Source organism: Pecten maximus, chromosome 3 (genome assembly GCF_902652985.1).
Source record: "Pecten maximus chromosome 3, xPecMax1.1, whole genome shotgun sequence".
Classification (NCBI taxonomy): Eukaryota; Metazoa; Mollusca; class Bivalvia; order Pectinida; family Pectinidae; genus Pecten; species Pecten maximus.
Window position 1 is genome coordinate 23,201,144 of NC_047017.1, and position 144,179 is coordinate 23,345,322.

General features: G+C 36.3%; 8 protein-coding genes and 2 long non-coding RNA genes across 14 annotated transcripts; 4 read left to right on the forward strand and 6 right to left on the reverse strand.

Moving 5' to 3' along the window:
• The first annotated feature begins 5,371 nt into the window (after nt 1-5,371).
• Nucleotides 5,372-21,602, forward strand: LOC117323608 (WD repeat-containing protein 27-like). Its single transcript, XM_033878924.1, has 23 exons — nt 5,372-5,979; nt 6,855-6,996; nt 7,274-7,398; nt 8,274-8,387; nt 8,663-8,785; nt 9,396-9,519; nt 9,783-9,990; nt 10,514-10,617; nt 11,119-11,213; nt 11,458-11,669; nt 12,000-12,082; nt 12,215-12,314; nt 12,707-12,799; nt 13,353-13,462; nt 13,650-13,739; nt 13,894-14,078; nt 14,287-14,420; nt 14,671-14,765; nt 18,243-18,364; nt 18,588-18,685; nt 19,216-19,318; nt 20,076-20,174; nt 20,892-21,602. Exons 1-23 carry the CDS (start codon nt 5,839-5,841, stop codon nt 20,949-20,951), a joined length of 2,760 nt encoding a protein of 919 aa, XP_033734815.1. The 5' UTR covers nt 5,372-5,838; the 3' UTR covers nt 20,952-21,602.
• A 4,112-nt stretch (nt 21,603-25,714) lies between these two features.
• LOC117323609 lies at nt 25,715-28,118 on the forward strand. The gene is made up of 2 exons (XR_004531772.1): nt 25,715-25,746; nt 25,867-28,118. It is a non-coding gene; the product is annotated as an uncharacterized LOC117323609 (long non-coding RNA).
• A 3,320-nt stretch (nt 28,119-31,438) lies between these two features.
• Nucleotides 31,439-53,327, forward strand: LOC117323610 (molybdenum cofactor biosynthesis protein 1-like). Of its 2 annotated transcripts, XM_033878926.1 has the most exons (10): nt 31,439-31,585; nt 41,322-41,454; nt 41,884-42,051; nt 42,696-42,928; nt 43,835-43,906; nt 44,565-44,717; nt 45,037-45,147; nt 45,577-45,697; nt 46,234-46,296; nt 47,003-47,113. In XM_033878926.1, the coding sequence occupies exons 1-9, from the start codon at nt 31,442-31,444 to the stop codon at nt 46,287-46,289; spliced, it is 1,191 nt and encodes a 396-aa protein (XP_033734817.1). In that variant the 5' UTR covers nt 31,439-31,441; the 3' UTR covers nt 46,290-46,296; nt 47,003-47,113. The 2 variants fall into 2 exon arrangements, with proteins under 2 accessions (XP_033734817.1, XP_033734816.1); XM_033878925.1 differs by lacking the exon at nt 46,234-46,296 and having other exon boundaries at nt 47,003-53,327.
• Nucleotides 53,328-55,767: 2,440 nt separating this feature from the next.
• Nucleotides 55,768-62,166, forward strand: LOC117323611 (G patch domain-containing protein 11-like). Its single transcript, XM_033878928.1, has 6 exons — nt 55,768-55,921; nt 57,653-57,876; nt 58,620-58,873; nt 60,159-60,392; nt 60,655-60,736; nt 61,314-62,166. Exons 1-6 carry the CDS (start codon nt 55,866-55,868, stop codon nt 61,370-61,372), a joined length of 909 nt encoding a protein of 302 aa, XP_033734819.1. The 5' UTR covers nt 55,768-55,865; the 3' UTR covers nt 61,373-62,166.
• A 989-nt stretch (nt 62,167-63,155) lies between these two features.
• Nucleotides 63,156-72,420, reverse strand: LOC117323612. Of its 4 annotated transcripts, none has more exons than XR_004531774.1 (4): nt 65,866-66,014; nt 65,389-65,500; nt 64,890-64,953; nt 63,156-63,898 (listed from the first exon to the last, which is right to left on the reverse strand). XR_004531774.1 is itself a non-coding variant. In XM_033878929.1 (4 exons), the coding sequence occupies exons 1-4, from the start codon at nt 72,379-72,381 to the stop codon at nt 63,823-63,825; spliced, it is 309 nt and encodes a 102-aa protein (XP_033734820.1). In that variant the 5' UTR covers nt 72,382-72,420; the 3' UTR covers nt 63,156-63,822. The 4 variants fall into 4 exon arrangements, 2 of the variants coding, with proteins under 2 accessions (XP_033734820.1, XP_033734821.1); XR_004531773.1 differs by lacking the exon at nt 65,866-66,014 and adding an exon at nt 65,634-65,859; XM_033878929.1 differs by lacking the exon at nt 65,866-66,014 and adding an exon at nt 72,325-72,420.
• A 4,095-nt stretch (nt 72,421-76,515) lies between these two features.
• Nucleotides 76,516-78,482, reverse strand: LOC117323614. Its single transcript, XR_004531775.1, has 2 exons — nt 78,259-78,482; nt 76,516-77,058 (listed from the first exon to the last, which is right to left on the reverse strand). It is a non-coding gene; the product is annotated as an uncharacterized LOC117323614 (long non-coding RNA).
• Nucleotides 78,483-84,874: 6,392 nt separating this feature from the next.
• Nucleotides 84,875-86,549, reverse strand: LOC117323613 (prestalk D11 protein-like). Its single transcript, XM_033878931.1, has 2 exons — nt 86,005-86,549; nt 84,875-85,929 (listed from the first exon to the last, which is right to left on the reverse strand). The coding sequence occupies exons 1-2, from the start codon at nt 86,508-86,510 to the stop codon at nt 85,473-85,475; spliced, it is 963 nt and encodes a 320-aa protein (XP_033734822.1). The 5' UTR covers nt 86,511-86,549; the 3' UTR covers nt 84,875-85,472.
• Nucleotides 86,550-93,915: 7,366 nt separating this feature from the next.
• Nucleotides 93,916-106,586, reverse strand: LOC117323615 (multidrug resistance-associated protein 7-like). Its single transcript, XM_033878932.1, has 17 exons — nt 106,213-106,586; nt 105,021-105,248; nt 104,448-104,610; nt 103,852-104,024; nt 102,839-103,090; nt 101,544-101,642; nt 101,267-101,456; nt 100,810-101,034; nt 100,559-100,679; nt 99,815-100,016; nt 99,488-99,703; nt 98,427-98,554; nt 97,127-97,296; nt 96,844-97,001; nt 96,143-96,396; nt 95,753-95,996; nt 93,916-94,269 (listed from the first exon to the last, which is right to left on the reverse strand). The coding sequence occupies exons 1-17, from the start codon at nt 106,561-106,563 to the stop codon at nt 94,012-94,014; spliced, it is 3,432 nt and encodes a 1,143-aa protein (XP_033734823.1). The 5' UTR covers nt 106,564-106,586; the 3' UTR covers nt 93,916-94,011.
• A 12,507-nt stretch (nt 106,587-119,093) lies between these two features.
• On the reverse strand, nt 119,094-122,730 carry LOC117323617 (multidrug resistance-associated protein 7-like). Its single transcript, XM_033878935.1, has 4 exons — nt 122,620-122,730; nt 121,610-121,864; nt 119,970-120,213; nt 119,094-119,493 (listed from the first exon to the last, which is right to left on the reverse strand). Exons 2-4 carry the CDS (start codon nt 121,798-121,800, stop codon nt 119,221-119,223), a joined length of 708 nt encoding a protein of 235 aa, XP_033734826.1. The 5' UTR covers nt 121,801-121,864; nt 122,620-122,730; the 3' UTR covers nt 119,094-119,220.
• A 9,784-nt stretch (nt 122,731-132,514) lies between these two features.
• On the reverse strand, nt 132,515-137,579 carry LOC117323616 (multidrug resistance-associated protein 7-like). Its single transcript, XM_033878934.1, has 11 exons — nt 136,511-137,579; nt 135,673-135,900; nt 135,373-135,535; nt 135,062-135,231; nt 134,697-134,948; nt 134,449-134,547; nt 133,778-133,967; nt 133,458-133,682; nt 133,214-133,334; nt 132,884-133,086; nt 132,515-132,671 (listed from the first exon to the last, which is right to left on the reverse strand). Exons 1-10 carry the CDS (start codon nt 137,567-137,569, stop codon nt 133,068-133,070), a joined length of 2,526 nt encoding a protein of 841 aa, XP_033734825.1. The 5' UTR covers nt 137,570-137,579; the 3' UTR covers nt 132,515-132,671; nt 132,884-133,067.
• Nucleotides 137,580-144,179: the final 6,600 nt, after the last annotated feature.

Here is a 144,179-nt window from a genome sequence, read left to right on the forward strand (position 1 = left end):
CGTCAGCAAAGAAGAGCTGGAGGCAGATAAAGTAAAAAAATGGGCAGCAGTCCAACATCAGTCCGGAAGAACAGCGAACCTACTGCTGGATCTAGGGTTCCAGTGCATGGAGGCCTTAGCCCTATTGGAGGCCAAGGATCTGTCAAACTCCAATATTCCCATTGGCCAGCAGAAGCTTTTGCTTAAAGCTGTGGCTAAGACATTCCCATTCTCACAAGTTGCCAGACCTGGTGGAATCCAAGCCCAGGCTTCCAATGAAGCTCCCAATATGGGATATAATCACTATTCTTCAGTGGAGGGGGAACCCACTGGGCCATTCGCATGTCACCTGTTGACAGGTGAGACATCAGCTGAGCTGACCACAACAAACCAGCCAGCATCAGGAGATAGAGGACTCACAGGCACACCATCAAGTGAGCATGGGCCAGTGAACAGCTATTTGGACAGTGTGTCTAATCTACTGGGGCAGATGAGCCAGGACCAAGATAGAGTTACTGGAAACAATTGTCCTCGGGAATCGGCATCGTGGAGAGACCCTCAAATATATCTTCGTGCAGCAGCTACCACAGGTAAGGGTGCAGCCTATCTAGACTTTGTTGACTTTGTTAATGTAAGGGGTGCCCAAATATTGGAGGAGGTTCTGGGGTCAGCAAAGGGCAGGGAAGGGGGCCAGTTAGTTTTTAAAGCAGGTCCATCGAAGCCCAAATTAGAATCCATCTCGGTTCCACAGTGGTCAGTGGCAAACTTGGCCATCTTATACAAGTTAGTGAAAATTAAATCAAGCCCTTTCTAGGGAAAGGATGTTTGACTACTTATCCTACACTACTCGTATTTATCAGCTCTTGATCTGCTATGAGCAGTCATCAGTCTGGTTTTTCGATAGGGAATATCGAAGGCTGCAGGCTGAAGACCAGTTTCGATGGGGTACTGATGTACCTCATCTCCAAACAGTATATCTAAGGCCTAAACAACCTAGATCTATTCCCCCAACTTACATCAATAAGCAAAAGGGGCAAAAACCTGAGAAACAGGGAACTTGTAGGAAGTACAATACTGTTTCTAGGTGTGACAGGACAAATTGTAGATATGCTCACATTTGTTTGGTCACTGGGTGTCAGCAAAATCATCCTGCCCATTCCCATCAATCTGATAAATAGCCATTAAACTGCCCCACCCATGGTCTGTCCTATGAGGCCTGGGATGAGCTTCTCCCCTCAAATGATTCCGATAGATCCTTTATTCTAAATGGTATTAATAATGATTTTGATATTGTTGATCCAAACTCATCCCCCATTCCTTGTGAAGCTCCCAATCATCCCTCTGCATCTATCCACAGCCCCCTTTACAAGTTGGCCTAAAAACAAGTTCAGACAGAGATAGATAATGGTAATTACATCCCTACTTCCACTAAACCCCTAATCATTAGCCCTATAGGGGTTATCCCTAAAACATCTGGGGGTGTCAGGCTTATCCATGACTGTAGCCGGCCAACAGGACAGGCAGTTAATGACTATTGTACACAGCTGGACAAACAAAAGTTTCAGTCTATAGATGATGCAGTTGGACTGCTCACCCCAGCTTGTTTTATGGCTAAGGTTGACCTTAAATCAGCCTATAGATCTGTAGCTATAAGTGAACATAGTCAAATGATAACAGGGCTCCAATGGTTTTTTAATGGGGAACCTAATTATTTCTATGATTCCAAGCTACCCTTTGGTGCAAAGGCAAGTCCAGGTATTTTTCATAGAATTACACAAGCCATTCGTAGGATTATGTCTTGTGCCGGACACCATAATCTGGTGGTTTACTTAGATGACTTCTTCATTTGTGCAGATACTCAGGAGGAATGCTCCACTATGCTAGCATATCTTATAAGCCTGTTGAGAAAGCTAGGATTTCTTATTGATTGGTCTAAGGTACATGGTCCAGCTCAGGTTATGACATTTCTGGGTGTAGAGATTGACTCGGTCAGCATGATGTTACAATTACCTTTAGAAAAGCTGGAAGCTCTTAGATCCGATATTTGTGATTGCCACTGTTATCCGAGGCGGGCGAGTATTTCTCCGCCGTTTGATTAACTCTATGGCAGCCCTTAAAAAGCCGGGCCATAAAATCAAGTTATTGGGCCCAATGTTGCAAGATATTGAAGGGTGGGAATCAGGCTATCACTGTTCAAGAGAAGGTCATTGATACTCAATAACATCCCCTTCACTGCCCTGTATACAGATGCATGTTCTGTTGGGGGTGGGGGACACTGGGGGGAGGACTGGTTCTACACAGCCTGGCCTCAAGATTTTCCTCAAGCCATGCATTGGCATATTAATGAAAAAGAGCTACTTTCAGTAGTTGTGGCAGCTTATCGTTGGGCCCCCTATTGGGCCAACATGAAGGTATATGTTTTTAGTGATAACTCCACTACAGTAGCCAGTTTAAACAAGGGGACTTCCAAAAACCCAATACTCATCGGGCTCATACGGCAGATGTTCTGATTGTTCTGCCCCTCATCTCTTGTGCGTTACGAATAAGACTGGCAGACAGAAAACGGGTACCATCAATGTTTATTTTAACCATCAACCGTAGCACCGTAAGAACTGCAATGATACAAGCAAAACAGTTCTTACAAATATAGTACATAATAATGTGATAACCCTACATGTACATTAATATCATACAGAACTGTTCTATGAACCTGCAATTAGATACATTGAATAGTATCATTTCTGTAGCATATCATCTTATTTCAACTTGCTCTTTATAATGATGTACATATAATGTAATACATTATGTTATTTAGTATCTAATTTACAAAAAATCTAGTGCGTAATATGTAACCAATCAACATGGACTATTGTTGTCGATATAAGTTCATACATCAAGATCATCATGAAAATATCGACATACAATTATTATAATTATTTTAAAATGTAAAAGGTCACGGCATCACTCTTTCCTTAACCGAATTATTGGTCGATACAGTTAATACTGCCTAAATACATGTAATACTGTCGAATAACCTGACAATAACACTAAACTGTAGTTACTTAATTTATACAGACATACTTCAATGAAATTCATGAATAGCATATTAGCATATGCATTTAAACAGAATTTACTGTATAAACTTACGCTGTAGGGACACCCAGCTGGGCATTCATGCTCTCACGACACACGTAACATAAGACTGGATATATTATACTCTCAACGAGATTCACTGTATAAAACTTACTATCAGTTACGTACAGAACGATAAAACCATATTCTCTATAACCTGACAGTGCTAGATGTGTACCATACAGAACGATGGAACCATATTCTGCACGAAATAACAATACTGGATTTATACCATACAAATCACATTGTTGCTATATATTGTACCTGGTGTCTGACACAGATGTAAATATGATTTCAATCACGAAAAACTTATGAACAACATTTCACAATAAAAATGACTAACTAGCACGTAAAATGATATTTATGGTATTCTGATGACACGATTGACGTTAATCAATGTAATTTTATAAACACACCTCATGAACTTGGCGAGAGCTTGGTAATAAGATTCAATATAATAATCAGAACGCCGTTCCGGCACACTGATTGTCTGTTCTGTTCAACTTCCATATAGTTGCTCGGCACATTAAAGGTGTTAACAATATCATGGCAGACACAGTGTCTCGGCTGCATGAAGTTGCACATTTTCAGCAATTTTTCAGCTTGAATCTTTTTCACAAGCCCTATCACAACTCTCTACTCCAGTTTCAAATGATTTATATATTTATGGCCATGGGAAAGGAAAAATCAATCATTGTAGGCTAAGAATGGGTCTTAGCGCCCTGAACAAACAAAGATTCTTATACCGATTAACACCCAATACATATTGTGACGACTGTACAGATTCCCCCGAAGACGAAAAACATTTCTTTTTGACCTGTCCGAAATATAACAACTTGCGTATGAAATTGTTAAGAAAAAATTGCAACGAATTTGCTCCAAATGTAAATCCAGATCTCATTGTAAATCTTATGCCTGATCTCCTTTTAAACATTATATTGCATGGCTCCGACAACAATACCGATTCCTCAAACAAAAATATTTTTGACTTTGTATTTGAGTATATTGTTGATTCAAAAAGGTTCTAATTTCATCTTATGACACCCCCCTAAGGTTCTAATTTCATCTTATGACACCCCCCTTCCCCTCGCCCCCCCCCCCCCCCCCCCCCCCCCCACCCCCCCACATCTTCACTTTCTTTGCTTTACCACTTTCCCTCTATCCACATCCTTCCTCTCCACCTCATCTACTTTATGTTATGGAATGTATGTGTGAGTGAGAGAGCGTGTGTTATGATTACGTCTTGTACATACTGTATTGTTTTATGTGTTGAGGAGAGCATCTCGTAGCCCTAGGGCTGTTTGTGATCCTCATTAAACAAATAAAGAATTAGAACAACGCTTGTGCTACATTTTCTTCGTGATATTTTAGTTCTTGGTTACAAAAATTATATAGAAATTAAAGCTGCAAAGGGGAATAACTCTTATTAGTCTATTAGTATGTTAAGTAATATTCTATTTGTTTATATTTTCTTAAACAATTACAACTTTTTTCATTGCGACTAAATGAAATTGAGCACAAGATAAAAAAAAATAGAATCTACACCAAGCTAAGGGCAAATTTGTTGCAAATAAACTGGTTTAGGTTTGGGTTTATGGTTTAAACCTGGTTTTCAAAACGGTTTGTAAACTAAAACTGGTTTGCTCTTGAGAAACAAATGCGAAATTCTAGTTTTCAATATGGTGTCTTTGGGAGAAAAAGCTTCAGAGCAGTATTTGAAACGTTAATATCTCCTGAACGCACAAAAATCCCCCGAATCCCAAATTATGTTGAAGACATACTTCCACAATGCAATGACAGGGAAACGCATGCAGTTCTAGCAGACTTTTTTTCAAACACAAGGGAAAACTGTCATACCAATGGGAAAACAATTTTTAATATTTATAATTTATATTTTATTTGTCCAGTCAAATGACACTACAAGCCATAGTTGGCAAGTTTGGAGCACGTAGCGCACTTCAAGAGCACATTCTGCATGTGTGTTGACAACATTCGCCATCTTGTTTTCAGAAACGAAACCTTCCAAACCACAACCGGTGGTGGTTTGAATGGTTTGATAAACTAGTTTAGGTTTATCAGAAACAAATGAATGAACCGGTTTCAGTTTAAATGTGGTTTGAAACTGGTTTACTCAACAAATGGAAAGTTTACAGAACCGGTTTGAAACTAAAACTGGTTTTAGGAGAACAAATTCGCCCTAAGTCTAAATATTAGAATATTCATGGTGCAAGGTGCCTTAAAATAGGCCTCGGAAAATGTATATTTAGAGTGATTTCCCTTCAATACCGGCATCATGCAGTCATGACGATTACGACGCTTCGCACGTTCGTTATAAAGTTTAGGCTGCATGGCTTGCTTACGAGGAATTGATTTTGTAAAATTAATTAGAAAAGAGGTTTTAACATTTTTTGTCTCTTTCATATAGTAGGAACAATTCAGGATAACGCCATAACAAAAACGTAACAATAGCATAGCTTGTGTTGTGTCAAGACTACAGTAACGTTAGGGTACTTCAATTTCTGTCTGTAATTATAGAACTGGTAGGCCTACAGTAGTGTACGAAGCTTATTGCAGTATTTCTGTGCTAGTAGGCTTATCTTATATGTCTCAAAATTATTAAGTAAAAAGAATGAAGAAAAGGAATGGCTTCAAACAAGTCATAATCTTGACACGAATTCGACATACGTGTGCTTAGACAAGCAAGAGTCTTTGACACCAGTTAAAAGCATGGAACTCCGTCATATACAAAGTGTGAGGGCAGCCTTCAACCCTGCATACACACAGCTGGCGACGGATGGGTTATACCTGGCCTTACCCCATACACGCTGTTCTGTTGGCGTCTGGAGTCTGCAGCACCTGGCATTTAAGGTTTGTCTGTTTTGATTTATGTAGTTTCTACTTATAATGTAGGCCTAATTGAGAATGTATACATGTGTAACAGGAGAAAGAGAAAATGTGGCAGCCAGACTGGGGTTCGAACCCGGTGCCATGCAGGACCCTCCGAACTCTAGACAGATACTCTACAAATACTACCTAACTGAGCTACCTGGTCGCCAATGATCGACCCAGTCCAGTTCTGCTACACATGTGCATTGTTGAAGGGTTTTTTTTGTATGTGTTGTATATACTGTATGTGTGTTAAGGTAAACAGCAAGAGGGCAAGGCAAAAAGTCACATACCAAAGTCTGGTTTTGTGCTTTGATCACTATATATACAGAGTAATGGCCCTTTGTTCATTCCACTTTTATACCTAATTACCAGCTCAAAGTGGCGCCTATTTTAGTGGCCATGGCTCTTCAAATTCAAACTATTGGCAACCAGTTTTTGACATATAACTTATAAGGCACCTGCATGTACAGGCCACCAAGAATTGTGTAAATTTGTTATTTCATTCATTTTTCAAAGGTTGCAGTCAATGCTAAAATGAAGTTCACAATCAAAAAGTTACAGAGAGATGTTATACTGAACTTAAGAATTAAAAGATTTTTAAAATTATTTATGACAACTTGTCTTGGCCGGGCCACTAGCATTTCCATTGGTGCCTAGATTTTATGACTTGCTAGCCAAATAGGCCACATGGTAAAAATATCAACTTTAAGTCCTGCCAGTAACCCTTAATCAAGTAGTGTATAACAAGGTATGGACAGAATATTAATGGTCCTCAGAAAAAACCCACATGTACCTCACTTGAGTGAATTTTACAGTTTGTCCTTTTTTTTTTTTAAACCTTTAATCTACTGTAGCCTCTTGAACTGGAGGGACACAGGAAAATACTGACAAGTATCTCCCTAGGAAATAGGAGCTCCCCCAAATTACTATGCTCAGCTGCAGAGGACTATGTGATAGTATGGAACCTGTTACAGGCAAGACAAATGGTGGACAAAGGCAAGTTGTGGTGTATCTACTTGGTAATATATCAGCTAGGGTCTGCCACTGCCATAATTGGTTAACCATGAACCACTGATACAAGGTTTTATCTGTTTAGTGTTCTACCCTTGTCAAATTGTGAAATACATGTACATAATCTGATAAATTATTCACTGGTAATCATGTTGTAATGGTGTTAACTATTGTAGATCTCCCTCTTAATTAACAGAATGTATATCACCCATGTGCCTAGTACATAACATTCTGCTATTGTTTTGTTACTGTTTGCTTACAGGGATTCAGATCCGTGGTCAAATCATTGGTACAACTCTTGGCCACATCCACTACTGCTCTTTCAGCCCTGATGATACACTTGTGGCTGCTTGTTGTGGGGCTGATGTCCTCATCTTGGATGCCACTGTAAGGTTATAGTTTGGTTTAACAATTCATTTGTTTCATTTTGTGTGCAAAAAAAAATGTTTTACATTTTTTTGCCTATGATCACAAATTCCATTTTTTTCAATGTCTAGTTCATCCCCAAATTAATAGCATACATGTATACACTTATTCAACCTATGATTGGCATGATAACATATCTTTGTAACCTATCAGTTATGTATCAAAAGTAGCAAGAATGCCATATGTTCATATATACATTGCAATATTTTTGCAGTTTGATTTGTTCACGTTGAAAGGACATAACACCAACCCCGGTAATAAATAAGAAACTTAGAAATTATATTCTGATCAAACTCACTGTGTTTTTATACATTGTGACCTTATTAAATGTGGGTGAAATATATGTTGGAAATGTGTCCAGATCTGTGTAGTTTACCACCGTAGAACACAAGCACCATATGGTATCAGCTTTGTATTGTGTTTGGTTTTAAGTCAGGCTAGTAGTAAATACAATGTTGTAGGGTTAAGTTTTTCTTACTTCAAGATTCAATGTTCATCAAACCCTCCCAATTTGTGTGGAAGATTCTTGATTTTGGATCCTAAATGAAGACAGTAAAACTTCTTTACTGTTCATAAGTTAAAAAATCTTAACTAGTCCCAAAAAATGTAAGTTCAAAATACCTTTATGTAATTTCAAGATATTATTGTCTCAAATTTTGAACATATGCAACTTCTTCAATGGGAATTCCAACAAGTTGGCAAGAACATGCTATATTTGGCTGAATGTGTTTGTACACACTGTTATATATCTTAGAGAATGAAATTTAGCCAGTAAGAAGCTAATGCATTATGGAAAAGTTTCGGACTACACACATGCTTTGTTTGAAATTTTACAGAAAGAGCGACAGGTAGCTACTGTCGAGGGTCACACAAGTAAACTGACCAGTGCTGAATTCTGTCCACACTATTCAGCTACACTGGTCACCATATCAGAGGATAGGACATTCAAGGTAAATTTCTCCTTGTGGGAAAAATGGAACTGTCATATTTGACAATAATTATATGCATTTAATATTAATTTCAAATTGGCAATTTTGTTTAAATATATAAAAACAAATGGAATTATCTTTATGACTCTACTAAAGCTCAATATATAGCTGTCAGATAATAATCAGAAAGATATTTCAGGTACTGGTAGATACTTCCAACAACAGAAACATAGATTAACTACAGCCTGGGACAAATTCATTCACTTTGTGATATCTATAAATCTATATTTGTTAAGGTGTGGAATATAGAAGATTTTACTCTGATATATCAATCACCAATCCTCACAGCTTCTCCATTCATCAGTATGGCAATGAATCTCACTCAGCCACAGGTTGCCATAGGAACAGCTGATGGACAGGTACATATTCCAGTAGTGATTCAGACAGAATGTACAATACTGTATAAATATGTATTTTATGTTAACATGGTGTTTTGAAAACAGCTGTCACTGCACTTGATATTGATAACATATAATCCATGATAGTTTATCCAATCACTAAAATAAACCTGCCTTAGTGACCACCTGGATTAAGCAATCCCCTCTCATATGTGACCATATTATTCATTCCCAATATTTTTTTATTATTTGCCATACTAGTTACCTGAACCTGGATTAAGAGACCACCTGTCAAATGTGACCTTTTTTTATTGTCTCCCTTGGAAGGTCACATATGACAGGTTTGACTGTATAATATACAATGCATCACATTACTTTATGTAAACCATGTGCTCACGTGCAGTTCACATATCAAACTGGGGAAAAAGTTCATTACATAGCCTAGCAACAATATACCAGTTGGGAAGGAAGGGGGCTGGATAACAAAGCTATTTTGTATTAGAAAATGTATTTACTCTTAAATTCTTAATCATAAAAGCAAATGTGTATTTGTAATAATAAGGGGAGCTGACAGTTTAATTTTATATACAATTAAATGGTACATTGATATGTTTTTTTTTCCTACCCATAGGTTCGAGTTTTTGATTTGACAGATGGACAGGGGTTTCGACAGCTGCATCAAATTGATGTGGCAAAACTTATGAGGAAACAAAAGTCTTCCCAGCAGATTCCATCTTCACCATCATCGTCATCAGGTAGATCCAACAAAACATACTAATCTAGTAAAAATAAGGTGTTGCAGTATCTGAGGAACCTCCTGTTATATATTGTGTTCATGATTTCTCATTTCTGCAGTCATTTTATTCTTTAAAATTGAGGTAGGCATAGTGTACTGCTTAAAAAGAACATATTGTTTCTTAGTGCACTTATAAAAATTCTAAATATAAATGCTTCTGTATAATATTTGTAATAAATTATAAATAGTTGCTGTTTAATTTGATAATTTGAACACATGCAGGCCCTGTAACCATCAGTAGTAAGCCCACATGGAAGAGGGTTGACCAGAATGAGATTGTGCCGACTGGTGACCAGGATGTGGAGGACGAAGCTGAGGCAGGCTGCTCAGTTCTGAGCCTTTACTTCACCTTTCTGCCTCAAGGTGGTGCTGAAGTCAATGATCATTCATCAAAACCTGCATTTTTACAACACAACAGCACTGTAGTAAAGTAGGTACTTTACTGGAAGCTTGAGATACAAATTCTACGTACAATGTACATACATATTGCATGTACCCATTTACAATTCATCCACCATATTACTGAATTCTTTTGAAACTTGATGTCCAACAACATATGAGAGATTTTAGTGGTGCATTTTTCACTGTAAATAGACAGTAACTTTTAGTCAAAATGCATTACCAGTGCAGTATCTATTTAACAACAGCTATAAACTTACTGTCTTTGCTTTAATATCATTGTGGCAAAAGATACGGTTATGAATTTCCTACTGTAAAAGACCTAACCTATGCATATTTCAAAACGACCAAAAACATTACATATTAAGGGACAAAGTTACCTTATACAGTATATATTACTTCATAAAAAACACACTGCATGAAGTATCTCAGAAAACTATAGTACAATTAAACATTGGTTATGGAGATACTTTGTTATGGTGCTATAATGAAACTACATTTGTCACCCAAATGTATGTGGACATTTATCAATGAAGAATCATGATTTATTCCAGGGACCTTTTGAGATCCAGTCCTATGTTGGTGGTTGGAACAACAGGTGCCCTGGTTCAGATCAATGCCAAGACACTGGATGTCTGTAAATTTTGGGACCTCCAAGGTAGAATATTCATTTCTCTTTCTCATGCATACCTTTTGTTGTCAATGTGACATATATGTATCTGTTGTTAGGTAACACATCTTACTGTTGTCAAGATAATTAACACATACCTTGCCTGATGTCACAGTAACATATACATAGCTGTTGTCAAGGAAACACATGCCTTACTATTGTCAAGGAAACACATCTTGCTGTTGTCAAGGTAACACATGCCTTAATGTTGCCAAGGTGACACACTCATTACTGTTGCCAAGGTAATATGTTCATAATGTTGTCAAGGTAACACATGCCTTACTGTTGTCAAGGTAACATGTACAAATATTACAGTTGTCAAGGTAACAAGCCTTTTTACTGTTGGAAGACTTACTGTGTTTCATTTCCTCTATATTTGATTGAGCTTCTGTGTAAAGTTCAATAAATAAATATAACAAATTACTAGTCTACAGCTTATCTGATCGGATAGTTTCAGATTGTCTTCATTTTGCTGTTGTTTATTCACAGATCCAATACAGGTGGATAATGGCCTTGACACAGATACAGTCTCCATAAATGCTGCTGGGGCTGTCTACATTTCCCAGAGTGCAAATGCACAAAAGGTTAGTCAAATAATTTTTGGCTATTTTTGAAGATAGTATAGAATCATAAAGAAAAAGATAAATTGATAAAGACATTTGTCTTCTATTTTCTTCATGAATGACTGGTATTTATATTCGTGTGGCTGTTATTAATGTTTTTTATCCAAAAAATGATAACAGCTGGGTACATAGTAGCAATTTTGAATACATTTTAAACTTTATTTAACAATAATGAGGATTTCCTGACGTAATTTTCCTTTGACAGCTATGGTGTATTGTCTGTGGCCATTTTCAAAACACTGTCCATATTTTGGAGTGGTGCCATGGATCTGCTGTGGATGAGATAACCTCTGACCTTAACAACATAGAGGTCGGTGAACAGAGCTCTAACTTACCTTCATGGGCGATGAACAGCGTGGACAACAGTGACTTACTTACGCAGGCCCAGAAAGCAGATGAATTAACTGTTCTCTCTAAGTAAGTCAAACAAGTATTTTCATGCCATGTTATAGGGCCATATAGTGCTACCCATATCTGCTCTGTCCCATGGCCTCGCCATTGTGTTCCATCCCATTCCATCTTGTACTGAATCTGTTGCATATTTGAAGAACCACTCATCACATTTGGTTCAGCTGTACCTACCTGATCTTATTCTGACGGTCATCGGTCAAAGTTTAAGGTCAATACTAAAAATTAGAGAGAAACTTACCAATAAAGTTGACAGTACATTGAGTTATGTTATGGGTCTCTGCATATTGAAAATATGTTTGATTTCAAAATAACAAAGACTGATATCACATTTTGCAGTGTGGCATTAGCTGATAATTCACCACTCAGGTCTGAGCTTGTCTTTAAAGTGAAGGAGGACACAAGGACAAAGAAACAGAAAGGTTTGTATGTTCACTTACTGTCCTTTAATTTGAAGACTCAGATATGAAACAATATAGATATTATTCTGTTACTTCACATAAAACATATACATGTAATACAAGCTAATTGTTTTTTACTGCTGTGTTTTATAGGTTATCTTACCCCAAACAAGAAGCCTGGACAACGCATTGAAGATCAACCACTGACATTCAAAAATAGTGTCAGGTCCTCAGGATATACTGCCTCTCCAAGGTGATTCAGAAAAATGGTTTTAGTACAAGGGGAGGTAATATTTCTGTCTGAATAAACAATCTGTACAAGGGGAGGCAATGTTTCAGTCTAAAAAACATCTACATGTAAAAAAACTAAAGGGACATGAAACTTGTCAATACATTTTATCTACAAGGGGAGATAATACCTGTCTGTATATTGTCTCTACACTATCTCTACAAGGGGAAGTTTTATGTTTATCTCTTGCCTGTGTAACTTTATATATGGTAAATGTCAACATTTTCTGCAGTATAATTATCAATGTTACACAATAAGTATATTTATGTCATGTGATGGCTGACATTGGAAATGATGCATTCTGAGATGATTTGTGAACAAAATGAGAAAAAGATTTTCTTATGACACTGTTGTAGGAATACCATGTTTAAACCAAGAACAGACTTCTCCAGTAGTGCTTCAGGGGCCAAACGACTTCCTAAATCAGCTTCGTCTGGGTCTGTAGTTGGGTGAGTCCATAATCATTATTTCACCATTCTAATGAAAAGTAAGCATTTACTTATGATACTTTAGAGACGATTCTTTTTTTATCCTTTATACCAAGGTATCCTTTATTATACACCTAAAAAAAATGTATTAAAATTCAATGGACATATTATAGTATATGGTCTCTGAATCTGTCCAGATGTCAGTCTGTTTGCCAATTAATAGTTGGTTAAACCTTTGAGGCAAGTTTCATCAGTTACTTAAGTCTGATAATGCTTTATTGTACTTACTTTTGTCATAAATGTTCTTGTGTGGTCTAATATTGATAGTCTCATTTGTGAAAATAATTACTTCTACCTTATATTCTATATACAGAGGAATCCATTATATAGAGATGTTTCTTGTTCATCTTTCATAGTTTATCATTTAAAAAATATAACATAGAAACATGAAATACATGTTTCTTCTTATTGGTCTTTATAAAGTGTTCCTAAATCCAGAGGTTTCCTGATTGTAGAGGTTTCTGTGCCTACAGATGTTCCTGTGTTTACATTCCTTATATTTTTATTTTCACAGGAAGGTGAACCAGAAACAGTATCCTACTGACTGTTCAGCACCGTCCGTGTTACAGACCAAGCTGAATGTCGCTGAACGCCCAACACCAATCCATTCTGTCAGATTTTCTGGTACTGTTTAATACTCATGTTACATTTTATTTACTGTTTTTGAAATGAAGATGGACAGCTGAATCTAACAAATTTAACTATACATTACAAATCATTTGTACCACTAGATATGAGTAATGTTTTGTTCAATGATCACTGGAATATGTCTCCATATTTTGACTTATCCTTGATTTGATATTTGATGTAGATGATGGTCAGTGTTTAGCTTGCGGTTTGGCCAACAAGTCAGCACAGATGTTTTCCATGCCTTTGACTGGTAAAGGATCCAGCTTTGTTGGTAAGTACCAATAAAACAAGTCGAGAGAAACAATATTTGAACCAACATTATTTTAATTTTCTTTAAAGGCTCAAACAGGCAGTGTTAGGTTTTAAAGGCAGTGTCCTTATTGGCCACTTAAGATTTTAAAGGTGAATGTGAAATTTAACTGCAGGGCATGACCACACTGTATCCTGTGTGAATTGGAGTCATGACGGTAACTGGCTGATCAGTTCCTCAGACGACAGGACAGCATGTGTATGGGGGAAGGGACGGTCCGAACCACTACTGACCTTTACCACCACAGTAAATAACTTCTCCGTCGACAAGGAGGGTGCTCAGCCGCAGAAACCTACCAAGGTCAGGATCAGACAAGAAAGTCACATTTATTTACTGCTTGCATGTACAATGTAGATATTCAATAAAAAAAAACTTCTGTCATTTAAAGGTGTTTCACCTTTTTTAACATGCCCAGTTTAAAATGAAAAGTGTATCATAATGTCTAGATCTCCACTGTCCTTTCTGTAACAGCATATTGTGTATGTTTGTTTCCTCAAATATTTTCCAGGACAACCCTCCATTCCCCAGGGAGGTGAAGTTTGGCCGGTTCTACTACATGGATAAATTTATCCTCCTCACCTCAGGAAGTACAGTGTACATGTACAAGTACCACCTGGATCTCACCAAACAGGATATCAAAAGGTCAGTCGATACACAACACACGTACAATGATTGTTGTATATTCAAAGCCTTGCTGTGGCTCCATGACAAGTCTTGTTAAGGGAATAATTCTCTTAGTGAACCGTTTTCAATAAACTGGGTCCATATGGATTTGTTACAAGCTAAGCATGTTGTACTGCACATTCAATTGTATAATTTTATCTTAGTCATGTAGTATATGTAAACTTTATCTGTGTATATTTGTGTTATTTTTTTTATTTTGTTGCTGTAGATACTTGAGTAAGAGTAGATACAAACTGGTGACAAGTTTCAGTTTGGAGGCACAGCAAATCACAGCCCTGTCAGCGGTCAATGGCTTCTACTCCTGTATCCTTATCTCATAAGGCAGAAATCACTGGTACACAAATGTCTGTATTGATGAGAAATCACCGATATAATACACCAAAATCAGTATTAATTAGAATTGAATTAACATAGAGTCTAAATTAACATAGAAGTCACTGGTACAATTAAAACTTCTGTGCAACATAAGTGCTGTTTATGAACTAAGACAAGTCTACCTTACTGCATACTATGTGGTCGTTGCAGTGATTGTTACAGTTGATATGTATGGTCACCTTCAGTCACATGACTGGTCATTTCTCTTAGGATGTGTTCATGTCAGGGATTGGTCAGTTTAGTTTCGTGATTGGTCAGTTGCTGCAGTTTTCAAGCATCATAAGTTTTTTCTGTGCGCCTTAAGTTTTTCTGTTTTCCACCACTAACCCCACCACACAACCATTTCAGATTATGCCTGGGGTTATAGCACACCTCCCCACCACACGACCATTTCAGATGATGCCTGGGGTTATAGCACACCTCCCCACCACACGACCATTTCAGATGATGCCTGGGGTTATAGCACACCTCCCCACCACACGACCATTTCAGATGATGCCTGGGGTTATAGCAGCTGTTAAAATTCATTAAGGCAGTTTAAGTGAGTAAACACTTGCCAGCTGTTTTCGAGCATGGATAAATCGTACCTCCCCAGAATAAGGGTTGGGGCACCCCACTCTGCAGCAAATTTATTCGAGGGCTTTTTACATCATTATGTAATTTGTAAGTCCCCCAAGAATTATAAAGTTTACTTACTATTCACAATATTGCTTCCTTATTCGGCTCCGTCAGCTACAATACTAATTTGCTCAATTCGTTAATGGCCAAGTCAACCTAAGGCAATACAAACAACACAGCTGTTATAGCCCCTTAGCCCAAATGTAATCAATGTATGTTTGTATTAACATAGAAATCACTGCTACAATACACTAAAGTCTGTATCAACATAGAAATCACTGGTACAATACACCAAAGTCTGTATTTACATAAATCACTGCTACAATACACCAAAGTCTGTATCAACATAGAAATCACTGGTACTATACATCAAAGTCTGTATCAACATAGAAATCACTGTATTAACATAGAAATCACTGTTACAATACACCAAAGTCTGTATTAACATAGAAATCACTTGTACAATACACCAAAGTCTGTATTTACATAAATCACTGCTACAATACACCAAAGTCTGTATCAACATAGAAATCACTGGTACAATACACCAAAGTCTGTATTAACATAGAAATCACTTGTACAATACATCAAAGTCTGTATCAACATAGAAATCACTGTATTAACATAGAAATCACTGTATTAACATAGAAATCACTGTATTAGAAATCACTGTATTAACATAGAAATCACTGTATTAACATAGAAATCACTGTATTAACATAGAAATCACTGGTACAATACACCAAAGTCTGTATTAACATAGAAATCACTGATACAATACACCAAAATCTGTATTAACATAGAAATCACTGGTACAATACACTAAAGTCTGTATTAACATAGAAATCACTGGTACAATACACCAAAGTCTGTATTAACATAGAAATCACTGGTACAATACACCAAAGTCTGTATTAACATAGAAATCACTGGTACAATACACCAAAGTCTGAATTAACATAGAAATCACTGGTACAATACAACAAAGTCTGTATTAACATAGAAATCACTGGTACAATACACCAAAGTCTGTATTAACATAGAAATCACTGGTACAATACACCAAAGTCTGTATTAATATAGAAATCACTGTATTAACATAGAAATCACTGGTACAATACACCAAAGTCTGTATCAACATAGAAATCACTGTATTAACATAGAAATCACTGGTGCAATACACCAAAGTCTGTATTTACATAAATCACTGCTACAATACACCAAAGTCTGTATTAACATAGAAATCACTTGTACAATACACCAAAGTCTGTATTTACATAAATCACTGCTACAATACACCAAAGTCTGTATCAACATAGAAATCACTTGTACAATACATCAAAGTCTGTATCAACATAGAAATCACTGTATTAACATAGAAATCACTGTATTAACATAGAAATCACTGTATTAACATAGAAATCACTGGTACAATACACCAAAGTCTGTATTAACATAGAAATCACTGATACAATACACCAAAATCTGTATTAACATAGAAATCACTGGTACAATACACTAAAGTCTGTATTAACATAGAAATCACTGGTACAATACACTAGTTATTATAGATCAATGGACAATACACCAAAGTCTGTATTAACATAGAAATCCTGGTACAATACAACAAAGTCGGTATTAACATAGAAATCACTGGTACAATACACCAAAGTCTGTATCTAACATAGAAATCACTGGTACAATACCACCAAAGTCTGTATTACCTAGAAATCACTGGTCAATACCTCAAAGTCTGTATTTACATAGGAATCACTGGTACAATACACCAAAGTCTGTATTAATATAAAATCACTGTATTAACTAGAAAATCACTGGTACCCAATACACCAAAGTCTGTATCAACATAGAAATCACTGTATTAACATAGGAAATTACTGGTGCAATACACCAAAGTCTGTATTTACATAAATAACTGCTACAATACACCAAAGTGTGTATTAACATAGAAATCACTTGTACAATACACCAAAGTCTGTATTTACATAAATCACTGCTACAATACACCAAAGTCTGTATCAACATAGAAATCACTTGTACAATACATCAAAGTCTGTATCAACATAGAAATCACTGGTACAATACACCAAAGTCTGTATTAACATAGAAATCACTGGTACAATACACCAAAGTCTGTATCAACATAGAAATCACTGTATTAACATAGAAATAACTGTATTAACATAGAAATCACTGGTACAATACACCAAAGTCTGTATTAACATAGAAATCACTGATACAATACACCAAAGTCTGTATTAACATAGAAATCACTGGTACAATACACCAAAGTCTGTATTAACATAGAAATCACTGCTACAATACACCAAAGTCTGTATTAACATAGAAATCACTGCTACAATACACCAAAGTCTGTATTAACATAGAAATCACTGCTACAATACACCAAAGTCTGTATTAACATAGAAATCACTGGTACAATACACCAAAGTCTGTATTAATATAGAAATCACTGTATTAACATAGAAATCACTGGTACAATACACCAAAGTCTGTATCAACATAGAAATCACTGGTACAATACACCAAAGTCTGTATTAACATAGAAATCACTGGTACAATACACCAAAATCTGTATTAACATAGAAATCACTGATACAATATGTACATCAAAGTCTGTATTAATATAGAAATCACTGGTACAATACACCAAAGTCTTTATTAACATAGAAATCACTGATACAATACACCAAAGTTTAGTTTCACTGGTTACCTTAAGCTCAAGTATATTCCTTATCAAATGGTTAGACCTAGTGCTATGTGCAGGGACTAACAAGAGTTTGGAGGTACGGGATATGAATGTTGATAAAACTGTCCGAACCATGACTGACGTCCACACAAAACCAGCTCATGTTATCTGTCAGAATGAGGTGAGGCCTTTTACACAATTTATTACCAGCTATATATTAAGTGAATTTTCTAAGAAAAACTCATACCTATCTTATTGTTTATTTTTCTTGGATGTTTTTTCAAGGCAACATGGTACAAATTTACTGTTCGCTACTATTGTTATCAACAAAGTTGGAAATGTGATTGTCAACATGAATTTTAAAAATAAACTCTTTTTTTTTTCTCTCTCACCAATATAACCAGGGTTCCACATTTACCTCCCATCCTCCAGACGCCTATGATCTCTTTGTGACAGCCGCTGCTGGAGATTGTATCAAACTGTGGGACATCCGAACCAACAGGTAAGTACACATCCCTTGGTACTTATCTACTGATGCTGGTTTGGGTTGTCATATATACCTATACCCTGGCTGTTGTCTAATCAGCCATACATACCTACAACATGGATGCAGTATAAATTTTCAAATTCTAAAGTGTAACTTTCCATACTATTAGGTAGAGTTTTTTTTTTTTGTATTTTGCATTAAGTGACATTTAGAGTTTTTGAATGATATATATACATATAGATATATATATACATATGATATTAATTTAGTTTAATTAAACCTTATTTTATTACATTTTGTTACATTTCATACATTATATACAGGAATATTAACAGGATTAAGAAAAAAAAGTGTATGGATACTATGTTAATTTGTCTCCTTGATATTGTTTGATTTTCTAAATCATTTAATCGGTAGGAGAATCACATTAAAATAATGTGCCTTGTGTTTCAGTATCATGGTCATTTGTTGTTTAGGAAATCACCATTGCATTGTTATGATGCTGACCTGGTACCTTAATATCTTTTTATCATAATTTGCTGTAGGTGTGTGAGGAGATATGAAGGTCACCTCAATAGAGTTTACCCTTGTGGTGTGGATCTCAGTCCGTGTGGTCGTTACCTAGCAACAGGATCTGAAGACAGATCAGTAAGTCAGCCGATCACAGGACTGGATCTAACATTAATGTGCATATAAAAATGTACATATATATACTATGTTAGGGCACTGTTAGATATTATATTAATAATATTCTGATTATTTATAAAACTTAATACAATTGTATAAACCATATATTATTGTTGATGTGACTGAATCGGAATCTTACCTGCTGTAAATTAACCACTACATTGTTGTATGGGGTGACTGATGTGATAATGCTGCAGAGGTTTGGAAAATAGAATTGTTCTTTATCCCTGTTGACAAAATATTGAAAAAAAAACATATCTGTGGCACCATGTGGCATCAATTGTAAAATTAATTCATCTACATATCCATTTAAACACAATAATTTTGCTGTCTTAATTGGCACATCTATGTAAGTTTTTCAATTGTTCGGTCTTGTATTGTGTGACCTAATTACATGACATTGTGTGGATGGGGTCAACAGTCAGGCAATGCTTCATTTATATATATTAGTATTGGACCTTTTAGGTGCCCTTGTATGACTTAATTTGTATGACCTTTTGTTTTTTGGCTGTTGATATAAAGCTCAACAAACATCACCTTGTTTTATATGCAATATTAGTTTTTTACCTTGAATGTCCTTGTCTTTAGACCTTGAATATCCTTGTCTTTCGACCTTGAAAATCCTTGTCTTTTGACCTTTAATATCCTTGTCTTTCAGTTGCTAATGTATGACTCAACAAACATCACCTTCTTTCTATATTAGTGTTTTGTTTTGTAGACATACATCTATGACATAAGAACTGGGACATACTGCCACAAGTTGACTGACCATACAGATGTCGTGTCTGATGTTGCTTTCCACCCTAAATATCCACAGGTGAGTTAATTAAGGTATTGTACCTTAAATTTGACCTACTATTCTACGGTAACAACACCCAGTAAGAAACATACACATCCCACTGGTATAAGTTCTGATATATGAACATAGATATCCATATAATTTATGTAAGTAAATGTAGTAATCCACAGGTAGGGTAAGAACATCCAGATATCTACAGGTAAAAGTACATGACATTGTATTTCGAAATTTTGTTTATTTCATGTGAGTGTCCCAATAGAACAGATGCCGTAGTCTAAGTTCCTCATCCATGCAGGGCTTTTTCTGGGGGCTTTTTGGGGCTGTTAAATGAGCCCCATTCCCAATTGAATTTATTTCATATTAAAGCCAAATTCCCTAAATTTGCAGTTTACTCCTGAAAAAATCTTTCCCAATTCACCAATTTTCTTCCAAATATGAGACAAAAAGGCCCTTTCCCAAACCAGTCCTGTCATCACATATGATCAGATTTGTATAACTCCAGTGCAGCACATTAGAGATATAGTACACATGCATATAGTATCTTCTTTTTAATAACATGAATTTTAGGAAGCTTACCAGTATACAGTCCTTTAGTTTGTTGAGTGGCTATCAAATTTGGTCAAATGAAATTACAATTTGTTGAAAAAATGTTTTACAAGTTATACATAGATATTCATTGATTTACACATGTATGAAATCGCTTTACATTTGCATATGTATTTTTGTTTCTTTTAGCTTCTTTCATGTTCTTTGGCTGGGAAGCTGGTGCTTTATGCTGACAAAATATCCAGCTGACATCGTGAAGTGTTAGTGATACAGTTTTGAAGTTAAGCAGAACATTTGCGGCATTGAAGTCAATTTTACCTGCCATATGAACTAGAACATGACAAGATGTATTCTTTACAAACATCGGCAGCAAGCTGTTCCACTCAAATAGGATTGCACCACTGTCTTCTCTTTGTACCCAGTCACAACACTGCAGCAGACTGCATGTGTTAGTCTACCCAGATACAAGGTTAACACAGTATTGACTGTCAAGGTGTTATGACTGTGTGTTAGTCTACCCAGATACAAGGTTAACACAGTATTGACTGTCAAGATGTTCTGACTGTGTGTTAGTCTACCAAGATACAAGATTAACACAGTATTGACTGTCATGGTGTTCTGACTGTGTGTTAGTCTACCTAGATACAAGGTTAACACAGTATTGACTGTCAAGGTGTTCTGACTGTGTGTTAGTCTACCCAGATACAAAGCTAACACGGTATTGACTGTCAAGATGTTCTGACTGTGTGTTAGTCTACCAAGATACAAGGTTAACACAACATTGACTGTCATGGTGTTCTGACTGTGTGTTAGTCTACCCAGATACAAGATTAACACAGTATTGACTGTCAATGTGTTCTGACTGTGTGTTAGTCTACCAAGATACAAGGTTAACACAGTATTGACTGTCATGGTGTTCTGACTGTGTGTTAGTCTACCCAGATACAAGATTAACACAGTATTGACTGTCAAGGTGTTCTGACTGTGTGTTAGTCTACCCAGATACAAGGTTAACACAGTATTGACTGTCAAGGTGTTCTGACTGTGTGTTAGTCTACCCAGATACAAGATTAACACAGTATTGACTGTCAAGGTGTTCTGACTGTGTGTTAGTCTACCCAGATACAAGATTAACACAGTATTGACTGTCAAGGTGTTCTGACTGTGTATTAGTCTACCCAGATACAAGGTTAACACAGTATTGACTGTCAAGGTGTTCTGACTGTGTGTTAGTCTACCTAGATACAAGGTTAACACAGTATTGACTGTCAAGGTGTTCTGACTGTGTGTTAGTCTACCTAGATACAAGGTTAACACAACATTGACTGTCAAGGTGTTCTGACTGTGTTAGTCTACCAAGATACAAGATTAACACAGTATTGACTGTCAAGGTGTTCTGACTGTGTGTTAGTCTACCCAGATACAAGGTTAACACAGCATTGACTGTCAAGGTGTTCTGACTGTGTGTTAGTCTACCCAGATACAAGATTAACACAGTATTGACTGTCAATGTGTTCTGACTGTGTGTTAGTCTACCCAGATACAAGATTAACACAGTATTGACTGTCAAGGTGTTCTGACTGTGTGTTAGTCTACCAAGATACAAGATTAACACAGTATTGACTGTCAAGGTGTTCTGACTGTGTGTTAGTCTACCAAGATACAAGGTTAACACAGCATTGACTGTCAAGGTGTTCTGACTGTGTGTTAGTCTACCCAGATACAAATTAACACAACAATGACTGTCAAGGTGTTCTGACTGTGTGTTAGTCTACCAAGATACAAGGGAAACACAACATTGACTGTCAAGGTGTTCTGACTGTGTGTTAGTCTACCCAGATACAAGGTTAACACAGCATTGACTGTCAAGGTGTTCTGACTGTGTGTTAGTCTACCAAGATACAAGGTTAACACAACATTGACTGTCAAGGTGTTATGACTGTGTGTTAGTCTACCCAGATACAAGGTTAACACAGTATTGACTGTCAAGGTGTTCTGACTGTGTGTTAGTCTACCAAGATACAAGGTTAACACAACATTGACTGTCATGGTGTTCTGACTGTGTGTTAGTCTACTCAGATACAAGGTTAACACAGTATTGACTGTCAATGTGTTCTGACTGTGTTAGTCTACCCAGATACAAGGTTAACACAGTATTGACTGTCAAGGTGTTCTGACTGTGTGTTAGTCTACCTAGATACAAGATTAACACAGTATTGACTGTCAAGGTGTTCTGACTGTGTCTTAGTCTACCCAGATACAAGATTAACACAGTATTGACTGTTAAGGTGTTCTGACTGTGTGTTAGTCTACCAAGATACAAGGTTAACACAGTATTGACTGTCAAGGTGTTCTGACTGTGTGTTAGTCTACCTAGATACAAGGTTAACACAGTATTGACTGTCAAGGTGTTCTAACTGTGTGTTAGTCTACCTAGATACAAGATTAACACAGTATTGACTGTCAAGGTGTTCTGACTGTGTCTTAGTCTACCCAGATACAAGATTAACACAGTATTGACTGTCAATGTGTTCTGACTGTGTGTTAGTCAACCCAGATTCAAGATTAACACAGTATTGACTGTTAATGTGTTCTGACTGTGTGTTAGTCTACCTAGATACAAGGTTAACACAGTATTGACTGTCAAGGTGTTCTGACTGTGTGTTAGTCTACCCAGATACAAGGTTAACACAGTATTGACTGTCAAGGTGTTCTGACTGTGTGTTAGTCTACCCAGATACAAGATTAACACAGTATTGACTGTCAATGTGTTCTGACTGTGTATTAGTCTACACAGATACAAGGGAAACACAACATTGACTGTCAAGGTGTTCTGACTGTGTGTTAGTCTAAACAGATAAAAGATTAACACAGTATTGACTGTCAAGGTGTTCTGACTGTGTGTTAGTCTACCCAGATACAAGATTAACACAGTATTGACTGTCAGTGTGTTCTGACTGTGTATTAGTCTACACAGATACAAGGTTAACACAACATTGACTGTCAAGGTGTTCTGACTGTGTGTTAGTCTACCCAGATACAAGTTTAACACAGTATTGACTGTCAAGGTGTTCTGACTGTGTGTAACCTACCCAGATACAAGGTTAACACAGTATTGACTGTCAAGGTGTTCTGACTGTGTGTTAGTCTACCAAGATACAAGGTTAACACAACATTGACTGTCAATGTGTTCTGACTGTGTGTTAGTCTACCCAGATAAAAGGTTAACACAACATTGACTGTCATGGTGTTCTGACTGTGTGTTAGTCTACCCAGATACAAGGTTAACACAGTATTGACTGTCAAGGTGTTCTGACTGTGTGTTAGTCTACCCAGATACAAAGTTAACACAGTATTGACTGTCAATGTGTTCTGACTGTGTGTAAGTCTACCCAGATACAAGGTTAACACAGTATTGACTGTCAAGGTGTTCTGACTGTGTTAGTCTACCAAGATACAAGATTAACCAAGTATTGACTGTCAAGGTGTTCTGACTGTGTGTAAGTCTACCCAGATACAAGGTTAACACAGTATTGACTGTCAAGGTGTTCTGACTGTGTGTTAGTCTACCCAGATAAAAGGTTAACACAGTATTGACTGTCAAGGTGTTCTGACTGTGTGTTAGTCTACCCAGATACAAGGTTAACACAGTATTGACTGTCAATGTGTTCTGACTGTGTGTTAGTCTACCCAGATACAAGGTTAACACAGTATTGACTGTCAAGCTGTTCTGACTGTGTGTTAGTCTACCCAGATACAAGGAAAACACAGTATTGACTGTCAAGGTGTTCTGACTGTGTGTTAGTCTACCCAGATACAAGATTAACACAGTATTGACTGTCAAGGTGTTCTGACTGTGTGTTAGTCTACCCAGATACAAGGGAAACACAACATTGACTGTCAAGGTGTTCTGACTGTGTGTTAGTCTACCCAGATACAAGGTTAACACAGCATTGACTGTCAAGGTGTTCTGACTGTGTGTTAGTCTACCAAGATACAAGGTTAACACAACATTGACTGTCAAGGTGTTCTGACTGTGTGTTAGTCTACCCAGATACAAGATTAACACAACATTGACTGTCAAGGTGTTCTGACTGTGTGTTAGTCTACCCAGATACAAGGGAAACACAGTATTGACTGTCAAGGTGTTCTGACTGTGTGTTAGTCTACCCAGATACAAGGTTAACACAGTATTGACTGTCAATGTGTTCTGACTGTGTGTTAGTCTACCCAGATACAAGGTTAACACAGTATTGACTGTCAAGCTGTTCTGACTGTGTGTTAGTCTACCCAGATACAAGGAAAACACAGTATTGACTGTCAAGGTGTTCTGACTGTGTGTTAGTCTACCCAGATACAAGATTAACACAGTATTGACTGTCAAGGTGTTCTGACTGTGTGTTAGTCTACCCAGATACAAGGGAAACACAACATTGACTGTCAAGGTGTTCTGACTGTGTGTTAGTCTACCCAGATACAAGGTTAACACAGCATTGACTGTCAAGGTGTTCTGACTGTGTGTTAGTCTACCAAGATACAAGGTTAACACAACATTGACTGTCAAGGTGTTCTGACTGTGTGTTAGTCTACCCAGATACAAGATTAACACAACATTGACTGTCAAGGTGTTCTGACTGTGTGTTAGTCTACCCAGATACAAGGGAAACACAACATTGACTGTCAAGGTGTTCTGACTGTGTGTTAGTCTACCCAGATACAAGGTTAACACAGCATTGACTGTCAAGGTGTTCTGACTGTGTGTTAGTCTACCAAGATACAAGGTTAACACAACATTGACTGTCAATGTGTTCTGACTGTGTTTTAGTCTACCGAGATACAAATTAACACAGTATTGACTGTCAAGGTGTTCTGACTGTGTGTTAGTCTACCCAGATACAAGGTTAACACAGTATTGACTGTCAAGGTGTTCTGACTGTGTGTTAGTCTACCAAGATACAAGGTTAACACAGTATTGACTGTCAATGTGTTCTGACTGTGTGTTAGTCTACCCAGATACAAGATTAACACAGTATTGACTGTCAAGGTGTTCTGACTGTGTGTTAGTCTACACAGATACAAGGTTAACACAGTATTGACTGTCAATGTGTTCTGACTGTGTGTTAGTCTACCAAGATACAAAGCTAACACGGTATTGACTGTCAAGGTGTTCTGACTGTGTGTTAGTCTACCCAGATACAAGATTAACACAGTATTGACTGTCAAGGTGTTCTGACTGTGTGTTAGTCTACCCAGATAAAAGGTTAACACAACATTGACTGTCATGGTGTTCTGACTGTGTGTTAGTCTACCCAGATACAAGGTTAACACAGTATTGACTGTCAAGGTGTTCTGACTGTGTGTTAGTCTACCCAGATAAAAGGTTAATACAACATTGACTGTCAAGGTGTTCTGACTGTGTGTTAGTCTACCCAGATACAAGGGAAACACAACATTGACTGTCATGGTGTTCTGACTGTGTGTTAGTCTACCAAGATACAAGGTTAACACAGTATTGACTGTCAAGGTGTTCTGACTGTGTGTTAGTCTACCCAGATACAAGGTTAACACAACATTGACTGTCAAGGTGTTCTGACTGTGTGTTAGTCTACCAAGATACAAGGTTAACACAGTATTGACTGTCAAGGTGTTCTGACTGTGTGTTAGTCTACCCAGATACAAGATTAACACAGTATTGACTGTCAAGGTGTTCTGACTGTGTGTTAGTCTACCCAGATACAAGATTAACACAGTATTGACTGTCAAGGTGTTCTGACTGTGTGTTAGTCTACCCAGATACAAGATTAACACAGTATTGACTGTCAAGGTGTTCTGACTGTGTGTAAGTCTACCCAGATACAAGATTAACACAGTATTGACTGTCAAGGTGTTCTTACTGTGTGTAAGTCTAACCAGATACAAGGTTAACACAGTATTGACTGTCAAGGTGTTCTGACTGTGTGTTAGTCTACCCAGATACAAGGTTAACACACTATTGACTGTCAAGGTGTTCTGACTGTGTATTAGTCTACCCAGATACAAGGTTAACACAGCATTGACTGTCAAGGTGTTCTGACTGTGTGTTAGTCTACCCAGATACAAGGTTAACATAGTATTGACTGTCAATGTGTTCTGACTGTGTGTTAGTCTACCAAGATACAAGATTAACACAGCATTGACTGTCAAGGTGCTCTGACTGTGTGTTAGTCTACCCAGATACAAGATTAACACAGTATTGACTGTCAAGGTGTTCTGACTGTGTGTAAGTCTACCCAGATACAAGGTTAACACAGTATTGACTGTCAAGGTGTTCTGACTGTGTGTTAGTCTACCCAGATACAAGATTAACACAGTATTGACTGTCAAGGTGTTCTGACTGTGTGTTAGTCTACCCAGATACAAAGTTAACACGGTATTGACTGTCAAGGTGTTCTGACTGTGTGTTAGTCTACCCAGATACAAGATTAACACAGTATTGACTGTCAAGGTGTTCTGACTGTGTGTTAGTCCACCCAGATACAAGGGAAACACAGTATTGACTGTCAATGTGTTCTAACTGTATGCTAGTCTAACAAGATACAATGGTAATAGTATGCCAAAGTATTCTGAGTGCAAGCAAGATAGTTTACATTGGAATCTTCATTAGAGTAAAAGAAAAACAGTTTAAAAACATTCCATTATGGTATAATCCATGTATGTTTACCCTAGTGGAGAGAAAATCACCATTTTGTGCCTTCAATGAGTGAAATAGCCATAGATACTTTGGAACAATTTTTATTCACATGTTGATTTTGCCCATTATGATTGTTGGACATCATCAGTATTAACTTCAATATGAAGACTGTAAAATAATGTTTAATTTCTTACAATTACCGCTGAATGGCTCAAATAAGATGTGGAATTTTTAGCTTTAAGCAAATTAAGAAAAAAAAGGAATTATAGCATCATCACAAAAGTAACATTATGATTGTCAGGATTGAAACTGTAGATTCTGTAGTATTGTGTGTAACTTTCTGTAGAACTGACCTTCAGTGCAATATCTGTATGTACATTAATTTAATTGAATCGGGTTATATTATATAGAATTTGACACGGCAAATGGATTGGAAGTATGTGTGAGTATCTGTATTGTAAGAGAATTAATTTGTTGATAAAGAGGAGTTAGTACAGTATCATATATAATGATTTTTCATGTTATATATATATTGATATTGAGGCTATATATTTAAATATTAAACAAAAACCTCACTAAATCTCTAGCTATAAATCTGACTGTACAAATCCAAAACAATCACAGTTTGTTGTGGGATACCATATAGCAATATCATTCATTTAATGCATTCTTGTATTTTATCTGTATTAAAGGTTTATTTTCCAATGAACTTTAAAAAGTTCTGTAGAAATAAACATTCAGTAACATTTATGGCTCCTGTGATTTCTCTCTATACTAAAAAGTGACATTTATCACAAATTGCTTTTGCCTTGCCCCGTAGAAGCTTCATCTCACTGCATGGATCAAAAGATTTTAAATCCCAAATACATGACTTACATCAGAATCACAATTAACAATTTATGTGCCTGCAGAAGGCAGTTTAATTTGATACTCAGGATGTGCTTGCTGAATGAGGAAGGGTTATGAAATTAATTCAAATACACATATGTACATGACATTGAATTTGTTCAAGGCTCTGTCAAATGTATTCAAACATTTAAAAAAATATATATCCTGAATAGTAAAGATAGTTGCTCTCATCCCTGCATGATACTACATGACCAAAATGGCACCTTCAACTTTGATTCCATGAATTTAAAGTAAGCCAAGGTCATTCATTTGACAATAGCTTGTCGTAATTTAGATACATGTGTCTATGGCAAGCCGTTTGGGTTTTTACCTATTGAAATGAAGATATCGCTATTTAATTAAAGATATGTCTATTTAAAATGAAGATATCTCTATTTAATTAGAGATATCTGTAATTTAAATAAAGATATCTCTATTTGAATAAAGATATGTCTAATTTAAATACAGATATCTCTATTTCTACTGAAAATAGAGATATCTCCTTTTAAATTACAGATATCTCCATTTCAAATTCAGATATCTCTGTTTGAATTACAGATATCTTTAATTGTAATTGAGATATCTTTATTTTAAATAGAGATATCTTTAATTCTTGTCGAATTAAAGATATCTTTATTTAAAATAGAGATATCTCTATTTGAATTAAAGATATCCCTATTTTAAATAGTGATTTCTTTAATTTTGTTTAAATAGAGATGTCTTCATTTTAAATACAGATATCTCTAATTCAAATACAGATATCTCTATTGGAATTAAAGATATCTGTATTTACACGTGTTTGCTCAGTGCGAAGATTAATATTGAAACACAAAGAAAATAATTATTACTCCCTAATCCTGATCAGTGTTAACGAAACGCTTGTAATTAAATTGGACTATCCGGATCCCATATGCATGCATAAGAGATGTAGGTCTAAACCGATAAACTTGCTACTTGGAGGGGATTTCTAAAGAACAGAACATGGCAATTGTTCTACGGGAAATAGAGTGAACTGTTGCGGCTATACGCAGTACCATTGAAAGCAGCACATGGTCTGCATTTCCCACCATTTTGCGTCACTATACTGCTTTACTTCCGTCATGCGCAAAAGGGAGAATCAAGGGAGCAGTCGTTTTTCCTATTTGATGGTTAAATACAGATATCTCTATTTCATGTCAAATAAAGATATCTTCAATTCAAATAGAGATATCTGTATTTAAAATAAAGATATCTGTATTTCTACAACAATTAGAGATATCTGTATTTGAAATAGAGATATCTTTAATTGAATTAGAGATATCTGTATTTGAATTAGAGATATCTGTATTTGAATTAAAGATATCTTTATTTACAATGAAATGCAGATATCTCTAATTGAAATAAAGATATCTTTAATTGAATTAGAGATATCTGTACAGTCTTTCTGTATTTGAATTAGAGATATCTCTATTTTGTGTTTAATTAGAGATATCTGTATTTTAAATAGAGATATCTCTAATTCAAATGCAGATATCTCTAATTCAATTAAAGATATCTCTATTTAAATTAAAGATATCTCTATTTGAATTAAAGATATCTTTAATTTTTATATTAATAATGATATCTTTATTTTGAATACAGATATCTGTATTTAATAGGTAAAAACCCAAACGGCTTGCCATATGTGTCTCTTATTCAAAAGTCACTAAAAGAATTAGATAATAAAAAATTTTTGTTTAAACTCTACAATTGGCCAAATGTAGGTTACATTTATTTGAGTAATGATGATATATTAGGCTATAATTAGAAGCATTCGACATGTACTTGAACCCAACATTATGTCATTTTATGTCCATGCAATCTTGCATGGTTTTAGAAGAAATCGTTCAAATCAATTAGAAGAATTAATTCCACAGACACCTGTGTGACATTACGACAGAAGGAATATTATAGAGACACTGATACACAAATGTAATTAAACCTGCATTTGAGGTTAAAGTTCATAAATCTTATCAGGTGACAAAATCTGTGATAATCACTGTCAAGCATATACTACATTGACTATTTCAGATACACTATAGTTAATAAAAATTCCTTGAAATCAATTTAGTGAGGGTAGAAGTACTCAGGAATTTAAAAGTAATGTTAAATGACACCTTCTGTGAACTTGGAACTTAACACTGTATAGGAAACATATAGAATGCTGTTTTAATATTCATCAGCAAACTGTGATATCTCTTATTCAGTATAATGATATCAATTAATGAAATAATGATATTACTGAATCAAATGAATATATTATTCCTGGAACTAATGACGTTGACCAATAAATTGAATTAGTGATCGATATCATTAAATCAAATTAATGATAACATTAATTTTATGGAATTTATTATAAGAATTTGTGTGTTGAGCCACAGTAAATAATTATTCCTCCCCATTTTGTGTGGGATTACACTTAAAACCAATATGGACAATAGACAGTAATTGCTGCTTGATATCGTTTCGAATGTGGTGCATATTAATTGATCCATATTACTGTTTGATAAAAATACAATTATATTAAGATTTTCACCTAAAAATAATACAATTTTTTTTTTAATTGCCACACTCCACAAAATCTACAATTTTGGACATTCTTTGAGGGAGAATTTGGGGAATTATTGATATCATTAATTCGAATTATTAAATAAATCAGATAAATACTCTAATTTATTGATATCATTAATATGAAGAAATAATTAATATCATTAATTTGAATTATTAATATCAATAAATGAAATAATGATATCAATAAAGAAGAGTTTTAATGTTGATATCAATAATTCAAATTATAGATATTATTTTCAATGATATCTATAATTCGAATTATTAACATCATTAAACGAATTAATTAATGATATCAAAAAATTGAATTATTGATATCATGATTTTTTTTTTATATCATTAAATATTTATTTAGATCTATATATCATTAATTTGTAGTATTACTGGTATCTTACAGACAGACTATAGAATGAAATAGTGTACTCTACATAAACATGTGAATTAATACAACGAATATTACAGAATATAAAAAATAGTAAAAAATGACAAAATAATAATAAATTAAAAAAAAAATATTCAAGTGGACTCGAATCCAAATCCATTTTGGGCTGCCGGAAATATCGGGGTGGAAGGGACATAACTCTCTCGTTCAAAGATGGAGGGCTGTAGAAGGTTGTTTTCTCTTTCGAGAGAGATATCTAGAAAAAAGTCGATTCATTCAAGATTTCAGAAAGCTACCTACTGTGCAGGCACAAAACCTAAGCTTTTAGATGATGGTTATCAAGAGGACTTTGAAAATGTATGTATCATTCCGAAATTAAGAAAAAAAAATCGACTGAATCTAGATTCTAGTCTACACCAATCTAATTATCAGTTGCACTCCGACGGGTCTGCAGTCCGACTGTCAATGACTGTATTAAATGTATAGTTGCTTCTAGACATTGTATCAGGGACATAAACTATGTCACTGATTGTATTAGCGTAAGTGATCGGCATAGTCCACCGAAAATTGTCATAGGTTAATTGGGCCACTCCAAATTACCTGTAGGCTGTGGCTGTGCCTGGTACAATTGTCAACCGTTTGTTGCATAAGTAGGACACATGCATTGACACAGTAGGCCTAGCCTAGTAAAGCTGACACTTATACACTATCTATAAATGTATTATACACTAGATGGATACAGTGTGTACATGATCAATAAGCCACGATTGAGATAAATTGGTTTGTCATTTTCATCCAAATAATAGATTCAGTCAGAAAGATTCATAATTGAAAATATGATTTATCCCTATCATAGCTATTATAAACAGAGACAGGTCTCTGTTATAAACAACATTAAAACATATTACAAGCAGTTTTGATCGGATTTAATTAAGTGAATGATAAAATGCTTTATTTTTTTAATCAAAATTATTTGCAGTACATGTACATATAAATCTTGTTTTTAGAGTAAACATCCCCAATAATTATATAAGTTTCAGATATCGCATTTGAGCGCATGCATTTTAAAAAATCTCAATCGCAATTATAGTGATTCATCCAGCAACTGCATGGCACTGCATTGTTGGAATACACCCACCATATATATTTTTGCTGTATACGACACTGTTACGGAAAACAGCTGTATTTTAGAATCTTAACACATGTCAATGCGACTGACCTACTGCAAGTGAAACAACATTTAAAAGGCGAACATATTTGGGACATTGTTGATAGTGTTTCACTTAAAAATGCTTATTTTTTATGGCTGTTGTATCATAAATAGAATACACGGTCAGTACGTGTCTTAAAATATAAGCTGTATTTTTGGCTCGAGACATCAAGACAAAAAAGTCTTTCTTTACCCTCTCTAACTTATGTCTATCTTTACCCTTGCCAAAACACAGCTTATATTTCAAGACACTGACCAATGTATTCTCTCTCTAAATAGCTTCATGTATATAAAATAGCTTTGTATCAACATTTTCCCAATCTGACATTGTAAAATTAAAGTGTATATAGGTCCTATATATATACATTTATTTATTTTGGAGTGCATGTACACTGTAATTGCAGAAATTGTTATGTATTAGTGTAATGATCGAGTCAGTGACAAATTAAATGTTTGCACCAGAATGACTTGGTATAGAAAAATGATCAGAAACTAATTAGCGGACATGTAGTTATAATTATCTTTTTTAGTGCAATGCTTCCTGTACGAAAAATGCATGAAAATAATATCTGAGCCCCAGCTATAATATATACAATTAACAATTGGAAACAATTGTGTAACTGATAAGTTTCAATTTTTAACTTCAAGCAATAGTTAGGAAAACACTAAACTTGGTTTAATCCAAAAAGATGTCTGTCTACATGATGTATATGTGAGCCTGTACTGTATTTGTTTTTGGTAATAAGCCCACCACTATCTATTGTAATTCTGTTAAGATGCTATTTCCTCGTATTAATTGCCATAAGCTCAAATGTTCGGGAATAGTAAAAATGTTGAAATGCTAGCTAGTGCCCCAACAGAAATCGAACCTGGGTCTCTGTTGTAACATTAATCCAAGTGTCTAAGGGTAGCACAATGTACAAGCCACCCTAGCTAGCCTGACCTGCTCATTTTACAAATGTTTCGACCCATTGCCATTATTGCAGGATAAATTGATGGAACTCTTGTGTGAAAAGTAAGTTATGTTATATGCACTGTCCTTAAGGCTAAATTCCAAATTGATGGAACTCTTGTGTGAAAAGTAAGTTATGTTATATACACTGTCCTTAAGGCTAAATTCCAAATTTTCTCACTCTAAGCATTCCATTTAAAGTGTACCCTGAACGAAAAATTATATTTAAATATGTTATTGGTATTGATTAATAAACAAGAATGCAGAAAACCGCATCAAAATCGGCCGACCCATTTCCGAGTAATTGCGATTTTTCTCGAAAATACACCTGAAGCCCAATGCCGAATACCTCGTTTTGGTGACCTCTGACCTGTGACGTCACAGGTTGAACACGATCGGAGCCGCCATATAGGAAATATATAGAAACAAACGTGAACACGTGCCTGTAATTAATGCGAATAAGACAACAAAAATGAAAGTGCTGAATAAATTCTCTGAGTTATATTTGTGAATTAGTTAATAACAAGTGCTACCGAAACTAGGGACATATAATTTTCTTTTAAACGGGCCATATATAACATGTAGCATCTCGCTAATTTTCTCTCATAACGAGCCATATACAACATGTAACATCTTACTAATTTTCTATTATAACGGGCCAAATACAACGTGTATCATCTTATTTATGTTCTATTATAACAGGTCGTATATAACATGTATATTTAAATTTTTTTTAAATTTTAACAGGTCGTTATAATATGTATGACATTTGAATAACGGGCCGTTTATAACGACTTACATCATATAGCCTTTATTATGAGGGCATGACCGGTTTGTTACATACAAATGTACCAGTATTGATTTTGGTTATAATACTTCTAGTAATACAAGTTTAAAATGTAATTCATACAAGATGTGAAATAAATGCTAATAATTTTGAATTTTTTATTAGCCAAAACAGCAATGATACCGTTATTTGTGATTTTTTGGGTAATTGTCCGCAATTGATAAAACGTGTCCATGAAAGATCAGTAACTCCCAGAAAAGATTCATAGAGTAAATTTTCAACATCATGGGTATATATATGAATGAGGTATCTTAGGTTAATTATTCTATAGACAAACCTTTGAGATACAAATTTTTTCGTTTGTAAGGAAAACGAAACTCACTGAATTCCAAAAATAATGTGTTTGATTTCAACAACTTGAAAATGTATTCCCTATAGTATAAACGCAATTCTTCATAAAATTCAAGCTCAATTTATGTACAACCTGTAAAAGCATGTCTTCGGAACTTTTTTTGAAGTGCACAGAAACCAAACGCGTGAACTCACAAGCAATTATCGGCGTGTGCCGATTAGAACACCAGAAATCACAGACACCTGTGGTGCAGTGACAGGTGTGACGAGCTTGTGGATTGTAATTTCACACCTGGTAATTGTTTAGCGGTATACTAACCCACTCAAAGTTGAGAATTCGTAATTCTCTGAACATGTTTATACATCTTTTTAAGTGAAGTTATAACTTGCGACACGAATGGAAAGCAAAACCACAAGGATCTCGATCACTTCATAATAATGACACAATTAAAAAAACAATAGCATAAAATTTGAAAAAAAATCATACACGAAAATCATTGCGAGTTTATAAGTTTTAGTATTAATTATGATTAGTCACGATGAAATTAATAAATTATATGTGTTTTATCATAAAAAACGGAGCTAAAATGATGGTTTCAATAAGTACCTATGCTTTATACCTGTACAGAAAGTATCAATTATTTTATAATTGTTGCGAATCACTTTTATATAATTTCACTGACAACGATCGTATATAAATTATATCTTTCTCAAGTATTTAATCGTCCTTAATCCCTGAGACCATGGCATGTAAAATAAGGGATAAAATCTGTATATGTAGAAGTTTGTTTTAGACTTCAACACTGGTATTCATACGGGAGAGATATTTAGTCTATTGTAGATCATGATGATTATAATATTTTACTTTCTAAATTAAGTGTCCTTCATGACTAGAAGCGGGTTTTTGTATAGAATATAACGCATGAATTTACTGTACGTGTGTTCGTCTTTTCTCACAAACCAGAGTATCCAGAACTGTTGTATTGTTGGTATGTTTATTTGAATATTAAATTGCAATGAAATGGCACATTATTAGTCCCCTGCCGTTTGAAAAACGGGGGGACTATAGGTTTACCCTCCGTCCGTCCGTCTGTCTGTCTGTCTGTCTGTCTGTCTGTCTGTCTGTCTGTCTGTACCTCCGTCTGTCTGTCTGTCACGCAATAGTTGTCCGGACAACTCCTTCTAAAGTACTACTCCGATGTTAATGAAACTTGGTATACATGATCAGTATAACATGTAGTTGTGCATCCCATATTTTTTTTTTTTTTGAAAAACCAATTTTCAAAATGGCCGCCAACTTCTCATTGGTTGAGACTTGTCCGGACAACTCCTCCTAAAGTACTACTCCGATTTTAATGAAACTTGGTATACATGATCAGTATAACATGTAGTTGTGCATCCCACATTTTTTTTCAGAAATTCATTTTTCAAAATGGCTGCTGGCTTCTCATTGGTTGAGGCTTGTCCGGACAACTCCTCCTAAAGTACTACTCCGATTTTAATGAAACTTGGTATACATGATCAGTATGACATGTAGTTGAGCATCCCACATTTGTTTTTCCGAAAAAACCAATTTTCAAAATGGCCGCCGACTTCTCATTGGTTGAGACTTGTCCGGACAACTCCTTCTCAAGTACTACTCCGATTTTAATGAAACTTGGTATACATGATCAGTATAACATGCAGTTGTGCATCCCACTTTTTTTTTTCGAAAAATTCATTTTTCAAAATGGCTGCCGGCTTCTCATTGGTTGAGGCTTGTCCGGACAACTCCTCCTAAAGTACTAGTCCGATTTTAATGAAACTTGGTATACATGATCAGTATAACATGTAGTTGTGCATCCCACATTTTTTTTCTTTGAAAAACCAATTTTCAAAATGGCCGCCGACTTCTCATTGGTTGAGACTTGTCCGGACAACTCCTCCTAAAGTACTACTCCGATTTTAACGAAACTTGGTATACATGATCATTATAACATGTAGTTGTGCATCCCACATTTTTAGCCCACCATCATCAGATGGTGGGCTATTCAAATCGCCCTGCGTCCGTGGTCCGTCGTCCGTCCGTCTGTCCGTCCGTCCGTCCCTCCGTCCCCCCGTCCCTCCGTCCCTCCGTCCGTAAACAATTCTTGTTCTCGCTATTTCTCGGAAAGTACTGAAGGGATCTTTCTCAAATTTCATATGTAGGTTCCCCTTGGTACCTAGTTATGCATATTGCATTTTGAGACCAATCGGAAAACAACATGGCCGACAGGCAGCCATCTTGGATTTTGATAATTGAAGTTTGTTATCGCTAATTCTCAGAAATAACTGAAGGGATCTTTCCCAAATTTCATATGTAGGTTCCTCTTGGTGCCTAGTTATGCATATTGCATTTTGAGACCAATCGGAAAACAACATGGCTGACAGGCAGCCATCTTGGATTTTGACAATTGAAGTTTGTTATCGCTATTCCTCAGAAAGTACTGAAGGGATCTTTCTCAAATTTCATATTTAGGTTCCCCTTGATGCTTAGTTATGCATATTGCATTTTGAGACTAATCGGAAAACAACATGGCCGACAGGCAGCCATCTTGGATTTCGACAATTGAAATTTGTTATTGCTATTTCTAAGAAACTAATGAAGGGATCTTACTGAAATTTCATATGTAGGTTTCCCGTGGTGATTAGTTATGCATATTGCATTTTGAGACCAATCGGAAAACAACATGGCCGACAGGCAGCCATCTTAGATTTTGACAATTGAAGTTTGTTATCGCTATTTCTGAGAAAGTACCGAAGGGATCTTTCCCAAATTTCATATGTAGGTTCCCCTCAGTGCTTAGTTATGCATATTGCATTTTGAGACTGATCGGAAAACAACATGGCTGACAGGCAGCCATCTTGGATTTCGACAATTGAAATTTGTTTTCGCTATTTCTAAGAAACTAATGAAGGGATATTCCTGAAATTTCATATGTAGGTTCCCCCTGGTGCCTAGTTATGCATATTGCATTTTGAGACCAATCGGAAAACAACATGGCCGACAGGCAGCCATCTTGGATTTTGACAATTGAAGTTTGTTATCGCTATTCCTCAGAAAGTACTGAAGGGATCTTTCTCAAATTTCATATTTAGGTTCCCCTTGATGCTTAGTTATGCATATTGCATTTTGAGACTAATCGGAAAACAACATGGCCGACAGGCAGCCATCTTGGATTTCGACAATTGAAGTTTGTTATCGCTATTTCTCAGAAAGCACTGAAGGGATCTTTCTCAAATTTCATAAGTAGGGTTCCTCTTGGTGCCTATTTATGCATATTGCATTTTGAGACCAATCGGAAAACAACATGGCCGACAGGCAGCCATCTTGGATTTTGACAATTGAAGTTTGTTATCGCTATTTCTCAGAAAGAAATGAAGGGATCTTTCTCAAATTTCATACACAGGTTCCCCTCGGTGCCTAGTTATGCATATTGCATTTTGAGACCAATCGGAAAACAACATGGCTGACAGGCAGCCATCTTGGATTTTGACAATTGAAGTTTGTTATAGCTATTTCTCAGAAAGTACTGAAGAGATCTTTCTCAAATTTCATATGTAGGTTCCCCTCAGTGCCTAGTTTTGCATATTGGGACCAATCCAAAAACAACATGGTCGACAGACAGCCATTATCGCTAAATCTTAAATTTTATATATAGGTTCCCCTTGTTTGAAAAGTACTAGCTATAGAGGGCTGTTTCTGAATTTACACGGATTAGTAAGACTTAGAGGAAGGGAAAAGTAGAGAAAAGATCAATCTGACATGGAACCTATGAAGATCATTCAATGGTGGGCACCAAGATCCCTCTGGGATCTCTTGTTATTTTTCAGAAATTCATTTTTCAAAATGGCTGCTGGCTTCTCATTGGTTGAGGCTTGTCCGGACAACTCCTCCTAAAGTACTACTCCGATTTTAACGAAACTTGGTATACGTGATCAGTATAACACGTAGTTTAAAAAATGGGAAATAAATAGTTGCACTCCTGGTTCAGGCAGGGGACTTTGTATTGCTGTTGCAATACTATCCATCCTTGTTTTATTTAAAAATGTTGATGCTGTGTTCCTTTCTTTGGTAATGATTAAGAAATGGAAAACACATAACTAATATACATTTATTGGTGATTGACCAATTAGTACACCAGCCTGTGTTAACCAAGCGGTCATTTTAAGAGTCAATTTCACTTTTTTTTTTTTTTTTTAGCCCACCATCATCAGATGGTGGGCTATTCAAATCACCCTGCGTCCGTGGTCCGTCGTCCGTCCGTCCGTCCGTCCGTCCGTCCCTCCGTCCGTCCCTCCGTCCGTAAACAATTCTTGTTATCGCTATTTCTCAGAAAGTACTGAATGGATCTTTCTGAAATTGCAGATGTAGGTTCCCCTTGGTGCCTAGTTATGCATATTGCATTTTGAGACCAATCGGAAAACAACATGGCCGACAGGCAGCCATCTTGGATTTTGACAATTGAAGTTTGTTATCGCTATTTCTGAGTAAGTACTGAAGGGATCTTTCTCAAATTTCATATGAAGGTTCCCCTTGGTGCCTAGTTATGCATATTGCGTTTTGAGACCAATCGGTAAACAACATGGCCGACAGGCAGCCATCTTGGATTTTGACAATTGAAGTTTGTTATCGCTATTTCTGAGAAAGTACTGAAGGGATCTTTCTCAAATTTCATATGAAGGTTCCCCTTGGTGCCTAGTTATGCATATTGCGTTTTGAGACTAATCCGAAAACAACATGGCCGATAGGCAGCCATCTTGGATTTTGACAATTGAAGTTTGTTATCGCTATTTCTGAGAAAGTACTGAAGGGATCTTTCTCAAATTTCACATGTAGGTTCCCCTTGGTGCCTAGTTATGCATATTGCGATTTGAGACCAATCTGAAAACAACATGGCCGACAGGCAGCCATCTTGGATTTTGACAATTAAAGTTTGTTATCACTATTTCTGAGAAAGTACTGAATGGATCTTTCTGAAATTGCAGATGTAGGTTTTCCTTGGTGCCTAGTTATGCATATTGCGTTTTGAGACCAATCCGAAAACAACATGGCCGACAGGCAGCCATCTTGGATTTTGACAATTGAAGTTTGTTATCGCTATTTCTGAGATTGTACTGGATGGATCTTTCTGAAATTGCAGATGTAGGTTTCCCTTGGTGCCTAGTTATGCATATTGCGTTTTGAGACCAATCTGAAAACAACATGGCCGACAGGCAGCCATCTTGGATTTTGACAATTGAAGTTTGTTATCGCTATTTCTGAGAAAGTTTTTAAGGGATCTTTCTCAAATTTCATATGTAAGTTTCCCTTGGTGCCTAGTTATGCATATTGCGTTTTGAGACCAATCTGAAAACAACATGGCCGAAAGGCAGCCATCTTGGATTTTGACAATTGAAGTTTGTTATCACTATTTCTGAGAAAGTATTAAAGGGATCTTTCTCAAATTTCATATGTAAGTTTCCCTTGGTGCCTAGTTATGCATATTGCATTTTGAGACCAATCTGAAAATAACATGGCTGACAGGCAGCCATCTTGGATTTTGACAATTGAAGTTTGTTATCGCTATTTCTGAGAAAGTACTGAAGGGATCTTTCTCAAATTTCATATGGAGGTTCCCCTTGGTGCCTCGTTATGCTTATTGCATTTTGAGATCGATTGGAAAACAATATGGCCGACAGACCGCCATCTTGGATTTTGACAATTGAAGTTTGTTATCTCTATTTCTCAAAGTACTGAATGGATCTTTCTCAAATTTCATAAGTAGGTTCCCCTTGGTCCCTTGTATTGCATTTTTTGACCAGTCTGTCCTGAAAACAACCTGGCAAACAAACAGCCATTATCGTTAAATCTCAAATTTCTTATATAGCTAGGATTCCCTTGTTTGAAAAGTACTGGAGGGATGTCTCAATTTGCACAGATTAGTAAAATGAAGGGAAAAGTAGAGAAAAGATCAATCTGACATGGAACCTATGAAGATCATTCAATGGTGGGCGCCAAGATCCCTCTGGGATCTCTTGTTTAAACTCAAACTTATATTGTTGGATTCCGACTTCTTGTCGGCAATATTCGCCAAATTCAACAACCTCAAATCTCATGTCCAGATCGTATTCAGACATGTTTGTGCTGCTACTGTTCACACTGTCCTCTATGCTACTGGCCACCATAACAGTCACTCCGTTCAACCTGTGATGTCATAGACTGAAGAGTTCCAAATCAGCGTGACTGACCGATACGCTGATTAGCAGTCGACCGACAGGTGTAAATCGCGTATTTCGATGTGCGATATCTCGGCACTCGGCCAACCGATTTTGATGCGGTTTGCGACATTCTTCTTTGGTGGTTACAAAGAATAACATATTTGATTATCGTTTTTCGTTCAGGGTACACTTTAATATATACGTACATGTAGCTTAACTTGACTGGGTTGAATGCCAGTAGACATTTGTAGCCCAAATGGTTAGAGCGTCTGTCTAGAGTTCGGAGGTCCTGGGTTTGAGTCCCAGTCTTATTGTTGCATTTTCCCTCTCATGTTACATTTAGTGTAAATGTTAAATAGATAGACCATGGCTTTAATTCATATACCTCTAGGGTTTCTAGAATTTTGTAAGTCTTGTCATACATATTTACATCATTCATCTGGCAGTCAATTTAATTTTGTAACTACAATTACATTTCACAAAATCATTGAGAGGTTGACATTTTGTTATCACTTAAATTTATATTGACTTCAAGGAAGATCTTTAGACTGACATGATTTATTGTGACCTAAAGGTGAACGTTCACGAAGAGTTGGTTCAGTCTCCACCAAGCCAGACTGATCAAGCTGTGGACACTCTGACTGATACATTTGGTCGGCACCACAACTACCTGAGGATATCATTGAGTGAACGATGTAATTTACGATGTAAGTAATCATAGTCATACATTTATTTTATAATGAGAAAAAGTTCCAGGTCTGATAGCCGATGTCAGGTAGATTTGTTATGTGGCCGAGTAAATATTGGTGACTCTGCGTATATACTGGTGCTTTCTCAATGTACATGTAGGTAAGTCCAATTTTTCTTGTTTTCTTTCGCCTTTCCCCCCTGTAATTTCAGATATGCTACTAATTCAGGTAGCTAAGTTTAATCATCAGACTACTGTAGATGTGTTAGTCCGGTGCTTTTAAACATGAGCTTTTCCTAAAGACTAGTGATACTGGAATTTTATTTCTTCCCCTGATTTAAATTTTTTATGATGATGCTGCTGCTGCTCTGCACATTGTAATTATTACACTGTATACACTGCTTTCTGTAACATTTCTTTTGCACTTGACAATATTTTACGACTGCAGGTCAGTATTGCATGCCAGAGAATGGTGTAGAACTGACGCCATCTCAGAAACTCCTGTCTTCAGAAGAGATACTCAGACTATCAGAACTGTTTGTGAAGGAGGGTGTCCAGAAAATACGGCTTACTGGCGGTGAACCATTGGTCAGGAAGGACGTGGTGGAAATAATAAGTAAGCTCTGTAGGACTATCACAAAATGCGCCATCAACTTTTCTAACCTTGAGTAGGAAATAAGACTTTTCCTTATTCAATTTCCTCTATTTTTTTTCAATGAATTGTTTTCTCATTTTGTAACTTACCTGGTATTTGGTAAATTCATTCAAGTGTATTAATATAAACATTTTTGTTGTACAGTTGCTCTGTAAAAACGAAGCTTTATCATTATGCTGGTATATGTCTTAACACTTAAGCAGTTTGCTGATGCAACATTTTGCAGTTGGGTTTTAGGTCAAGGCTACCTGAAATATATATAACAGGGCTCAAAGTGGCACCTATTTTAGTTGCCATGGCACCTTACATTCACCATTGGCGACCAGTTATTGACCTGTAAGGCATCTGAATGGACACTACAAAAATTGTGTAAATTTGCAATTAGGTAATTAATCTTACAAAAGTTGCAATCAATGCTAAAATGATATTCACAATCAAAAATGTTACAGAGATGTTATACTGATCTAATCAATTGAAAGATTTTTTTTTTCAAATTTATGACAACTAGGCCAGGCGACTAACTTTTCCAATTGGCGCCTAGATTTTATGACTTCGTAAAATTATCTCGTAGCCATGTATAACAGTTACTTTTATTCTGTTTTCAGGAGGTTTGAATGAATTTCGAGACCTTGGTCTGCAGACCATTGCTATGACAACGAATGGCGTGACTCTAGCCAGAAAGGCTCCAGTATTAAAAGAGGCTGGTCTTGACCTTATCAATGTCAGCTTAGACACATTAGTTTCAGCAAAATTTGAGTTTATATCACGTCGGAAGGGCTGGAATCATGTCATGAAGGGAATAGATGCTGCTCTAGATCTAGGCTATGACCCAGTTAAGGTGAGTAATTCTAAATAGTTAAATGTCTACCAGTTACCTAGACTAGTAACTGCAGGCCGAGTTATTCTAAATAGCTAATGACTACCATATTTTGGGATATTTTGGCCTTGCCAAAATTTGGCATTTTTTGCTCAAAATTGCATGGTTAGATATTGGTGGGTCAAATTTTGGCGTTAACCAAAGCCGCCACCATGTTTGTTAAATTTTGGCACTTAACTGTAGTTATGTAATTGATGTGTTTGTTTATTATGCTACGATAGGCTGCATATTGATAAATTTTGATGCAGCTGTAATATATAGTGTACTTAGTGTAGTTGTTTCCTTGGATTTATAAACTGTAGAAAGTTCATCATTACAAAAACTCGCCGTTCTTGTGTCCACATTTTCAAGTCTAATGTCATTTAGGTTTAAAAAAAAGTTAATATAGATTTAAAAGCCATGTCGCGTGGACACAAACAGAGGGATTACCTGGTAAAACCTCTGTGGCTAAGTGACAGGATTTTATCACCTACCCAAGATATAGCTTTTGTGTTTTTGATTATTTTCTTGAAATTTTGTTGTGTTTAATTTTGGCTCATTCACCCCAGGCGCCAAATAAACCAAAATATAACTAGATTGTATAAATACAATAATATTCCAAAGTACGGTACAAGTTATGTAGACTAGTAACTACAGGAAGAATAATTCTAAACAACAACCTGTCTACCAGTTACCTGGCTAACACCCATTCCCAGATCTACATAAAAGAATATCAAAACTCTTTTTAGAAAATTCGGGAATTGCCAAATTAAAAAAAAAATCAATTTGAAAGTACTTTAAAAAATCAATAGCGTACTGTCCTACCTGTATGATATCATGTATGTTGTGCTGCTGAAGTACCAGAACATTGTTATTTGATGTTTACAGGTAAACTGTGTTGTGATGAGGGGAATGAATGAAGAAGAAATCTGTGATTTTGTTGCTTTTACCAAAGACAAGGTAATCAATATAAATCAATGAAACATTCACTGAAAGATATATATAATTTTAATGCTATTGTTTTCATAATACATGTTTATGAGCTTTGTTGTAAAATCTGCAAGCCTAATTATGTCAATTCGGGGTGACTTATTCCTTTGTTTCTTACTTATTTTTTATGCCCCTGCCATGAAATGGGGGGGGGGGGAGGGGGCATATAGTTTTACACGTGTCCGTTCAATCCCGGTACAATGTATCTAGCTAATCTAAGGAACTGCTGATGCGATCCTCACCAAACTCTGTTTCGGGTTGTAAATTGGCAGCGGGGGCATTTAGGTCTAGTCTTCTTCCTCTACTTAAGTTATTATTATTATTCTGCCACATTTCTGTCCACAGCATATCTCAGTTACTACTGATGCAATTCTCGCAAATCTTTGCATTTATAATCAGTGCGATGTGTGGGTCAACTTTGTGGGGCAGGGGGACTTCTTCTATCGCTGACAATTGTAATTCTAGTTAAAGTTCTTGTTTTATACTCTTATCTTGTTGGATGTCTATCAGCATGTGTCATTGTTGTTCCTCCCCTCTGAGTTGTGAATATTGAGATTAGCCTTCCATGCTAAAAGACTAAGTTATTATATACTAATACCAGACTGTACATGTCTTTGTTTTCTTTTAGAATGTTGACGTTAGGTTCATAGAGTACATGCCGTTTGATGGAAATAAGTGGAACTCCAAGAAAATGGTTAGTTATCTAGAAATGGTGGACACCATTAAGGCCAGGTGGCCTGACTTCGCCAGGATGAAGGACCATCCCAACGACACATCCAAGGTAATTATCATGTTACATATCTTTATGAGATCGTATGTTGGTGTAACACAGCATTTTATAACAGTCAACGAAAAATAATATCCAGCAGTATCAACTTTGAGTAACCATAACAAATGTCCTAAAATTTCTTGGTTGTGTTATTAGCTTTGACATCACCAGTTAAACTTGATTTTGTGACTGTTTACAAGTACATAATATAAATATATTGTCACAAATTTCATAATGCTGTATGATTACCCTCTTTGTATATCCTATATGCAGCGGTATACATGTAACTGTTTCTGGCGTATCTCAATTATAACGTAATTGTATGTTGCAGGCGTATCATGTGCCTGGCTTTAAGGGCCAGGTGGGGTTCATCACATCTATGAGTGAACATTTCTGTGGAACCTGTAACCGAATAAGACTTACTGCTGATGGCAACCTGAAGGTCAGTTCTTATAAACCAATAGTAGCATGTAGTAACACCTGTCTCAGTAGTACCAAGTAGTGACACCTGTCTCAGTAGTACCATGTAGTAACACCTGTCTCAGTAGTACCATGGAGTGACACCTGTCTCAGTAGTACCATGTAGTGACACCTGTCTCAGTAGTACCATGTAGTGACACCTGTCTCAGTAGTACCCTGTAGTGACACATGTCTCAGTAGTACCATGTAGTGACACCTGTCTCTTTATTACCATGTAGTGACACCTGTCTCAGCATTTCCATGTAGTGACACCTACATGTAGTGACACCTGTCTCAGCATTTCCATGTAGTGACACCTACATGTAGTGACACCTGTCTCAGTAGTACCGTGATGTCATAGTTATGTTATAAATTAGATCTGTTACAAGTGTGTTTCCTTCTGTACCGACAGGTTTGTCTGTTTGGGAACACCGAGGTATCACTACGGGACGTGATGCGATCATCATCAGATGACACAGAGCTGAGGGAGGTAATAAGTGCAGCTGTGAAGAGGAAGAAGAAACAACATGCTGGTGGGTCTTTATGTGCTGTTATTATACAATTTAATAAAAACAATATTTAATTCCAAAGTGCAAAACTAATGTATATGTGTTACATTTCAAATATACCACATTCATCCTAGCATGCATTTTGTACTTTTGTCAAAATGGTTTGTTTGATTTGACCAGATTGGTTCATTTATGAAGTCAGGACAGACCTAGCAGTCTTGCATTGCTTTCAGATGAGATTTGACAATGGTAAGGCCTGTACTAATAATTGCAGGTCTGTTAAGATTTATGCCTAGAATGTTGTATTTAAAAAATTGATGAACCAGTTGTAGATCGTCTGTTTGAACAAAAATAATCTCATTTTGTTTTGTGAAGTTTTCAGAAAATGTTGAAAATTTATTCATTATGAGCTGCATCAGTGTTGCATTCTTTTGCAGAATTTATTGTGAAAGCTTTGATTATATTTGAGTGTTTAACTTACTGTTAGGACTGTTCTTACCTGCCACAAGGTTTGATATGGACAGGTAGCCATGTAGTGCACAGACATCTTTGTCTTTCAGGGATGCTTAATTTGTCAAAGATGAAGAACAGACCTATGATATTGATTGGTGGGTGATTGCTCAGTAAGTAACTAAAACATATATAGATCAAATATATTATTTACATCTTTAACCTTTGGATCAACAACACTTATAGAACAAATAATCATACATAACCTGCCTACACTACTCTCCAACGACCATCTGTCAGAAATCGTCCATCCGTCATCAAGAGCTATGCAATAGCAGCTACAACACATAATGTTTATAATACATTGCTTTTCTGTTTTATCATTACATCAAAACACAAGTGTGTGTGCCCTAACCAGGCCTTGAACTCTGATTTACAGCAATAAGTAGTCAAACCAGAAATACCTGCAGCTGCTTAAAAGATATGTGTCAGTGTCGTAATGATAAAAAGTCCATAATCATATTCATAGTGTCTCTTATATCATATAATTAGACTTATTTTTCAAATTTTCAAAATTGAAAGACCTATTCTCTTTTGATTTACAGAGCATTTGTGGTTGTTGCCAAATTTGTTGTTGAGAGTTGTGTTGAGATTCATATTAACGTTAGTTGGCTGTGTATTGCTAAACAAGAGAAAACAAAAGGTGATAAACCATCAAGGTGGTAGTGTATATCTAAAACATGACTACCTGCTTCAACATCAAACCAGAAGGCAAGGCAATAGTGTTTAATATTATTTCCTTCATGATATTTTCATGTTCAATTTGTTTGTTGTGTAATTAATTTCAATGTCTTTAACAAATCATTTTCGTCTTTTCAGAAATTTTCAAGGACAACAGAGACCTTAAATATCCAAGTGATGGTTTGGCTGTGCTGACCATGCCTAAGTCACGGACATATTCCTTCTCAAATATGATGCCTCTTGGTACTTTTTCTACTGCTCTCCTGTCTAAAGTAAAGCCTTGTTATAGTCAGTTTAGACAGTGCTGGACAGGTGATGAGGAAAGCATGAAGTACTGGGAGACTGACCGCCGTGCAAGGTTAGCGGAGGCTGGGGAGCGTGGGGAATGTGAGGACGATGATGTTGTAGAACAGCAACAGGATGTTGATGATATACAACATCAGCATGGCTTTTATAATCATATGTTAACTGGAAATCTATTAAAAAATATAAATGAAGCAGACTGTGATAGCTTAACGCATGTTGATGCTGCAGGCAAGACAAAAATGGTTGATGTCGGATATAAACCAAATACAGTAAGAACAGCTGTCGCATCAGCAACCATCTATGTAGGGGAAAAGGTGTTTACCTTAATCAAAGAAAACAAAATGAAGAAAGGGGATGTGCTGTCAATATCACAATTGGCTGGTATAATGGCAGCAAAGCGCACTTCAGAACTCATTCCACTTTGCCACAACATTTTCATTTCCGGAGTTGATATCTCATTTGAATTAAATGAAGAAAAATACTGCGTCCATATCACCTCTTCAGCAAAGACTTCTGGGAAAACTGGGATTGAAATGGAGGCCATCATGGCTGCTTCAGTGGCAGCCATTACGATATATGATATGTGTAAAGCCGTGTCTAAAGATATGGTTATCAGTGACATCAGGCTGGAACAGAAGACAGGTGGTGTAAGGGGAGACTACCACAGACAGACATAAAGATCATGATCCAAAAAGTTAAATATTCTATGGGATTTTATTATCTAGTAAACTGTTCATAGTTTACAAAATAATCATGAATTGGACAGTACTCCTTGAAAAGCCTTTTTTGACATTAAATTTTCATGAAAAGATAATAGCTTGCATTTAAAGTGGCATTCCTTTGCAATTGTTTTGACATCAGACATGCACAATTTCTATTGATGAAATCTATGTCCGAACAATGATTTTATGAGTGCTTGTGCCTGCAAGTGATGAAATTAACGTTGAAATGTACAGGAAAAAGGCATATCGTATACAAATATTGTATGTCTTTGCAGTCTTTAGTGATACTTCCGGTCAAATTAAGAACTTTCGGGACTTAATACTCGAAGAACTTTGGTTTATCTTGTAAGTAAAACTGCCTTATTAATGTAAAGATAAGAAATTTTACTATCTGGAAAAAATACATATTTTCCAGTAAGTTTAAATTTGACAACCTAAACTTTATTCGAACGAAGGAATGCCCCTTTAAAAATATTTTTTGGTACCCAAATGAAAGAGATAACATCAAAATCTTTCCATATTCGAATTGTGATGTCTGAGTTTAATCAAGTTCTGTCGATGTATTTTTGATGTACCATTCCATGTAGTGGAAGAAATATGTAGTTGTCATGATAGTCCAATTTAATATTATTTTTACTTATTTTTCAGTTAATATTCAGCCTAATTAGCACTTAACTAATATCAAGTACGCCATGACTGTTTGCACCTGTCCAGATGGATGTACTGCGAGCTGTAACATACCAAGTTAACATTACTAATAGATGCCATATTCAGCGATTTCTTTATATACACAATATACTACATGTATTTATATCACGCATAGCTAGTCAGAACTCTTCAGATTTTTTTGCCACACTTTTGATGTGATTTCATCTTTCTGTCCTGTACGGGCCATTTTTGTATATTGTTCATATTCAGTTTTATTCATGTTCAGGTTGCTAACATGAATTCAGCATTATTATAATCATGAATATATTTTGAAGAAATTATAATTTGCATGTAAAAAATTGCAGGTAATTTATCCAATATCCCGGCAATTTATTTGACATTGATTCCACTGGTAACAATTATGCAGTCAGACCTAAAGGACAATTCTGGTATTGTACTCGTGGATGTATTATTCACTCAATACACTTGTACTTTCTGTGATGGCAGGTAAATATAATTTGTCCTTACATCCATTTTGTAATTTGAAGTGATAATCTTATTGGGGTGTTCCTTGTTCAACAGGATAGTCCTTATAGATATTACGTATATAATATTGGTTAACTTAAGGCAATATGATCGATACATGTACTAATGCAATAGGATTGTTTTATAATGCCTGATGCTACTGACACAATTTAAATATAGCAAAACTCCAAACTGACCTTTTAAATGTATCCTCGCTATATATGCCTCTTTAACATCCTCATTGACTGTGTGTAGAATGAATCTTCGTTTATCTTTGCCCAGGGATGCTTCATGGCTGTGTCCAGACTTGGTTAAAGCTCAATTTCTCTTTGGTCAGTCCAGCATGTGTCCAGCCCGACATTCTCTTGACTTGTAATTCATACTTCTTTTCCATTGAGATGTGTCCAGAATTTGTATACCTTTAATGTTCACTTTTGAATGTGACAACTTTGGTTCTTTTAGTTCTGACAGGATCACTGTTGAAATGTTTACAGTATTTTATTAATTGATTTTATTAACTTGATATCCATTCTCCTTCCCACGTACTTGTACTAGGCTTATTAACTGATTTAATTAACATGATATCCATTTCCATTCCCAGGTACCTTGGGGACTCAGGGGACTCTTGATATGCACTCCATCCTTCAGTTCATCAAAGCATCTTGTTGCTAGAGGCATGTCTAACTTATTCTCACCTACAATTGTTTAGTTATGAATATGAGTACCTCTCATTCGCGGCTTGGTTTCCCAAACTAAAATTGGGTGTCCTGACCTTCTGCATTTAGAGTTATGGGCCCTTTGTTCAGTTCTAGCTCATGATCAAGTATTTTAGATCTCCCCAGTACTTTGTGTGATCAGAGATGGAGGATTTTAGATCTCCCTAGTACTTCTAGTGATCAGCCCCAGTACTTCTTGTGATCATCCCCAGTACTTGTGATCAGCCCCAGTACTTTGTGTGATCAGCCCCAGTACTTTGTGTGATCAGCCCCAGTACTTCTAGTGATCAGTCCCAGTACTTTGTGTGATCAGCCCCAGTACTTTGTGTGATCAGCCCCAGTACTTTGTGTGATCAGCCCCAGTACTTTGTGTGATCAGCCCCAGTACTTCTAGTGATCAGTCCCAGTACTTTGTGTGATCAGCCCCAGTACTTTGTGTGATCAGCCCCAGTACTTTGTGTCATCATCCCCAGTACTATGTGTGATCAGCCCCAGTACTATGTGTGATCAGCCCCAGTACTTTGAGTTCATCAAAGCATTTTGTTGCTAGAGGCATGTCTAACTTATTCTCACCTACAATTGTTTAGTTTTGAATATGAGTACCTCTCATTCGCGGCTTGGTTTCCCAAACTAAAATTGGGTGTCCTGACCTTCTGCATTTAGAGTTATGGGCCCTTTGTTCAGTTCTAGCTCATGATCAAGTATTTTAGATCTCCCCAGTACTTTGTGTGATCAGAGATGGAGGATTTTAGATCTCCCTAGTACTTCTAGTGATCAGCCCCAGTACTTCTTGTGATCATCCCCAGTACTTGTGATCAGCCCCAGTACTTTGTGTGATCAGCCCCAGTACTTTGTGTGATCAGCCCCAGTACTTCTAGTGATCAGTCCCAGTACTTTGTGTGATCAGCCCCAGTACTTTGTGTGATCAGCCCCAGTACTTTGTGTGATCAGCCCCAGTACTTTGTGTGATCAGCCCCAGTACTTCTAGTGATCAGTCCCAGTACTTTGTGTGATCAGCCCCAGTACTTTGTGTGATCAGCCCCAGTACTTTGTGTCATCATCCCCAGTACTTTGTGTGATCAGCCCCAGTACTTTGTGTGATCAGCCCCAGTACTTTGTGTGATCAGTCCCAGTACTTTGTGTGGTCATCCCCAGTACTTTGTGTGATCAGCCCCAGTACTTTGTGTGGTCATCCCCAGTACTTTGTGTGGTCATCCCAGTACTTTGTGTGGTCATCCCCAGTACTTTGTGTGGTCATCCCCAGTACTTTGTGTGATCAGCCCCAGTACTTTGTGTGATCAGCCCCAGTACTTTGTGTGATCATCCCCAGTACTTTGTGTGATCAGAGATGGGAGATTTTAGATCTCCCCAGTACTTTGTATGATCAGAGATGGAGGATTTTAGATTGCCCCAGTACTTCTTGTGATCAGCCCCAGTACTTTGGCTATACTTTTACTGTATACAGTACATACTGGCTCCCCTATTGGTAATCTGCATGAAGCTACATTGTATCTTTCACTTCTGTTGATAAAGTGTTTTGTTTAAAAGGTGTCAGAGACCTTGTGGTTTGTTTATTTAGCAATGTTTTATTATCATGTCTTGTTTTATAGATACAGCATTAATTCATACTGGCCTTTTGGTAGTTTATACAAATTGACATTGATGAGGGAGGTGTCAATTATTCTGTAAAAGGTTGTCAATACAGTGTTTTCTGCCCAATCAGTACTGTTTTATATTTTAGATTACTGTTCATTATGATTGCTATATATTAAGGTGAAAACATCTGCAATTGCTGATAACAATTTGTACACTTGTGATTTGTATCTTGATACTGTACACGATGATGTGTGACGAGCGTATCTGTACACCATTTATTTTTTAAATAAAAGAAGCTAATTGTGATATGTATATAAATTGTAATGATATTACTTGTAATGCTGTTTGAAATATTTTTTATAGCTGTTGCATTTCAAAATCATTTTGGTTTTCATAATATTGCATTTGAAAATGAATTTGTTTAATATTCATTTGCATTTCACATTCAGTTTGGATCCATGTGTGATTTTAAAATTTTATTTTTTCATTACATGAAGGTTACATTAAGTTGTATACTTTGTATGGAGGTTAAATTAAGTTGTATACTTTTGTATGGAGGTCACATTAAGTTGTATACTTTGTATGGAGGTTAAATTAAGTTGTATACTTTTGTATGGAGGTTATGCATTAAGTTGTATACTTTTGTATGGAGGTTACATTAAGTTGAAACTTTTTATGGAGGTTCCATTAAAATGTATACACTTTGTACTTTCATATGGAGGTTAAGCTGTTTTGCGGTTCAAGCCTTCCATTTAAATTGATATATGATAGTACAGTAAATTCTTATATTCAGATTCATTTAATTAGTATGTCTATTAATTGTAGCCCAAAAACACAGCACTTTTTTTATTCAAGGAGACATTTTGTATAAAAAATGTATACTATAAAAGATATGTATATGTATAGAAAAATATGCAAGATATATACATAGGATGTACCCAGTACTTTCTGAACTTCGCATCTTAAGAACATGAAATTGTGTCTCTGTTGCCTCACTGACAAGTCCTTGAAGGATGCTGTGGCTACTGTATCTTTTGTACAATCCTTCAAAATCATTTTAATCAAATTTACTCCTTTATATGCATGAAGAGCTAATCATTTTATTTTTGAAGCATCTTGCTGTATGATTTATAATTTGAGGTCATTTAATATAAATATTTGTTTGTAAAATAAAATCTACAGATGTAAGAAGAAATATAATCTATTGATATATATATATACATTGTATATGGTTGTTGCTTATTGCCAACTTTTCATTAAATTAAGAGACTAATAATCAGGGATGAATGAAGGTATTTTAATTGAATTTGGTCCCAGGAATTCCAAGGAATCCAATGTTGTATGCATGAATTAATAAAGAAGTAGATCCAATGAGTGGATTAGAAGCAGGGGCCAAGAGTCAATCAGGAGGCAGAGATGTTTTCAATTTCTTCTCCTTGCTCCAACAGGTGGACATCACCAAGACTTTATGGAAATATGGTATCTCGGATGCTTTTATATTTTGATTGTCATTACGTCAGTCTGATTTACATTTCCAGCTTGTGGACTTTATTCTACCAGATGTTATTTTTAGTGCGTATAAAATCTGAGATGGCCACCAGAGTTTCAGCCACACAGAAATATACTGATATTGGCAATATAGAATTGTTGGTCCTGTTTTGTTTAAAACATCAATAAAATAGTAAGTCTATTATATGCATTTCAATATCTTGCCAAAATATGTTACGTTGGAAATTTTAAAAGACTACTGTTGGAAATCTTGTAACAAGGTTTTTCATTATTACTCAGAAGTATGTAAACATGTAACCATCTCTGGGTGTGTATACCGGTAATTGATTATTACATTGTAAAAAATAGTGGATGGGTAATTTTTATACCAGATTTAAAATGAGGAAAATTATATAATTTGTAAAATAACAATATTGATCAATAAATCATTCAAATTGTAAATGAGACATTTTGTTTTACTGTGGTTTAAAAAAAAAAAAAAAAAAATCCCAGCCTTTGTACACATATTAACACTGATTGTGACTACATATCACACAACTCCAACAAACAACACATTTAAAAAAAATATTTTGACAAGCACACAAGCTTGATGATGATAATATATACGTTTGAATGAAGTGGATTTTGACAAAATTTGGTGTAGTATTTCTTGGTGAAATACATTTTTAGCCCACCATCATCAGATGGTGGGCTATTCAAATCGCCCTGCGTCCGTGGTCCGTCGTCCCTCCGTCCGTCCGTCCGTCCGTCCGTCCCTCCGTCCGTAAACAATTCTTGTTATCGCTATTTCTGAGAAAGTACTGATGGGATCTTTCTCAAATTTCATACGTAGGTTCCCCTTGGTGCCTAGTTGTGCATACTGGATTTTGGGACCGATCTGAAAACAACATGGCCGACAGGCAGCCATCTTGGATTTTGACAATTGAAGTTTGTTATCTCTATTTCTGAGAAAGTATTGAAGGAATCTTTCTCAAATTTCAAATGTAGGTTCCCCTTGGTGCCTAGTTATGCATATTGCATTTTGGGACCGATCAGAAAACAACATGGCCGACAGGCAGCCATCTTGGATTTTGACAATTGGAGTTTGTTATCGCTATTTTTGAGGAAGTACAGAAGGGATCTTTCTCAAATTTCATATGTAGGTTCCCTTTGGTGCTTAGTTATGCATATTGCATTTTGGGACCAATCGGAAAACAACATGGCCGACAGGCAGCCATCTGGGATTTTGACAATTGGAGTTTGTTATCGCTATTTCTGAGGAAGTACTGAAGGGATCTTTCTCAAATTTCATATGTAGGTTCCCTTTGGTGCCTTGTTATGCATATTGCATTTTGGGACCAATCGGAAAACAAAATGGCCGACAGGCAGCCATCTTGGATTTTGACAATTGAAGTTTGTTATCGCTATTTCTGTGAAAGTACAGAAGGGATCTTTCTCAAATTTCATATGCAGGTTCCTCTTTGTGCCTGGTTATGCATATTGCATTTTGAGACTAATCAGAAAATAACATGGCCAACAGGCAGCCATCTTGGATTCTGACAATTAAAGTTTGTTATCGCTATTTCTGTGAAAGTAATGAAGGGATCTTTCTGAAATTTCATATGCATGTTCCCCTCAGTGCTTAGTTATGCATATTGCATTTTGAGACCAATCGGAAAACAACATGGCCGACAGGCAGCCATCTTGGATTTTGACAATTGAAATTTGTTATCGCTTTTTCTGTGAAAGAACTGAAGGGATCTTTCTGAAATTTCATATGTAGGTTCCCCTTGGTGCCTACTTATGCATATTGCATTTTGAGACCAATAGGAAAACAATATTGCTGACAGGCAGCCATCTTGGATTTTGACAATTAAAATTTGTTATCGCTATTTCTCAGAAAGTAATGAAGGGATCTTTCTGAAATTTCATATGCAGGTTCCCCTCAGTGCCTAGTTATGCATATTGCATTTTGAGACCAATCAGAAAACAACATGGCTGACAGGCAGCCATCTTGGATTTTGACAATTGAAGTTTGTTATCGCTATTTCTGTGAAAGTACTGAAGGGATCTTTTTCAAATTTCATATGTAGGTTCCCCTCAGTGCCTAGTTTTGCATATTGGGACCAATACGAAAACAACATGGCCGACAGACAGCCATTATAGCTAAATCTTAAATTCTATATATAGGTTCCCCTTGTTTGAAAAGTACTAGAGGGCTGTTTCTGAATTTACACAGATAAGTAAGACTAAGAGGAAGGGAAAAGTAGGGAAAAGATCAATCTGACATGGAACCTATAAAGATCATTCAATGGTGGGCGCCAAGATCCCTCTGGGATCTCTTGTTGTGTAATGTAAATCGTGTGGTTCAATATAATATTATACATGTATATTAATCAACCATGTGCATGCATGCCTTCAATATCAATGAAGGACTCTTAAAAATTCACCAGCCTTGATAACATTACACTTTTGTATAAACATATCTTGGGATCTTTGGGAGCACAGCCAGAGAACATAGCTGCGATAATGTAGCTCTGGACGACCGACAGACAATTCCCGACAGATGGTAGAGCAGAGTAGGCAGGGTATGAACAAAAGAGCATTAAGGAAAAATCAAGTAGAGGAGCTTATCAAATGTGGCATAGGGGTCCTTGCTAGCAGATCCTTATAATCATAAGCTCTTGAAGAAGTGACAGCTAGAACTGCTCAAGAACTAATAATGTGATTACAACCAAATCAGGGACACTCTTGGGAAATTTTAGGTTCTCATCTGTCAATAAATTGTCTTGAGATATTATTAATGTAGTAAGGTTTATGTTTATTTATAATTTCTTTATTTTGTACTTTTCACACCAAACATGTCCGTACGGTGCCATCCCGTTTTCCGGTTCTTCATATTAGTATACACTTTCGAATTATCGCCCTTGACAAGTAGCCAAAGATGCAGACAACACGCTGAACTCGCCAAATTAAAGGCGATGTACTGATTAGTCTGTCATGGCCAACGATTCAGAAGAAGATGATTACATGTCTGATGCAATATTACAACAATGGTTTGTATTTCAACGCCTTCAGTACACAAAATAAGAAAAATAAACAACGGAGCATTAATGCGGTGCGATGCACAGGGGCTCGGTTTCAATGTGGATATCATTATCAGTCGCTGTAAAGCATTGTAAATCGGAGATATCGAGCGATATAGATAACACACTTTCAACAAGTTTTCTTCATAATAAGAAATATAATGTTAAGTTCATTGTGTCGCACATATTACTCAAAAGTGACAAAAAGCGAACCCCAATGATTACTGAAACACAGCACAAGATTAATTTAATTGCTTATCAACTTATTTTGGAGAGACATGTTGTATCACAGGTGCCTGACTCGTTTTATAAACTAATAACATATAAGAGTATAGGACTATCTTTATATGTACTCTTATATGTTATTGTTAACGTGCACCGGGGGAACAACGGAGCGGTCTCCCATCCAAGAGCTGACCAATCCAAGAGCTGACCACGCTCGACGTTGCTTAACTTCGGTACACAGACACGACACTCAACCGCACAGCCACAAAAGCTAGCTATTGGACTAAGCAGCTGAAATGCCCATATCCATGAACCATCACATTACCCCCTTCGCGGACAAGCTTCGTCCCGAAGCTTCCATGGGTTCAACCTGGTATCCTCAGCAAACACAACTGTCCCTCTTGTTGTTATAGTGGTGCCGCCTCATGACCAGAACCTCTGGTCACTAAAAAGTCTCCAGGAACATTGTTCTTCCCATGCTGTCCTAGGGCACCCTACAGGATACCAGGCCCGTTCGCTGCCACCAAATGTAACGTGCACCGGGGGAACAACGGAGCAGTCACCCATCCAAGAGCTGACCACGCTCGACGTTGCTTAACTTCGGTACACAGACATGACACTCAACCGCACAGCCACAAAAGCTAGCTATTGGACTAAGCAGCTGAAATGCCCATATCCATGAACCATCACATTATCATTTTATAAAACGAGTCGGGCACCTGTGGTTGTAATGCCTTTCTATGGCTTCCTTGTAGATTTCTATAAAATTTGATCAGTCAGTTTCAACTTTGATAAATCTGGCCTGGTATCTGTATATCGGGATACTTGTTTAATATTGATACGCAGGGGTCAGATTAGTAGACATCTATAGCACAGTAAGCATCTTTAAAAAAAAAACAGCAGATCCATATCGATTATAACTTACCATTGTTTCCCATTATTTTTGTTAGCAATCACTAATTTGACCAGATAGGTCCAATATACAATGTGATAATTAATGGACAATGCTAATAATTTGGTTTAGTGCATGTATTAATTGTGTAGATCAGGAACTGGATTAGGCAATCTAATTAAATTCTAGATGGTCATTTTCACTACGTTACATGAACATCTAACAAAATCCCAAATGGGGTCACGTCAGGGTCATCTTTTGGATTAACCAATCAAATGACTCTTCCAGAATCTTGGAAGTGAATTTTATTTGTCCGAATTAGCATGACTAGAGTGCATAGCTTGAATAATCTGTCAATATTTGATTCAAGTAATTTTGTCCCAGAAAGCATATAGCTACATGGATAAAAATGCTGTGCCGACAATGGTTTGCTTCGGATGCATACTGTGATGAAATTATTTACATCGATGACATCGAAAAATTGACGATTCACCATGAAAGTGAAATAATAATAATAATATTTCAGTTAGCGATAATATAAGTTTTTTGGTGATTTTATTTACTTTTTGGTTTTTCATTGACAGCAAGGACACACGCCCAGGCCTGGTGTCATCCAGACAGGCCAAGAACTACCAGAGAGAAGAGAAACAAAAGCAAGCTAAACTCAATAATACAGTAAAGCCGAAAAAAGTTTTAGAAAATGAGAAGAGAGAGGAAGGATTGAAGTCAGCAATTGGCAGTGAAAACAAAGGCTTCGCTCTTCTTTCCAAAATGGGATACAAACCAGGAACGGCTCTTGGCAAACGGGGTATTATGTTAAAATTGAATCTACAGAAAAAAAAAAGTCATAATTACTATTATAGTGGCAAAGGCAAGGATTTAGTATGTGCCTCCTTATACTTTACCTCATAATGTACAATATCAATTCTATAGTTAACTTTTTTTTTCAAATTCATTACCCTTGTTTCAATCAATTAATGTCTAAGTCCACGAGTTAATGCATATCAGTAAATGTTTCACACTTGGTATGAATCTACATTCTACATTATGGCCAGCCAGCTGCATTACTGTATGTTGCGAAAAAAAACATTTCACACATGGACAAAGGGCAGTAACTCTGTGTGCGGATTTCATTAAATGACACTCGTCCTCAATTAGAATAATTATACGTAGGGAGATTACCCAACCTTCCTTTAACACATGTATATAGTAAGTTTCAAAACTGTACAGATATAAAACAGGAGAGGAAAATGCAAAGACCAGACGGGACTCGAACCTGAGACCTGAACTCTAGATGGATCGAGACTCTAACCATTTGAGCTACCTGGCCACTGGCATTCAGCCAAGTCCAGTTCCTCTACAGATATATAGCAATGACGTGACATTGCAGATAGCATTTAGTAGAAAAATAGCATTTCTCTCCATGATATTCGGAATAAAGACTTTTTCATTTAACTAGTTTTTCATACCAGGAATATATATTGGCTTATTATTGTTGTATACGATTGTTTTGCAAATATTATTGCCCATTTGTGTTACAACCTTTTGCAGGAGAGGGCCGTTCAGAGCCAGTGCCAATAGAACTGAAAGATGGCCGAGGGGGTTTGGGCCGAGACACAGAGACCAAGAGGAAACAGGCTCAGGCAGTGGCCTTTCGTGCAATGATCAGCCACAAACGACAGAAAATGGAGCTTCAACAGAAACAACATTTCATGTCACATATGAGTAACAGATTCTCAGAGCAGCAGGCTGAGCGAGATTTATATAAGAGTCAGAAAGTTTGTGAACAACTGGATTCTCAACTGGTATGATTTTGTAATAATTAGGATAACAAAACTTGGTATCTATCTGGTCATTTGTCTGACAAAGTTGACAGAGTATAATCAATAAAACAACACTCTTAAATCCTATTCTGGTTGCAATATGAAAAAGTTTATTCCCAATCATACTTATCAACCTGAAGAATGTATTTTATAATATGTTCATATGCAATTATCTGTTAAGTTTGATTGTTTGACGGGAATGATTTCTTCACTTCATCTCTTTGGATCAGAGTTGTTTATTTATGAAATAAGGATGCATGGACCTAGAGGTTTTCTTTTTTGTTACATGGTCCGACTTTCAAGGCCTGAATTTTAAAGTACCTACATTGTTGTCAATATATATATATATGACTGAAAAGTTACTTTTAAAAACAGACCAGTTTGTCCACTCAAACAAGCCTGAGCTCTTGGTCAGTGAAAAAATAATGAAATGACTACTGAAGCCATGTAAAGGACTACCAATATCACCAACTGTGATTGTATATGAATTTTATAAGTACATTTAGTGAATTTTTGCCTGTGAAATATAGAAATTTATTAAACTAATACAACTTATATTTCCACTACAGCAAGGAGCAGTGAAAATATAAGATTATTCAGTGAAAATATAAGTTTGGCAATGAAAATATTTTAAAAAATATTTTGACCAATCAGAACGAACCTTTGTATTTACCTCATTGAAACTTGCCGATTTTTCCAATCAAAACGAAGATGGATAAATTGGTTATTTTGCTGTATTTCGGAAATATTTAGTTTCTGACAAAATTAAATACTCGCTTGACGTTAGCTGTTCATGCACAGATTCTCCAATAACAACAGAAAATGCTTAAATTATGTTGATCAGTCCTTTCAAAATGGCGATTTCACGTTGAAGTAGCGTAACATCACAAACAGATGATGTCATGAATTATGTTACCGATTCCTGCACTTTTTGACACTTTTAATTTGTCTTTGTTTTTAATTTTGTTTTGGTTTCCTGTTAATATAACATATATTTCACTTTTATATCAGAATATTTTGACATTTTTCACTCATGCTTCACAATCGTGGAAATATCAATATTCTTTCATACTCGTGAAATATATGATATATTAAAGGGAAACCATTCAATATCTGCTATATATTAGTCTAGTCTTCTTGCTTTTGTAGGCATGTAGAATCTGTCAAAAACAAAAACTGACCGAAATATTTTGTATCTGCTGTTTTCTTTTATTTCCAGGATATCAAAGAGCCACTATTGTATCTGCTGTTTTACTTTTATTTTCAGGATATCAAAGAGCCAGAACTCCATTACTATTGGCCTGCTGCTCACCTAAAAAGGTTAAAAAAGAAGGCTCAACAGCATGTTAAAGATGAAAGTGATTATGACGATGATTTCAATGACGATAGAGATGATAACATACCTAAAAAGCCATTAAGATCAATACATGATTTTGAAGAAGAGGAAGAGGAGGAGGAGGAGGAGGAGGAGGAAGAAGAAGAAATTATAGACACAGTACCAGTAAGAACTCTGTTTCTAGATTACATCAAAAATATTTTGGCAGCTAACTTTCTAGATTGATAATGATTATTGACTACTTTAGACTGATGATATCATGAGACATTCAAAATTGGGTATAGATCGGCTAGAACAAATGTTCATCAATCCTTCTGTTGGTATTAATAGATGAGGACATCATAGTAAGTAAAACATAAAATACCAGTAATTTAGAACTTGAACCCAAAATGAGCCAGACTCATCTCAAGTTTGATGCATTTTTCAGACAATCGAGAAGCTTCAGATTTTAACAAAGTACCTGCGGACCAAGCATGTCTACTGTGTATGGTGTGGCACTAGATATAATGGTAAGTGGAAAATAATGAGACTGATAAACAAAAAACAAATGCCTGTACAATATTCATATTCTGTGTAACTTCAATCATTTTTATGCCTGGTTTGGGAATGGTTCTATGATCTTCACCTTTTTATTCTATTCTATATAATATGAAACTTTGAGAATTCAAGATTACTTTGAATGAGCTCAAATTGGTGGATCCAAAATTAAGGTACATGTACAAGAAATAAGAATAAAATGGTGGATTCAGTCTACTTGGCTGGCTTTGGCTTTTTGGGTTGGAAAAACATTTTACAAGTATTCATTACATCAGTACTTTGAAAAAAAATTCATTACTATAAATGGAAAATCATTTTCTCCACTTTATTGATTTTGTTTTCCTTTTGTTTCATTTTCATTGTGTTATTGATAACTGTATTAAAACACAGGACTTTGTACCATATATGAGTTTGTGATTAGAGTATTGGACTAAAATTTGATAAAAGTAAAGGATATCCTTGTTTCATTGGTTAATAATAGTTGTTGTGTATATTAATGTGTTTTGATTGTGATGAATACCATTACCAAAAACCTTTCTTCTTATTCAGATGCAGAGGACTTAGAATCATCATGTCCAGGGGATACAGCAGAAGCTCATGATGAATGATCATTAAGAGGATAGTCAGTGAAGGAAATGTTCAAAACTTGTTCCAGATACATGTACATGTATTTAGTAAAAGGAATTTCCTCGTGAGAATTCAACTCCGAATTGAACATCACACATGCTGATCATGTAGGATTTTCATCCAACTCCGACGGTCACACCCTTGATATCCGAGAATGACCTCTACTCAAAATCATACATGTGGTCATCTGGTTACTTCCACACCTAACCTTGAAGGTCATGTCTTTGATATCTTCAAGTATGTGATCATCTGGCGACTTAAGCCGACTTTCAGTAAAAAAAATCACAAACCTAAAGGGCTTTCCATCTAACAGTGACACATGATAATCCTGTGGTGATTTTCATTCATTGTTGGTGGATATAAAGTCTTATTTAGTGACCTCTGTGCTATGTTCAAGGTTATCCAGCACACATATTTTGGTGGTACCCGAGGGTAAGGAACCTCCTTCATGTAGCTTCTTCCTCTGATTGTTTGGTATATACCTGTATCCGAGTGTACCTTGAATATTTGAAACAAAATATTGTGTAGGTCTACAGACACACATAAGACTCTGCTATTGACAGTGAAGGAGAGTTCAGTATGTTCAGATACAGAATGTGAGAAATAAATATCATACCAGTAATTACTATTGAACCTGGGATTGATGACTACATAAACTGAGATGTTGACTGTGTACTGTACTTTTATAAGACTGTAAGGTGTACACTGGCAACTAAGAAATATGACATTTTTATATGTGATAAAATAATGAATATTAAAAATGTGATAAACAAACCTTCTGTTGTATGTATCTTTGATTTTTCACCAATTTGTTTATGGTCAGGATTTGCACCACAATTACTTATTATTATATACGAGAATTCAGATACATACATTCAAAACATTTGATATGTAAATCTTATTTAGATACTTTACCCTTTCAGAAGCAAAATTTGCATCGATTGCATAGCAAAGTTGTAATAAACTTGATGAAAACTCTTTTGTTTGCAAGAACTTGTTGCTATAAGTTCACAGGGTGTTGCAGCTACCTGTAAACATTTTGTTGTGTTGCATGCAGCAATGTTGTATAAGTAGCAATCAGTAGCTGCAACACTTGACACAGTATCTGCAAGAGACCTCTTATTTATGTAAGGGTTATAGGCACTTTTTCTCCCTAACTAGTCCCTCATCAGGAACTAGGATACCTTAAGTTTGCATTGGGTCCATTGGTCTACCCTTCGCTATCTTGTCCGAGCTCCGTCTCCTACACTACGTCACTGAAACATACTTTTGCTATGGGTTCACCTTGGAGAGAAGTGTGTCAAGTAACAAAAGTAGGTCATTCTGCTCTACATTTTGACTTTTGACCTACATCAAAGAAAAAGATTTTTCATGCTCTATTTCCTACACTACTAGTCACTACGGATGGTTTCGCCATTTGAGCTACCTGGCTGCTGGCATTCACCAAAGTCCCATTTACAGTTACACTACTAGCTACATTCCTCCCTCCTACAACAAAAACTTAAATCCCAAAGGCGCAAACATAAGACCCTACATACTACCTCTGTGGGTAGGCATCAAATTAGTTTTAGTTAGGCGTCAAATGTAACGAGAGAGGAAAAGTGCAATGACTACTGGGACTCGACACGGGGATCTCCAAACTCTAGCGGATGCTCCAACCATTTGAATTACCTGGCCACCAGCACTTGGCCTAATTCAGTTCCACTAAATAAGACAATACTTGTTTTACCATTAAGCAACTGAAATATAAAACTAAACTGATAATGATTTGATGTATTATGTCTTTATTTACATTTGTTATAAATATAAATCAAATATATCTAAGTGTAAAACATATAAGAACCACATTCAAATGATGAATTTGTAAATGTTCCTAAAAATGAATGCCGGTAATGCAATATTTTTCAGATAAGCAGACACTTGCAGAATTGTCAACTACACACAATAAGAAATAATCATCATTACAGAAAAAACTGCAGATATGGAATAAAATTGGGGGACATTGTCTTAAGAATAACAGGGAAGAAATTAAATATCTATGGAAAAAAAATCAGGATCATTATAATGTATAGGGAAATTTTAAAGAAGTTTTTTTCAAAATGAAATTTATTACATAACAGCCTGATTCTTCAGGCAAAGGGGAAAAATCATCCCTGCATAAAAAAATCCACACATAACATTCAATACACATTTATCATTCACACCTATAACAAACTAATGTATACACACAAAAAACAATCCTCAAAAACTATCCATACACATGCACACACATGTAAAGGTCACCAAAACATATAATTATCATCATTATACCTACATCTCACTGATACACTTCATACCTGCCATCTGATCCTTTCACAAAACTCTCCACCAAACTTACACAGCATCCATACACAATATTCATAATATACATGATGTAATGGGTCATTATAAATCAATCATCGTCCATGGTAATTAGATCTTTCATAGAAACTCCTGATTTGCTCATTTCTTTGTTAGCATATAAACATCTGAAATGTAAAAAAAAATCTGTTAAGTTTTTGTAAAGAATTTCTTAGTGGAATACTAATACTAGATTATCTCCCCTAGTTTGAAACTCCCTGGCTCTAGAATTGGAAAGCTATGCATATCCTAGAGGAAAAAAACACAGTTCAATCTCATAAATTTATGATTGTAATATTTCATTGACAGGGGTAGTGTATAGATATCTTAAGCCAAGGGCTAGAATTTGTTCGAGAATTTTAGTCCAAGAACTTCAAAGCTATTGACAAATAATTTAACATGATGTAAAACTTGTAAAAGAAGATATTGGCAGACCTTATTCCAACAGATATCAATGAAGTGTTTGAATTCGAACCAATTTTTTTGGATTCTATAGCACCATAACCAAAGAGATGGTGATATCAATCTAATTAAAATCAGATTTTCGTTATCCACTCCGTAAACTGTGTAACAGGAGAGGAGAAAATGTAGCGGCCAGACCGTGATTCGAACCCGGGACCTCCGAACACTAGCTGGATGCTCTACCAATATTGAGCTACCTGATCACCGATGATCGACCCAGTCCAGTCCCGCTACACACCTCCCTCCTTTTCCAAGTCTTCGCCCTCGAAGACACACGAGACCCTTACACCACCACCATGGGTATTTTAGTTGGACACCAATTTCGTAACAGGAGAGGAGAAAATGTAGCGGCCAGACCGGGATTCGAACCCGGGACCTCCGAACACTAGCCGGATGCTCTACCAATATTGAGCTACCTGATCATCAATGATCGACCCAGTCCAGTCCCGCTACATCTGTATGAAGTTGAACACGAAGTTTATGGAGTGGATAATGAACATATGATTTTAATTAGATTGATGGGGATATGTACATTATTTCAACATGAGGTCAGGTGAGCATAGGTATTGAATAGGCCTTGTTAGACATTATCAGTATTGGTCATGTACATATATCATTACTCCCTATTTACACAAGAGGAATGAGATGCAAACTTACAAGTATCTCAGAAAAGCAACGCTGGTCAATCCATAGAATATTCTTTTTGATAAATTTTGATTACCTGAAAAATACAAATGCCCAAGTAATTATACACATATAATGTTTCCTTCATTCTCACAAGTTTTTCCAGTATTAAATATATAGAAATTAGCTAGTTCACTTCAGTGTCACAATTAAAGTACACTCTACATAATAAACATTCAGAGATCAGCCTCTCAAGATTGAAAAGGAGTAAAACAAACTTGTGTTAGAACTTATATTATAAATATGTAAGAATGTTTAATTGTTCATGGCATATCCCTAGCCCGAGTTTTCTCTGGCCCTGACACCGGATTTGGACATTATCGATATCCTACACCAGACATCTTTCTGTCAAAATGTCTGGTGTCGACATCGGGGCCAGAGGAAATTAATGCTAATATATATAAATGATATACACTTTTATATCCCTACATCCTCTTAACTTTGACCGATCTCGAGGAATAAAGCAAATTACTTGTTAAGATGTAGCAGATTGCTCCAGGAAAAGAGGCATATGCCACACTTTTCAGTGTAGATTTACTGGTATAAGATATGAATTCTTTGAAGGTGTTCTCAGCAGATATTCTCTGAAATGTAAAATGAAAGAAACTAAAAATATAGAAATACTCATGTTATACATTTAAATGGTCATAACTACATGTACATCTTATTCATTGCTCTCTTCTTGATGTGATATGCTAGATCTTTAGACATTTTTACCTTGCATTGCCTTCATCGATGACATTTTAATGAAGAATGAAAAACTCGGACTGTCATACACGAATATACAGGTAATATTTGAGGTAACATGACAGCCTGACAAAGTTTCCTGTCGTGTTAACCTCTAATAATTGGAGTAACACCATGTTGTGAAGGATGACCGAATATGATATAGCCTATATACAACAAGGTGTATGAGTATGGCAAGTGTAGTCTACGACCACACAAGTACCGATACGTATATAATACGTCCGTATACAAGCTTGACCAGGTGTAGATCTAGACCCGTGTCTGGTTTGACAGACACGTACTGGCGAAAAAGTATCAATGCAAGCACAGGGGCATGTCTAGTTTTATATTACAAAAAATAGTCAGAAATACCTATATATATATATATGTATTTCTGACTATTTTTTGTAATATAAAACTAGACATGCCCCTGTGATGCAAGTGTTCCTACCTGGCTTCCGGCAACATTGCCCGAACTAGCACTCATCTTCTGATGATAAGAACTGTCGCGCTGCGCAGTCCTTGGATTAGACTTAAACTTATACTTTTCTCGTGTGTCCTTTAAACCCCGTGACCGACTTATTTAAACGTACAATTCCATCAGGATTTACTTGAAAATGTATCGGCCCGTGTATCACTGGGGATACTCGATTGGTCAATATTGATAACTTTATAATCAATGAAATATTATGCGTCATATATGTTGCTCATGGGATATATGGACATATCTTTATATGTTCAGTATATTTCTTCATTTAGTAGTGATGCTAATTTATTTAACTATTCTGATGATATGTACCAAAACATTAAAAATATTGTTGAAAGTGTTATCATCTCATCCAGAACGACTAACGGCATTTGCAAATCAAGTACTCCTTTTCGTCCTCTAGCTCTGATAAATGTTTGTAGTGAGTAGGATTAAATGTCAAGCATATAACTGACCAAGTTAGAAAGGCTATTCTAATTGAGAATCAGCCGCTGGTTGATGAGTAACGTTTTACTAACCAGAAACATGTATTACATGTAGGTATATATATGTTTCTGGTATTACGCGAGTATATTTACTGATTTCAAAAGATATTTTTCGCCAAAACATCGAAGTTTTTGGTATTCGAACAAAATCTGGCCACCTTTTTGCTATTTTTGTTCATTATCAAAGTTTATTTTACAGAAGGAAAAACTTTTCAAAATAAGCTTATCTTAAACTGAAATCAAGACAAAAAAATGGATTAAAAATACCGAGAAATTGATATAAATTGTGTATCTTTCTCCAACTGACATACAGATAACTTACAGTCAAATTAGAATACAAACATTTTTTCCTTTAATACATCATACGTATTTTTGTCAAATTTCCCAGAAAGAGTGAATTTTTTTTGTAAATATGTTAGACTATATTTCTTTTATTTTTTTTTTTTTTTTGCAACGAATCAATATATAAACAAATCTATAATGTATAAAGCGTGTTTCAATACTATCAATCTTTGTAAAAAAAATTTTTAAAGAAAATAACGAAATATCGTTGAATTTTGGAGTTTGCTTGAAACCTACGAGGGCTGATTGATATGTTGTGAGCCTCATATTGAAGGATTTGAATTTTTTTCAGGACATATTGTATTATTTTTCAACAGTATCCCTTTCAGTATCTCTATATATACATATATATACGTTTGCCAGCGGCGTTTAAGGGCCTCAGTGGCACTTTTATAGAACTTCTTTTCTTGGCTGTTCAGAGAGTCAGCCACTGCATGTATGACGTCATCAACGGGCTGAAAGAGGGTGCCTGAAATAGCTGCTTTCAGTTTTGGAAATAGATGAAAGTCTGATGGAGCGAGATCAGGTGAATAAAGTGGATGCTCAATCAATTTAAGGCCACAATCGTGAATGGCAGCCATGGCAATGTCAGACTTGTGAACAGGAGCATTGTCCTGATGGAATAACACACCTCAAGTGAGCTTTCCGCGACGCTCAAGTTTAATATTTTCCCGTAACTGCCTCAGAAGCATAGTATGTGTCATTGATAGTATGTCCCTTTTGGAGATAATCTATCAGCAGAATACCATTTGCATCCCAGAAAACCGAGGACAATAACCGTCCCAGCTGATGGAACAGTCTTTGTCTTCTTTGACGGGGGGAAGCCAGGGTGCTTTCATTGTTTCGTTTGTGTTTGGCCTCTGGGGTAAAATGATGGACCCATCTTTCATCCATAGTGACAAATCTCTGAAGAAAGTTGGCAGGACCTTCCTCAAAAATGTTAAGATTAGCACGTCATAATGTGCGCCTGGTGTGCTTCTGATCAACTGTCTTGGTACCCATCGGGCTAAAAGCTTTCCCATTGCAAGATCTTCGGTCAGAATGGAATGCACTCTTTCCTGTGAAATGCTAACTCTACTGGCTATATATCTTTCTGTGACTCGTCTGACTCATAACAATATAGTGAACTTTATTGACCATTTCTAGGGTTGCAACATTGACAGGTCTTCCAGGACGGGGGTCATCCTCAAGGCTCTGACGGCCGCACTTAAATTCCGTCACCCACCTTTTCACTGTAACATATGAAGGGGCATCTTTCCCTTGTGTTGCTACCGTATCATTATGGATATCCTAAGGTATTAAACCTTGTTTTATGCAACTATCATATCACTGCTCTTTCCCCGATTTTGTCCATTTTGCAAAAGCCGCTTGTCTTGTTTAGCTAACCAAATGAGACCAGTCCATGGGTACACGGCCCTATATAGTCAGAGAATAGTAGAACTTAAAAAGAACATCCTTGAGTACCTCCTTCAATACGAGACTCACAACATAGCAATCATCCCTCGTACTATATCATTACGTTTAATTCTTGGGCCTGTTCGTTTATGTGGACAAACCGGTTCGTCAGTTTTTAAATGTAATATTTCAAACATATATCTTGACGGACCTGCAAATATTAATACAGGCCGTGGAAGTCTGTCAATGCTCGTCATAAAGGAACAACACCGGTCCATGTGGTCTAACCGTTTGGACCGCAAAAAACGAAAACGACCCTTGTCCTGCTCATGCATGTATAGACTTAGCTGGTTCAACACCAGTTATATTATTTAGTTACCATTTGAATTTTTATATCATTCCTATCATAATGATTATTTCTGATTAATTTCTCTGAAAATTGATGTGCAGGAAACTGCGTTTTTGCGTTAGAATAGAAGAAGAAGAAGAAGAAGAAGAAGAAGAAGAAGAAGAAGAAGAAGAAGAAGAAGAAGAAGAAGAAGAAGAAGACAATGATGTGATCAAATCATTTCATTTATTACAAAATGATTTTTTGAAAATAAAATGTAGAATATCGGCTAATGAAATTAAACAATTGGATAAGTATAAGAATCATATTGTAAAGCTCTACCACACAATCATTTCATATTTTGTAAAGGATACAATTATATGTATCATTGAACCGGTATCAACGCACAATTTGAGGAGAAAGTGAACATTGCAGTGTAAGTAAAACAATACGTGGCGGGTCATAGCAATATATCAGTTAAGTAGGCGGACTCTGTTTTGTATATTTGCCATTGATAATTAGTAACCCATAAGCAACCGGGTTCACATTTCACCGGACAGGAAAATGTCTTAATTAACTAACCTACTTTTTCGAATTCGATATGTCATAATATGTTCATTACTTGGCTAATTTCTTCGTGTGAACACTCGCTGGAAAGATTAAACATTTCTCTTTACGTTGATAAAAAAAAGTGGAACTCGCGACCCATATTATAAAAGAAGGGACATTCTTTTTTTAAAAGTCCTCTTCCAGTTTCTCTTTCGGGGAGTTACTACCCTTGATATACTGAACGTGGGTGGATAATTCGTGCCGAGTCCTCGTGGACTAGATTAATTATATAAATGCAAACTAGTTTTAGTTTAAATCGATTTTATTGCAGATAAAAGCAAATGGTTGGACAAAAGTTATAAAACTTACTTATACAAAAATGTTCACGCAACATATTATTTAAACTAATATTGTATTTTAACTAAGATAGAAAGGAGAAGAATAGATAAGGAACACCAACCAAAACAGAATGTGGAGTTTTGTAAGATGAAGAACATGTATGTGGCCTATCTGGTCTTGTTGACGTACGTACATTGCTTTTCTAACACACAAATCATCCTGCTTTCTAATGTTCGTCACATTCTGTGCCCAGTATCGTTATCCATGGTAACTCGTCATCCTTCTTTGAATACATATCCGTGGCTACCTTCGCCGACAAGGCCAGTGAAACCAGGTACACACTCCATACATAAAATTTACAGATATATATATATATATATAAATACGATAAATGATATATTTTACTGGTACTAATACATTGTAGGTGTTGGAAGGAAGGAATGCAAATTAACTTACCACGATGCGTGTCCAGCCTTGAAGATCATTATAATTGATACACACATTTAAAATACTGATATATCACGCTACTTGATGTAATTAGAAACGTATGCAAATACGTAATGATAAATCGCTGAAAGGAAATCCTCTTCCTATATATTTCTTCGGGTAGGACCACAGCGAATGGGTTACAATTTCAGTTTCAGGATTGATTATCATTTTTTATATCCCCACTTTAGTAAGTTGTAAATGTAAAATTATTTATTTTACAGCAATCGCGAAACAAGTTCTATCAACTTATATTAATCACGCTTTTGTAAGCGGGTGTACATACATTGTACTTAATCACTTTGTGTGTGTGTCCGTCCGTCGGACTGTCCGTCCGAGTGCATTTCGTCTGTGATAACCTTGTGTATAGGATGTTTCATAAACCCCGGGTCAGAATTAGTTCAAATCATATGATCTGCTCGCATTGTCATGTTATAACTGTAACATTGCTGTACACTTGTTTGACCTCGTGTTACACACTCTCAAGTGTGTCAGACAGTAATGAAAATCTTGAATCTTGAATGTATTCACATCACAACATCACGCAATCAAACTCTACACATGAGTAGATTTTCTTGTCATCGGTTAAGGTTAAAGGCCAAAAGTCGCAAAGACAGATTTAATTTTATGTAAGCTCCGCTCACGTTGCTTTCATCATGGCTTCGGCATATAATCAGCTCATTTCGATTTTTTTTTTGGCTATATATACAAATGAAGTAAAACCACTTTGAAAATATTCCAAATAAAGTTTCAGAAAATCATTAGGCCTATGACCGATAGCGGTCAAGATAATGCGGGATCGAATCCCAGTAGAAAGAGCGTTTTATGAAAAAGAAACGTATAATAAACATACATGTATTTAAATTTGTGAGAAAATAGTAGGTGAAATCCATTGTTTGTTACTTATACAGGTTAACATGGAAACCAGAGAAGAGATGTGAAATAAGACCATGCTATAGGAAAAAGATGAGTTCTGAGAAAATCGGAATTCAACTGCTGTGTGCTTTGCTTACCTGTGTGATAAGGTTAGGAAATGATTGAGAAGAACGGCGTACATATACGATATGACTTTTAGGTACATTGTATATATAGGACACTTTCCTGGCACCATCTCACTTTTCATAGCATTATTGCCATTACCAATTCAGGCAAACATATGTAACTCAGGGAAATCTTAACGTAGTGTCCAAACATCCATAGAAGTAGTTTCAGTCTATTAATCTTGGAATTTTCGTAAGAACGAGAAGGGAAGGAAATGAAATAAATTGAATCTTGAACACAGTGTGGTGTGACGGTGATCAGGTTCCTCAGATCAGGGTCTTATGAGGACGGGTGTAAATATCTAAAAGACGTACTCGGGAAATCGGTACTAAGGAGGTTTGTGTTGTTTTATACAGTTACACCGTATGTACAATAACTATTGTCATTCTCAAACCTATTATTTATGTGATCCTTAGACACCATATCAAGGACATGTTCTCAAAAGATATGCGATAAGTACCGAAAACATCCTGCCCGGTGCCCCAATAACAGCGTCAGTTTACGATGAATGATCAACATATGGAATATATTATAGTATATCAATGTGTATGCATGCCCGATGGCTTTGTTGTAATTATGAATAATTTACCATTATGAAAAAAATAACCAAGCCGCACACAATACAAAATAATATCGATCTTTTTTAAAACTTCATGGTATCACGATTGGATATAATTGCACGACATGTATGTACATGTATGTATGCCACCAGTCAATAGTAGAACATAAAAAATATAACACCAGGGAAGGTCTAAGTATCCCTTATTATGATTTTTCCTCAAATATGGCTATGACTTTGGTACTTAGCAGCACTTTTTGATTAATGAAACAAGTTTATCAAGAAAATGTCTTAATACAGAGGATCTAAGAATCACTGCATGGTAGGGACAACAGCTACATACGATACATGTAAATGCATATGATACTGCAAGTCTTTGTAAAACCTACTTGTGTGTCGTTCCTTTTCCACGTCTGTAGTACCAATTTCCGGTGTATGGTATGGACATTGACGTAGAAGAAGACAAATAAAGGATCTAAGTGTTGTAATGGGGAAAGCCTTGTGTTTGTCAAATACTTCAACTTCGAGTGAAGATCCTCCCAGGAGAGACATATGTATTACAAGGTATGCAATCTTATAGACGTAAACGGGACTATCAATTCCGTAATTATCTAGTCATGTTATTTTGTAGAATGAGGCAAATCTCGCTAAAATGAAACAGACCACCTTACCTCACAATAATTAGCTTCTTTAAATGTATACAGACTGTCCAATGCATTGTCATTCATAAGGAAATTATATACCGGTACTTCGTATGTACGTGTGTAATTCAGGCTAACATAACATTGGGTTTATAAGGTTTAACCGTCCTTGTCGCGTGTCTATACAATTTTTAGAAAAAAATATATGGAAACTAATCTAAAGCTAACGCATAAACTCGAACAGTAAAGAAACTGTAAACTAAATACAGTAATTGAACACTTCAAAGTCTTCACAGTTATTGGTGCATCACAAAAGATTACGTAATAAATACAAATTAGTATTGTGGAAATGCACAAAACAAGGGCAAACAAAACGTGTAGCATGTGTGTGTAGCACGTGTGTATGTGTGTGTAGTATGCGCGTGTAGCATGTATGTGTCCCCGGAAATTGTCACGAACGAATTATCTAAAGTGGAGGTAAACATTCAACTTAATCTCCCATGGCAACGGCACATGACCGATATGCCAAATAACCAAATCCTGGCGTGAGAAATGTTTGACACGGACACACTATTTGTATTTAGACAGCGTGGTTCAGTACTATATTTAAACACTACCTCCGTTGATCCACGAGTACCCGTTATTCATTATGTACAGCAGTAGTAATATGATTACTAAATCTAGATCTTACGTTTCAACGGGTTCTTATGACATTTTATTTAGATGTGATTGTATAAGGTTATGTGGAGGGCGCCGACTCGCGACGGTACACAACACAATGAACAAATACGTAGTATTTGTTTTCGTTTTTATGTATATATATATACATATCATTGTTTACCCTTTCGTTTTCCAACCTCTATTTGGCAAAGATATTAATTTAAGGTCTTTAACCATGATATACTCTGTTATAGTTGTAATATATTATATCTGCCCTCATGATAAACTCTGTTATAGTTGTAATATATTATATCTACCCTCATGATAAACTGTTATAGTTGTAATATATTATATCTGCCCTCATGATATACTCTGTTATAGTTGTGATATATTATATCTACCCTCATGATAAACTGTTATAGTTGTAATATATTATATCTACCCTCATGATATACTCTGTTATAGTTGTAATATATTATATCTACCCTCATGATATACTCTGTTATAGTTGTAATATATTATATCTACCCTCATGATAAACTGTTATAGTTGTAATATATTATATCTACCCTCATGATAAACTGTTATAGTTGTAATATATTATATCTACCCTCATGATATACTCTGTTATAGTTGTAATATATTATATCTACCCTCATGATATACTCTGTTATAGTTGTAATATATTATATCTACCCTCATGATATACTCTGTTATAGTTGTAATATATTATATCTACCCTCATGATATACTCTGTTATAGTTGTAATATATTATATCTACCCTCATGATATACTCTGTTATAGTTGTAATATATTATATCTACCCTCATGATATACTCTGTTATAGTTGTAATATATTATATCTACCCTCATGATACTCTGTTATAGTTGTAATATATTATATCTACCCTCATGATATACTCTGTTATAGTTGTAATATATTATATCTACCCTCATGATATACTCTGTTATAGTTGTAATATATTATATCTAACCTAATGATAGAGTATATTGTGAGGTAGATATAACCTATTACAACTATAACAGTTTATCATGAGGGTAGATATAACCTATTACAACTATAACAGTATACACTCTGTATAATGAAGGTAGATATAACCTACAACTTTAATACTGTATAATTAGCTTATGTCCTATTTTTTTGTCACATTACTTGTATTGTTTTTATTTTGACAGAACTAGACGGATATTGTTACCAGTTCCTTACAGAACTATTGTTTGGTCTGTATGTCTTCGCCTTTGTCTGTCGTTGTTTTTGATGTATTAGTGTGTTTATGAACTTAGAAGTCGTTTCGGTGTATGAGCGCGAAAGACCAATATAAACAACTCTTGTTACCTAGCGCCAATAACAATAATATCAATAATAGCCGACCTATATTGATTTCTCTGCATGTCGATAATTGTCTTTTGATATGCATATACATGTACACACGTACCAGTATTAACAAAGGACAACGAAGGACTTCGGAATGGTTGAAATATGACTGTCAGCTTAGAGATTACAATGGAGATTAAACGATAATGAATAGGCTTAAGTCAGGAAGAGAGAGTTATCTTCTAGCTATGTCCATCCACAGGGACATGTCGAGTCTTATTTTATCAAAATTATCCCGAAATACCTTTATAAGACTAGACTTGAACGGTGGGCCATCCCCGCTAAGACAGTAATAGGTAACTAGTTTACATGTCCATTCATGGTAATGCCTTTATATAGATAGTCGGCAATATGTACAAAATCACTTGACAGTCGACAGGGGGTTCCTATGTCAGCGTCAGATGGGGTAGCATAACTTTTGATTTCCTTTACCACAAAAAGTCATTAACAACAGACTCTATCCATTATTTTGTTTCGTATAAAATATAATTTATTCAGAAAATTGCACAAAATAAGAAGTTAAATAAAACTATACTTGTGTACATAATAGAGGTAATAATAATAATATACTACTGTATTTAGAATACAAATAAATAAGTTATGAGCGTTTTTGTATGGTATTATGAACACATCATATTATGACCTTATGGGTATATCAATCCAGAGATGTGATATATTAGTGACATTCACAAACGTAATACATGACTATGATGGACGGTATCTCACGTAGAAACATTAGTTAGTTTCTTACACAAACAAGAATACTACCAGGACGCACGAGGGCTGATTGATATGCTGTGAGCCTCATATTGAAGGATTTGAATTTTGCCGGGCATATTGTACAATGTATTATTTTTCAACATTATCCCCTTCAGTATCTATACACTTTTCCAGCGGTGTTTAAGGGCCCCAATGCCACTTTTATAGAGCTTTTTTTCTTGGCTGTTCAGTGGTCATTCACTGCATGTTAGGCTTAGGGGGCCTGAAATAGCTATTTTCAGTTTTGGAAATAGATGAAAGTCTGATGGAGCGAGATCAGGTGAACAAGGTGGATGCTCAATCAATTTCAAGCCACAATCGTGAATGGACAGAATCTTCCACCCTAACCCTAACCGATTTAGTCCATTTTGCAAAAGCCGCTTGTCTTGTTTACTTTAGAGTGCTACCTCGTCAATATGAACTAACCAAAATGAGACCAGTCCTTGAATACACGGCCCTATATAGTCAGAGACTAATATGGGCTTAAAAAGAACATCATTGAGGACCTCGATCCTTCAATACGAGGCTCACAACTTATCAATCAACCCTCGTATGATGGATGATGGCACATGTATATACTAGAAATATTAGTTAGTAGACGTATGTCAACAAGAGACGAACAAATATAGTGAGCCACATGATATGCCCCGTTGAATACAGGCTATTGATATTTACATTTAACGTTAACGAAAATCATTGCGTGTATATAGATTGGATTCCTTAACATATCGACATGCATATTTAAAAGGTGACAGCACTAGGCAATTTCAGATAAAAACAAACTTGTAAATTCACTTGTACATACAAATCTCTACCTGTATATACAAATTAACTTATACATACAAAACTACCCGTATACACAAATCAACTCGCTCACAAATATAAATAAACTTTTAAGTATAAACTTCCTTCTACACACATACACATAAATCACCTTAATTAACGCACATATACAACTGTTTTATTATGCTGAATCTGCTTGCCTGATACTGATATAGCTTTTAACATTGTTACTCTGTATGTTATATTAAATTACTAGGATATTTTAAATAAATATAATGTTTGAACTATTTACAAGATGATATGTTAATATATGTTATGTTTTCAATATCGCCAAGCCAAAGTAAATATTCACATTCTTAGCACAAGAATACAACAATGGCAATCCACTTCAAAACTGTTCTTCCTTTGCAGAACATGTCGTTTATCTGCGATCTGTTTTCAGTAATTCTTCAACATGTTCATAGTTCTAGAACACCTGCTATCTGTAGAATACGTAGTTTTCCTTCGACATATTTATAGTTAAAGATCCTTTTATAGAATAAGTAGTTCTTCGTCGACAGTATTTTAGTTCTATACCATATACCCTTTGTAGATTATGTACGTAGTTCTCCTTCGATCTTCTCCCAGACTGTGATGTAGTTTGAAACACTCTGTCCTTTGTAGCATACTTAATTCTTAAAGTCCTACCAATCCGCCATTTATAGAATATGTAGTTCTTTCTTCAACAGATTTATAGTTTGTGACCATCTGTCCTTTGTAGAGTAAGTATTTCTTCATTCGACAGATTTACAGTTCGAGACCATCCGCCCTTTGTAGAGTAAGTATTTCTTCATTCGACAGATTAACAGTTCGAGACCATCCGCCCTTTGTAGAGAAACTTAAGTATTTCTTCATTCGACAGATTTATAGTTCTAAACCATCCGCCCTTTGTAGAATATACAGCTCATTCTTCGACAGGTTTTTCGGAGAGTTCCCTTAGCCTCCCATCCATTACGTATACAGCATCAGTATGCACTACCCATTCAATGTCTTCACATTTCGTTGTGCGTAACTTCTGCGTCTGTCCGGAATACATACTGCGCGTTCCCTATCGCTGTGATGTATGGAGGAAGGTAGTTGATTGAACCCCACAGGAATAGGGCCACTATGGCAAATAAAATTAGATCTGGCACACTCGTTAAGGATAACAGTTGTACACAGCACACGTCACTTCACTCAAGACTTCGTACTGAACATTGCAAGGTTTTCCGACAACAAAGATATATACAACAACATATAATACCTATCTGTAAGAGAGACCGTAATATCATCTCAAAATTTACCAAATATGGGCAAAATTTTAACAATTTGCATATTCAAAGAGAAACTCTCGAAAAAGTACAATATGAGAAAGACCAGGTGTTTCGGAAGGATACGCACCTTGTAATTATAAACATTTAGACAACACTATGTCCTTACCAAATTAAGATTTATTTCTAGGAATTACAATTATTCTTCTTTAATCCAGCACCTTCTTTAAAACATACAGCCTGCTGGGCAGTATGCTGTAAAAATAATATTAACATAATCTTTGTGTTTTTTTTATTGAAATCCTGTTCCAAATTATATCTAATTATGCATTATCCTAATTAATTGGCAACTAAGGGATGCTAATTTATTCACCCATGTATTTATTTTTAGCTATATACAATATCTGATTAGATGTTGTCTTTGAAATTGGTTTTTGAATTAGAGTTATCCGTTAAATTCATGCACATATCGGTTCTGAATACTGACACTTAAATTCACTAAGCCACTAAGTTAACTTACCCACATTACACGGACACTACCTTATAGTTAACTTAACCACGTTACACGGACAACACCTTATAGTTAACTTACCCACGTTACACGGACAACAACTTATAGTTAACTTACCCACGTTACACGGACAACACCTTATAGTTAACTTGCCAACGTTACACGGACAATACCTTATAGTTAACTTGCCAACGTTACACGGACAACACCTTATAGTTAACTTGCCAACGTTACAATGACAACACCTTATAGTTAACTTAACCACGTTACAAGGACAACACCTTATAGTTAACTTACCCACGTTACACGGACAACAAATTATAGTTAACTTAACCACGTTACACAGACAACACCTTATAGTTAACTTAACCACGTTACACGGACAACACCTTATAGTTAACTTACCCGCGTTTTGGAGTCAATAAGAGTTAACTTATCCGCGTTACACAGATACAACGTTATACTGTCCATAGGTGAGTCAGGCTACACGGTTCAATATATTCTAAGTAGCGAATGAACGTGACACGGGTAGCACTTCGAATATGACCAAAAACCAAAAGGATACAGAACCATGACTTTTCTTCCTTGTCCAAGATGTATAACTGGCTATATAACTCCCATTTGAAATGCCAATAGCGAAGCGAAGTCTTGAGTTGATCCCAGGTTCCCATAATCGCCGCCTTCTTCCAGTGTACTTTCGGGTTATTGAACGGCGTGTGTCCGTTTAGTAAATGGTAGCCCACCGCTGTCCAAATCAATGGTCTAATGTTTGTTGGGTATGTGACGGTTGTCAAGGCTGGGCATTGGTTAGGTTTAACGGTTATAACACACCAATGGTGCTGACGGAATTTAAATCGGTAATTGTTCACTACTGTCTCTCGTGTGTACACGATATCGTATAGTAGGTTTAAATGGACAACCTACACACAATACAAATAAAGGCGATTAACCTTACAGTCACTTGCCATACCCGTTTCACATTACAGACTTACTCGATCAACCGTTATACAGATGTTTGGTAATCTCCTGGTGCAGAACGAGTGGATTTCACTAAAAATGATATTCTAAGACTAAGCCTTATCGGTAACACATTACCTGTAAAACCAACGCGGATATTTAATTGTGTTACAACTACGTGTAAAACCTTCGATCGAATGTGGAATGTGCGGTAAAATGAAAGCTACCCCCATTGAAAGTAAAACATACAGATTCAATAGTAAATTCATCACATATTTATAAAAGTCAGTTGCCCGGTATCGATTAATCTATACAGAATTACTGAAGTGAAACGTGTCGTATTAATGAAATAGTATGGTATTTTAATAGTAAGTTTATATTTCGGATAATATTGGATTTGAATTTAACCATATATTTTCCACAATTATGAGATATACTTACTTTATATAATTTGTCTATACAAACGAACCGCCATTTTCATTCGTTTGCCATACACTGTAGTTTGTAATATATACAACAAATTACTGATTGTACCCTCTTTACCATGAATTAGTTATGTCCAATATGACGTACTATCAGAAGGATGCCTCCCGAAATTGAGTAACTGAGGGTACTTAATGTACATGGATGAAATTTTTAGAGACAAAGTGGTACCCAATCTTTAAATTACACTCCATCTTTAGATTTTTTAACACATGATTTCATTTTCCCGTAGCCAACCAGGCAATTTCTGATCGTGTTTCTGTTTCCTTTCAGTAATATTTTTTCCAATGTTAACAAAAGTTACCTCCCTTGCATTGCTGATAACACATTGGGTTGTAACATTGTTGCATACAAATCAATATATTTTTAATGAAAAAAACCCACCAAAAAACAAGAAGAAAAGAAACCTTTATAATTTATTGTATTTTTTGTTTTGTTTTTTGTTATTTGTTTTGATTAGTTGTGATTAACTACTTAAATAGAAACACTGTTCAATATACACATGAAACGATATTGTGGTCTATTTCAAAGACAACAGATTTTGTCTTATTCAACTGGGTAAACCAACATCATATGTATTATATATTACAATTGCACTGCCATATTTTAATTCTCCGTACAATTTACTTCAGAAAATCAGTCTGTTTGCATATAAACCGTGACTGTATCCAATTATACTCTCATTTTATCAGAAAACATCGAACCACAACAACTTCTGATTGGAAAAACAGTTACTATACCTAAACACTTAACCGTAACTATGTCTATTTATGTTTTATAACATACTAACTAACCTATATTTTATAATCATCAACTGTTGATATTGATAAGTCTACATACTCATCATTATAAAACATTCGAAAAAAAAGCATGCTTAACTTGATTAAGTGTTATTAGTTGATATATATTTTATTCGGTTTAAATCAGTTATAAGTACATGCATGGATGTATTTGGTAATATATATGTTTGCTAATGGGGTTTCGTTTATAGACTGTATAAAAGACACACTTAGTCTGTATAAAAGACACGTGGACTGTATAAAATACACACGTAGACTGTATAAAAGACAAAGTAATATATTATATCTACCCTCATGATATACTCTGTTATAGTTGTAATATATTATATCTACCCTCATGATATACTCTGTTATAGTTGTAATATATTATATCTACCCTCATGATATATTCTGTTATAGTTGTAATATATTATATCTACCCTCACCGTAGTTTACAAGTCCATTCATGGAAATGCCTTTATATATATAGCTAGTCGGCGATATGTACAAATCACTTGACAGTCGACAGGGGGTTTCAATGTCAGCGTCAGATGGGGTAGCATAACTTTTGATTTCCTTTACCACAAAAAGTCATTAACAACAGACTCTATCCATTATTTTGTTCCGTATAAAATATAATTTATTCAGAAAATTGCACAAAATAAGAAGTTAAATAAAACTATACTTGTGTACATAATAGATGTAATAACAATAATATACTACTGTATTTAGAATACAAATAAATAAGTTATGAGCGTTTTTGTATGGTATTTTGAACACATCATATTATGACCTTACAGGTATATCAATCCAGAGATGTGATATATAAGTGACATTTACAAACGTAATACATGACTATGATGGACCAGAGACATATATATATATATACTGTATGTCTCTGGATGGACGGTATCTCACGTAGAAACATTAGTTAGTTTCTTACACAAACAAGAATACTACCAGGACGCACGAGGGCTGATTGATATGCGGTGAGCCTCATATTGAAGGATTTGAATTTTGCCGGGCATATTGTACAATGTATTATTTTTCAACATTATCCCCTTCAGTATCTATACACTTTTCCAGCGGTGTTTAAGGGCCCCAATGCCACTTTTATAGAACTCATTTTCTTTCCTGTTCAGTGGTCATTCACTGCACGTTAGGCTTAGGGGGCCTGGAATAGCTATTTTCAGTTTTAGAAATAGATGAAAGTCTGATGGAGCGAGATCAGGTGAATAATGTGGATGCTCAATCAATTTCAAGCCACAATCGTGAATGGACAGACTCTTTCACCCTTACCCTAGCCGATGTAGTCCATTTTGCAAAAGCCGCTTGTCTTGTTTATTTTATAGTGCTACCTCGTCAATATGAACTAACCAAATGAGACCAGTCCTAGAATACACGGCCCTATATAGTCAGAGAATAATAGGACTTAAAAAGAACATCATTGAGGACCTCAATCCTTCAACACGAGGCTCACAACTTATCAATCAACCCTCGTATGATGTATGATGGCACATGTTTCTACTAGAAACGTTAGTGGACGTATGTCAACAAGAGACAAACAAATATAGTGAGCCACATGATATGTCCCATTGAATACAGGCTATTTATATTTACATTTAACGTTAAAGAAAATCATTGCGTGTATATAGATTTGATTTCTTAACATATCGACATACATATTTAAAAGGTGCCAGCACTCGGCAACTTCAGATAAAAACGAACTTGTACATACAAATCTCTACCCGTATATACAAATTAACTTGTACATACAAATCTCTACCCGTATACACAAATTAACTTATACATACAAATCTCTACCCGTATATACAAATTAACTTGTACATACAAATCTCTACCCGTATACACAAATTAACTTGTACATACAAATCTCTACCCGAATATACAAATTAACTTGTACATACAAATCTCTACCCGTATACACAAATTAACTTGTACATACAAATCTCTACCCGAATACACAGATTAACTTGTACATACAAATCTCTACCCGTATATACAAATTAACTTGTACATACAAATCTCTACCCGTATACACAAATTAACTTGTACATACAAATCTCTACCCGAATATACAAATTAACTTACATACAAAACTACCAGTATACACAAATTAACTTGTACATACAAATCTCTACCCGTATATACAAATTAACTTGTACATACAAAACTACCCGTATACACAAATCAACTCGCTCACAAATATAAATAAACTTTAAGTATAAACTTCCTTCTACACACATGCACATACATCACTTTGATTAACGCACACATACAACTGTTTTATTATGCTGAATCTGCTTGTCTGAAACTGATATAGCTTTTAACATTGTTACCCTGTATGTAATAATAAATTACTAGGATATTTGTAATAAATATAATGTTTGAACTATTTACAAGATATGTTAATATATGTTCTGTTTTCAATATCGCCAAGCCAAAAAAAATTCTCATTCTTAGCACAAGAATACAACAATGGTAATCCACTTCAAAACTGTTCTTCCTTTGCAGAATATGTCGTTTTTTTCGAACTGTAATCCTTCAACATGCTCATAGTTCTAGAACACATGTTATTTAGTTAAAGATCCTTTTATAGAATACGTAGTCCTTCGTCGACAGTATTTTAGTTCTAGATCATATGCCCTTTGTAGAAGTACGTAGTTCTCCTTCGATCTTTTTCCAGACCGTGATGTAGTTCGAAATCCTCTGTCCTTTGTAGCATACTTAATTCTTAAAGTTCTACCGATCCGCCATTTATAGAATATGTAGTTCTTTCTTCGACGGATGTATAGCTTGTGACCATCCGCCATTTATAGAATATTTAGTTCTTTCTTCGACAGATGTATAGCTTGTGACCATCCGCCATTTATAGAATATGTAGTTCTTCCTTCGACAGACGTATAGCTTAAGACCATCCGCCCTTTGTAGAGTAAGTATTTCTTCATTCGACAGATTTATAGTTCTGAACCTTCCGCCCTTTGTAGAATATACAGCTCATTCTTCGACAGGCATTTCGGAGAGGTACATTAGTCTTCCATACATTACAGCATTAGTATGCACTATATACGTTCAATGTCTTCACATTTCGTTGTGCGTAGCTTCTGCGTCTGTCCGGAATACATACTGCGCGTTCCCTATCGCTGTGATGTATGGAGGAAGATAGTTGATTGAACCGTACAGGAATAGGGCCAGTATGGCAAATAAAATAAGATCTGGCACACTCGTTAAGGAATAATAGTTGTACATAGGATACGTCACTTCACTCAAGACTTCGACCTGAACAATGACGACAAGGTTTTCCGCAATCAAAGATTTATACAACGACACATAATACCTATCTGTAAGAGAGACCGTATAATATCATTTACCAAATATGGGCAAAATATTAACAATTTGCATATTCAAAGAGAAACTCTCGAAAAAGGACAAGAGGAGACAGACCACGTGTTTCGGAAGGATAGGCTACTTGTAATCATAAACATTTAGACAGCACTATGTCCTTACCAAATTAAGATTTATTTCTAGGAATTACAATTCTTTTTCTTTACCAACACCTTCTTTAAAATATACAGCCTGCTGGATAGTATGCTGTAAAGATAATATTAACATAATGTTTGTTTGTTTTGATTGAAATCCTGTTCCAAATTATATCTAATTATGCATTATCCTAATTAATTGGCAACTAGGGGATGCTAACTTATTCACTCATGTATTTACTTTTAGCTATATACAATATCTGATTAGATGTTGTCTTTGTAATTGGTTTTTGAATTAGAGTTATCTGTTAAATACATGCACATGTCGGTTCTGAATACTGACACTTAAATTCACTAAGTAACTAAGTTAACTTACCCCACGTTACACGGACAACACCTTATAGTTAACTTACCCACGCTACACAGAAAACACATTATAGTTAACTTACCCTCGTTACACGGACAACACATTATAGTTAACTTAACCACGCTACACAGACAACACATTAAAGTTAACTTAACCACGTTACACAGACAACACCTTATAGCTAACTTACCCACGTTACACGGACAACACATTATAGTTAACTTACCCTCGTTACACGGACAACACTTTATAGTTAACTTACCCACGTTACACGGACAACACCTTATAGTTAACTTACCCACGTTTCACGGACAACACTTTATAGTTAACTTACCCACGTTACACGGACAACACATTATAGTTAACTTACCCTCGTTACACGGACAACACCTTATAGTTAACTTACCCACGCTACACAGACAACACATTAAAGTTAACTTAACCACGCTACACGGACAACACATTATAGTTAACTTACCCTCGTTACACGGACAACACATTATAGTTAACTTACCCACGCTACACAGACAACACATTAAAGTTAACTTACCCACGTTACACGGACAACACCTTATAGTTAACTTACCCACGCTACACGGACAAAACTTTATAGTTAACTTACCCACGCTACACAGACAACACCTTATAGTTAACTTACCCACGTTACACGGACAACACATTATAGTTAACTTACCCACGTTACACGGACAACATCGTATAGTTAACTTAACCACGTTACACGGACAACACCTTATAGTTAACTTAACCACGTTACACGGACAACACCTTATAGTTAACTTACCCACGCTATACAGACAACACATTAAAGTTAACTTACCCACGTTACACGGACAAACACCTTATAGTTAACTTACCTACGCTACACGGACAACACCTTATAGTTAACTTACCCACGCTACACAGACAACACATTAAAGTTAACTTACCCACGTTACACGGACAACACCTGATAGTTAACTTACCCACGCTACACAGACAACACATTATAGTTAACTTGCCCTCGTAATACAGACAACACCTTGTAGTTAACTTACCCACGTTATACTAACAACATCTTATAGTTAACTTACCAATGTTACACGGACAACACCTTATAGTTAACTTACCCACGTTACACGGACAACACTTTAAAGTTAACTTACCCACGTTACACGGACAACATTATAGTTAACTTAACCACGTTACACGGACAACACATTATAGTTAACTTACCCACGTTACACGGACAACACCTTATAGTTAACTTACCAACGTTATACAGACAACACATTAAAGTTAACTTACCCACGTTACACGGACAACACCTTATAGTTAACTTACCCACGTTACACGGACAACATTATAGTTAACTTACCCACGTTACACAGACAACACATTATAGTTAACTTACCCACGTTACACGGACAACACCTTATAGTTAACTTACCCACGTTACACGGACACCATTATAGTTAACTTACCCACGTTACACGGACAACACCTTATAGTTAACTTACCCACGTTACACGGACAACACCTTATAGTTAACTTACCCACGTTACACGGACAACACCTTATAGTTAACTTACCCACGTTACACGGACAACACCTTATAGTTAACTTACCCACGTTACACGGACAACACCTTATAGTTAACTTACCCACGTTACACGGACAACACCTTATAGTTAACTTACCCCACGTTACACGGACAACACATTATAGTTAACTTACCCACGTTACACGGACAACACCTTATAGTTAACATACGCACGTTACACGGACAACACATTAAAGTTAACTTACCCACGTTACACGGACAACACCTTATAGTTAACTTACCCTCGTTACACGGACAACACCTTATAGTTAACTTACCCTCGTTACACGGACAACACCTTATAGTTAACTTACCCTCGTTACACGGACAACACCTTATAGTTAACTTACCCTCGTTACACGGACAACACCTTATAGTTAACTTACCCTCGTTACACGGACAACACCTTATAGTTAACTTACCCACGTTACACAGACAACACATTATAGTTAACTTACCCACGTTACACGGACAACACATTATAGTTAACTTACCCACGTTACACGGACAACACCTTATAGTTAACTTACCCACGTTACACGGACAACACCTTATAGTTAACTTACCCACGCTACACAGACAACACCATTATAGTTAACTTACCCTCGTTGTACACGGACAACACCTTATAGTTAACTTACCCACGTTACACGGACAACACCTTATAGTTAACTTACCCACGTTACACGGACAACACCTTATAGTTAACTTACCCACGTTACACGGACAACACCTTATAGTTAACTTACCCACGTTACACAGACAACACCTTATAGTTAACTTACCCACGTTACACGGACAACACCTTATAGTTAACTTACCCACATTACACAGACAACACCTTATAGTTAACTTACCCACGTTACACGGACAACACCTTATAGTTAACTTACCCACGTTACACAGACAACACATTATAGTTAACTTACCCACGTTACACGGACAACACCTTATAGTTAACTTACCCACGTTACACGGACAACACCTTATAGTTAACTTACCCACGTTACACGGACAACACCTTATAGTTAACTTACCCACGTTACACGGACAACACCTTATAGTTAACTTACCCACGTTACACGGACAATACCTTATAGTTAACTTACCCACGTTACACGGACAACACATTATAGTTAACTTACCCACGTTACACGGACAACACCTTATAGTTTAACTTACCCACGTTACACGGACAACACATTATAGTTAACTTACCCACGTTACACGGACAACACCTTATAGTTAACTTACCCACGTTACACGGACAACACATTATAGTTAACTTAACCACGTTACACGGACAACACCTTATAGTTAACTTACCCACGCTACACAGACAACACATTATAGTTAACTTACCCTCGTTACACGGACAACACCTTATAGTTAACTTACCCCACGTAACAAGGACAACACATTATAGTTAACTTACCCACGCTACACAGACAACACATTATAGTTAACTTACCCACGTTACACGGACAACACCTTATAGTTAACTTACCCACGTTACACGGACAACACCTTATAGTTAACTTACCCACGTTACACGGACAACACCTTATAGTTAACTTACCCACGTTACACGGACAACACCTTATAGTTAACTTACCCACGCTACACGGACAACACATTAAAGTTAACTTACCCACGTTACACGGACAACACCTTATAGTTAACTTACCCACGCTACACAGACAACACCTTATAGTTAACTTACCCACGCTACACGGACAACACCTTATAGTTAACTTACCCACGTTACACGGACAACACCTTATAGTTAACTTACCACGTTACACGGACAACACCTTATAGTTAACTTACCCACGTTACACGGACAACATCTTATAGTTAACTTACCCACGTTACACGGACAACACCTTATAGTTAACTTACCCACGCTACACAGACAACACCTTATAGTTAACTTACCCACGTTACACGGACAACACCTTATAGTTAACTTACCCACGTTACACAGACAACATCTTATAGTTAACTTACCCACGTTACACGGACAACCCTTATAGTTACTTACCCACGTAACAGGAACACTTATGTTAACTTACCCCTTTACAAGGACAACATTTAATTTAAATTACCAAACTTTTACAGACAAAAAATTAAGTTAATTTCCCATTTTACGGGGGCAAAAATTTATAGTTAACAAAACCCACGTACACGACAAATTATATTTAAACTTACCCCTTACACGGACAAAAACCCTTATGTTACTTACCCCCTAACGACAACATTTTAAAGTTAATTTCCCCCACTTACCGGACCCCTTTTTAAAGTTAATTTACCACCCCACAGCAAAACATTAAGTTAACTTACCCACCTCCCCAAGGACAACACTAAAGTTTAATTCCCCAGTTAAAAGGCAACATTATATTAACTTACCCCCCCTAACGACAACCATAAATTTAATTTACCACGTAACAGCAACCATTAAATTTAACTACCCCGTTCCCCGCAACCCCTTTATTAAAATTTACCCGTTCACGGCAACACTTTATAGTAACTTAACCCACGCTACACAGACAACACATTAAAGGTAACTTACCACGTTACACGGACAACACACTTATAGTTAACTTACCTCAACGTTTCACGGACAACATTTAGTTAACTTACCCACGCTAAACAGACAAACACATTAAAGTTAAATTTACCCACGTTACCGGACAACACCTTATAGTTAACTAACCACGACACGGACAAACACCTTATAGTTAACTTACCCCGTTACACGAGACAACACTTTGGTTAACTTACCCCAAACCCGGGTTACACTGACAAAACCTGTATAGCTTAACTTAACCACGTTCATGACAGCCCTTATAGTTACTTACCCACGTTACCACGGGACAAACACTTCTTAGTTAACTTACCCACGTTACACGGGACAACACCTTATAGTTAACTTACCCACGCTACACAGACAACACATTAAAGTTAACTTACCCACGTTACACGGACAACACCTTATAGTTAACTTACCCACGTTACACGGACAACACCTTATAATTAACTTACCCACGTTACACGGACAACATCTTATAGTTAACTTAACCACGTTACACGGACAACACCTTATAGTTAACTTACCCACGTTACACGGACAACACCTTATAGTTAACTTACCCACGTTACACGGACAACACATTATAGTTAACTTACCCACGTTACACGGACAACACATTATAGTTAACTTACCCACGTTACACGGACAACATCTTATAGTTAACTTACCCACGTTACACGGACAACACATTATAGTTAACTTACCCACGTTACACGGACAACACATTATAGTTAACTTACCCACGTTACACGGACAACACCTTATAGTTAACTTACCCACGTTACACGGACAACACCTTATAGTTAACTTACCCACGTTACACGGACAACACCTTATAGTTAACTTACCCACGTTACACGGACAACACATTATAGTTAACTTACCCACGCTACACAGACAACACCTTATAGTTAACTTACCCACGCTACACAGACAACACATTAAAGTTAACTTAACCACGTTACACGGACAACACCTTATAGTTAACTTACCCACGCTACACGGACAACACCTTATAGTTAACTTACCCACGTTACAAGGACAACACCTTATAGTTAACTTACCCACGTTACAAGGACAACACCTTATAGTTAACTTACCCACGCTACACAGACAACACATTAAAGTTAACTTACCCACGTTACACGGACAACACCTTATAGTTAACTTAACCACGTTACACGGACAACACCTTAAAGTTAACTTACCCACGTTACACTGACAACACATTATAGTCAACTTAACCACGTTACAAGGACAACACTTTATAGTTAACTTACCCACGTTTTTGGGGTCAATAAGATAATAAGAGTTAAGTTATCCGCGTTACACAGATACAACGTTATAGTGTCCACAGGTGAGTCAGGCTACACGGTTCAATATATTCTAATTAGCCAATGAACGTGACACGGGTAGCACTTTGACTATGACCAAAAAGCAAAAGGATACAGAACCATGGCTTTTCTTCCTTGTCCAAGACGTATAACTGGCTATATAACTCCCATTTGAAATGCCAATAGCGAAGCGAAGTCTTGAGTTGATCCCAGAATCCCATAATCGCCGCCTTCTTCCAGTGTACTTTCGGGTTATTGAACGGCGTATGTCCGTTTAGTAAATGGTAGCCAACCGCTGTCCAAATCAATGGTATAATGTTTGTTGGGTATGTGACGGTTGTCAAGGCTGGGCATCGGTTAGGTTTAACGGTTATAACACACCAATGGTGCTGACGGAATTTAAATCGGTAATTGTTCACTACTGTCTCTCGTGTGTACACGATATCGTATAGTAGGTTTAAATGAAGGCGATTAATCTTACAGTCACTTGAAATTCCCGTTTCTCATTACAGCCTTACTCGATCAACCGTTATACAGATGTTTGGTAATCTCCTGGTGCAGAACGAGTGGATTTCACTAAAAATGATATTCTAAGACTATGCCTTATCGGTAACACATTACCTGTAAAACCAACGCGGATATTTAATTGTGTTACAACTACGTGTAAAACCTTCGATCGAATGCGGAAGGTGTGGTAAAATGAAAGCTACCCCCATTGAAAGTAAAACATGCAGATTCAATAGTAAATTCATCACATATTTATAAAAGTCAGTTGCCCGGTATCGATTAATCTATACAGAATTACTGAAGTGAAACGTGTCGTATTAATGAAATATTATGGTATTTTAATAGTAAGTTTATATTTCGGATAATATTGGATTTGAATTTAACCATATATTTTCCACAATTATGAGATATGCTTACTTTATATAATTTGTCTATGCAAACGAACCGCCATTTTCATTCGTTTGCCATACACTGTAGTTTGTAATATATACAACAAATTACTGATTGTACCCTCTTTACCATGAATTAGTTATGTCCAATATGACGTGCTATCAGAAGGATGCCTCCCGAAATTACATACGAGGGTACTTAACGTACACGGATGAAATTTTAAGAGACATCAAAGTGGTACCCTATCTTTAAATTACACCATAATTACGTTTTGTAACACATGATTTCATTTTCCCGTAGTATACCGGGCAATTTCTGATCTTGTTTCTGTTTCCTTTCAGTAATATTTTTTCCAATGTTAACAAAAGTTACCTCCCTTGCATTGCTGATAACACATTGGGTTGTAACCTTGTTGCATACAAATCAATATATTTTTAATGAAAAAAACCCACCAAAAACAAGAAGAAAAGAAACCTTTATAATTTATTGTATTTTTTGTTTTGTTTTTTGTTATTTGTTTTGATTAGTTGTGATTAACTACTTAAATAGAAACACTGTTCAATATACACATGAAACGATATTGTGGTCTATTTCAAAGACAACAGACCCTGTCGTATTCAACTGGGTAAACCAACATCATATGTATTATATATTACAATTGCACTGCCATATTTTAATTCTCCGTACAATTTACTTCAGAAAATCAGTCTGTTTGCATATACTGTATCCAATTATACTCTCATTTTATCAGAAAACATCGAACCACAACAACTTCTGATTGGAAAAACAGTTACTATACCTAAACACTTAACCGTAACTATGTCTATTTATGTTTTATAACATACTAACTAACCTATATTTTATAATCACCAACTGTTGATATTGATAAGTCTACATACTCATCATTATAAAACATTCGAAAAAAAGCATGCTTAACTTGATTAAGTGTTATTAGTTGATATATATTTTATTCGGTTTAAATCAGTTATAAGTACATGCATGGATGTATTTGGTAATATATATGTTTGCTAATGGGGTTTCGTTTATACAAAAAAAAATCAGCGGAGGGTTAATTACAAATGTCAACACGACACAAAGTTTATTTTCGAGATATATTTCACTACAATGAATCCAATGCTTACTTTAAAGTACGGCATGTTTCAAAGCTGGCCTATTTTCTTTTCATACATATTGTCGAGATTATAGGGTATACAGAAAGTACGACAGCGCATTATGACCACTACAGCAATAATCTGACTGTAAACGATTGGTTATAATAACCTTATTATGGTGTATATATGTACCAAGGAAACAGCATCCAACAATAAAGCAGGGCAGCGTACTACAACCAATACAAAATGTTTTTTCTCGTTTATGAGTTTAGAGGAATTATTTTAATCGATTTCTGATATTAACAAAGATGTTGCGTAACAAACCGATTTATAGTCGTTGTTTGAATGAGAAGAGTTGTTCAGGTTTTATGTACTGTTTATTCATAAGAGTAGAAACTACCATGTTTTTCGTTTGGATGAAATTAATCACGAAGTTTTCCAGAGTATTTTAATGCAAGATACACTCGTTTTAAGCTGTCATCGCTGTGGTTGAGCTTATCGACAAAGTCGAAGGCATTTTTCAGTTCCACAATCATCAACTGGTTGAAAAATGTCCCTACTGAGACCTACCATAGCTTGTTCAAAGACAATCATCGACATACACGTGTATTAATGATGGGAAGCTTGATCAGGAAGTGACGTACAGGAAATAGCAGAGACACATCATGAAACCAGTATCGATGTCAATTTGATTTCAGTCAAACACGATTCTATATTTAACGTATGGATATCAAGTAGATCATAAATGATGTAGGTGGGAAACACGACCTGGAATGGATGGCGTTGTGCCAAGGAAGTGATATGACAGGAAATATACTTCACAGACATTTCAATTTCAACATATTGTAGTGATAATCGGGGGAGTTATTTTATTTCAATAATATCAAAATAGATTGGCCAACATGCATAGCACAAATCTCTATAAGTACATACTCCACATTTTTGGGTTTCACTACACGGACTTCCGTCGGGTTTGTTCATTGACGCGTTTTTGTTTTCCTCTCGTCAAATTCAAGATATTCTTCCCCTGACAAGTCCCAGCACAACTTCATAACCCCCGAGGAAAAGAAGAAGAAAAAAACCCACCAGAAACAAAACAAAAGCAAACAAACAATCAAACACAGAATAGATATATAAAAAACAAAACAAAAAAAAAACAACACATATACATCAGGCAGAAACTTTAATAGTCACGTGGACTGTATAATAGACACACGTGGACTGTATAAAAGACACACGTGGACTGTATAAAAGACACACGTGGACTGTATAAAAGACACGTGGACTGTATAAAAGACACACGTGGACTGTATAAAAGACACACGTAGACTGTATAAAAGACACGTGGACTGTATAAAAGACACACGTGGACTGTATAAAAGACACGTGGACTGTATAAAAAGACACACGTGGACTGTATAAAAGACACGTGGACTGTATAAAAGACACACGTGGACTGTATAAAAGACACACGTAGACTGTATAAAAGACACACGTAGACTGTATAAAAGACACGTGGACTGTATAAAAGACACACGTAGACTGTATAAAAGACACACGTGGACTGTATAAAAGACACACGTGGACTGTATAAAAGACACGTGGACTGTATAAAAGACACACGTGGACTGTATAAAAGACACACGTGGACTGTATAAAAGACACACGTGGACTGTATAAAAGACACACGTGGACTGTATAAAAGACACACGTAGACTGTATAAAAGACACACGTAGACTGTATAAAAGACACGTGGACTGTATAAAAGACACACGTGGACTGTATAAAAGACACGTGGACTGTATAAAAAGACACACGTGGACTGTATAAAAGACACGTGGACTGTATAAAAGACACACGTAGACTGTATAAAAGACACGTGGACTGTATAAAAAGACACACGTGGACTGTATAAAAGACACGTGGACTGTATAAAAGACAAATACTATTAACGATTTAGCATGTTTCAGCGTCCTATGCACTCTCAGAGGTGTACTGTTGATTTTATTATAATTACACGATGATAGAATGACACTAAGAAATTAATCAGAATTTAAGACCAACGAATACTTTTATCACGTTGTCGAGTTTTCTCTGAACTTCGCATTCGATGGTTTATAATTAACTATTCTATCTCCACCGAAATAATTTTGTTTGGTGGCAATGCCATTGAACTAACAAATGAGGATATTTCTTTATTTTTTTTTCGTATGTCCAGGACTTTATTATCAGATCGAAGAGATTCGAATGATTGTTCATTTGCCCAATACGTAGCTATAAAAAGCGTGGTGCTTATCACATTTAGACTTTGCACATTGGCAAAGGTAACTTACTCGTTTTCTATAATCTCACCTTTTCACTTCCTCTATACTCACTCTATAATTTTACGTATCTTCTTAGATCTATGTACACACATTTATACGTCTATTAATTTCTTTCCTGCTCCACGCTGTATCTGAACAGGTATACGTTTTAGAAACGAACACGAATTTATGTAACTTCTAAAAATAAATTCTGAATCCGATTCATATGCAGAAAAATGATGTAATGTGTTACGTTCATGTATATGTTTATATGAATGAAATAAAGTTTATATCAATCAAAATCAGACGAAATACTTTATTTAGAACGTACATATATATGTAAAAAATAACATATATCAAACATAACAATATTAGTGTGGATAGTTTCGTGATCACGGATGTCTGTATGATTCTCCATGTACAAGCTTGTAGAAAGCCGACTGGGAGTTCTTAAGAAGATTTTCTGGGGAATCCAATTCGACCACCCGACCCTGGTCCATCACTAACACTCGGTCGCTGTCCATTATGGTGTTGATACGATGGGCAATGGTTAGCACTGTACTGTCCTCAAACTCCTGGCGGATTGTCACCTGTATCAACATGTCTGTCTCCAAGTCTACACTGGCTGTGGCCTCATCAATACACAACACCTGTAATGGAATATTAGATTAAATGGCATACGAGTGTTCGCAACAACAGCGATGTCAAGAGTGATGCCGTTATACAGTGGGGGTATGGTTACGATGAAGTGATGAAGGGAATCGTCCCCTACGTTGCGGGTGTGATAGAGAAATCTTCAACCCGAGGAGTGTTGATCCTGGCTTATCTTACGGAAAGAGTTGCCGAGGGCTAAACAATAAAATATCCCCACTCGGATAGATTTCTCATCCGCGTCCTCAAGTACACGCATGGTTATTTTTCTCTTATCATACTTTTTATTTACGCAGGGTCTAGTTCAAATATATTTTCAATTCAATGCATCAAAGTGTTGGTGTGACGTGATTGAATTGGCGGCAAGACGTCACGGCATTGTTGTCAGACGGTGCTATCTGACATATCCTAGGATAGTGAAAGCATGAATGACGAAAAGAACGTGATCCTATTGTTAGAGATGACGTTTCAGAAAATCTAGGTAGAGATTATAGACAGATGCATCTTATATACTGAACCTGCCAAAATTTAATGAACCTGTGAAGTGTAGGAAAAGAATAGCTTTCCCAACGTTGAGGGCCAGGCAAAGCATGCTCATCCTAAGAGTGAAATTCTTGATCGGCTGACCTGCATCTCCTTCAAGGATTGGACACAAAGGATCCAACGGATTGGACTTAAATGGATGGACATAAAGGATTGGACATACATGGTTGGACATAAAGGATTGGACATACATGGTTGGACATAAAGGATTGGACATAAAGGATTGGACATAAACTATTCTAATCGCGAAGTTTGAGATTTCGTTGATACGCCTCTATGTACACTGTAGGGGTTGTAAATTTCTCCCATTCATATCATTCATGTTCCCAAGTATGGCACCAGCGAGTTCTGCCTGTTTCTTAATCAATACACAAGAACTGAAAATGAATCAATCTATATCAAATACAACAAAATATGTATCTAACAACTATTAATTAAATTCGATACTCTTGTTTCTTATTTGCGTCTCCTCAACAATAAACTATTGTTTCCCCAATTCAGTTTTAACATTTATTTCGAACTTTCTTCGGTTTCCCCCTTCATTTAAATTAAATATCAATTAAATATGCCCTTAGTATCACTAACGAGTACTGAGAGGAAGAAACAGCAGTATGATTGAATTTATTCAGTTTTGCTTTACTGTATGTACCCCTCAATATAGATTGAAAGGTGCTAATAATAACTTGTGTACAATCTTTTGGATTGAAGGTGGTAGACACTACTGGCGGACCTACGTCACGTTTTTATTAGTAACTTTGATTAAGTAACCAGTAAATAGTTTGAAAACTTATACAATGTATTTACTATAGGTTTCTTACCTTTCCTTTGGTGAAAAATGATGTAGAATTTTCAAAGCGAAATGTGTCTAACTTTGGTATTAGTGAGAAGTGCCCTAGCCAGACACATGAGTTGTCTTTGTCCCACAGAGATATGTCTTACCTTGGCTTTGGTGAGGAGTGCCCTAGCCAGACACATGAGTTGTCTTTGTCCCACAGAGAAATGTCTCCCTTTTTCGGACACTTGTCCCTCGAGTCCCCCGAGTCTATTGACTGGCTGACGGAGGTGACATTTATATAGGACTCCCCAAAGTTCCTCATCACTGTAACACGAGGTTGGGTCAAGGTTCTCCCTCACTGTACCACTGAAGAGGAATGGGTCCTGAGGAATAACAGCGAGGTGGCGTCTGAAAAACAATACTTATGTTATGTAATCATATTTAATTAATTCTAAAGGAGACCCCTTTTCCACACGAAACTTTTTAAACGTGAATATTTATATACAGCCCCCGAATTTAGACTAAAACATTAACATCTAAAGCTTGTTCCTAACCTGACGTCTTTGAGATCCAGTTGTTTTGTGTTCAACCCATCAATGGTGATGTCCCCAGATCTTATCTCTACAGTACGGAACAGTGTCTGGAAGAGACTAGACTTCCCAGAACCAGTCCGCCCCACAATTCCCAGCTTTTCTGCGTGTCGTGTGCAGAACGAAAGACCCTTCAGGGCGTTTGGCAGACCATCCCGATACTTCATGTAGACGTCACGGTAGCTGACCACACCAGCAGTAGGCCATGAAGGAGGCGACTGTAGAATACAATCCGAAACATTTACGTTTATCTATTATTCATTCGTTATTATTCATAATAATTTGGAAGCTATCAACAATTTAATGTTAGGTTGCTCACTTGTGCTCAGCTTAGAATTTCAGCTAAGAGCCTGCTGAAATGATATGCATAGTTTTTTTTTCACTTTTATTATTAACCACAGATATACATCTATATCAAACATATCTATTCCGATCGAGAACTTATAATGAACAGTTCAAATATTATCACTTAATCACATTTGCTTATTTACAAAATAATAGAATGACAAAAACTGTTTATTTGTCCGTACTGGTGTACTTATAAAATATACATTCGTTTGGCTGTGTATGTACTGTGTAACTTACCTGTGTACTTAGGTTACGTATTTCTGTACACTTTTGTTAAGTCCTGTATTTCGTATATTTGTACCTATAATGTTACTTACCTGTGTACCTTCCCACTTTTCACTTGGGATGTCCTCTACATATTGCTGTATTCTTTCTACGCTCACTATATCTTTCTGGGTCTCTGCCAAACGGCAGGCGAGATCGTCCAAAAGGTTAGTCAGTGAGAGAATGTATGAAATGGCTAGTCCAACAATACCTAAGGATATCAATAAATCGTGGAAATCATTAATAGCATTACCAAATCGGAATATTTAGAGCAAGTGGTCAATTAATTGCAATCTTACATTTGTGAAAAGCTCGTGTTTCCATACATGTACTTACTTGGGTCGATACCATGGATACTGTGTTCCAGTACTGCTAGAAAGGCTATCCCCGTAACCATGACGTTAACAATAGTCTGTGACTGTATCCATAACCAATTACCGATATTATGGCCTGTATAACGAGCCTCCAACCATTTTTCCATACACTGAAAGTGCTGGTCTTTAAATCTAAAACAATATGAATATTTATTCCAGTTGCTTTAATATTGTTAGTTGTAACTCTTCCCCCCAAGTAAACATTTATCTGATAAGCTTTCTCAGCAAACAATTTTGTTAATGATACTATTTCACAAATAGTTTTGATACATTATTACCACATTGATTCCATTCTGTCTTATTGTGACGAAAAGTGGAAAAATACGATAGTTTGGTACTAATATTAGCCAGTTGTTACAGCATAAGGGAATTATTCAGGAACGGATGGTCAAGATTATTTAGTGGCAGAGGTTTGGCGTCACTTTTTATTTCATACCTTAAATCTGAAGAATTCATGAATACTGTTACACATTCAGAAAACACACACGTATTTGATATTGCGTAAAGAACAATAAAGATTATCGACAGTGCAACAAACCAGCTCAAAATCGATGAAAGGCGGGCTACATATGAACAAAAATATACAAATGTAAAGATTTCTATGAGGACCCCCGATAAAGTCCAAAGAGATTAAGACCATGTGTTCCGTAAAAGTAAGCGTCCGAACAACGTCACAAAACTCAAATTAGAGTTAGGATGGTGACAACGAACAACTAGACATATCAACCCTCGTCTTATACGCCTGACGTCATATCGCATAATAAATAAAATATTTCAAAATGAGATAATTATGTTGACCATAAAATTTCGAATGCAGTATTGCCTATTACACCTTCTGTCTTTCTGCGTTTTAACAATTGTTCAGGACTATTATGATTTTCTAATTCCGCTTTCGGTTGTCCAGATTTTGTGGTTACGCATTAATAATGAGCCCAAGAGGGACGAAACATTTACATTATACAAACCAGTAATTCAGGAAAAAACTAAATCGGCATGATACGAAAGAGTTATTTTAAAAAATCTGAGCATTATTACCTAATCTAATTTGAATCTTTGCAAACTTTGTTTGAAATTGTATAGCATGGACTCCTTTTTAGCAAAGAATACAATGTACAATATGAAGCATATTTGTTTTGCCCACGTTTGGTTTTATCCGGTTTGACAGAACAGTTTATTTTATTTTGACTTTTCTCCACCCTTCCGGCCTTTGAAAAGGGACCAAATAATTCACCACAAACTTCTGAAAGTTTTGTTATACCGACCTTTTAGTGTCACGGAAGGCTCGTATCGTAACCACTCCTGATAAAGTCTCCGAGAATTGTGAAAAGATCGGAGAACGTTTAAGGCTTGAAATTCGTCTGACCTCGCGGGACGTATGACGGTATATATCCTGTCAACAAAAACGCTATTCAAATAAATCAAGTTTAATCAACTGAAACAAGGCAAGCAAAACGTTTAAAACATTCAATTATCAACTCTTCTCATCCACTCATGCAAAGTGAACATGTTCAACAACCACTGGGACAAGGTTAAGAAAATTTTGTACTAGATAATTCTGTCAGCACTATTCTGGAATTCTGATTATTGATTGTCCGAAATGTCGATTCATCCATTCTTCTTTTGACAAACTTGATGTCTTAGCCGAGTTACATGTATTTGCTCCTTTAAATGTGAAACAAACACGAATAAATTTACGACATTACACCAAACACATTCTATAGTGAAACAAGATAGCATAGTTAAATGGATAAAATAACAGTCATAGCCTTCACATACAGTATCCCCGCCAATTCTGAAGTAGATTAGCAATACGATATTGAGAGGTTACACGAATGCTTGATGAATATGGTATTTCTTTCACTCTCGTTAGTTCTTTTTCGAAACATACTATTGAAGTTTTATTCCACATGTGCTGTAACTTATTTGTTATTCAAGAGTTGTAATGATTATTCCATGCCTTGGGATTTGAATAACAGACACCTATCATATGAGAAATTATTTCAGACAAATTTGGAATGAAAATTTAACACATAATAAAATGGCAATTAAATCTTGGAAACAAATACGATTACTTTGTAACATACAATGGCTGATAAGAAATTAGATGAAAGAGACTAATAATTTAAATGGAGCATCTATGAATATTATAAACCTTAGACATAACTTTTCATTCTATTGACCTTCATACGAGACCTAACTAGGCAAAATGCACAAAATATTATCTTCTTGTTTAAAAGCTTTAAGAAATCAACAAATAAAAATGAAGGCTATTTTCTTTTTAAATAGGCACCTCAGTAATGTAATATTTATGCGAAATAAATACCTGCACGTGGTAATATACCGCTGCAACAGGGATCAAAACTAGGATAAACCAAGGCATACTATAACTCGCGATGATTACAATTCCAATTATTCCAAACAGCTTGCATAAAACCATATTTATCAAATATCCAAGATTGTCGTCGATGGTTCCAATGTCTGAAGAAAATCTATTGAGAATCCGGCCTATTGGAGTCACATCGAAGAATGACATTGGCGCCTACAAATAAGCAATAAACAGAGTTACACCTGAACAAATATGATTGTCTGATTGTATTGTGTGACATAGCCAATGAAGTCAAAAACATTTTATCTACGTAAGTGTACCTACCTTAAGTATAGAAGTAAGTAGTTGGCTATGCATAGTCTTAGCCATACGTATACCTCCGTATGCGACAAGGATTTCTTTTGCTAAGGAGAAGAGAGAGTAAAGTGATCCTAAGATCCCGTATATCGTTATGTAGTAGATAACACTGCTATGATTGACCACCAAACTGCCACCGTCGTAATTCAAACCAAATACTGGATCTAATCTGCAGTAGGAAGTAGATACACATAACACGCTAATTTACATTCCTATGTACTTATTTATAATAACATTGAATTTAGATCCTGATTCGCACGAAAGTCCTGATTTATTGATATTATACTTGTAAAATAGCACACCTGTTAAATATATATTGTTGGTATCAACAACTATCTGGCCCACTTTCATCAGTATTCGAAAATTCCTTCACTGGTAATTATAATTTTCCATAGGAAGGTTTAACAGAGTGAAGCGAAAATTCCATAACCATGAATTTGTCCTTAAATTCAAAAATGCTTTACTGCGGGCAATTATAAGCTACGGAACGTCTTTAGGTAAGGAGATGTGATGAAACTAGGTCCAGATTTGTCACATATCTTGGTGAACCCGATGTGCTCTTTTATACAACCATTGCATGTATTGGTTTTAATACATGTATAAGTTTATAAAAAAAAAACCATTCCATTGGATTGGTAAATACAAATTCTAGTCACAGATCTCAATTCAAAACTACAGCTGTGTGGATAAATGTTTTATATATCCTCTTACCTAGTCGGTGAAGACGTGTTGTCATGGAAACAGAGATGCCCGGAAACGGAGGTGCTGTTGTCGGTCATGGTCAATCCGGTTACCCAATGAGTTAAGAACCAGTCGTTAATCTTCTCCAAAGCTTAAAGACGTGTAACATAATGTATGTTAGCTTATCTGAATACACATATATGTTCGTTTGAATCTTATTTGTAGTAGAATTAAGTGAAAATGAAAAGACTTACACGAGCTATTATATAACTTTGATATACCTTCCTTAAAGACAACAGACAGGACCATGGCTATAGGTAGCCATTTACCCAGCGCTGCAAAGAAGGCCTTGTACACGCGTGTCTTTATTTCTCCAGTAGCTCTCACTTCCTCTCCCAGGCTTCCGTCATAGTCGTTGTCGTCAATGCAATGGTGTTCAGATTCAGTTTTGTGTGAGGATGGTTGATGTTCAAGTATTGTGTCATTAAGAATTTCTGATGAAAGACCTGTTTAAGAAAAAACAAAACAAAAAACACACACAATTATACGCAAGCGTCAGCATTTGACGAATAAATCGGAACCCAAAGTTGATAAAACGATTTCAACACCTTAACTTTATTACTTGTGTGAATTAGGAACTACGTTTAAATATGATACTATATCAAAGACAACTGATATCAATGGATAAAAAATAGCAAAAACTGACTCTAATCGATATCAAGGAAAAGAGTGACTTACCAACTTTAGAAATACCTCCATCGTCCAGAACAACGACCATATCTGATTTTCTCAGGAATTTGGTGTGATGTGTGCAAAGGATTCTGGTCTTATTCTGGAGTAATCCCATGATGCACTTTTTATATATACAGTGTGCGACGTGACCATCCACTGCAGCTAGAGGATCATCGAGGAGATACACATCCTTATCCTGGAGACGACACAATAACATAGCACGGAATATAGAAATAACACTAGTATCTCAATAAAGTCTGTGTTTCGGCCATTGCTGTCTTACCTGATATATTGCTCTAGCGAGGGCTAGCCTAGATTTTTGACCTCCACTCAAAGTAACACCATTTTCACCAACTTCCGTCCTGTCCCCTGCTGGTAACATCTAAAACATGGTATAACCATGATTTTATAATAAAATGTGATAAAAAAAATAGCATGCTTCGTTATAATCTTAAATGAGAAGATATCAAAAAATACAAATTCTAACACGATTCGTTTGCAACGCGTGTTTTGATTGGTTGCGGACCGACTTCTAATCTGCGATAGAACCATGACATATCATGTTAAGTCACGCCCCGTTTCTAATCAAAACAATATGGCGTCAAGTTCGACTCGTAGCGAAATTCAACACTCTGCACCATTTATGATTGATCATGATGACCCGTGAAATTGGAATCGAAAGTGAAGAAATCGAATAGAATGAATTAACTTAATAAATTTAACAAAAATCGTTAACTTCATTCTTACCGTCATTTATTGATTGAAACGTTCATTTCGTCCGTGTGTAAGCATCTAAGGTCAAGTAAAATCCGAAATGAAATGGAACAAGTGCACATAACTTTCATATAACGATTGAGCCTATAGAAACACATCAACTCTGACTTTGTCAAAACGCCCATGTCGTTTTGCATACTGCATAAATCCAAATATGTCTTTAAATCTTCTGTAACAGGACTTTCACAACAATCCAAATACACCGCTTCGTCAACATACAGATCGAACTGTCGCCAGTATGGGCGTGGCCAATTGACCGACTTTGAAAGCTTCTCTCTGATTGGTCAATCCGCCACAGTATGACACGTCAGTAACGGAGGTCACAGAGTACTTAACAGCGTACTTGTAGCGATGTAAAACACTGTATCTAAATATATGCGATAGTAAACGTGTTAGAATGGGGATAGTACGTTGTTTTTCGTGGCTATACTGGCGATTAGAACATAAAATTTGGTTTAAACTCTCGACCTATCGGTCTCGAGTTCAAACCAAATGTCATGTTCTAATCGCCAGTATAGCCACTCAAAACAACATACTATCCCCTAATTAAATCATTTTTGTGTTAGTTACCTCCCCTTTTATATTTTTGCATATTGTAAATCTTTTAATTTTCCTGGCTTTTTTTTTCTTGAATAACACAATTTCAGTCTCTAGCACCAATGCAAAGCAGCTGTATGGTACAAATCTTTCACTTTTCAGTTTGTTTAAAAGTTCTCTTCACTTTTGCGAAATCCTTTCAATTAAATAGAATTTGACAAAGTTGTAAATTATTACCTGGTACAACAAGAAACACACTCTACATACCTGTATATCTTTGTATAATGATACCGCATCTAAAATCTCAGTATATTTCTTATAGTTAAATGGACTGCCAAACAGGACGTTTTCTCGTATAGTTGCCTGCTGTATCCATGGTTCCTGACTCGCCAGGGCAAATCCTTGATCGAGGTTGGATACAGAAATACGTCCGTCCTCTCTAACCATCTCGGCCATCACAGCGTGTAGGAAGGAACTTTTACCTGCACCTACTTTACCGATCACTCCTATGAACTGGCCCTGCACAGTAAACGAAATGAACGACCAGGAATTATCATTTTTCACTTTCCAAATGTTGTTTAGCCTCACTACTCATTAAAGTTTATCGATAGCAGAACGTTTATGTTTAATAACAATTACTTGTGTGTTGTACTCCGTAGGTTGCATTACATGTACTTTTTATTGGTAAGAATATTTTCCTTATATGTATATAATTAAATTGTTAGAAACAAGAATTCTTATTGGCTTATTTTTCACACTTTCAAATCATCGAAAAGGCCGTTGTTTGTTACGTTGCCTTTGATGGGATAATAATCCAACAAAAGAAAAAAATGAGTTTAATAAGTAGATCACATCCAACGAGTTGATATATCTTGATTTTTAGGTGAGGATAGTTATCCTTTGTAATAAGATTGGATATACCTTATTCAGTCGGGACAATCTACAGTTATACAGTTAAATGATAAATATATAGACCATACATATACCTCATGAGTTAGCATTGAGCGTGTATAGATAACGACAGGTGTCAATTGAAACCTTGTTCTGCATAAGATAAAGATACCGACCAATAATATAAATTGCGTTATATTCAAAGAGTTATCAGGCCGAAATGAAAGTGTGACAAAAGATTAGTCGGCGGTCAGGAAAAAGACGGTTTTGCTTTCCGCGAAATGGCGATTTAAAAACGAATTAAACTTTAAATAAGCCCTTTTTTATATAATCAATGTTGTTGTTGTTGTTGTTGTTGTTTTTTATAATGCTCATACATGTTAACTTACTTTTTTGATATTTATTGTTATATTTTGTAGACTTAGGGTTCCTGATTCAATAGCTTTCTTCTCTGGTTCCAGATTGTTATTATCACATTTTAAGGACTCATTTATGTTCTGATTTTCCCTACCCCAGCTGAATTCTCCACCTTTCACCGATATTATATTGCTGACGCTGGAATCTGAAACAAAACCATGCAATGTCACACCAATACATACATTGGATCCCATGGTATATAATTATATCTAGATAAGATATTATGTATTTCACAAACAAATAAAGCTTACCACATCATCTCAAGAAATATCACCTATTTGACCGAATGCTGCATACCAAACAAAGAGGCCGATATATTTTTATCGGGATGCAATTGGTTATTTTTAAAAATCATCATTGTATGGAAATATACGACATTTTATTATTGGTTTACATCGATCATGAACAATCTTTGTCGAACCTTTCAAATAAAAATAAAAATATATAAAATACTTAATGAAAATTTCCTTAATACAGATATAATAACGGTTGCTTTCCTATATAATTTGTCACTACGATTAGACAGGTCAAATGTCATTTTTAATTTGAGGAAGGACATTTAGTTTACCTTTCATTGCTTTGTAGTAGTTGTTGGGATCAATATCCTCCATCGCTACAAATTTCTCAAGCCTTTCAAGGGAGATAGTTGCCTCTATAATTCCATTAATCACCCTTGTGAGTTTATCCAGTGATTCAATGAGTTTCAGAAACACAGCAAGACTGGTAAACATCTAAAATAAATATATATAACAATAGAAAACGAGTAATGTAGAAATATTTTGGCATGCTGACATCCCGTGTCAAATTAAAATCGTTATGAAGAAAGCGAAAAAAAAGAGAAATGAAAAGAAAAAAAAATCTAAATAAAGTACACATCCAGAAAACATATTCCTTAACAAACACATTTAAAAAACTTAACGATTTATGAGTCTTAAAAAAATCCCAAAAAAACTACATTAACCCTATATTGCACCCTTAATGAATGCTGCATGCTGTAGATTTCGTAATTCATTGTTTATTATTGTATGGAGAAGGCTCTAACTGATTTTGCCTTTTCCGAAATCCTGTCGTGCCTCGAATCTTGCCAATGAAATATTAGAATTTTCGGTCTATAGTGATACATATGTATTAACTTAATAACCTTTGATGCCGTAAGCGTGTTTCCCAGTATGGAGTAGGCGCTGAAGGTCAAAAGGGTCATTAATGTTGGGGTCAAAGTCGTCAGATATCCTACAATGGCGTCAAGAATCTTTTTCTGTCTCATGGTTTGTAGTTCCGCTTTACGCAATTTGTCGATCGCCTCCCGAAAGTGTTCTTCCCAAGTGTAGAACTTGATGTTTTTTATTCCTCCCAACACTTCATTCATCAACTAAATAACATCAGAAAGGCAGTGCATCAAATGACTGTACAAAAGAATCATTCATCAACTAAATGACACAAGGAAGGCAGTGCATAAAATGGCTGTACAGAAGACAATAGCTATTTTTTTCAAATACTTATTAACGAATAGTGGATGGAGGCCAAGTAAATCGAAGTGGTCCTAAAGCAATATCTTTTGATATAAAAAGGGAGTTGCGTAAGGCTTAATAATAGTAGTATTGAACAAATGAAAACATAAAAAATACGAAATACGTAGCCAGTGTCAATATTTGTAGAAATTTTAACAAAAAAGGGTGACGGCAAAACAGAGACTTAGTACATAAGCATAATTTACCACTAGGCAATATCGACGGATTTTTTAAAAGACACGTGTAACGTATATCATACCAACATCATGGTAAACTAGGGGAACTAGGTTCAATAACTTTATGTTCATTAGATGGGTATGTTTTCAGTTCATATTCGTGTTCATATTTGAGTCCTAGGATCGATTATAACCGGAACAAAGACGTTAAGCCCTATCAATCAGTCAATCAATCAATCAGTTCATATTTTTAAACAGAAATTAATGACAACAATGCTGGCAAATAATATTCCACTTTAAAGCAATGTATTTGTTTGTCAAGGTTCAAATTTTTTTCATGAAAATATCGACCACAGCAGGAGGTCTGTCCATCTTCTAATGCCATCATACGACATAGAAAAGGTTATGAAATAAAGGAAATACACAAACAAAAACATTCGTAAACGATGCATGCTGGTACTAAGACATATAGGGTCACTCCATGAGGTCAAATCAAATCATTGATGAAATAACCAGATTAATTTTTTATGTAAATTTTTGTTAGAATTTAAAACTTTTGGAATTGAGGTTGGATTTAACCTTGTTGGGAGTCATTCTTAATATATTCTACCATACAATAAAAATCTACCACAAGCATGTCCCTACTTACCCTCAGTCTCCTATCCTTTTGTTCCATAAGTGTCTTGCAGAGCGTTATCTGCTTTGCTGATATTTTCCTGATTATGACGACAAGTACAAAAGTGACTACCAATCCTCCAAGGAATGCCACTCCCACAAGGTGATAAAGGACACACATACATATAATGATTTGAGTAGGAATAATCCATAGCTTATGGAAATAGACATAAAAGAATACCATTCTGTCTGTGTCGGCGCCGAGAAAATTGACAAGTTCACCAGTAGTGAACCGTGATAGGGAAACGGAATTTAATGTTAAAACTTTCTGGTATATTATTGTCATTATCGAGATCCTAACTTTGAAATAAATATGCATTGTCATATATTCATAAATAGTGTCAACAAGCACAATAGAAACACCCGACAAAAACAATGTTAAAACATAGCGATAGCCAAAGTGGGACGGTTCTTCGCTATTTTCAAGAAACGATATCAACTTCCACATTGATACAGTATACGTAAAGCCTATAAGCTTGTCCAGCAAGTCCAATAAACCACATCGTAGATAGAAATCCTTGCCATATGCCTTATTAAGTGACCTCATCAATGTGGTCTTTTTATTCTTCCGATCATGATGTGGTTGTGTAGTAATGCCATGCAGTATTTTGAGGAAGCGTTTGTGAACTGCTTTCACTTTTAGGCTGTTTGGCAATGGGAACATGTCCTTTGAGGACAGACTTTCACTGTGGCGTCCCTTTTCCAGCAGAGGACGTACCCAGTTACACGTTAACAAGGAGAACAGAGAAACGTCATCCTCATTGATAACAGGAGGATTCGGGTCTTTATGAGATTTCTGTTTTTGGGACGAGGTCGGTTGTTTTCCCCGAGAGTATTTGCACGTCAGCCAATATACAAATTGTAGACTAATGATGATTATGAATATATAAGCAAATGTAGAGTTAGTAAACCCGAATATTTGTTCTTCAATCATGTCAAGGAGAATGGAGATATCCATACTCACTAAGATTGTGTCATCAGCCTCATTGATATGTGTAATATTTTTGTTTCAGTCGACGTACTGAGCCCTGGAATCTAGGGATCCTATTTCTGTAGATTAGCTTTTTAACTGAAAAAGACAAAATACAATGTATCTCAATATATGAGAATAGACTCTGCAAAGAACTTCGCTTTTAAAGGGATACACGTATGTATTGATTTTAAACGTGACGTGCATCAAGAGTGGACATTGTGTACTGTATATCTGTCCCTAATACGACTTGATGTACATTAATAGTGGACATAGTGTACTGTATATCTGTCACTAATACGACTTGATGTACATTAATAGTGGACATAGTGTACTGTATATCTGTCACTAATACGACTTGATGTACATTAATAGTGGACATAGTGTACTGTATATCTGTCACTAATACGACTTGATGTACATTAATAGTGGACATAGTGTACTGTATATCTGTCACTAATACGACTTGATGTACATCAATAGTGGACATTGTATGTACATCAAGAGGGGACAATGTGTATTGTATATCTGTCGCTAATAAGAGTATTTATACTGTATAAAATTCTGATAGGTAAGGCACGGCAGGCAACAACAACACAGCTGTAGAAATATACTAAATATATGTCAAGTTATCTCCCCTGGTCACCTTAGAAGAATCCAGAGAATGGGCAATGTTTGGTGCGTATATGTAGAGAATGTGCATGAAAGCGTAACTTTGCTTTCGCGTTGGGTCAATCTTAGGGGAAAACGAGCATGACCCTGAAATCCACACAATAGGCAAAACTTGAAAGTGCCGCTAACTTCTGACGATGACCAATTAGAAATGAGGTTGGAATCGAAATGACAGAGAGAAGGACAGAATGAAAAATAAGCTAACGAACTGCGACGGACAACTACATAGTGCTCACTCTGAACCTGACGTTAGATAATATCAGGAAATACAAAATTTGTACAAATTGGTCATACGTCGCTCATGCAAAGTATTTTAATGACTGGCTATACAATGGATGCACTAAATTCACAAGCAGGCGGACAGCACAAAGGAAATGGTAAGCGATAACGCTATCCTCGAAACTTCAAGTATTACGTTCACTTTCGTTCTTTGCATCCCTGGAATATGTCAAATTACGTAAGTATTTAAAATATTAGTTTTTGGTAAATCATTGCAAGCTGGGGAAGTTGGAGGTCAGTTAAATTTACCATATGACCATACTGAAATCAAATATTTTGACCTTTTTCCACAAAATATTTTTTTGATAAACCTCAATTCTTTAACCTATACATTATAACAAAACAAAACAAAATTGATCTAAGATAAGTTATTGATGTGATCATGTACATGTAAGGAGGAAGGGGGGGGGGGGGGGGGGGGGGGGGGGGATTCTTGATTTTTTTTTCCACAAAATACTTCCTCAATTCCTTAAACTATAGTACATTATAGCAAAACTAAATTGGTAAGATAGGTTTTTGATGTGATCATGCAAGTGTGATATAGTAGTGTAATAAGTAGAATTGATCAATATATATTAATCAATTTTACATAAATCCCTTTATCTATACATTATAACAAATCTAAATTGGTCTAAGATAAGTGATATTGATGTGAGTCATGTGACCCTCCCCCTCCATCAAGAAATAGTTTTTTTACGAAATCTTTCATAAGTTTACTTCAATTGATTGATTAATGTGGTCATGGTAAAGTGACCCCGACCTGCTCAAGCTTGCAATGATCTACCTCAAACTAATATTATAAATACTTTATATTTTTGAAGTAAACTTATAAAAGTAAGGTGAAAAAGATATCAAAGTATTGTAAAGGTAGTGGAAGGCCCATCATCATCACTTTCTACGTTTCTATCACCTGCCTATCCCAACTTATTTTTTTCAAGTTTTGATGTATAGAGTAATAGAATAATTGAAGTAAACTAATAAAAGGTTTGGTAAAAAAAATTAATGCTTAGTTTCTTGATGGGGAGGAGGGGGGGGGGGGGGGGTCAATTTACCATGGCTATGGTAAAGTGACACCCCCCCCCCTCCTCCCCCTCATTTCATGACTCACATTAAATTCACTGATCACGATTCAATTCAATTTTTTTTAAATGTATAGATTAATGAATTGAGGTTTATAGAAAAATATTTAGCGAAAAAAAATTAAATCCACAAAAAATGTCAAAATCGCTATTGGTGCCAGGGAACAAACACGACCAATCCCTAAACTGACACATTTAAAAAAAAATATCACAGAGGAGCGACGACCAAGTTCAAAGTCATCAATAAAAAGCTATGACGATGTACATCACAATGTCAGACTAATCCTTTTGTTTCAACCAGAAGGCCGAGGGAATTGAGCCTTCGGTTTTCCTATCTTCAAGGGGTGAAGAAAGTGAAAGTGAACGTGTAAACCCTGGAATATTGAGGATGTGAAAACGCTGAAGAGAGTGAAAGTGAGCATGAGAATGAAGACAATAAGAAAGAATCTGATGCCACTCAAGGGATGGGATGAAAACGACAAGCTTACAATCAAGAAGGAATATAACAGGAAGGAAAAGTTGGTCAAGGAACACGAGTGTGTAAAAATAATATGGACAAGTTCTTACCTGGATACCAAAGATTACCAATGGTATAATGTATCAATTGAACGACTTTGAAAATATACTTTTGTTTTAATATGATATTTAGTCATTTAATCAGTCCATATATAATTATTCAAAACTATCAAGCATGACTATACTGCATTTGTTCTATAAGATGCAGAACTAGAAATACATCTGTCTATGAGTGTAAAATAAATATAATACACAGAAGACTGATGTGCAGGTAGAGGACTCGCAATTACTTGGAGACCCAGGATTACGACAACAGTGTCATCGTTTCTATTTACGAGTAGTGTTTATTTATAGATTATCTTGATATATACACTGCCCTCCAAAAGTTCTGTTACACTTGGAACGTTTAAACTTCTTTGAAGTTGCAGGGAGAGGGAATGGAGGGTCCTATTTTCCATAATGTTCAAAAATGAATAAAAATATTGGGGGGTTTTTACGGACACAAATAAAAGTAATTGTTTAACTAATTAACAGTAAAAAAAATGTAAGAAATAGATTTTTTGAAATTTATATTAAACAAAGAGGGAAATTTCCAGAATGTTGCATTTTGAGGATTTCCATTGTTTTAACATTTGAATTCATGAACAAATACATCCTAAGAAGTTAAGATTCTAACAAATCGTAATAAAGACTTCGAGATTAACTTCGCTGTATTTTACGTAATAATTGTAACAGGACTTTTGGAGGGCACTGTATATCTGTTATATCTTACTCCACCTCATAGTAGCATTATAGCTCATTATAGATAAGTATATATACATCATGTTCTAAGTTAAAATCACCCCTCTGTACTACTGCATATTATGTATACATTTAAGTCGTAAAATCAACTGATCGTAGTCCAAAGTTATCTAAATTGAAATTTTAAGGATTCAAATTGAAATCAGCTGTACTCCAACCTTCATGGGTATCGTAAGTATAACCTATTTATGACGTTGCCTATCATTTTTTTGTGATAACATATTGTTATAATCCATATAAGTGTGGCAGAGCTAAGTCTAAGATACGTTTTTGATGTGATCATGTAAGGGGGAGGAAGGTGGGAGGGGGGGGGGGGGGGGTCACTTTACCATGACTATGGTAAAGTGATCCCCCCCCCCCTTTCCTTCCAATACCTTTACAATACTTTGATTTTTTTCACCAAACTTTTATAAGGTAACTTTGATAATAAAGTACAATATTACAATATTAGTTTAGGGTAGATCATTTCAAGCTTTGGCATGTGGGGGTCACTTAACTATGACCATAATGAAATAAAAAAAATAATTTTGTTGTGATTGACTTTTTTTCCAGAAAATATCTATTCAGTAAACATCAATTCCTTAATCGATGCATTAAGTATAACAGAACCATATTGATCTAAGATAAGTTTTTGATGTGATCATGTACATGTAAGGAGGAAGGGGGGGGGGGGGGGGGGGGGGGGTCACACACACACACACACACACACACACACACACACACACACCCCTCCCCCATTCCCTTCCACTACTTTTACAATACTTTGATATATCTTTTTCACCAAACTTTTGTAACAAGTTTACTTCACAAAAAATTACGTAAGTATTTAAAATATTAGTTTTTGGTAAATCATTGCAAGCTGGGGAAGTTGGAGGTCAGTTAAATTTACCATATGACCATACTGAAATAAAATATTTTGACCTTTTTCCACAAAATATTTTTTTGATAAACCTCAATTCTTTAACCTATACATTATAACAAAACAAAACAAAATTGATCTAAGATAAGTTATTGATGTGATCATGTACATGTAAGGAGGAAGGGGGGGGGGGGGGGGGGGGGGGGGGGGGTTCTTGATTTTTTTTTTCACAAAATACTTTTTTAATGAACCTCAATTCCTTAAACTATAGTACATTATAGCAAAACTAAATTGGTAAGATAGGTTTTTGATGTGATCATGCAAGTGTGATATAGTAGTGTAATAAGTAGAATTGATCAATATATATTAATCAATTTTACATAAATTCCTTTATCTATACATTATAACAAATCTAAATTGGTCTAAGATAAGTGATATTGATGTGAGTCATGTGACCCTCCCCCTCCATCAAGAAATAGTTTTTTTACGAAATCTTTCATAAGTTTACTTCCAGTGATTGATTAATGTGGTCATGGTAAAGTGACCCCCACCTGCTCAAGCTTGCAATGATCTACCTCAAACTAATATTATAAATACTTTATATTTTTGAAGTAAACTTATAAAAGTAAGGTGAAAAAGATATCAAAGTATTGTAAAGGTAGTGGAAGGCCCATCATCGTCACTTTCTACGTTTTTATCACCTGCCTATCCCAACTTATTTTTTTCAAGTTTTGATGTATAGAGTAATAGAATAATTGAAGTAAACTAATAAAAGGTTTGGTAAAAAAAATTAATGCTTAGTTTCTTGATGGGGAGGAGGGGGGGGGGGGGGGTCAATTTACCATGGCCATGGTAAAGTGACCCCCCCCCCCCTCTTCCCCCTCATTTCATGACTCACATTAAATTCACTGATCACGATTCAATTCAATTTTTTTTAAATGTATAGATTAATGAATTGAGGTTTATAGAAAAATATTTAGTGAAAAAAAATTAAATCCACAAAAAATTAGTAAAATACTTTCACTATGATCATGGTAAAGTGGAGGGGGGGGGGGGGGGTCACTTTACCATGGCCATGGTAAAGTGACCCTCCTGTATAAATGACTCATATTAAAATCAGTTATCCCAGACCAATTTTGTTGTTGTTGAAATTTATAGAATTGATTTATACTGATAAAGGTTTTGTGAAAATAAGTCACTTACCATTACCAAAATTTATGATAAAAAAGCTTTATTTCTCCATTGATGTTCTCCATCAACTATTCACCTATATTTCACTCTATAGTCAGGTTACCCATCGAAATTTGTACTGTTTATAATGATACAATGTAGAGTTGAATAAAGATGAAGTCGTAGAGTTGAGGTTCCTCTGTTTATTGGTGCAGGTGGGTATATGATGTGTCCGTACGCAGACGGCTAAGAGCGACCTTGTCCGTGCAAAGCACGGCCGAAGGACCGACGTGTCCGTGCAGACGGGTAGGAATGACTATAGTTTCAATGGAAGGCTACTCTTTTATAATGATCATGATGTGCATCGGCCGGACAGATATATTTCCCCTAACTTAATATGGTTATGGGGTTCGTGACCTGAAGTCTACATGTAAACACCACATTAATTATAACTGCACAAAGATAATTGGATACAACCAGTATTACATGAACATGGTATAGATAACATCCAAGTTGTTTAGAGAACCGAGGTCCATCTAATTATTGGCAAATTAGCTAACATGTGTACATGAAGATATGATTATTTACCAGTTCTAAGTATAATTATATAAACTTCTACTGAACATATTACAGTACAATTGTTTTAATCGAAATATGTCAAATAATATATGGAAATCATAATATAGTGACTCTTGTATGGGGGGTCACTTTACCATGGGGGCGGGGTGTCATTTTACCATAATGGTATTTTGACCCCGGGGTCAATTTACCATGGGGGTCAAAATACCATACTACAGGACCCGGGACCTCTGTCATGCTAGACTTATGCTCAACCGATCGAGCTAAGGAGAAAATCTACCCAGCCGAGCGGTACATTGCGGCTAGTATTTACCAGGGTTACATTAGCCTACATCAATCTGTGATGTGAGCTGTATTTGTACTATTAATTTACCTGAGTAATGCTTATTGTTATTGTTTCCTGTAATATAATATATGTACGTATATGATTTGAAACGTAGATGCCAATGGTCTTTTAAATATTTTGTATATGTTATATATGCATATATACCTTGTTCCAATCAGCGGGATGAATCGTCAGTGATGATCGTGAGCGACTGTGCACAGCGTTAGTGCATGGGTCCACTTATAGTATCCATTTATTTGAACTGTAGTAATGGAATTGACCTAATTCCACTAAAACAGGTGTCGTGTCTGTTACACACTTCGTGGTAATTTCTTAACGCCTATACCCATTTCCACAAAATGTCATGTTGACTTCACATGAAACTTACTAATGGTGTCGCAGTATGGCTGTTCGTCATGGATGGTTTCATGCCCCTGAAGTCATCGCGTTCGCCGTAATGTCTATACAATCTGATTAACCCATCCATAACTTACCGGTTAGTGCTTACTTACTTCTTATTTAACAGCCGATGGCGACTCATCCATAACTTACGGAATTAGCAAATGCTTATTGTACACTGGTCGATATGACATAGAAATATAACTGTCGTGGGTATCGTATGTCAGAGTTAAATTTCCACGTGGAATTTAGACACACAGCCTGGAAATCAAATATATAGGGTCTTAAATCCTACACCTGGGAATCATCACATTGTCACTAACAAAATGTTGGAAACAGGTTTATAAACATTTATGTTCCTGTGACATGAGATAATTCTGGTTTCATACGAAATCATTTATGCATATATGATGCCATACATCATATTGCATGTGAAATAACAAATACCTGTTTATAAATATATATATATATATAAATATAAATACTGGCCTATTTTTAGAGATTCGTATAGATGTACCTGTGACCTCGGCGATTAAACTTTAATCCTTATACAGTCAAACCTCGATGATTCGAACTTCGTTGATTCGAATTTCTCGCTGTATCGAACTTTTTGCTTGGTCCCGAATTTCCTCACTATATAATGCTACTAACGAACCTATGCATGTGTATGATTCGAATTTTTATAAATCGAAGTTTTCGATGTATCGAACTTTTTTCGTGGCCCGTTAGCTATGATATTATAGGTAATTGACATCTCATGATTCGAACAAAAAGGTTACCTTTACTGACCACTGGACAGGTGTTTGTCGTGACCCCCGCGGCAAGAGTTCACTTACCCCTCCCAAAAATGCCCTGACTGACAATAGGGATAACGATAGCGTGCGTTGTCACTCCCGATCATGGGGTTAATTAATAATCAGACTAAATTGATAGATAAATGATATATTTAGAAGCCATGGCATTTAATCACTCCGGTAAACCGTACCGGTAGTCGTCTTTGATGATCTCCGCCGCCATTGAAATCAGCGGTTGGTGAGTAAATTTTACGGAACAGTACAACAACAGCGGATCAATTTTAAACACAAACAATTAGCGATGTTTTCACTCTTATTCAAAATGTCACGTTTCAAACTTATACATAAATATCCATGTTAATCGGTTATTTGTCATTCAAGCATGCATTCTCCAACTGATCGGCATTCCGTATTTTATATGCACATAACGTAAACACATTTGCCTTTAGCAGAAAACGTTAACGTAAGTGTCATTGTACTTTTGTTTTATCTATACGCCGGAATATAAGTGCTTTGTAACATATACAAGGTAAAACTGATGAAAAGTATTTTTATTTTGTGGGGTTTGGGGTAAATTAACTTAAACATTTCGATGTGAGCCTGTGAGGCGACGACCAACACAAAGACACCGAGGACATGTAACGTTAACAGATATGGTCATTATCAAGAAAACATCGATCTATTGTCAACCATGAATAATTCGAAGTCCCGCTGTTTCGAAGTTTTTCTGTTAGTCTCTTCAACTTCGAAACATCGAAGTTTGACTGTACTTACCATGTATAATTATTCTACTGTGAAAGCATTACATCAAGGATGTCAATATTGTGATAAGGAAGCAATTTCATTGTTATTACAAACTAGAAAACATTACCGAAACTAACATACATGTATTTGATAAAAAGAAATACTTCGACCTTTTGGGTTGGGCATGAAAATACACTGTATATTAATTTTTTGCTAAAATATTGCACATGACCATTAATCTTATGTCACTAATCCACTCTGAAGGTGTTTCCATTTCAGCAAACACGAATGTTGCATCCCCGTCGGAGCATGTGGTCGTTTTGGTGACCTGGTATAGTATGATAATTTTGCTTTGTCATAACAGCTGCGAGTGTCATAAATCACAGAACTAGACACTTTACTGGTGTAGGAATAATGCTACCGTAACACTTTGGCAAGTTCAATCAATGCTTGTTAATGATTTGCCCTCTTGTTAACGGCTTCAGTTAATTGAGTAAGTCCGATAGGCATGGCTTTCACTACCGCCTGGCTGATGTTGATGACAAGAGGCCAAAAGACCTGCATCGATCTCAGCACTATAATTAAAATTTGTGGAGGACCGCTGAGAATAAAAAAAAGTAAGTTCATGCCTTATTTTTAAATAACATTTAGCTTTCTGGTTCTAAAGAAGATGTAAACATTCAACTGAAATCTCCCAACCTTACTTACAAATGAACCAATTATGACTTCCTCTATAAGACCTCTAAAACGCCACATAGATAGATAGATAACATACAACATTAAGGTTTGGATCACCTCTATTTCCCCTATTTGGCCCAGCCTCTCCAGCACGAAGTGAACCACGCCATCCGTTTATAGAGCATTGGATCTCCTCCATTCAGTAATACTCCGAATATGGTTAAAATCCATTTAGTCGTTCAGGATTAGTGACGATTAAAATATTTACCCCTACCTTATGCCTTCCGACTCCTGGGGAGGTACATCCCCAATTTATACAACATTGGATCTTCGAAGGGCAATAATGCCCGAGACCATTTGGTCTAATTGATTAAAGGAGAGTCTGACGGACGATAAACGCCGCGCCATGGCATAACCTCAGCGGTTATTTGGACCAGGTCAGCTAAACACTGACGACAACAGTCAAATGGTGAAATGGCTTAAGTTTGATATTCATGAAATAATCACAAATAGATACAAATGTACTTTTAGGCGATTGTTCATCCGTAGAATGCCCTTAGAGCCAATGATCACTCTTGGATGAGATTTGTTGGTTATAGAAGTACAGTATGACTGATATTACAGATCGTGATAGAAAACTATTACTAACCCTAAAGCATGTTCTATGCATGTTGGCACAGGTAGGTAATCAGGATAATGTCAAACATGATTTATTCAGACGTAGGTAACTCGGATTTATCGTATCATTATACACATGAAAACACAGTTTAACAAATAAATGTCTGTACTTCGCCTTAGATTTTCTTAAGTTCCTAGATTTTCACACCAGAAGATCAACACAGCTGTAGGATACCGTTTGGTGCGTCAGTTGACATGTACCCTATCAATAACTCCCATTGATAACGTCTATGTGTTTCATTATTTGGAAGGATAACTAGAGATATTATCGGGAATCGACTTACCCATCTCCTAATATACTGTGTTTCAGTCAACCAGCTCCCTTCCGATAGAATTGCGCCCACAAAAGATACTCTTTTTACTAACTTTAGTTTCGTGTGTGTATATTCATTAAGAAGAGGGATGTTATAAACACTCGAACGTCTATGTGAATCGATAATGACATCCTGCTTATCACAGCTGGCACGGTCATCAGGATATGTATAAATGGATCTGTCATGTTGCTGGCGTATTGATGTTGTTTCCGTGGTCCATTCATGTCCAATAATGAAACAACTTATCAGTATTTTATTGTGTTTTCAAAGTCAACCGATTCTTTAAAACGGCCAATTTCGTTCGTCGATTTATATTCGATGTTTTGTTTGTGTTTCTTGAGTATTGTATGTGTATCTTGTGTATTGTTTGTGTATTGTTTGTATTTGTGTATGTTTGTGTATCTTGTATATTGTTTGTGTATTGTTTGTGTATCTTGTGTATTGTTTGTGTATTGTTTGTGTATCTTATGTATTGTTTTTGTATCTTGTGTATTGTTTGTTTATTGTTTGTGTTTTGTTTGTGTATCTTGTGTATTGTTTTTGTATATTGTGGATTGTTTGTTTATTGTTTGTTTATTGTTTGTGTATCTTGTGTATTGTTTGTGTATCTTGTGTATTGTTTGTGTATCTTGTTTATTGTTTGTGTATTGTTTGTGTATCTTGTTTATTGTTTGTGTATTGTTTGTGTATCTTGTGTATTGTTTGTTTATTGTTTGTGTATCTTGTGTATTGTTTTTTTTATTGTTTGTGTATTGTTTGTGTATTGTTTGTGTATTTGTTTATTGTTTGTGTATTGTTTGTGTATCTTGTGTATTGTTTGTGTATTGTTTGTGTATTGTTTTTGTATCTTGTGTATTGATTGTTTATTGTTTGTGTATCTTGTGTATTGTTTGTGTATTGTTTGTTTATTGTTTGTGTATCTTGTGTATTGTTTGTGTATTGTTTGTGTATTGTTTGTGTATCTTGTGTATTGTTTGTGTATTGTTTGTTTATTGTTTGTGTATCTTGTGTATTGTTTGTGTATCTTGTTTATTGTTTGTGTATTGTTTGTGTATCTTGTGTATTGTTTTGTATCTTGTGTATTGTTTGTTCGTCTAGGCATACTAAGTAACAGAAACAACCTAAAATACAGACAGAACAACGAAACCGTAATTCTAAATAAAAGTCGATAGAACGAAGGAAAAACTTGAGCAAAACTATAATAACGCCAGGTGTTCCGGAAGGGTAAGAGTCTTATGCTTCATCGCGGAGACCTGTTATATTATCTAAGGTCAAATTCGGGTTTAGTCACGTTCTTAAAATGAGAACTTGAGTAGTAACAAATGGACCACTAGATATTTCAACAGACACCGAACACGTGTTCCAATTGAAATTATGATATCGACCATAACGTTTTTCCCATAGTCTTCATATAATTATTCTGGAAATTGGTTCGTTCATATATATATTATTGGGTATGGCAGATAAAGTAGAGGTAAAAGTGGATTACACTGATAGGAGAGAAAAAAAAGAGAGAAAAAAAATCAAACACAATCTTCAAAAGCAAAAGCTCTTTTGAAAATTTCTGGTGAGTGGTGACCAATACCAGTATTTCATAAAGGCATTTCTAGAAGGGTCTGGTCACCGATGTATGCATGAAAATGGATGGAAATCAACGTGGATTTAAGCCAAAAACCATTGAACCCTTCATCATAGTTGATATTTGGTACACTGGATGTATCCATTTAAAGTTTCTCGTCGTTATGGGCATCATTCATTTATTGAACACCTCACTTGCATAGATTTGTTGGAACTTATCGCCTTCATTTTCCAATATCAATGACATCGCTTGGTATTACATGACAAGTACAGCTGAAATAACAAGCAAATAACAGTAAGTTCCAATATTAACTTTTTTGTTTCACTAATGTTATGGAATTGCTTGAAAACTAAACAATGTCAAGAGAGACATTAGGAAAAGAGTGGGACGGCAGAATGTTATAAATTGTAAAATGTTAATGCCAATAGGAAACATTGGTTTATTATCATAAGACAATTCAAACTGAAACAAAAACTTCTTCAGATATAGCTAGAGTTTTTATTTAATGTAATACGTCATTTATTTTAAAATAGCGTTGGCAAGCATTCAAATATTGTTTATTTTATGTCCCCGGTATGTTTCTCCATGTACAAGTCTGAAAAAAGCTGACTGGGAGTTTTTCAAAAGATTTTCTGGGGAGTCCAATTCGACCACCCGACCCTGGTCCATCACCAACACTCGGTCGCTGTCCATTATGGTGTTGATACGATGGGCAATGGTTAGCACTGTACTGTCCTCAAATTCCTGGCGGATTGTCGCCTGTATCAGCATGTCTGTCTCCAAGTCTACACTGGCTGTTGCTTCATCAATACACAATACCTGTAATGGATGTCAAATATCATACGCCAAGCACGCCTGTTAGCCCCTGGCCATACATCTGTAAACTTACTTGTATGTATATTTTATACATTGAACAGCTATACATGTTTATGTCGATGAAACGTCTACTTTCAGAGTAACACAACGGTTAACGGTTTTTGTGATTCCGGTGGAAATACTTATTTTTAAACATAAGTCATTGCATAAAAAATTGTTTATAGCATAAAAAATAGTTTATCTATAGCTGTTAGTAAATACTATACAACCTAACCATCCTATTCATACGGAGTTATAGAACCTGACATGGGTTTGTACTGTGGACAGGGATATGTCAACCCGAGTGTAAGAGTTTAGATCGTCAACATGAAGCTTGAAAAGAGTTGTCGGTGTCCCATAACGAAATGGGTCTTACCTTGGCTTTGGTGAGGAGTGCCCTAGCCAGACACATGAGTTGTCTTTGTAGAGATATGTCTTACCTTGGCTTTGGTGAGAAGTGCCCTAGCCAGACACATGAGTTGTCTTTGTCCCACAGAAAAATGCCTCCCTTTTTCGGACACTTGTCCCTCGAGTCCTCCGAGTCTATTGACTGGCTGGCGGAGGTGACATTTTTCTATGACTCCCAAAATTTCCACGTCACTGTAAGAAGAGGTGGGGTCTAGATTCTCCCTTACAGTACCACTGAAGAGGAATGGGTCCTGAGGAATCACAGCGAGGTGGCGTCTGAAGAAAAAAATGCTTACTAATACAGGTAAAATTCATTCTCTCGAACCCACTATTACTTAAAGTAAATATTCAGTTCCGACAGTAATTTTTATACTAAATAGCCTCGGCTACCTCGAATACTTTCGGATATCTCGAAAACAATTAATCGACTTCGAGATAATGAGGTTCGACTGTTGAGACCAGTGTTTAACATAGTAGCTATAATATGAACGTGTACTGGTGTTATTGCATGAACCCATGCATAAATGTTTGCCTCTTTTTTTCTCAAGGTTGGAGTTTCATGTGCGTTGAACTTCTTTGTAAGGTCAAAAACTAACCGATCATTTTGTTTTAATAGATGTAGCTATGTTAAGAAATATAGTGGTAAAGAACAAATAAAAAATATAGAGAAATTGAAGAGAGTCAACGTCTTTATTATCAACAATACTTTTATCTTTTAGATAAACATTTAATTTTGTATTAAATATCTATATTTACATCGCCAACATCTGTCAATATCGCTGCTCACATGATTTTCATGGCGTCGTAATTACAATTTATCATAACTTTAATTCGATGTTTAACTGTCATGACAATATAATATTCAATCGAACCTGGTTATGTCAAAGGTTATGACAGAAATTTATTATATATAATATTTTTCTGTCGGAACTTTATCATTTCGACTTAAGCAGAGTCGTCCAGTTTTCAGAGCTCGAGATAGCGCAGTTTGACTGGAATTATTGTTCTGATTAAGCAAACTTTGACGTATGTTACAGTTAACTATATTGTCTGTTGGTAAGCAGGAGAACAAAGGAATTCCTTGTCAGCAGCCTTAGCTTGTTTCTGCTGTGTAAAGTTACCATATCAGTATATAGATATTCCCCAACATATGACGGTTGTTTATCATACGTTTATCTACCTCGAGTTCGTTAATTTTTCAAATGTTTTCAAATGGTTTTAGATGGGCGACTAATATCTAATGGAATATATTTGTAAATTATTGAATTTACGAAATGAAATATTAATAGGCCGACCATTGTTTTTGTGTGCTCTTAATAGAAAAAAGGTATTCAAAGACGACCACGTGAAGTCGAACGCCACTGCTGTATAATAGACTTATCATTGCCAGATTCAATTATGGACAACTAGATAAAGTTGTATATCGATATATTCAATCAAATGTCTGCACGGTTACACAATGGACCAAGAGTTGAATAATGCAGCGTATTGTTGTAGATACACACACATATATATATATATACTGCATATCAAAATATCTTTATCTACAAAATTCGTGTGTAATTCTCAGGTACTTAATTATTATTTAAGGAATAACTTTACTCAGTGTGACAATATTTAATACAATCATCGTTTTATTGACTAGAACTAAATTATCCACTTTGTTCCTAACCTGACGTCTTTGAGATCCAGTTGTTGTGTGTTCACCCCGTCAATGGTAATGTCCCCAGAGCTTATCTCTACAGTACGGAACAGTGTCTGGAAGATACTAGACTTCCCGGAACCAGTCCGCCCCACAATTCCCAGCTTCTCTGCGTGTCGTGTGCAAAATGTAACACCTTTCAGGCACGTTTGGTAGACCATCACGGTACTTCATGTAGACGTCACGGTAGCTTACTACACCAGCAGTAGGCCATGAACAAGGCAACTGTAGTACACATCCAGAAATTGATTCATTCGTACATATGATCTTAATTGGTTTCTTTTGAAATATGATGCAGTTCAATACATTTTTGGCTTTAATGTATCTTCTTTTTCAATTTGTACTGAAAGATGGTAATATATTGTATAATATTGTTCATGTCCAATTAATCAATACAATTTTGTATGTTACATAATTAAACAACTAATCTAAGTACAATGTAAAAAGCTATGTGATAAATAGAGTGCTGGTATGTTTCAGATCAATAACTAACTGATTTTAATTAACAAGGTATCGCCTACATTTCACATTGGCTGTTTCTGTACCCACGTCAAATTTCAGGTTTCCTTTCACTATATCTATTTCTCAGGTAAGTACTTTGCTGTTTTATTTAGTGAGGTTCAAATGATGATAAGAACACGCACCTGTGTGCTGTTGACACGTAATTGTGTACCTGTGTTACTTACCTGTGTGTTGATGACACGTAATTGTGTACCTGTGTTACTTACCTGTGTGTTGATGACACGTAATTGTGTACCTGTGTTACTTACCTGTATGTTGATGACACGTAATTGTGTACCTGTGTTACTTACCTGTATGTTGATGACACGTAATTGTGTAACTATGCTACTTACCTGTATGTTGATGACACGGAATTGTGTTACTGTGTTACTTACCTGTATGTTGATGACACGTAATTGTGTAACTATGCTACTTACCTGTATGTTGATGACACGGAATTGTGTTACTGTGTTACTTACCATTGCGCCTCTCCATCTCTCGCTTGGAGTGTCCTCTACATACTGCTGTATTCTCTCAACACTCAATATCTCTTTCTCTGTCTCCGTGACACACCAAACCATTCCTTCCAAAATATCAGACAAGTTCAAGATACAGGAAATAGCTAGGCCCACGGCACCTGTAAGGATCAGACAACGATAGAATTTAGAAGATAGCTAGTCTTACGACACCTACAAAAAGCTAACATTAAGAGCATATAGAATACTGTAAACGTGGAAATTTACGCGAGGGGAAATTTACGCTAACTACGCTTAGTCCTTTTGATCGCGAAAATTTCCCCATGCGTTATCTTTTGATATCAAATTGTGTAATCTCGAACTACAAACGAAGGTGGATCGATCGCGAAAATTACCCCTCCGCGTATAGTTTACATATCGAAATCGCGAAATTAACCCCTCGCGAAAATAACCACGTTTAGAGTGCGGCACTTGCAAAGTTTTGACAACATATACTGGATAAAGCTCGTCCTACGGCTGACATCTTTTCAATTCTAACAAAAAATACAGAGCTTGCCATACGACACCCATGCAGTCATTGGCAATGAGTTCTTCAAGCATTTGAGAGTTCGATCTTTCAAAGTAGCTAATAGTGAGAAGCGGATTTAGCTCTTTTAGAATGGATTCCTAAATAAGCAAAGTTTATTGATGGTTCGAGCAGTTGTTCATTAAAGCTTTTATGCAAACTTCCTACTACCGCCGGTACCATTCTTAGCATTTTTAAGTCAGGGCTGCAGTCTTATTGAGATACTCTTTTCTCTGTCAGGGCTGCAGTCTTATCGGGATACTGTTTACTTTGTCAGGGCTGCAGTCTTATTGGGATACTGTTTACTCTGTCAGGGCTGCAGTCTTATTGGGATACTGTTTACTCTGTCAGGGCGGCAGTCTTATTGGGATACTGTTTACTCTGTCAGGGCGGCAGTCCTATTGAGATACTGTTTACTCTGTCAGGGCTGCAGTCTTATCGGGATACTGTTTACTCTGACAGGGCTGCAGTCTTATTGAGATACTGTTTACTCTGTCAGGGCTGCAGTCTTATTGAGATACTGTTTACTTTGTCAGGGCTGCAGTCTTATTGGGATACTATTTACTTTGTCAGGGCTACAGTCTTATTGGGATACTGTTTACTCTGTCAGGACTTCAGTCTTATTGAGATACTGTTTACTCTGTCAGGGCGGCAGTCTTATTGAGATACTGTTTACTCTGACAGGGCTGCAGTCTTATCGGGATACTGTTTACTCTGACAGGGCTGCAGTCTTATTGGGATACTGTTTACTCTGACAGGGCTGCAGTCTTATTGAGATACTGTTTACTCTGTCAGGGCGGCAGTCTTATTGAGATACTGTTTACTCTGTCAGGGCTGCAGTCTTATTGTGATACTGTTTACTCTGTCAGGACTGCAGTCTTATTGGGATACTCTTTTCTCTGTCAGGGCTGCAGTCTTATTGTGATACTGTTTACTCTGTCAGGATACTATTTACTCTGTCAGGACTGCAGTCTTATCGGGATACTGTTTACTCTGTCAGGGCTGCAGTCTTATTGTGATACTGTTTACTCTGTCAGGATACTATTTACTCTGTCAGGACTGCAGTCTTATTGGGATACTCTTTTCTCTGTCAGGGCTGCAGTCTTATTGTGATACTGTTTACTCTGTCAGGATACTATTTACTCTGTCAGGGCTGCAGTCTTATCGGGATACTGTTTACTCTGTCAGGGCGGCAGTCTTATTGAGCTACTCTTTTCTCTGTCAGGGCTGCAGTCTTATTGAGATACTCTTTTCTCTGTCAGGGCTGCAGTCTTATTGAGATACTGTTTACTCTGACAGGGCTGCAGTCTTATTGGGATACTGTTTACTCTGACAGGGCTGCAGTCTTATTGAGATACTGTTTACTCTGACAGGGCTGCAGTCTTATTGAGATACTGTTTACTCTGACAGGGCTGCAGTCTTATTGAGATACTGTTTACTCTGACAGGGCTGCAGTCTTATCGGGATACTGTTTACTCTGACAGGGCTGCAGTCTCATTGGGATACTGTTTACTCTGTCAGGGCTGCAGTCTTATTGAGATACTCTTTTCTCTGTCAGGGCTGCAGTCTTATTGAGATACTCTTTTCTCTGTCAGGGCTGCAGTCTTATTGAGATACTGTTTACTCTGACAGGGCTGCAGTCTTATTGGGATACTCTTTTCTCTGTCAGGGCTGCAGTCTTATTGAGATACTCTTTACTCTGTCAGGGCTGCAGTCTTATTGAGATACTCTTTTCTCTGTCAGGGCGGCAGTCTTATTGGGATACTGTTTACTCTGTCAGGGCTGCAGTCTTATTGGGATACTGTTTATCTGACAGGGCTGCAGTCTTATTGGGATACTGTTTACTCTGACAGGGCTGCAGTCTTATTGGGATACTGTTTTCTCTGTCAGGGCTGCAGTCTTATTGTGATACTCTTTTCTCTGTCAGGACTGCAGTCTTATTGAGATACTGTTTTCTCTGTCAGGGCTGCAGTCTTATTGAGATACTGTTTACTCTGACAGGGCTGCAGTCTTATCGGGATACTGTTTACTCTGTCAGGGCTGCAGTCTTATTGGGATACTGTTTACTCTGTCAGGGCTGCAGTCTTATTGGGATACTGTTTACTCTGACAGGGCTGCAGTCTTATTGGGATACTGTTTACTCTGTTAGGGCTGCAGTCTTATTGGGATACTGTTTACTCTGTCAGGGCTGCAGTCTTATTGGGATACTGTTTACTTTGACAGGGCTGCAGTCTTATTTGGATACTGTTTACTCTGTCAGGGCTGCAGTCTTATTGAGATACTGTTTACTCTGTCAGGGCTGTAGTCCTATTGGAATACTGTTTACTCTGTCAGGGCTGCAGTCTTATTGAGATACTGTTTACTATGTCAGGGCTGCAGTCTTATTGAGATACTGTTTACTATGTCAGGGCTGCAGTCTTATTGGGATACTCTTTTCTCTGTCAGGGCTGCAGTCTTATTGAGATACTGTTTACTATGTCAGGGCTGCAGTCTTATTGAGATACTCTTTTCTCTGTCAGGGCTGCAGTCTTATCGGGATACTGTTTACTTTGACAGGGCTGCAGTCTTATTGGGATACTGTTTATCTGTCAGGGCTGCAGTCCTATTGGGATACTGTTTACTCTGACAGGGCTGCAGTCTTATTGGGATACTGTTTACTCTGACAGGGCGGCAGTCTTATTGGGATACTGTTTACTCTGTCAGGGCTGCAGTCTTATTGAGATACTCTTTTCTCTGTCAGGGCTGCAGTCTTATTGAGATACTCTTTTCTCTGACAGGGCTGCAGTCTTATTGAGATACTCTTTTCTCTGACAGGGCTGCAGTCTTATTGGGATACTGTTTACTCTGACAGGGCTGCAGTCTTATTGAGATACTCTTTTCTCTGACAGGGCTGCAGTCTTATTGAGATACTCTTTTCTCTGTCAGGGCTGCAGTCTTATTGTGATACTGTTTACTCTGTCAGGATACTATTTACTCTGTCAGGACTGCAGTCTTATTGGGATACTCTTTTCTCTGTCAGGGCTGCAGTCTTATTGTGATACTGTTTACTCTGTCAGGATACTATTTACTCTGTCAGGGCTGCAGTCTTATCGGGATACTGTTTACTCTGTCAGGGCGGCAGTCTTATTGAGCTACTCTTTTCTCTGTCAGGGCTGCAGTCTTATTGAGATACTCTTTTCTCTGTCAGGGCTGCAGTCTTATTGAGATACTGTTTACTCTGACAGGGCTGCAGTCTTATTGGGATACTGTTTACTCTGACAGGGCTGCAGTCTTATTGAGATACTGTTTACTCTGACAGGGCTGCAGTCTTATTGAGATACTGTTTACTCTGACAGGGCTGCAGTCTTATTGAGATACTGTTTACTCTGACAGGGCTGCAGTCTTATCGGGATACTGTTTACTCTGACAGGGCTGCAGTCTCATTGGGATACTGTTTACTCTGTCAGGGCTGCAGTCTTATTGAGATACTCTTTTCTCTGTCAGGGCTGCAGTCTTATTGAGATACTCTTTACTCTGTCAGGGCTGCAGTCTTATTGAGATACTGTTTACTCTGACAGGGCTGCAGTCTTATTGGGATACTCTTTTCTCTGTCAGGGCTGCAGTCTTATTGAGATACTCTTTACTCTGTCAGGGCTGCATTCTTATTGAGATACTCTTTTCTCTGTCAGGGCGGCAGTCTTATTGGGATACTGTTTACTCTGTCAGGGCTGCAGTCTTATTGGGATACTGTTTATCTGACAGGGCTGCAGTCTTATTGGGATACTGTTTACTCTGACAGGGCTGCAGTCTTATTGGGATACTGTTTTCTCTGTCAGGGCTGCAGTCTTATTGGGATACTGTTTTCTCTGTCAGGGCTGCAGTCTTATTGTGATACTCTTTTCTCTGTCAGGACTGCAGTCTTATTGAGATACTGTTTTCTCTGTCAGGGCTGCAGTCTTATTGAGATACTGTTTACTCTGACAGGGCTGCAGTCTTATCGGGATACTGTTTACTCTGTCAGGGCTGCAGTCTTATTGGGATACTGTTTACTCTGTCAGGGCTGCAGTCTTATTGGGATACTGTTTACTCTGACAGGGCTGCAGTCTTATTGGGATACTGTTTACTCTGTCAGGGCTGCAGTCTTATTGGGATACTGTTTACTCTGTCAGGGCTGTAGTCTTATTGAGATACTGTTTACTCTGTCAGGGCTGTAGTCCTATTGGAATACTGTTTACTCTGTCAGGGCTGCAGTCTTATTGAGATACTGTTTACTATGTCAGGGCTGCAGTCTTATTGAGATACTGTTTACTATGTCAGGGCTGCAGTCTTATTGGGATACTCTTTTCTCTGTCAGGGCTGCAGTCTTATTGAGATACTGTTTACTATGTCAGGGCTGCAGTCTTATTGAGATACTCTTTTCTCTGTCAGGGCTGCAGTCTTATTGGGATACTGTTTATCTGTCAGGGCTGCAGTCCTATTGGGATACTGTTCACTCTGACAGGGCTGCAGTCTTATTGGGATACTGTTTACTCTGACAGGGCGGCAGTCTTATTGGGATACTGTTTACTCTGTCAGGGCTGCAGTCTTATTGAGATACTCTTTTCTCTGTCAGGGCTGCAGTCTTATTGAGATACTCTTTTCTCTGACAGGGCTGCAGTCTTATTGAGATACTCTTTTCTCTGACAGGGCTGCAGTCTTATTGGGATACTGTTTACTCTGACAGGGCTGCAGTCTTATTGAGATACTCTTTTCTCTGACAGGGCTGCAGTCTTATTGAGATACTCTTTTCTCTGACAGGGCTGCAGTCTTATTGGGATACTCTTTTCTCTGTCAGAGCTGCAGTCTTATTGAGATACTATTTTCTCTGTCAGGGCTGCAGTCTTATTGGGATACTGTTTACTTTGTCAGGGCTGCAGTCTTATTGAGATACTCTTTTCTCTGTCAGGGCTGTAGTCTTATTGGGATACTGTTTACTCTGTCAGGGCTGCAGTCCTATTGGGATACTGTTTACTCTGTCAGGGCTGCAGTCTTATTGAGATACTCTTTTCTCTGACAGGGCGGCAGTCTTATTGGGATACTGTTTACTTGCTCAGGGCTGCAGTCTTATTGGGATACTGTTTACTCTGTCAGGGCTGCAGTCTTATTGAGATACTGTTTACTCTGTCAGGGCGGCAGTCTTATTGAGATACTGTTTATCTGACAGGGCTGCAGTCTTATTGGGATACTGTTTATCTGTCAGGGCTGTAGTCTTATTGGGATACTGTTTACTCTGACAGGGCTGCAGTCTTATTGGGATACTGTTTACTCTGTCGGGGCTGCAGTCCTATTGGGATACTGTTTATCTGTCAGGGCTGTAGTCCTATTGGGATACTGTTTACTCTGTAGGGGCTGCAGTCTAATTGGGATACTGTTTACTCTGACAGGGCGGCAGTCTTATTGAGATACTCTTTTCTCTGTCAGGGCTGCAGTCTTATTGAGATACTGTTTACTCTGACAGGGCTGCAGTCTTATTGGGATACTGTTTACTCTGTCGGGGCTGCAGTCCTATTGGGATACTGTTTATCTGTCAGGGCTGTAGTCCTATTGGGATACTGTTTACTCTGTAGGGGCTGCAGTCTAATTGGGATACTGTTTACTCTGACAGGGCGGCAGTCTTATTGAGATACTCTTTTCTCTGTCAGGGCTGCAGTCTTATTGAGATACTGTTTACTCTGACAGGGCTGCAGTCTTATTGGGATACTGTTTACTTTCTCAGGGCTGCAGTCTTATTGGGATACTGGTAACTCTGACAGGGCTGCAGTCTTATTGAGATACTGTTTACTTTCTCAGGGCGGCAGTCTTATTGGGATACTGTTTATTCTGTCTTATTGGGTCTTAGTTAACCCCAAGAGTGGAATGAATGGTATGCGGATTTTCATCTTGAATATGCGATCCTAAAACACGTTTTTCTAACAAACCATTATGTTTGATTTCTATAAATTCTTTATACACGACTATTCCCCATTCCAAACTTAAGGAACGCCTTTGTTGTTAATGATGATATTTTCCAATAAAAGCGAACATTATTATAAGAAGGATGCTGTGAACTTCATGGGGGCGTATTTCGTTAATCATACGAATATAAGATCGTGAAAATGATTTAATTTCTGATCGACATCATCTTTGTTGATGTTGGTGACCAGATCTTCAAACAGACTATTGGCATTCTCATGTCAACAAACTGTGCCCCTCCGTTTGCCGACTCAGTTGTTTTTGTTTTCTTGAAACGAGGATTATCGTTTTGAAGGGCTGATGGGAACATATAAAAAGCTCTGTGTAAAGTCCATCTATTTTCATGTGTTATCTTTATATAACAAAAAGAAAAACAAAAACACAAAAAACAAAAACAAAACAAAAAAAACAAAAAATCGTATTACTATGTCGATCGGGCATAACCCGAGTAACTTGAAATCAAAGACACTACTGACTCTTCAACATCAGCCTCTTACCTTGAGCTTTACATACAACGCAACCAGTAGAGGAAGCTTACAAAATAAGCTGTATGATTAGTGTAGCGATTTCAATTTCCCAACTGCTAATTTCCCATTTCTAGATAGTAACATGTCAGCTTTTCTACCTACATGTATGGTGCTTACATGTCACATGTGACTCGATATTCAAGACCTTCTTTCCATTATCATGATTTCCGTGACAGATGTCGACCATTAACGGAAGAGTGATCAGAACATAGATCCGAGAGGTGGAGATTGATGAAGAACATATGGAAGTTTTATGGTCGACATCAGGATTTCGTTCAGGAAAATTCTATGAATGATATGAATATGAAATAAGTCTCGATGTTTGTTGATATGCTAGCTGTTCCGTTGTCACCACCCTAGTTTTTACATTTTGATAGTGTGATAACTCGGATTTAAGCTAGATTTGTATGGCGGGTGTCGTCGTGAACTAGATTTGTATGGCGAGTGTCGAAACACCTGGTTTCATTCTCTTTTAAGGGTATCCATGCAAATCTATATTGTTGCTCCATTTTTGTCCTCGTTTTATTATTTTTGACTTATACAATTATGGTTTCGGTATTATGTCGGTTTTTCTTGGGGTTTTTTATACGTACCTGGGTCGATACCATGGATACTGTGTTCCAATACTGCTAGAATTGCTATCCCTGTAACAAGGACATTTACTACCATCTGTGTCTGTACCCACAACCAATTCCCGATATTAAGGGCCGTATAATGGGTCTCCAACCATTTGTCCACGCATTCAATGTGTTGGTCTTTGAATCTATAATAGAGTAGATCATATCTAAATGTCTATCTATTCAATTATGGAGTTCATTAAAACAGGTATTCGTGGATCATCCCAGTCACTTACAGTAAATATTTGGAAAAGGGTGAAGAAACCTTAACTATTTACTAAAACAATTAACTTGTTTTGGTAAACATAATGCATATCATGACCCCAGATAGTATCTTAGCAGATGTTATGCTCGGTATGTTAGGGGAATGTCGTGGTTACTAGTGCTTCCAATATTCATTTTCCGTAAATTTGTAGTAAAGGTTCAGTTCACAATTTAGTTAGTTGAAGGAACATTATTTTACTCAGTACGTACATCATGAAAACATAACTAGGCAGTCTTGGTAATGGACAGTAATCACTCATTGAAATGTAATGGTTATACACGTTTGAGAATCACAATATAACTTTTAGCTTAAAATACACACTCGTAGTTTTAATCGAAAACTTTTATTAATTTTTTTCGTTCAAAAACTGACTTCTAATCGCCGGTGTAGCGACGTCACAAAAACGAGATTAAACACCGGCCTAATACAGAACAGCTTACCGTTCAGTGTCACGGAATGCTCTAATGGTTACTACTCCTGAAACAGTTTCCGAGAATTGTGAGAAGATCGGGGAGCGACTATGACTTGAAATTCGTCTGACCTCTCGAGACGTATGACGGTATATATCCTGTCAACAAACAAAATGCGAATCAACGGAAGGAAAACGTTTGTCGGTTACACATATGCGGCAAAAAATCGTTTTTCCTGTACGCCAGATAACCTGTACTCTTGTCAGCCACTCTCACCGGAAAACCTTATCTCTTGTCAGCCACTCTCATCAAATAACCTGAACTCTTATCAGCCACTCTCACCAGATAACCTGATCTCTTGGCGGCCACTCTCATCAAATAACCTGAACTCTTATCAGCCATTCTCACCAGATAACCTGATCTCTTGGCGGCCACTCTCATCAAATAACCTGAACTCTTATCAGCCATTCTCACCAGATAACCTGAACTCTTGTCTGAACTCTTGTCAGCCACTCCCACCAAATAACCTGAACTCTTGTCAGCCACTCCCACCAGATAACCTGAACTCTTGTCAGCCACTCTCACCAGATAACCTGATCTCTTGTCGGCCACTCTCACCAAATAACCTGAACTCTTGTCAGCCACTCTCACCAGATAACCTGAACTCTTGTCAGCCACTCTCACCAAATAACCTGAACTCTTGTCAGCCACTCTCACCAAATAACCTGATCTCTTGTCAGCCAATCTCACCAAATAACCTGAACTCTTGTCAGCCACTCTCACCAGATAACCTGAACTCTTGTCAGCCACTCTCACCAGATAACCTGAACTCTTGTCAGCCACTCTCACCAGATAACCTGATCTCTTGTCAGCCACTCTCACCAAATAACCTGAACTCTTGTCAGCCACTCTCACCAAATAACCTGAACTCTTGTCAGCTACTCTCACCAGATAACCTGACTCTTGTCAGCCACTCTCACCAAATAACCTGAACTCTTGTCAGCTACTCTCACCAGATAACCTGATCTCTTGTCAGCCACTCTCACCAAATAACCTGAACTCTTGTCAGCCACTCTCACCAGATAACCTGATCTCTTGGCGGCCACTCTCACCAGATAACCTGAACTCTTGTCAGCCACTCTCACCAGATAACCTGAACTCTTGTCAGCCACTCTCGCAGATAACCTGAACTCTTGTCAGCCACTCTCACCAAATAACCTTATCTCTTGTCAGCCACTCTCACCAGATAACCTGAACTCTTGTCGGCCACTCTCACCAGATAACCTGAACTCTTGTCAGCCACTCTCACCAGATAACCTGAACTCTTGTCAGCCACTCTCACCAGATAACCTGAACTCTTGTCAGCCACTCTCACCAGATAACCTGAACTCTTGTCAGCCACTCTCACCAAATAACCTGATCTCTTGTCAGCCACTCTCATTGACCCAACCTTGTCCGATATAGAAAAATAAAATAGTTGAATACCTGTATTTTGTAGTAAACCGCTGTCACAGGGATCAAAAGAATGACGAACCAAGGCATGCCGTAAATCACGATAGATATAGTTCCAACGACTCCAAACATCTGGTATATTACAGCATCAATCGTGTCATTAATGGAATCGTCAATGATTCCCATGTCAGACGAAAAGCTATTGAGAATTCTGCCAATGGGAGTGACATCAAAGAACGACATTGGTGCCTGGTAATAAACATTAAACAAATTCATACTTAACGGGATTTAAATCACTTATAAAACGCTATCTTCCGAAAAAAACGCAAATGACAGCGTGTTACTCGTGTCATTTTTATGATAATCAGTTCATTATTTCCAGACCATTTCGTATCTCCTTAAAAACGAGTATTACATTGCATTACGATAAAGATACTTCAATACTAAAAACTTCAGCCTACCTTGAATACAGTATTCAGTAACTGGTTATGCATGGTCCTAGCCATATTTGATCCCCCGTATACTAACAGCGCTTCTCTCACAAACAACATGAGGCCATAAAGAGCGGCGATGCACCCATACACTGTCAGGTAGTAGAAGACACTGGATTGCCTGGCTGTCACGCTCTCATCGGCGTCGTATAAATCATACTATTTGATGAAAGCTGAAAAAAGCAGAAAATAACATATTTAACTTTGTGTATGTATTAAATTATATAACATTCACGGATATAAAAGCAAATTTAAGCGTGGACTCGATGGGAAACTCGTTTTATGTGTTTAGCATCCCACCTGTTTGGCGAAGTCATGTTGTCATGGAAACAGCTATATCCGGAAGCGGAAGTATTAGTGATAGTCAACGTCGATCCAGATACCCAATGAGTTAGCCACCATCCGTTTATCTTATCCAAAGCTGCAATAGGTATATGTACATTAATAGTATTCAATGTAACTTAAGTAAATAATCAAATGCTTAATGTTATATCCATATTCACGTTTAAGTGTTGTTACTGGATATTAAAAAGCTTTGTTTTACCTTCCATGAAGACAGCAGAGAGGAGCAGGGCTATCGGCATCCATTTACCCAGCGCTGACAAGAAAGCCTTGAACACACGTGGCTTGATTTCTTCGGTAGCTCTCATTTCCTCTCCAAGACTTCCGTCATAGTCGTTGTCGATGTCATCGCATTCAAATTCAGTTTTGTTTGATAATGGGTTATGTTCAGCAAATGTTATATCGTCAAGAACTTCCGATGGAGCACCTGATTAAACAAGATATAATGTAAATAGAGGTAGTCCCTTCTCAGAGTCACCCTGCTTGGACATATCACTTTTGAATGATGGTTATTGAACTTACCTATTTTGGAAATGCCTCCATCATCCATTACAATGATTAGATCTGCTTTTCCAAGAAATTTCACATGATGTGTACAGAGAATTCTTGTCTTTTTTTGTAGCAATCCCATAATGCACTTGTCATATATATGCTGTGCCACATGACTGTCCACTGCTGCTAGGGGATCGTCAAGAAGGTAAACATCTTTATCCTGGAAAGGAAATAAACTCGTGAAATACAAGTATATCCAACATTATCCTTATTAGTTGTAAAAGTTTAAGGCAGGTAATATCAGACCATATTTCCTGCTTAAAACCTAAATAACGAATTTGGCATACTGCTAAACCTATTTTAACTGAAAGCTAGTGTCTAGTGAAAATCAAGTACCCAATAATCTTTTTATTCCATATATTCTTTTTTTAGAAATGTGTGCTGTTTAGCAGAATCGGACAGATTTTGTCACCCCTGTAGAAGTATTCATTGCACGCGACTTTATATTACCTGCACGTGACTTTATACTACTGGTGAAGGATCGAAATATGGTTATTTTTGTTGTTGTTTTTTGTTGTTTGTGTGTGTTTGTTTGTTTTGTTTTTGTTTTGTTTTTGTTTTTTTGTTGTTGTTTTTTTTGTTTGGGGGGGGGGGGGGGGGGGGGGGATCATATTACGGTAACAAGTTCATTAATACCCTACCTGATAAATTGCTCTCGCGAGTGCTAGCCTAGATTTTTGACCTCCACTTAAAGTAACACCATTTTCACCAACTTCCGTCTTGTCTCCAGCAGGTAAAATCTAAAACAGGTAATAGATACACCCATTGGTCTATAACATGAATATACTTAGTGATTATATTTAACTATAGGAAGCATGTTCCCTGTATTAATTAGAACAGGCAATGTCGTGTGTCACTTCCACAACAATGCCAACAAATGTAAAGGTACCTGTATGTCTTTCTGTAATGATACTGCATCAAGAATCTCAGCATATTTCTTGGAGTCGAATTGACTGCCAAACAGGACGTTGTCTCGTATAGTTGCCTGCTGTATCCATGGTTCCTGACTCGCCAGGGCAAATCCTTGATCGAGGTTGGATACAGAAATACGTCCGTCCTCCCTAACCATCTCGGCCATCACAGCGTGCAGGAATGAACTTTTACCCGCACCTACTTTACCGATCACCCCTATGAACTGGCCCTGCAAATGCATCGTTTTAAAGTTTAAAATAATTTAACAAAATAATAGATAAATATCTATACTGTTTATCAGAAATACATTCAACGTTAATGTTGTACAAGTTTTATACTCACTTTTCTGATATCGATAGTAATATTTTCCAGAGTTAACGTTCTTGACGGGATGATTTCCTCCTTTGATTTTGCGGTTTCGATCCGACTTTCGATTGGTACAGAGTTTATCTCCTCGTCCCATGTAAATTTCCCGCAATTCACTGATATCACCTTTTTAGAATTGTTAGATTCTAAAACCAAATAATGTAGATAATTTTGATTACAGATAGATACAAATGAAAAGATAATAATTCATTATTCAAAAATAAAATTTAGATTGTTTTTTTTTTTTTTTAATTTATCTATACTTGATTTTGGTTTCTTTACTTTACCCTGTATTCGTTGGTAGTAGATATCGAGATCAATATCCTGTAACGCTACAAATTTCTCTATCCTTTCAAGGGAGGTAACTGCTTCTATAATACGATTGAACGCCATGGGAAGTCGACGCGCTGATGCACTAATTTTCATAAATACGGACGCACAAGTAAACATCTACAACAAAAATAGATATATCAACTGATGTCAGAATATATCCACATATATAATACAACGAATTCTTTCTCATTCTTTAGAAACCACAAAGTAAAATAATAATATAATGTTTGTGACTGTCTTTTAATTATCCAAACCTTAGAGGCCGTTAATGTATGTCCTAGTATAGAATAGACGCTGAAGGTCAACAAGGTCATTAGGATAGGGGCCGATATCCACAGGTATTCTATGATGGCACTAAGAAGTCTTTTCCACTTAATGGTTTGTAGCTCCTCCTCACGCAGTTTATCAATCACCGATCGAAAGTGATGCTCCCAAGTGTAGAACTTGATAATCTTTATTCCACAAAACACTTCATTCATCATCTATTTTACAACAAAGAAATTTATTGATAAAGGTGATTTAAAGACATGATAAAAACAATGGTATCATAATCGGCCAGAAGACGAACTACATGGATCGTGTAAAACGCTAAGTATCATATCAACTTTCTGCATTCAAGTATGATAGTTTTGTTTATTTCAAAGAGAGCAAAGAAACCAAATCAAACATTACAAACGTCCAAGATTTAACCACATTTTGTGACCCCAAAGGTGGAATATTCCTAATCTACATACATACATGAAGAAAGAATCTAAAGAAATACCATATCAAGAACAAATTTCGGTTAAAAACCCTCTCAACCATTCATTTTCTTCAATTGTTTTAGTATTTTATCAGACGTTTTTACCAAATATACTAATACTTTTCGAAAAGATACCCTGTAGCCTTTCAATTTATTGCTGGTACGCTACATGTTTCTACTGAATACATATATATTTAAAAGTCCAACTTTTATAAAACTGACACCGAAGATGACGGGTGAAAGATGTGAACACCAGAATACAACGATGTAAGATTTGCCAACGCCCCCCCCCCCCCCCCCCCCCACCTGAACGCAGTATACTTATAGGTCACGTCGTCAAACATAATTACCTTCATTCTCCGATCCTTTTGTTCCATAAGTGTATTGCTGAGCGCCAACTGCTTTGTTGTTGTTATCTTGCTTAGAGGAATAATTAGCAAAGCGACAATCGGTCCTCCAATGAACGCAATTCCAACCAGGTGGTACAGTATATATATACATATAATGATTTCAACAGGAATTATCCATATCCGATGAAAATATTCTAAAAAGTCTACTACTCTGTCAGTATCCGTTCCAAGAAAATTAACCATTTCGCCAGTGCTGAATTTAGACAGAGAGACAGTATTCATCCTTAAAACCTTCTGGTATATAGTTGTCATTATTGAAATCCTAACTTTGCAATAGACATGCATATTTATACATTCAAAAATGCTATCGAATAACGCCTTTCCTAAAAGGGACATACAAAAGGCAAACACACAGCGATAACCATAGTATGCCGGTTCGTCATCATTTTCAAAAAATGATATCAACATTCCTAGTGAGATTGGACAGGCGAAAAGAATGAGCTTGTGCACGAATTCCAGTATACCACATCGCAGGTAGAAATCCATACCATAGGCTTGGTGTAGTGCCTTCTGTAATGTGTTCTTCCGTCCATTTGGACATTTAGTATTGCCCTGCAAAATCTCCACGAATCGGTCATGCACTTTTCTCCCGTTTAGACTATTTGGCATTGCGAACATGTCTTTGGAGGACAGCGTGGACCTGTTCCGTCCTTTATCCAGTAGTGGCCGTACCCAACTAAACGTAACCAGTGAGAACAGAGAGACACCATCCTCATTCAGACGAGATCCTGCTGCAGCACACGGGTCCTTCTTGTCTTTGTTTTCGTGGATCAGGGTATGTTGTTTTCCCTGAAAGTATTTGAGTTTCAGACGATGTATGAGATATATACTAATTATAACTATAAATGAATAAATGACCGTATAGTTTATATCCTCGAGCTTTGGGTCCGTAAATAAGTCGTGAAAAACGGAGAAATCCACTATTTGTGAAACTGCCGTTTTGCCGTCTTTGCAAGTTGAAGTGTTCCTGTTGACGTGCGGAGATATTAGGGATTCCATATCTGCAGACACATCGATTTATCTGAAAAAAGGTAATGTTAAATTAAATAAGAATAGCTAAACTCGTTTAATGACTTTAATTTTGTTTCATTTCGTCAGAAAAATGAATGTGTTGATAGAGACTTGCCTGTCGAGTGGATTTTTTTAAATACGGCATCTGTTTGGTCGAAGTGAGATATGTTGTTGACAAATTGACAAGGAGATATGTTGTGGATAGAAAGGCTAGGATATATGCTGTTGATCAATAGGCTAGGAGAAATGTTGTGGATAAATTTGCAAGGAAATATGTTGCGGATAAATAGACTATGAGATATGTTGTGGATAGAAAGACTGGGAGTTATTTTGTGGATAAATAAATAGGCTCTAGGGGATATGGTGTAGATAAATAGGCTGGGAGATATATTGTGGATAAATAGGCTAGGAGATATGTTGTGGATAAATAGACTTTGAGATATGTTGTGGATAAATAGTCTAGGAGTTTGTTGTGGATAAATAGACTATGAGATATGTTGTGGATAAATAGGCTATTAGATATGTTGTGGATAAATAGGCTAGGAGATATGTTGTGGATAAATAGGCTATTAGATATGTTGTGGATAAATATGCTTGGGGATATGTTGTGGATAAATATGCTTGGGGATATGTTGTGGATAAGTAGGCTTGGATATATGTTGTGAATAAATAGGCTATGAGATATGTTGTGGATCAATAGGCTATGAGATATGTTATGGATGAAAAGGGTAGGAGATATGTTGTTGGTAAATAGGCAAAGAGATATGTTGTGGATAAATAGGAAATATGTTTTGTATTTATTATAAACGATCTGGTTTTAATGTTGAAATAAAGGCACCTTATTGACAGCTGGTAGATATTTAAAACTTAACTATCCCATGTGAAGCTGAAGATTTCCGCACCTGGGAAAATGACAACAACTGAGTTCCAAGAGCATCTCTTGTTACATTCAATGTACCGAACATTGTATAAAAGAGTTATCTCCCTTCACTTAAGATTTACATTTTGTAAAACATTTGACCCATATATAAATGTTAAGCATGGTTTAATGGAATATGACAGCATTTTTATATTCCTCGACGAAAACTAATTTAAATTATTTATAAAATATCTAAAAGATAAAAGTACGTGACTGTAACATATATATGACCGAGGGTTGTGCAATACACTATATATCTCTACAGTTAAGAAGGATCGCCTTTATCAGATATATCTTAACTATGTATGGGACGATCGTCTCCTAATTGTGTGATTTTGGCTTAAAACTTTAAGCAAATTCATCTTTACAGCAAAACTGATTTCTGATTCTCTGAATAAGTTGTTAGGGAGTAGTTGATTAATGCTATTACAGAACAATACTTACAACATGTGTCCTGAAGACAGACCCTTTAAGCATGTTTACCCGGACGTCTTCAATGGAAAAATATATAGTAAAAGATGCATAGTGCAATTTTACTCTTTGGTTCAATAAATTATATCATTAGAAAATTAATACTTACAAGGTAGTCTTGGTCAGAATTAATACATATGTAGTTGTACCTGTGCCCCTGATTTCTGATGAATTCCCATAAATAAAAAAAAAACCGAGGCTTTTATACAACTAGCATCTTATCTCTACGTAGTAGTTGTTTGACCACAGGAGTGCTGGATCTGTTGACAAGGTCCATGTGTTACAATTGATTGTGAAATATGTCGGAGCGATCTATCTCATTGGCAAGGTCGCTTATACTTTTCAGTACGAAAGTGGAGACTTGCTCACACAAAACAACTCTACTTTGAAATATGTGTAGTTTATAATTTTCAAATTTTATGAAGTACAAATAAAACTTCAAAGGGAAATATGTACATAAGCATATATGGATAAATATGAACAATGAAGCTCGTGAAAGGAAAATATGTACAGTGGTCGCGTTTTAATGTTTGCATAAACAATCTCAAAAGAATAATTAGAATTTGCGTGACAATTACCAGCTCATTTAACATCTAGAACAGTAACCAATAGTCTATGAGGATTTATAATCCCAGATTTTTTCGACAGAGAGAAACCAATGGAATCATAATTTCTTGGTCATTTACATAACTGTTATCACTATAATATAATTCCTGTATATTAGTATGTTCAAAGCTCACGTGACTCTTACCACTGTGTATGTGTAGTTTTCATCTATTTTATCTGCCGCTCCTCTGATTATCTACTTTATATTTTAGTTTGCCATGTTAAAGTCCTCTAAATAAAGGTTAAAAATCGGAAAAATTGATACGGTTGCTTTTTACTCTGGACCAACTCAGTTTATTCTATGTTTCGTTTGAGTAAGTATATCCGGCCAGTGTAATCTGTGGCATTGTAATAAATAAGGAATATCTGTATATGCGATAAATTATTTCTAGGTAAACCAACCTGTTCCACGTTGGCAGCATCGAGTACTACCTATATATCGGTATATCATATAACTACTTATTCACCACATGTGATCCGCATATTAATATCGATTTGTCTGTCATTATAACATCTTAACATTATAACCGACGCATCATTATCGTTTAGGATTGAATCCACACATTGAGCCTGTTCGCTTACGTAATATTTTAGTCATAAAACTTGACAGACCTGCAGATGTTACAGATGCCTACACCTCCAACAAAAAGTACTTGTTATATCGTATATTTCATACAATGCCATCAGTTACTTACTATTCGCTATACCACCCTCCAACAGTATCCTTATTGGTTATATAGGTTTTAGGCAGGTAACATGGGACCATCTCTCCTGCTTAAAACCTAGATAACGAATTCGGAACACTACAAACTTGTTGTATTTATTTGTTGTTTAATTACACCGTATAGCTATACTGTGGGTGTCATGTGTTGGTGTTAATTCCACCATATAGCTATACTGTTGGTGTTAATTACACCATATAGCTATACTGTTGGTGTTAATTCCACCATATAGCTATACTGTTGGTGTTAATTCCACCGTATAGCTATACTGTGGGTGTCATGTGTTGGTGTTAATTCCACCATACAGCTATACTGTGGGTGTGGTTTGTTGGTGTTAATTCTACGATATAGCTATACTGCTGGTGTTCATTCCACCATATAGCTATACTGTTGGTGTTCATTACACCATATAGCTATACTGTTGGTGTTAATTAACCATATATATATACTGTTGGTGTTAATTCCACCATATAGCTATAATGTTGGTGTTAATTCCACCATATAGCTATACTGTGGGTGTCATGTGTTGGTGTTAATTCCACCATACAGCTATACTGTGGGTGTGGTTTGTTGGTGTTAATTCTACGATATAGCTATACTGCTGGTGTTCATTACACCATATAGCTATAATGTTGGTGTTAATTAACCATATATATATACTGTTGGTGTTAATTCCACCATATAGCTATAATGTTGGTGTTAATTCCACCATATAGCTATACTGTGGTGTCATTTGTTGGTGTTAATTCCACCATATAGCTATACTGTGGTGTCATTTGTTGGTGTTAATTCCACCATATAGCTATACTGTGGTGTCATTTGTTAGTGTTAATTCCACCATATAGCTATACTGTGGTGTCATTTGTTGGTGTTAATTCCACAATATATCTATACTGTGGTGTCATTGGTGTTCTCCTTTCTCCCACTTTTTGGGGATCAAAAGAATTATATAAACATTTGAGAACAATGGCACGCCAATTATAGTCTGTTCTAGGAATATGCATATGATCAGTAATTTATCACTATATAGATCCCAATATACCCGTTTATTATATCAAAGGCGGCTGTCAATGTTTCGTAATTGTGTATATTGTTTATTTCATTTTTTTTTTTTTTTTTCATTTTTTTTAATTATTTCTATTTATTTATTTATTGTAATAATGATATTTTCCAGATTCCACTAACCAAGTTCAATTTCAGAGCATAATAAATAATAAAAAAAAATCTGAATCGTGTGGCAATTAGCATTAGGAGAAAGAAAGATAGTAAATTACAATACTTGCATGTATACAGAGAATACACTAGCACAGAACATTTACATCATTGTACGTGATATGTGCCGGAAGTGAAAATATGCAAACTTGGAATATCTAGCACTAGACATTGACTGATTAAAACTTAAATCAAACTTACAATTATCTAATAGTAATTATCAGTTACAAGGATACAAGGAATACTTGGCATAAACACTCAGCACTGGACAATGGATGATAGATTATTCATAAGTTTTTAATAAGCATACACAACTAGTAATACTTGGCACTGGGCGTTGGGTAATTAATCAATAATAAAAAAAATAAACATGCATACACAACTAATATTGCCGTAGTTATTTTGTCCTGGGGTCCTGCATGTATCCATTAGACGATATTCTTGTGCCGAAGAAATTTCATCCGAATCTGCATTTGCCTTGTTATTGGTTGACAGGGAATAGTGATAGACATAGCCATCCTGATGCATGTATACTTACAAATAAGACAGCTTAAACACTGATCTCAGTAGTTTAATCCAACAATAATATTTATCAAACGTTATTTTAAGTATGATATTGATAAATGAAAACCAAGATATTCTTTTATGGGGTGATCAATCTCTAAACACTAAGGGAAATGAAGAAATATTCATTTCTGTGCAGAATTCCATTTGTAACAGTAAAAGATTTTAATAATGTCAACATCTTGAGAAGTTTTTAAACACCACTGAGGTTACATCAAATCCAGAGTTGAAAGTATCAAATATGTAATCAACTGAAGTATTTTGTTGAGAAGTTAATTTGTCCATCTCATTTTTGTGTGTGTAAATGTCCATGATTTAACGCGGTTATCGTGTTTAAGAAAGGAATTAGTATAAGCTTTTAGCTTGTTTTCCAATCCTATATGTATATATGATTTGTAATCAGTTAAGTTAATTAGTACCAAAATAAATATCAGCGATACTTAGCCATATTGATAAGTGGTCCCTAACAGTCAATGTTGCTAAAACTAAAGTTGGGGCTTTCCGAAAGTCCAGCAGATTGCATGGGCAGATTGTCACAAGATGAAAAATGTTATTTTAATGGTACATTACTTGAAAATGTAGATAGTTTTTGCTATTTTAATCTATCGCAAAAACAGTTAGCTTCACAATGCAGGAAAGCATTATTTGCTTTAAAGAAAACTTGTGTTCGTTATTACAGAACAATGCTTACAACATGTGATCTGAAGATAGACACTTTAAAGCATGTTTAGTGGGCGTCTTCAATGAAAATGTAAATAAGTAACGCAATTTTACTGTTTGGCACAATAAATTATATCATTAGAAAATTCATACTTACAAGGTAGTCTTGGTCAGAATTAATACATATGTAGTTGCACATGTGCCCCTGACTTCTGATGAATTTCCCTAAATAAAAAATGACCACAGGAGTGACTGTTGACGAGGTCCCTTGTGTTACAATTGATTGTGAGATATGACGGAGCGATCTATCTCATTGGCAAGGTCGCTTACTTTTCAGTACGAAAGTCGAGACTTGTCCCACACAAAATAACTCTACTTTGAAATATATGTAGATTACAATTTACTATATGATGTACAAATAAAACTTCAAAGGGAAATATGTGCATAAGCATATATGGATAAATATGAACAATAAAGCTCGTGAATGGAAAATATGTACAGTAGTTGCGTTTTAATGTTTGCATAAACAATCTCAAAAGAATAATTAGAATTTGCGTGACAATAACAAGCTCATTTAACAACTAGAACAGTAACCAATAGTTTATGAGGATTTATTACCCCAGATTTTTTCGACAGAGAGAAACCAATAGAATTATAATTTTCTGGTCATTTACATAACGTTACCATATCGTATAGCTATACTGTGGGTGTCAAGTGTTGGTGTTAATTCCACCATACAGCTATACTGTTGGTGATATTTACACCATATAGCTATACTGTTGGTGGGTGTTAATTACACCATATAGCTATACTGTTGGTGGGTGTTAATTACACCATATAGCTATACTGTTGGTGGGTGTTAATTACACCATATATATATACTGTTGGTGTTAATTCCACCATATAGCTATACTGTTGGTGATATTTACACCATATAGCTATACTGTTGGTGGGTGTTAATTACACCATACAGCTATACTGTTGGTGTTTATTACACCATATAGCTATACTGTTGGTGTTTATTACACCATATAGCTATACTGTTGGTGATATTTACACCATATAGCTATACTGTTGGTGTTTATTACACCATATAGCTATACTGTTGGTGTTTATTACACCATATAGCTATACTGTTGGTGTTTATTACACCATATAGCTATACTGTTGGTGTTTATTACACCATATATCTATACTGTGGTGTCATTGGTGTTCTCCTTTCTCCCACTTTTAAATATAAAAGTTTATTAAAAATAAATATCAGCGATACTTAGCCATATTGATAAGTGGTCCCTAACAGTCAATGTTGCTAAAACGAAAGTTGGGGCTTTCCGAAAGTCCGGCAGATTGCATGGGCAGATTGTCACAAGATGAAAAATGTTATTTTAATGGTACATTACTTGAAAATGTAGATAGTTTTTGCTATCTTAATCTATCGCAAAAA

What these genes read in the sequence shown, in the direction of transcription:
- LOC117323612 (XM_033878929.1), bottom strand. Translation starts at nt 72,381, where the DNA reads ATGAATGACAATGCATTGGACAGTCTGTATACATTTAAAGAAGCTAAT. An exon ending in AATCTGCTACATCTTAACAA is followed by an intron (nt 64,954 to 65,388) that starts GTAATTTGCTTT and finishes TGTATTTTTCAG; the next exon opens with GTAATCAAAATTTATCAAAA. An exon ending in GTTGCTTTTCTGAGATACTT is followed by an intron (nt 63,899 to 64,889) that starts GTAAGTTTGCAT and finishes TTTACATTTCAG; the next exon opens with ATGTTTATATGCTAACAAAG.
- LOC117323611 (XM_033878928.1), top strand. Translation starts at nt 55,866, where the DNA reads ATGGCCAACGATTCAGAAGAAGATGATTACATGTCTGATGCAATATTA. An exon ending in GATGCAATATTACAACAATG is followed by an intron (nt 55,922 to 57,652) that starts GTTTGTATTTCA and finishes TTTCATTGACAG; the next exon opens with CAAGGACACACGCCCAGGCC. An exon ending in GTGTGGCACTAGATATAATG is followed by an intron (nt 60,737 to 61,313) that starts GTAAGTGGAAAA and finishes CTTCTTATTCAG; the next exon opens with ATGCAGAGGACTTAGAATCA.
- LOC117323610 (XM_033878925.1), top strand. Translation starts at nt 31,442, where the DNA reads ATGGAGGGCTGTAGAAGGTTGTTTTCTCTTTCGAGAGAGATATCTAGA. An exon ending in ATCAAGAGGACTTTGAAAAT is followed by an intron (nt 31,586 to 41,321) that starts GTATGTATCATT and finishes TGTGACCTAAAG; the next exon opens with GTGAACGTTCACGAAGAGTT. An exon ending in TGAACGATGTAATTTACGAT is followed by an intron (nt 41,455 to 41,883) that starts GTAAGTAATCAT and finishes TTACGACTGCAG; the next exon opens with GTCAGTATTGCATGCCAGAG.
- LOC117323617 (XM_033878935.1), bottom strand. Translation starts at nt 121,800, where the DNA reads ATGGTCTACCAAACGTGCCTGAAAGGTGTTACATTTTGCACACGACAC. An exon ending in CTGGATCTCAAAGACGTCAG is followed by an intron (nt 120,214 to 121,609) that starts GTTAGGAACAAA and finishes TTTTTTCTTCAG; the next exon opens with ACGCCACCTCGCTGTGATTC. An exon ending in CACTTCTCACCAAAGCCAAG is followed by an intron (nt 119,494 to 119,969) that starts GTAAGACATATC and finishes CATCCATTACAG; the next exon opens with GTATTGTGTATTGATGAAGC.
- LOC117323615 (XM_033878932.1), bottom strand. Translation starts at nt 106,563, where the DNA reads ATGACAATGCATATTTATTTCAAAGTTAGGATCTCGATAATGACAATA. An exon ending in CTACTACAAAGCAATGAAAG is followed by an intron (nt 104,025 to 104,447) that starts GTAAACTAAATG and finishes GTTTTGTTTCAG; the next exon opens with ATTCCAGCGTCAGCAATATA. An exon ending in TAACAATAAATATCAAAAAA is followed by an intron (nt 103,091 to 103,851) that starts GTAAGTTAACAT and finishes TTTACTGTGCAG; the next exon opens with GGCCAGTTCATAGGAGTGAT.
- LOC117323608 (XM_033878924.1), top strand. Translation starts at nt 5,839, where the DNA reads ATGGAACTCCGTCATATACAAAGTGTGAGGGCAGCCTTCAACCCTGCA. An exon ending in TGCAGCACCTGGCATTTAAG is followed by an intron (nt 5,980 to 6,854) that starts GTTTGTCTGTTT and finishes AATCTACTGTAG; the next exon opens with CCTCTTGAACTGGAGGGACA. An exon ending in AAGACAAATGGTGGACAAAG is followed by an intron (nt 6,997 to 7,273) that starts GCAAGTTGTGGT and finishes GTTTGCTTACAG; the next exon opens with GGATTCAGATCCGTGGTCAA.
- LOC117323616 (XM_033878934.1), bottom strand. Translation starts at nt 137,569, where the DNA reads ATGGAATCCCTAATATCTCCGCACGTCAACAGGAACACTTCAACTTGC. An exon ending in CATTACAGAAAGACATACAG is followed by an intron (nt 134,548 to 134,696) that starts GTACCTTTACAT and finishes TACCTGTTTTAG; the next exon opens with ATTTTACCTGCTGGAGACAA. An exon ending in TGGAGGCATTTCCAAAATAG is followed by an intron (nt 133,683 to 133,777) that starts GTAAGTTCAATA and finishes TTGTTTAATCAG; the next exon opens with GTGCTCCATCGGAAGTTCTT.
- LOC117323613 (XM_033878931.1), bottom strand. Translation starts at nt 86,510, where the DNA reads ATGTGTTGTCCGTGTAACGTGGGTAAGTTAACTATAAGGTATTGTCCG. An exon ending in GTGGGTAAGTTAACTATAAG is followed by an intron (nt 85,930 to 86,004) that starts GTGTTGTCCGTG and finishes GTTAACTATAAG; the next exon opens with GTGTTGTCCGTGTAACGTGG.